The sequence below is a fragment of the Mchenga conophoros genome, linkage group LG9 (assembly GCF_057382185.1).
Source record: "Mchenga conophoros isolate Kocher_MC1m ecotype Shallow Benthic linkage group LG9, M_conophoros_male_GT1.1, whole genome shotgun sequence".
Taxonomy (NCBI): domain Eukaryota; kingdom Metazoa; phylum Chordata; class Actinopteri; order Cichliformes; family Cichlidae; genus Mchenga; species Mchenga conophoros.
Window position 1 is genome coordinate 15,417,182 of NC_140534.1, and position 144,179 is coordinate 15,561,360.

The window sequence follows — 144,179 nt, forward strand, 5'->3', positions numbered from 1 at the left end:
TCTGGTAGATGGTTTCGGTCTTAGCGGTGGTGACATGGGTAATACATTTGGAGACGTATCAGCTCCACCTCTCTCCACCTCTGTGAATTGAAAACTGTCCTGTAACACAGGAATAGAGTCACTCGGCCACATAATGATGGTCCTCTGTGTTAGTCAGTTTGTGGCGCTGTAACAGACGACATTAAGCACAGACCAGCATGACTGAGATGTGGTCAGAGAGGTCGAGGTGGGGTCAGAGGTGACTTTTTATGCACCTCGTATGTTTGTGCACACACGGTCCAATGTGTTGTTTTTCCATGTTGCTGTGGTGCCATGCTGGTAAAATTTAGGCACGATGTCCGTCACATCAGTGTGGCTGAAGTCTCCAACTACTGCCTAAAAGGCCTCCAGGTGCTTGTTTTGGAGGGAGCTGATGTTGTCGTCCTCCAGCATCAGCAGCTAGTGAGATTTAAACAATCATGACAAACACAGCTGTGAACTCATGAGGTCTAAGGCGAAGGATCAATCACAGTGAAAACATACGAACACAGTGAAATGTTCATAAAAGGCCACACAATTCTGCTTTTTTACATAACTAAACCATGCTGAATTTGATTTCACCCACGTGTTTTCTTTTTTAAAGATGCTTATAGCATCAGAGTAGATCTTGAATCAGAGTCATCAGCAATAAGAAGTAGGTGCACTGTCAATTAACATTCTTTTATTTCAGATAAATCTACAAGTAACACAACACAAAGAATTTGTTCGGATGTCTGTGTCTGCTGTGTTTATTGGAAATGTATGACCAGAGAATGTTTAGATAAATTATGTTTTGTGGCAGTGAAAGGTAGCATTCAATTCAGTCATCATCAGGGGACTGTAGATATAAGTAGACTGTACTCATGCTATGTTTTTCCACTCAACTTGAGCAAACAAAATGCCTTCTTACTACACAAATGCCCTTTTGTAGTAAAAAAGGTGCCTCATTCACAGATTTTTTTCTACATCTAAGCCTTTGACTAACTTTCACACACATATGTACAATATGATAGATCCATCTGGGAAGGTCTCGGTTCACTATTTTGTCTAAGAATATGTGAACATGCAGACTATGGGGGCCGGAAGTTGACCCATCAACCTCCTAAGTGATAGACTACCCACTCTAGCCCAGGAGCCCCTCCATCCAATGGAGTTTTCAAAATCCGCTCACCACATAAGGCACTGCAAATTAACTTCTACATCAACTGGATTAATAAGGAAAGTGCACAAAATTTCCAACATTTCTCTTTTCACAAAGCAGGATGAGGCCAAGAAGAACCTGCCAGCAACCTGCCAGTAGGTGCAGAGTTTCCCTCATCTCTGGCCTTTCACTAAGCCTGTTTTCTGGAGCAGGGACCAGCTTTGAAGCCAACATCATTAGAAAACTGATCCGTTTGCGCTGCTTTTGAGGATGTCGCTCACAAACTTTGGAACAGCTTCCTCACCTCATCAGGTTGTTTGAATCTGTAGTTCATTTTAAAATAACTGTTTTACACAAGCTTCAATCTGTTTACGAATTGTTGAGTTCTTCGAGTATTGTCACGGTATTGGGTTCGTAATTATGTTCTTTGATTATTGTTGTTCATGTTTTTGGGGTTTCTTTATTTCTCAGAGATCTTAGTCCTCTCCCCCTTGGTTTTATCTCAGCCTGTGTTTGAGTCTCTGTGTTTGTTCATCCCCTGTGTCTTCCCAGTCAGTCATGCCTCCCTATCACTGTTAGTTACCCTTGTCTCTGTGCTCTATGTTCTGTTCCTGGTGTTTTGTCTCTAGTGAAGGCTTAGTCCTGTTTCTTGTTCTCCTCATTTAGTCTCCATGCGCTGTGTGCTTGCCTGTCATGTTCCACGTCTCTGTGTCATCTGTTTGTGTCGCATGCTTCCTGTTTTATTTTGATAGTCTTTGTCCTACGTCAGTGTATCTAGTTTTGCTTCCCTTGTCTCTTTATGTCTGGTTAGTCCCAGCTGTGTTTCCACCTGTTCCTCATCCTCTCATTATCCTGCCTGTGTATTTTTGTCCTCAGCTTTCCCCTGTTTGTTTTCGTGTCGTACCATCAACCTTCACAATACTGTGGTTTTCCCTCTGCGTTTCCAACTATTTCCTAGTTACTGTTCCTGGTTTGGTTTCTAGTTTGAGTTTTGTATTTGTAGTGAGTTATTTACAGCCAAAATAAAGCTGCCTCTTTTAGTTTACTCTTTCGTTTATGAGTGCTGCATTTGGGTCCTACATCCTGCTTGCCACACAGCAAATCCTTAACAAATGTGGATCTTCATATTTCACTGTAGCTCAAACTGGTGCTTGAGATAACCTTTCATAAACCAGTATATATCATGGTCCTGAAAACGTATTCTTCTGTTTCTAATTGTTCATGTTTTCCTGTTGTTTTCTGTGTTTCTCTCTGTTTTATTTTAACATTCACTTCTTTTGTTTATGCATGCTTTTCCCCCCTTCTTCGGGAATGTCTGCTCCACCCTCATTAGTCTCGCCTGTGTCCAGTCTTCCTTGTATGCATCTACAAATAAAACTCAGCCCCACACAACATGTTTCACATTTTAGATTCAATTCTCTTTTTTCCCACCGGGAGCACAACAATTCATATTCCTCTTTTTTCCCCCTTTGTACATCCTCTTTACAAAAGCTAGAGACAAGTGCTTTGAGATGAGCTGCTCAGCTCAGTTAAATGGACGTGGCTGTCACCTCCATGGAATTTCAAGGGAGAGTTAAAAGTAAGATCTTTTAGCTCTCCATGTAGAAAATGTGAGCTGGCAGAATATTAAAGGCAAGACAATGCACTCAAGATAAAAAATGTAGACTCAAATTTGGATATCTGTGGCACTTCACAGGGAGCTGAAACATGGAGGTTACCCTTTGTTGAACTCTCACACTCAGCTGCTTAAAAATCAGTTCAGTGTTGGAGGAATTCAGCAAATATGGTTCTGTGTTTTGCTCTTGTTTGCAAACAAAATGTGATGAATATATGCAAGAACTCACAGTTCTGGGAGTCTTTTACAAAGTGAAAGCCACTTAAGATTACTTTAATATTACAAAGAAATGAAGATAAAGTGAAAGAAAAAGCTGCTTCTCAGATGCTGAGTTGAATATTTAAAAAGCTTTGTGTTTTCAGCTAGTTTACTATTTTAACAATGGTTTTGCTTGTGCTCTCCTAAGCATAATGTGTTTGGATGTAGCCCAGTTCCTTCAGCGAATGCACGATGTGCTTTTACTGCAGCTCGTGCTTGCACAGCTGGAATTAGATCCATGCGTGACCAAAAGTACACAAGTTGCACATCTTCCATCCATCTTCAGCCAACTGATATCAAACCTGCTGTGCTCAGTGGCTTTGGCCTCTGGGGTGGACAGCCGTGCACCACTGAGAGTCTGCAGGATTTAATTTAGGGCAAAGACTCCACTGCTGATTTCACTGATTTGCACACCCTCAATTTCAAATCTCAAATCTTCTTCAGAGGAATCACCTGCTGAGGTGAGAAGTTGAAATGAAAACCTGCAGATCAAAATGAAACAGAACTTCTGGGTGCTTTAGTTGCTCTCAAGTAAAATGATCATAATTCAGTTTTTGCATGTGTAACAGCTTATGTGTAGTTCCCATTAAAGTGCTTAATTAATGACCTTTGAGCTATGCAAGCCCACAAAGTGCCCAGAACTTTTATCACTGTCAAAACATCTTTAAAAGTCTTATGCAGACAAATCTGTCTACATGATATCAAGTCAGGCATGAAAGCCCATTTTGAGGTGGGTTGCAAAGTAGCTCACAGGGGCAGGAGTAACTTATGGGACAGGCAATGTAGGGTTCTTAGCATATCAGATTTTTCAACAGGATACACAGAAGGGAATCAGATGAATCATCTGCTGATGTGAACTGGCTTTGAAATCAGCTGTAATGTTAAAATTGCTGTCTATGCTCCATTTCCACACAGATAGTAATTTTCCTCAAGCCGTGTTAACCTGTGTTTACACCATAGTCTAAAACCTAAGATGCATTTCATAAAACTGACAGTATAAACAAACACAACAACTACAACAAAAAAAATATGTCGGGGGAAAAATGATTACAACCTTACATTTTTAAATTGGAACAGCTCCATGCCATGTTGAAGCACAGTCAACAGTTGCTACTGTTGCAGTTTTCTTAAAAAGAGTAAAACTATCTTTAAAGATTTTGAGAGCTCACACGGTGGTTTGGATAAAGGGGACATTTCTAAAGCTTAAATTTCAATATTCTGAAGGTATACGGTTAGAAGTTAGCGGCAGAGGTTTAAAATGCTCCAGAAGGAACCAAAACAGTCCATCAATAAACCGTCCGGTTCAGTGATTTGAATTAGTAGAAGCAAAAGCTTCTTATGTCTACACAGCTGTCTAGAAAAAGCTGTTGTGCCACTGGTTTTGAGCCTCAATAAAATACAGATTGAGTTATCACAAAAATTCATCCCATATACAATAGAACAGAAACTTTGATCATGTTTATTTTACTGCTCAAACTAGGCACATTAACAATGGGGTTTATGAGGACTGACTCACTTTGTCAAAGGTAGGGGTAGTTACTTTGACATCACCCGCTGGTTTCTGCTGTCCCATTTTGAAGCTTCAAGTTGAGTGTTTACCCTGTCACCATGTTGGTTGCAAAACCCTCCCAAAAAAACAGAACCAAAAAAACTAAACCAAAGAAAACCCCTGAAAGCTTGTGATTGACAAGTCATTAGCCAATGAGCATCTGGTTATACTACAGCTTATCCTCCGTTTTGAAACATGATACAGTGCTTTACTAAATACTCTTTTTACTATTGTATATGACTCCAAATCCCTCACTGAGATCACAAACAAAGAGAATTTTCACAGAGGTCAATCACAAATTAGTCAAATCTCTTTCCCATGGACTTCTATTGGGGCCTCTTTTGTGAAGTCATGCACACATTTCTCACGACTTGTCTACCATATTGGATTTGATGCTACCACTGGATGCTTGGGAAATATGTGTGTTCTGACCGGTGATTACTGGACATTGCTGGCCATGATAAACTGGATTGCAAAGGAAGTACTGGACAACAGACTTTGCTTACAGATTTCCATAGTTGTCTGTAGTTTTTCCTTGTTTGTCTGCAAATACTTGCCAACTAACAGTGTTAGTTAAACTTCATCAAATGTGACTCAAAACAGTACCAGTTTAGTTTAGTGGGTGAGCAGGCAGCCGTATGGGACATGGCCAGAAGGCAGCAGCCTGGATTTGAATCTTATCCGTGGCCCTTTGCTGTGTGTCTTCATCTTCTTTCCCTGCTTTCCTGCCTCCCCCCCCCCCCCCAAAAAAAGTGATAGCAGTAACGCAGAAATACTCTAGAAACCAAAGAAATTAAAACAATTTTTTTTTCCAGAGATTTTGTTTGGGGAATATACTTTTTTCCTAGCAACAGCTTGTATACACTTGCAATCAGTTTCCTGCAAGTGCCATCAACCTCCAGCAACCACACCCAGTCAGCGAATACTGATTTTGTCGTCACAGCTAGCGTTTGCCATTTCGTCGAGTACCACTCTCTAAAATATGAGTCACGTTGTTAGTGGCCACATCTGCAAAACTCCACAAGGCCAGAAGTCTTCTTCCTATCCGGTGGCCTTCAGAGTGAATGCATTAGGTTTTAGGCATTTCCTTATTGGCTTATTTTCTCCTTGACCTGGAAGTTAAGTCCGTGTTTTACACCATGAGCCACTTTCAAGTGGCCACTAGAGGAACTGCATTTTTTGGCCCTTTTTCTTTAGATTAATTATTAAGTTATACAGCTTAACCCCCATGATTGTAGGTGACACGTTTCCACTGATTTCTGTATTTACAAACAAGTTTGTTGTTTTTTATTTATGTTAAGAGACCATAAAATACATATTAAGAAATTAAATCACAATAGAACAATTGATTAAATGTTTTCATTTATATCCTGGCCTATTTTTGAGCCTAGTGATGGAGATGGAGAACTCATCAAGACAGCTGTGAATCAGAAGACACAAAGAATGAAATACTTCATCTCAGGCTCATGTAATGCTTAGAGCTGTCATTAAAGTTTGGGTGGGTGGCAGAAGATTTGTCCCAGTGGTCCCAGTGCAAGATAGGTTTGGTGATTTGCACATGCAGTATTTATTTAAGTCCTAATCTGAAACTACAGAGAAAGCAAATTATGATGGTGAGTTAGTGAGATGCTAAAAAAGAGGCTGCTTGTTTGTTAAACCAGCAAAATTTTCTGAAGAAAGTCACATTCACAAATGGTTCATCTTCGCTATCAGACAGAAGGAAGACGGCTGGTAAACAAATCAGCCCAAAAGATCATCATCTTTATCGTCTTGGGGCCAGCTTTACAAACACTCCATATTCCTTCCAGTCCTCTTGCTGTTTTCCTCTTTGTACAAACAAGCATTCATTGTGAAGGTCCCAGATACCCAGCACACTGTGTACCAAGTCCAATTTGTCAGATCCTGTTTGTGGATCCACAGGGATGATGGAAGCAAACAAACTGGACACTGCGAGGCAAAATGAAAAGAGGAAGTATCGCTTCTTCTAATCATTGCCTTTGATAGATCGAGCTACACCTCCTGGGTCATGGCTCGCCTCCCACCGACTCTCAGAGATGAAAGGTGTCTGTCAGCACCATTAATAGCAAAACGTGCAAAGCAGGCGGGGGCGAATGCAGGATCAAAACAGTTTGAAGTGCAGAGTGAAATTCTTGTTTCTGTCATGAATTTTTTTTTAGAGTTTATAATATAAAGGAAAAAACAAAACACGCATGACTTCCTCTGTCATGTTTCTGTCACCTGGAGGATAGCCGCCATCCGTGACATCTTTCCTATACATTCTTGTGTGTGAGGACTTTGCTGCTGTCTCTCCTTTTTTATTCAAGAAGTGGGACGGATGCTTTGATGCTGCTTGGCAGTTTTGGCTCCTCTGTATGTATGTTTTAGAGTTTTTATCTAAATACAGTGACATTCAAGTGACCTAATGCAGAGTGTTTAAGCTTCGAGCTTGTGTTTGACATTACTCATTTGTCCTCATTCCAAAGTCATCGAAAGTGCTTTTTCTCAAAAGCAGCTCTGCACAAGGTGTCCTCTGGTAGTGGATGAGGCATCGGGCATGAGCTGAGTCTGTCACTCCAAACTCAGCATTTTTACTGTCATGAAGGAAGGTCATTTATATCAGTTTTGTTAAGTTTTCTCTCCGTGATAACCATTAACCATCCTACCTGATTAGTCTCGTCTGTGTTTTCTTCTCTATCTGCTAATGACTCACCTGTCCACTCAGTACAGCTTCCTTTTTTTCTCCTGCAAGACTGTCTTTTTCTTTAATCAAATGTTCAAGCATTTACTCAATAATACTCCTCAGGTTTCCATTTTCAAATGGTTTTGGATTTGTGGCTGTCTCGTTTTCTTTTTCTTTGTTCTGTCCTCCTCCCTTGTGATGCGCATAGCTAAACAGGCTTGGATTTGGCAGTTTTACACAACCAGATGTTTGACACGTCGCCTTTGGGCTTATGTCTCAGTCGGAAAACAAACCATCAGTCTTGCCAGGCAAAACGTGTTATGCACTAGACTATGGAGCTATGCACGTTCTCATTTCCCAGTCATGTAAATTAGTGTCAAAAAGAACAGTAAATTAGATTTTGGTGGTTGATTTCTCACAGGCTCTTTGAAATGACAAAGACCACACAAGGATGCTCCAGAAAATACATGTCATTTTCCAAAAATCTAAAATATTAACTTTTCTACCTGCGTGACACTGGCAATTAAAACATCAACTAAATTATTAACAAAAAAAATATTTTCTAGCATAACCACACAGCAAAATCTCCAGTGTTAAATTAACACTAGAGAGTGTCTATATGGGTCCACACCTCTGAGTGTTAAATACAACACTGTTGAGTGTTAAATTAACACTTTTGACAGTGTTATATGTTTAAAAGTAACCTAGTCAGTTTTGAAGATTAACAATGGCTAACACTGAGCAGCGCTGATTTTCTAACACTGGAAAATAACTCAAAATGTTAGAAATATTCCAGTGTGAAGGCCGTCTTCATTGTGACTAACTCTGTATTGCATGCAGACATGGGCACTTAAGAAAGCTGATGTCACATTGACAAAGATAGAAAATATGAATTGGCCATAAGTGTCTGAGATTACTATAATTTAGTACCACTTTTATTCTTAGCGTAAAGGGTCATGAATTTTCTCCAGTGGTTTCACTTTTAGTCCTGGAACTTTTTGCAGGATGTCAAAGTGCAGATGTCAGTGTGCTCATGATGTTCTTACACAGATTAACTGGTCTTAATTCAGATATCAACAGAAAAAAAAATGTTGTGAAATATTTTTACAGTGATTAAAATATTAATATTGCTTTTGTTTTAAATTTAGACAACAATAAATGTCAGTAAGATTCCAGCATAGCAGCTGATAGAGTTCTGAAATCTTCTATTTAATATTCACTTCATGCTCTATGCAGAAATAATTTAGCGATAGGTCTATTAGATCAGCACAACCAGTCATGACCTATGTCCTAAACTGTCATAGAGAGATTTTTTTCTAAGCTGAGAATGGATCCTGTACACTGAGTTTTTGTGAGAGCAGCACTTTCTTCTGATCATTAAAAGTAATAAATGTAGGAGAAATTGGCCTTGAGCAGCAAACTGAAACTAATGTGAACTGAAGTTCGCTGATGTGAACTGCAGATTAATCCAATATGCACTTTGATATCGACTGCAATTTTCAGGCACACCAAGAGGCCTCAGATTCTTTTATTTCTGCAACAACAAAGCCCAGAAAGTCTCAAGTTTAGTTTTCTTTGTATCTGCCTTCAGAGAGCACTGTGGTGCGGTAGGTAGTCCCTTTGCCTCACAGCTCAAAGGTTCTGGATACAGACCTTCTGCTTGGTTGGTTCCCTTCTGTGTGGGTTTCCTCCTATGGTTCAAAGACATGCTTGTCAGGGGAAAAAAAGCCAAAAACTGCAGTTCATCTAATAAGTATCAAAAAGTGAGGATTTTGATTTGAAAGATAACATATTTCAGTTCCTAAACCCATGCTTGTTTGTCAAGTAGCTAAAATGCAGTCTAATCCTAAATAATTCAGCAGGAACCTGTTAGATGTTTATGTTGTGACGCCGGCTGTCTACGTGGAGGATTTGAGGTGGCTCTGCAATAATGGCTAATAAACACCAAAAATCTAATGGGAGAAAAAACACCCAGAGGAACAAAAAACAAGGCTGAGAGGAATCAAGCAGATTGTTGCTTGAAAGTAAAGCTAGTGCGAGTGCCTGCAGCCGAGTGTGAAGTTTCTCTAATAGCCACTTAAGGCTGCTTCCAGAAGTGAGCTAATCCCTATACACTCCCATGTGAAAATGTCTATCCTAACAGCATAAAAAAGCACATTTACACCCTATTTTGGCTTAAAGTTACTGGTCTGCTATGAAGGTAAACATTTTGCAAAATGTGAGAGCTTGCAGACACACGGAGCTGGAGCTATTAGCTAACTATTAGATCTAATCACCACTAATTCCAGTCACTGAACTAGACATCTCAACCATGTTTGTAAGGCTGAGGGATTTTACCTGACACATAACAATTTATTCGGCAAATATTTGTATGATGCACTTGTACGTTTAATGGTGTAGCTTGTTAAAGGGCATACTCATCTCTTGCCCAGTGACAGTTGAGATTGATTCCAGGCCCTCGTGACCCCATGTTGGATAAATGGTTAGGAAAATGGTCCATGGATGGCTTCATAGTCAAGTGCCCAATTCCCTTAATGGCTCCTTTAGCTACAAAGAAGTTGCACTGGTGATTATTTGTCTTACAATATTAATGAAAATGCATGTAAAAGCTGTGTTTCGTATAGCCTGCTGCTCTCACTGGCTGTGGCCCAGTGCTTCTCTCGAGGTTACGTCAACAAGAGGAGCTCCTGAGATTATTTGGCATTATTTTCTGGCATTGCTATCGGCGACTCTGTAACAGCTCCCACAGTGTCTGGCTGCTCTAACCTAATGTTCCTCAAATCAGGACACAATTCGGGGTTTCGACTTAGTTCTAAGATGCAAGACACTAAAGCTTAAGCTTTCACTTTGAGCTGGTCTTAAAAAAGCTGCTCGTGTTATCAGACTGATGTTTCAATCAATAATGGCTTTAGTCTAGCATCCAGCAAAAGACAAATTCTTATTTTAAAAATGTATCTTTTAATGTAATGAGTATTCAATGTGGTGTTGTATGGCTAGACTTTCTAAAATTCAAAAATACTTACAAATGTTCTCCAGTGGCCTGTAATATAGAATAGAATAGAATAGAATAGAATTCAACTTTATTGTCATTGCACATGCACAGGTACAGGGCAACGAAATGCAGTTTGCATCCATCCAGAAGTGCTTTAGTGATATAGATATATTACAATATATATTAGCAATAATATAGATATGTGAGTATATTACAGAAATGGGTCTATTATGGTATGTTATAATGTACACGGTATGAAGTATGTTGTGAATATTCTATAACTATAAGTATGTACAGGCTGTAGTGAGTACAAGCTATGTACAGGATATGAACAGGATATAAATATGAAAAACTATACAGAATATGAAATAAATAACTTTACAGAATCTGGGATATACAGCTATACAGAAATGGGAACTATGCAAGTTGTAAACAGTTGTAGGATTAAAGATTATTGAATGTACAGAATGATTATTTACACAGAGCTATACAGTAGTGCAGTTAAGATAAGTGAGATATAATTCCTACAGAGGCTATATAAAGTGCTAGTGGTTGTGAGTGGTGGTTCAGTCCATGTTATTATTGTGTTTGAGGGTACAGTTGTCCATTGTGGGTGTGTGTATGTTCAGTCCATGAGTTTAACGTGGGTCAGATGTCAGGAGGCAGAGTTCAGGAGTCTGACAGCTGTGGGGAAGAAGCTGTTCCGGTTCCTGGTGGTCTTAGTCCGGAGGCTCCTGTGGCGCCTCCCAGAGGGCAGGAGGGTGAAGAGTCCATGTGATGGGTGACTGGGGTCTTTGATGATTTTCCCAGCCCTTTTCAGACACCGCTTCCTGTAGATGTCTTTTATGGCAGGAAGTGGTGCTCCGGCGATGCGCTGGGCAGTTTTCACGACCCTCTGCAACGCCTTCCGGTCCGAGGCAGAGCAGTTCCCGTACCAGACTGTTATACAGTTGGTCAGGATGCTCTCGATGGTGCAGCGATAGAAGTTCACCAGGATGTCTGAGGACAGGTGGTTCTTCCTCAGAGTCCTCAAGAAGAAGAGGCGCTGGTGAGCCTTCTTGACCAGCTTGGAGCAGTTGGTCGTCCAGGTGAGATCCTCGGAGATGTGGACTCCCAGGAACTTGAAGCTGCTCACACGCTCCACAGCCGTCCCCTTAATGTGGATGGGTGGATGTGGGTCAGCATTCCTCCTGTAGTCCACGATGAGCTCCTTGGTCTTCTCGGTGTTAAGCAGCAGGTTGTTTCTGTCGCACCACTCAGCCAGAGGCAGGCTTTGCGTTATTGAGGTAACTCAGTATTACCAAGGTGTTTCACTTCCTACCAAAGCTTACTTCTCCAGACCAGGATGTCTTAAAAGATTGGGGGATATTGATTAGGAAAAACCCTTTTCTGGTTGATTGCTCTAACACTTGAATCCAAGTTCAGTGGAGAGGATTTGTAACTGGGAACTGTGGGATCACATTCCTCTGGGTTGAGGGTCTTGGGATCTTAGGTGGAGTATATCTTAGACCAGTGAACTAAACTGAAGCACTGATGCAGGCATTGTACCAGACTGTCATACTAAAATGAGAGATGATCTGAAAGGTGAAATCCATCTACATTCCAACCCTCATCCGTGGTTATGAGATCTGGGAAAATGACAGGAAGACTAAGCGGCACTTGTCTCCCTTCAGAGGTTTTGCAGGGATACTCAGCTCCGAGGAATCCCTGGAGTAGACCCAGAATGCACTGGAGAAATTATATGTATGCATATATCATCTGACCTGTGAACACCTCAGGACCTCCCACAAGGAACTAGAAAGGATTGCTGGGAGAAGAACGCCTGGAATACTGTGCTTTAGCCTGCTGCCAATGTGGGTGGATAGATTTCTTGTTTGGCTTCAAATAGTCTCAACTTTATTGATATAGTAGCGTTTGCTTAAAGGTCACACATATTTAAACAGCACTTAATACTATTCTTCTCAAAGACATTCAGACTGCAGCAGCTGTGTTGCTTTTACTTATATTATGTTGTATTAAATGTTTGCTAGATGTTTCCCGTTGGTCAGCTGCTCCTGTGGCTACTTTTTCATGTAAACATACGGGTAGCTAAATTGATGAACGTTGGGGAAACGACCTTTATGCTCAGCCTGATTTCGGCTGATAGGATAAATGAAGCTGGATAAATATATCCTGAATATGTTGAAGTACATTCACCCTATTTGGTGCAAGCCCCAGGCCAGCAGCAGGGTTTAGTTCACATTTACCTCACTGTTTGTGTCATGGTCCCTGTGCCCCGCTGGTCAATCCTCTATTGGGCAATATGTTTGTGGTTTGTTTGCTCTCTCGCCCTCTCTCTCTCACTCTCTCTCTCTCTCTCGCCACGGCGATGCTCACTGCGGGCTCCCGCTGCTGGCCCACACACCTGCTCATCACCACACCGGCTGCTGATCCCAGCTGATTACTGCACTACTTAGATGGCAAGTCTGCACTAGTCTTCGCTGGATCGTTGAGCTATCAGTATCGTTTTTGGAACCCGATGCGGAGAGGAGTGATTGAAGGGGGAACGTTTTGTACAGAAAGTGTGGAACACCCTTCTCCCAACCCTGTTTCCCACGGACCCTGGCGACCCGGACCCGTTTCCCCTGCACGTTGTATATAGCCACTTGGTGTATGTGTTCACTGTAAATAAACGCACTGTCCTTCGCCTAAAGGAAAACCCTGGCCTGCGCCTGAGTCTCTTTCGGAACCCCTAACAGAACGATCCAGCCATTATGGACTCAGCAGGACAGGACCCCGTGGGCCGGGCTCTGGCCGCCCAGGAAGCCGCGCTGGCCCGCCATGAACAAATGCTCGGGCAGCTACGGCAGGATGTCGCCGCATTGACCCTGGCGGTGGCGCAGTTAATACCGCTGGAGGGAAATGCGCAACCAGGGAATCCCCAGCCGCCCAGCCCGGCTCCCCAGGCGGCACCGCCCGCCGTAGCGTCAGGTAGCTCACCGCGGGTCGGTACGCCGTCTGACGGACCTTTACCCACACCGGAACCATTCTCGGGTGAGTCTGACAAATGTGCCGGATTTTTGGCTCAGGTGTCTCTGACGTTTCGCGAGCTGCAGCGTTTTCATAGCAACGATGGGGCGAAGATCACTTATTTAGTTCAACTTCTGAGGGGCCGTGCACTAAAGTGGGCCCAGGTTGTGTTAAACTCTGATCCTGTCATCACCTACGCTGACTTTCTCTCCAAATTTAAGAATGTGTTTAACCCAGGCACCGGGGCAGAGGCCGCTGCTCTCCGTCTCCTCAACTTCAAACAAGGTAGGAGAAGCATGTCTGAATACGCTATCGACTTCTGGATTCTGGCAGAAGAGGCAGGGTGGAATCAGGAGGCGCTACGGAGCACGTTGCTGAACAATATCAGAGAAGAATTAAGGGACGAGCTAATCATGCGTGATCTCCCTGCCTCCTTTAATGAGCTAATGTCCCTGTGCATTAAGGTGGATGAGCGGTTACGGGCTCGCCGGTCGCAGCGGAACTACAACCTCCATGAGGCTGCGGGAGTCTCTGGCACCGGCGCCATGGCGGATGCCGGCCCCTCCCGGACTCACGAGAGCGGGGACGGAGAGGAACCCATGCAGCTGGGCGGCTCCCATCTCACCGCGGCGGAGCGTCAGCGCCGGATTACCGCCGGTGAGTGCCTCTATTGTGGTCACAGGGGACATGTTGTGGCTACCTGCCCTTCGCGGGCAAAAGGGCGCGCCCGCCAGTGATGGTAGGAGTACTGGTGGGCGAGCTGAGCCAGGAAGAAGCTCCTCCCCGTTTAACACTATCGGCCACGCTTTCTATTCACTCTAAGAGCCGCTCCCTATCGGTGTTAATCGACTCTGGGGCGGAACAAAACTTTATTGACTGTCAGTTAGCCCGGCAACTTGGGTTACTATTGGAGCCCCTGCCTCATGCATTACATGTTACGGCATTGTCAGGTCAACGCCTTCCAGACATCACTCTGGTGACGGAGCCTGTCGAGCTCACCCTCTCTGGCAATCATTCTGAAGAAATCTGTTTTTTGGTGTTTAAAGCAACTCGCACTCCACTAGTTCTCGGCCATCCTTGGCTACAACAGCACAACCCTCACATAGATTGGCTAAAGGGGCGTGTCACTGGGTGGGGGGAGGACTGCCACATGACCTGCCTTAAAGCAGCCTCGCCTCCAAGCACTGAAACGCCCTCTCCTGGGGTATTGAAATCAGCTGATTTAACTAATGTGCCCTCTGTTTATCACGACCTAGCTGAGGTGTTTCAAAAGGCCCGCGCCCAGTCACTTCCTCCGCATAGACCCTATGACTGTGCTATCAAACTGCTCCCGGGAGCTCCTTTACCCACCAGTCGGCTATATAGCATCTCACTTCCAGAACGAGACGCTATGGACAAGTACATCACGGAATCCCTGGCTGCCGGCCTCATTCGGGCCTCCACCTCTCCAGTCGCGGCAGGCTTCTTCTTTGTCGAAAAGAAGGATAAAACCCTCCGGCCATGCATTGACTATCGCGGATTAAACAACATCACAGTAAAAAATAAATACCCTCTGCCGCTCCTCAGTTCGGCCTTCGAGCTCCTCCAGGGGGCTACTGTTTTCACCAAACTGGATTTGCGAAACGCATACCATCTGGTTCGCATCCGTGAGGGCGATGAGTGGAAGACCGCCTTCAACACCCACCTCGGCCACTTCGAGTACCTTGTCATGCCCTTTGGTCTCACTAACGCCCCTGCGGTGTTCCAAGCCCTGGTGAACGACGTGCTCAGAGACTTCATTAACCGTTTTGTTTTTGTCTATCTAGATGACATCCTGATCTTTTCCAGAAACCAATCCGAGCACGAGACCCATGTCAGACAGGTCCTGCAACGACTCCTCGAAAACCGATTGTTCGTCAAAGGAGAAAAGTGTGAGTTCCACGTCTCCACCGTTGCATTCCTGGGGTACATAATCGACCAAGGAAACCTCCGCCCGGACCCTGTGAAGGTAAAAGCCGTTGTTGAGTGGCCGGAACCTCCTAATAGGCACCAACTGCAACGTTTCCTTGGGTTTGCCAACTTTTACCGGCGGTTCATTCGGGACTTCAGCAGAGTTGCCCTGCCGCTGACCCAGCTAACCTCTCCCAAGCTTCCTTTTCAGTTGAACAAAGAAGCTCAGGCAGCTTTCCAAGAACTGAAGAAACGATTCGCCTCAGCCCCCATCCTGATCCAACCCGACCTCACGCAGCCATTTGTGGTCGAGGTCGACGCGTCCGACTCAGGGGTTGGAGCGGTTCTGTCGCAACGGAAGGACGGTAAGCTCCACCCTTGTGCCTTCTTCTCCCGCCGTCTGTCCCCTGCAGAGAGAAACTATGATGTCGGGGATCGGGAACTGCTGGCGATAAAACTAGCCCTGGAGGAGTGGCGGCACTGGTTGGAGGGCACGGCTCAGCCTTTCCTCGTCTGGACAGACCACAAGAACCTGGCATACCTACAATCAGCTAAGAGGCTCAACGCTCGACAGGCCAGGTGGGCCCTGTTTTTCACCCGTTTCCACTTCTCCATCTCTTACAGACCCGGTTCCCGGAATGTCAAACCCGACGCCCTGTCCCGTCAGTTCTCAGTCTCGGAGGACACCACTGAGCCCGCTCCCGTTCTCCCCGCCACCTGTGTCGTGGGCGCCATCTCCTGGGGGATCGAAGCAGCCATTCGGGAGGCTCAGGTGTCGGAACCGGATCCGGGAGGTGGGCCAGCTCAAGTACTTCAATGGGCCCACACTGCCCGCTTTACGTGCCACCCAGGGGTCCACCGCACTATCAACTTCCTCCAGCGCTACTTCTGGTGGCCCTCTCTGACTAAAGACGCTCGGGAGTACGTCTCCGCCTGCGCGACCTGTGCCCGGAATAAACCGTCTCATCAGCCGCCCGCTGGACAGCTCAATCCCCTGCCGACTCCGTCCAGGCCGTGGTCCCATATAGCTTTGGACTTTGTAACCGGACTGCCGCAATCAGCAGGCAACACTGTCATACTTACCATCGTAGACCGTTTTTCTAAAGCTGCCCACTTCATAGCTCTACCCAAGCTTCCCACGGCCATGGAGACCGCACGACTGCTTACCCGTCATGTGTTTCGTTTGCATGGGATCCCGGAAGACATTGTGTCTGACAGAGGCCCCCAGTTCACGTCTGGCGTCTGGAAGGAATTCTGCTCCTCATTAGGAGCAAAGGTCAGTCTGACCTCCGGTTACCATCCCCAAAGCAACGGTCAGTGTGAGCGAGCTAACCAAGAGCTCGAGGCAATGTTGCGGTGCACAGCGTCCTCCAACCAGTCCATCTGGAGTGATGAACTACCCTGGATTGAGTACGCCCATAACAGTCTGACTTCCTCCGCCACTGGTCTGTCTCCCTTCGAGGTCTCACTGGGTTTCCAGCCACCTCTCTTCCCCTCTGTCGAGGGTGAGTATTCTGTACCATCTGTCCAGGCCCATCTATGTAGGTGCCGACGAGCTTGGCGGGCCGCACGGACGGCGTTGCTGCGCACAAAGGACCGAACCAAACAGACCGCAGATCGCCGCCGCACACCAGCTCCAGCATACAGCGTGGGACAAAAGGTATGGCTGTCCACACGCTTTGTTCCTCTCAGGACTGAGTCCAAGAAGCTTAACCCAAACTTCATTGGTCCTTTTGAGGTTTCGGCGCTGATCAACCCCGTCTCTGTGAAACTCCGGCTGCCGCGCAACATGAGGATTCACAATGTGTTCCACGTCTCCCAAATCAAACCTGTCCGGAATAGCCCTCTGTGCCCTCCTTCCGGGCCCCCTCCGCCCGCCCGGCTTGTGGACGGCTTGCCCGCCTATTCCATCACGCGGATTATGGACTCTCGCCGCCGCGGGCGTGGCTTCCAGTACCTTGTGGACTGGGAGGGCTATGGCATTGAGGAGCGGTCCTGGGTTCCGCGGGCCGCTGTCCTGGACAAGCGTATGCTGCGGGCCTTCCATCTGTCTCATCCTGGTAAGCCTGGTGGGTCGCCGGGGGGCTCCCGTTGAGGGGGGGGTACTGTCATGGTCCCTGTGCCCCGCTGGTCAATCCTCTATTGGGCAATATGTTTGTGGTTTGTTTGCTCTCTCGCCCTCTCTCTCTCACTCTCTCTCTCTCTCTCGCCACGGCGATGCTCACTGCGGGCTCCCGCTGCTGGCCCACACACCTGCTCATCACCACACCGGCTGCTGATCCCAGCTGATTACTGCACTACTTAGATGGCAAGTCTGCACTAGTCTTCGCTGGATCGTTGAGCTATCAGTATCGTTTTTGGAACCCGATGCGGAGAGGAGTGATTGAAGGGGGAACGTTTTGTACAGAAAGTGTGGAACACCCTTCTCCCAACCCTGTTTCCCACGGACCCTGGCGACCCGGACCCGTTTCCCCTGCACGTTGTATATAGCCACTTGGTGTATGTGTTCACTGTAAATAAACGCACTGTCCTTCGCCTAAAGGAAAACCCTGGCCTGCGCCTGAGTCTCTTTCGGAACCCCTAACAGTTTGCCATCATAGGGTGAGAAACATTTGGTTCCCCAAACCATACTTATTTAGCACATGATTTAGTCCTGCATGGTTCACCAGCAACATGCTGAATGTTAAAGTTAATGTAGCTGTCTATGTGAAGGGTGGGAGCAGGCCCTGTGGTAATGGCCAATAAACTCCACAAACTTAATGTGAGAAAAACAGCTAGAAAAATAAAAGCTACGAGGAATCAGCAGGTTGTTGCTTGGAAGTAAAACTATGTGCAAGCATCCTCAGCTGAGTGTGAAGTTCCTCTAAACCTCTGAGACGGCGATGATGTGCCGCTCAGGAGCAAAACACCCTGACGGCAAAAGCTCATGTTCTGCTGCAGCTTAAAGAGATAAAGTGGAAATAACCCATCGCTGGGCCGAGGAAGGGAGACAAAGATGTAGAAAGAGGGGGAGAAAAAAAGGTAATGGAAAACATGTAGGACTTTTGAGTGAAAGAAAGATTAAGAGTTGAACTTGTGGGTGAATAAAGGAGGTGGAGATGCAGAGATAAGGGGATCAGAGGGAGGCAGCCCGGCAGCGATTGGGTCTGTATATGTTTCGCTCTCTGACTCTACATGCTTTTCTCTCCAGGGGCCTGGAGTTTGCCTTTCTTTCCGCCCCTTAATTTCCAGCAGAGCGTAGTGTGTGTGTGTGTGTGTGTGTGTGTGTGTGTGTGTGTGTGTGTGTGTGTGTGGTGGGTTTTTTTTAAACTTTGCAATAGGGGATGATTCAGTGGGTCTGCTGCAGTTTACCCTCGGCAGGATTAGAGCTGGAAGCCATCTTATTATCTTCCACCGTTTGAGCTCTGTCGTCTGTTAGAAAGAGCAGTGGAGCTTAAGACAAATTACCCCCTCAGTGTCTTTCGGATGGCATGACTTCGGCCTGGAAATGGCCTTGGGAGAGGCTGGCAGTGGGGCAAATGGGAAGGAGGAGGCGGCCTGTGAATGGGAGAGGCTGGAGGGATTGTTAGTTTAATTTATGCTGCAGAACAAGGCAAAGTGTAGAGGAGGGCACTGAGGAGGAAAAAGACATGAGTTTTATGTGCTGACAGATGTTTTTGACTGCATATTTATAGTGAGAAGTGATGGAGCGTCCTTCTTGTCTTTGAAAATACATGCCAGAATTTACAAAGCCCCTTACCTCTGAAAGATGTTATTGTTTTCTTAAATTCTTGACGCCAGAAGTGATTGGATTTTGATAAGCTGTGTGGTAATAGAGTAGCTAGCTTTACTAGACAGTAAATTTGTTACTTTATTTCTATATGTTTGCCACTTTTTCTCAAATAAAAAAAAAACAAAAGAGAAAATTTTGAATTTTGTTCCTGTCAATTTACCCCTCCTTGGGGAGTCCCTTAATAATCTGTTATTATTTTTGCCACAAATGTCTGTTTCTGTCATTAAATCTGAATCTTGAGTAGCTTTGGCGTATTAGAGTTATAACCTCGATTTGGTGTTGTTTACATTTTTTCATCCACTTTCAATGCTTGCTAATTATTTCTGTATGCGGCAGCTATTTAGCCACTACCTCAAAGTCTGCACTGGATTGTCGCGATAGTTTAAAACACTTATTTTGAAGCAGAGATATGATGCAAGATAGGGAAAGAACAAAAAATTTGGAAACCCTTTGTTGAGTGCTGAATGCTGAAACAAAGAGTGACAAATTAGAGAAAACCCCCGCTGTGTAATTGAAGCATTCTGCTCAGTGTGAAGAGGATATGAATTCATTCAAGTTTAAATTTAAATCCAAGAAATATTGCAGGCTCATCTGCTGTGCAATTTCACTGTTGAGTGCCACCCAGCAGGTAAGCCAGAGCCACTGATTTCAGTTATTTCTGTTATTTGTTTTGACAACACAAATGGAAATTTTAAAGTAGTGGAAAATACCTTGAGGTGTAGATTATCACTTTCTCCTTTCTCTCAACGTCCACTTCTTGATTTCCCTTCATCTTCCTCCCTCCTCTTTAGTTTTGCTTCTCCTTTCTCTTCATTTTGATTGACATTAGCAATTCAGTGGAGCCTCTTGTTTATAATTGATTGATTTCCCATTGGCAAATATTCCATTGGTTCATGTAAACGTTACAGTGAGAGCAATCAGATGGAACGATTTTTGAGGCTGGAGGCTCAGGTACAGCAGGCGGTGTGTGGGATGAGCTTTTAATCAGTGCCGAGCATTATCGCTGCAAAACAAAATAAGTCAAGCAAATTAAGCGCTTTGAGAGAAACTGTAATGAAAAGCGAATCATCTGCAGCAACACTTTAGAGGACAATTTAGCATATGATTGCAACTTTAAATAGCTGCTTTATCTTCTCAGGGACTTACACTTCTGTCACACTTCGGGGGACTGCATAATGCTCCTCGCCGCCCAAAGAAGCAGTTTATTATTCCAAATTACGCTGACAAAGATGCTCAGAGAGGAACTTTTTGTTGTCTTCCTCATTCCACTGTTATCGTCGCTTCACGGGGCATGTTTACAAAAAGATTGCTCCCTGCAAGTCTTGTTCTGACCACTGGCACAAGCGTATTTATGATGTGGACTGGATTCATCTGTTTTTTCTCTTCTGCTTATCCTTATCGTGGTCGTGTGGTCGTTTCTCAGCTACCATAGGCTAAGAGACGGGGTACACCCTGGGCAGAAAGAACCAGACAGAACCCTGGAACCATGAGGAGAACGAGCAAACTAACATGCTAACCACTGTGCCACCGTGCTGCCCGGGCTGGGCTCAATTCAGTTTTATTTAAACTGTGTCATCTCAAGGTAAATTGGAATTGAAAGTATGCAAAAATGTTGTAGAGGAGAAACCCACAGACCCAACATATGTGATAGAGGAAGGAGGCAGCCATCTGCAGGTGACCTAACTATCTCAGATATTGAACCTACACCTGCAAAGATGACTACAGAAAAACACAAGGAAAGAGGCTGGTCAGAAACCTGTATGCCACTGCACTCCAGCATGATGTCACAGTTTAGAAAGTTTTCATTGGAAGTCGCTTCTCAGATTCTTTAGTACATTAACTGTCAACCAACCAAACTATTTTATTGACAGAAATTACACATCAGGGTCATTTACTATGCTCTAATATGCTTTCAAATGTCTCTATTAGTATTTAGACTATACTACCTCTACTATCTAAATTATTGTAATTTAATTAATTATAGCTTTTAATCATTTTTAGCATTCCGCTAGATCTTTATACCAAACTTGACTGAAAGTGGACCTTCCTCCAAAAGTTACCAACTGTTTGTCCAATCAAACAGTCACAGAGATCAGCATCAGAGGGTAATTGGGCCTCAAACATTGTGCCCTTAAAATCCCTTAAAGTAGCCTGTCCTGCATGCCTGCTTTAGTTTTATTTAAGGGTATCTCTGAAATTGATTCTAGTGTTCTTGGCCGTGAAAATATAGTGATTACAAATTAGAACAACACAAAAATAGTTGTAGGGAAACAAGACTGATTTAGTAAAAGATTATTGCAATTAATTTCACAATAGTACACAGAAATATAGCTTAAATCCTAAATGACCCCACCCAGCCACTTGGTTAATGGTTTCAATCCAGAAACCAGAAAATTGCTGGACAATGGAGTGATGGATTTACAAGAAAAAAACTTTATGTCAAATTATGAGAGGGAAAAAAAAGTGACTTTAAAGGAAGAGAAAAATATGTGAGGAAAAAAACTGCAACTTTATGAGAAAAAAACCCTTCAAATTATGATAGAGAAATGTGGCAACTTTATAGTGATGGAAGCAAATGACAACAAGAAGAAAGCAGCAAAGGCATTTGATGCAAAAACTGACAAATATACAAGGAAAACATTGAAAATGTATGAGGATGCAGAACCCCCTCCCTCAAAATTTGAACCTGACTAGAAAATGAGAAGAGTGGCAATTTCCCAAGGGAGACACAGGCAACTTTGTGAAAAAAGTGGGAGATTTAGGAGAAAAAGACAGCCCTCATTTGATACGCCCCTTTTAAAAGAGCTAAGATGGTGATGTCAGATGTTCAGAATGGGACTTGACACACCAGTGAATGACATCATGGTGGATACTTCCACCGTTTTTTAAGAGACCCATGAAAGATTAGCTGACGCTTGTTTGTTCCACAGGTTTTCTTTTCAAATGTGCACATGGAAGAGTCCAGACCAGGACTTGCAGAGACTAGACAGAACGTTCTGCCTTTAGTCATGCAACTCTTTATTTATTGGACTCTGCACTGCATAATGGGAGATTGTGCAAGTCAGAATTACCCACTGAGCCTCAGTGCACAGAAACAAAGAAACATGAAGACCAGAAGGCAGGCAACACCCATTTTTGACTTTTTATTACCAAGAATACAAAATATATCTACATTCACATACCACTTACTGTAGCATGACTCACAACATAGATTTCAAGTAAACTCCATCCAATTGAATTATCAAAATCTACCTCCACATCTCTCCCAGTTTGGAAAATCCTTTTGGTGTTTGTGTGTGATTTACGTTTTTTTTTTATTCTTTCCTTCTTCTAAAATGTCTTTCATTTGTCCTTTTTACAGTTGGCACTTGATGCAGGTTCTCAATGTCTCTGTAGTCCACAGGATCGGAGGATTAAGCCACATTTGTGTGGGGACAGAAAAGCAACACGGTATCTCTAACAGGACAGATCAAGCCTCGTTGCCACCAGACTCCGGCTGGCACGGCGGTGGATCCAAAATGAAAGGCGACTCGGTCGGGCGTTTGTCCACATCTAGTCCTTTCCGCTGTGCCACATGTCTCAGATGAGATTTAAACATCCACTAAGACAAATCCAAGATTTTATTTCATTTTTTTAATAAAATGCTTCCCTCTCATCCTAATGAATGGATACCTGCTTTATGTTTTGGAGTTACAATACAAAGAGCTTAAAAATGGTACAAAAACAATAATACAGTAAACATATTAACTCTGAAACCCCACATGGGACTACGACATCGCCGTCTCCGCAGCACGTCATATGACATTTAGAGATGCAGCTTCTCACACGGATTGAAAACAAAGGCAGTTACATCATGTATGTTACAACGTATGCGTGATCTTTTGAAGATTTCCTCGCATGGCAGAGGCTTAAAGTACAGTCTCGGCTTGAAGGACCCAAATAACTTAGCAGAACATATAAATACAGCAAGTGGAACAAAGAAATAAATTAAGACCTGCCACGGATGGAACAAAAACACGACTGCAGCAACGACTCCTCGCTTTGATTCTTCAAGCCCATCTCTGGCATAAATTGCTCGGCGTCTTGAATCGAAGGGGCTCTGCCTGTGGCTGGGTCAGGCAGTTGAAGTTGGCGTGTGCTTTGAAGCCGTTCCTCAGCTTGGCCCCCAAGAGGCTGCCAGATTCGGCCTGCCTGTGAAGCCCGTCTCTGGGGTAGATTTAAAACCTGCTGCAGGCCTTCAAGGCTGTGGAGAATAGAGGCTTCGGCAGGATTTTGATTTCTAACAGTCATGGATGTGGCCATGAGTACATCTCAGCTTTGTTGTTGTCACTTCTTGGTTGTTTCTGTGTCTTTTTAAAAAAAAAATCTTTTCATACGTCCGTTTGTAAAGGAAAAGGCCCCGTCGTCCTACCACAGTGGAGGACTGTTTGTCTCCAGCACGCCGTACATCTCAGCAAGTTTTTTAAAGCGAGGCCCCCAGTCATTCAGGTAGTCGTACTCATGGTCGGTGTTTGAGGTTCCAGATTGCATCGAGCTGAGGGACTCCGCGACAGAGCCTTCCCCCTCGTAAGCGTACGTCTGCAGGGAGTCGTAAGGCGGGGCGCACGGGTCCATGTCGGCTTCCAGGAGCTTCGCCAGCACGTATCCGTGAACATTGCTGTCCCCGCTGCCACCGCCCATGACACATGCCTGAGGGACGTATCGGGACAGGCTTTCGATCTCCGGCAGCATGTCCTGTCTCATCTTGCCCGGATGGTGGTGCGCCTCACGAGGGTTCCACATGGCGGCGATGTCGAAGGCCTCGGTGTCTTCTTCGCCACCGCCTTCATCATCATAGCGCACGATGTTTTCATGCACGTTCTCCTCCTCGTCACACAGGTAGGGCTTCTTACGATGGGTCCGCAGGGAAAGCATGAGCAGGATCATCACTGTTATAAAGGGAAAAAATGAATGAGTATAGCGGCCATAAGGAATCAGTGGTTTAAGTAAATGCTGTGACAGACACGGTTATTCATTTTTAAAATTCTTGGTGTTTTAATGTTAAAATGTAAAACCAAGCCTCGACCTCTGCAGCTACAAACCAACAATTGAAGTTCTAGTGGCTCTATAGACTCCCATCTTTTATATACAGTCTATTATAGCTCATGGCAAAAGGTCAAGACCGGGGTTTTCAAACATAAGGCCGGGGGTCCAGAAAGGCTCCAATGGGGCCACTGGATGGCTTTGGAATATTTGAAGGAGTGCATAGATTTTTAACTTTTATAATAAGGACTCAACTTAATTATTCATAGATGTGAATAAGTAACTAACTCTGGGAATAGGAGCAAGTATAAAAACATTACCAACTGATACAAAGCTCAAATAAAGATATTTTTAGAAAACACTATTTCATAACCCTTCAGCTCAAATACATCAACAGTGTTCAAGAAGAAACGCTTGTGCCATCAAAACCAAAATTACTGCATCTACGAGGAAAAAAATAAAATTCACAAGAAGGCGAGCAAGGATGTTTTAAGAAAATTTACTGCTGCCTGTCAGAGCAGCAGAGCGAGTCAACCTGCTGAGCCCTCCTACCCGCAGCTACAGGTCTGCAGGGAGAGATAAAGCGGGTCCGTATCGTCCCCTGGGGAACTGAAAGTGTGATGCTACAGGGCAGCTGGTGCTAATGAATGCTAGACTTTCTGCGAGGGTGAGAAAATAAATCCGTATTTAATCCTACAATGATGTCACACTGGGAGATGCCTCCTTTTTTGCAAACAGACTTTTTAGCCTTCGGCTGTTGTGTTGTGTCACGTCTTGGGTGATCTAAGATCTCTCGGCAGGCTGCATATTTTGCGCACTTTGCTTTTTAAGTTCAGCTTCAGGGTTGATTACCTTCTTCAGAGGGGGTATCACAAATATTTAAAGTAGCACACCGACTCGCTGAAAGGTCAGGGTGTAAAACAAAGTGCGGCAGTGATTTTAATCACGGCCCGCTCCTACCCCTGAGGCTCGCCCTCAGCTGGTTCTTTCACATCCTACAACAGGAGATTAAAATGTGGTCTGACTTGGAAAATGTTTTCCAGCCACATATTCCAGCAGTTTACGGCAGCTGCATGATGTCTTTCTGCATTTGTGCACTTCACGTTTGACCTGTCAATCAGACAGGCGTCCAAAATGAGACGAACCGTGAAGATTTCGGTGCAGAAAAAGGTTCTCGTCGTGCTGGGTTTCCAACATGACATTCACAGTTTGTGCAGAGCATGATTGGACAAATCAGGGACAACTGTTTCACCAATGTTTTTCTTTTTTAAAACAGCGATTGCAGGACTCAAGGATAAAACCACAAAATGGAGACCAAACGCAACATTTTATAAATATTCACAAATATTAAACATGCCTAACCCTTATCCCTTTAAATCTCACTTGTTACACAGGACACTTCAGGGTAAGTATAGTGGAAGGTTTTACTACAGATTCTCAGTGCTTTGTCCTTTAATTTCAGGTAGGTTTAGGTCATTAATCTGAATTCACTATAGATAATAAAATCTTGTTTTGTAGCAGACTGTAAATATGCTTAAAATTTGGCATGTTAGCATGGAAGTCTAAGGGCATTGGTTCTTGTCTCATGGAGCCAGCCTCAAGTGGCCATTGCAGGAACTGCAGTTTTTGGCACTCTCTTTATATTAAAACTCAAACGTTCGTTCCCTTTAATATGTAAGAATAATAAACCATGTAGGGCAGCAGCACTTATGTGTGTCACCTAAACTTAGGCTTTGTGAGCTTTTAGCTGACACGGTTATTTGCACATCATCGTAACAGCAGCTCACCCAGCAAGACGAAAATGCAGGCCAGGATGGCGATCAGAGCCCCCCTGCTGAGGCTGGCGGGCAGGCTGTAGGCCTCAGCGTTGCATGACATGACGTTGCCCTCCTGGTCGCAGCTACACACACGTATAGTCAGCGTGCTGGTGCTACTCTGAACCGGCTGCTCACTGTCCGAGATGAAAATGGGCAAATAGAAGACGGTCTGGTCTTGCTGTGACCAACCGCCACGGCGTGTCAGGATCCACGCTGTGTTGTCTGGAAGCGAACACAGAGGTCACAAAAAGATCAAGTTAGTGTTCAGAAATACAACAATAAGATGCTTAGTGTGAGGTAGCTGATAGCAGCAGGGTTTCATGTATGTGCTGCTTTCAGGGTAACTGAACACGCGGAGGAGTCATGGGATGATGGTGAGAATTGAAGACGAGCACAGCTGTGAAGAGGAAATGTCGACTGAAGCTACTAAATATCACACCTATTACTCACAGAGGCTTATTTCAAGACACTGATCTTTACTGTCAATATATAGCAGGAAAAAAGAGTTTTAACTCATTCACTGCCATTGACGTCTATAGCCGTCAATGGCAGTGAATGAGTCAATGGGTTTAACTCATTCACTGCCAATCGCTGGCAGTGAATGAGTTAATAGCCTCACATACATTTGATCATCTCCCACGGTTTCTACAGCTGTTACTGTAGTTAAAATTATGTATTAAAATATCCTTTAGTGCAATATTTCTGTCTAGCCTGAGGGAGAAAAAGTTAGCAAAATTATCTGATTGTTCTAAATTACTATAAATATAATTCTGCTTTGCATTCCCTTCCCCACGCCCCTAGAATGTAATTATAATGGAGAAACACTGAATCCTTCATTATATTTTTTATTAAGTAAATGAAGATATTTGAGAAGAATCATCTTTAACAATATCAAGAACATGAAGATTCATAAGAATGTGAATTGTGTGTTTTAATGAAAGGAATTAAAAGTCCTTAGCAAGTTCTAAAATTTGATAAATACAAATGACACTTCATATTTGCATAACTGATTTAGGAAAAATGAAGCCAAAACACAGCATGTGTGGTGAATACTAAGTATACCCAAAGAGGAAAGACATCTGCAATGATCTTATAGAAGCAACTATCGCTGGACATTAGTCTGGAAAAGTTACACAATCTTTTTCAAACAATCTGAAGTCATTCTGCAATGAGAGATTCTTCATAAGTGGAAGTTGCCAGGAGTGGACATCCCAGCAAACTCAACCCAAGGTCAGACTGTGCAATGCTCAAAGAAATTGAGATGGGTTTTAAACAATTTGTACAGGTGTCAGTTAACATGCTATATGTTAAAATTCTGTTACAACTAGGAGAAGACGGAAGATGGTTAGTTTGCCAGGGTTGCCAGGTATAGGCCTGTTCTCTCTAAAAAACAACATGGCAGCATGGCTTAGGTTTGCAAAATTGCATCTGAACAAACCACGAGACTTCTGCATTAATGTCCTCTGGACAGAAAAGACCAAAGTGGAGATGTTTGGCTATAATGTACAGCAAGTACCAATCACAGCATGCCAGCACTAACGCCCCATACCAAGTGGTGAAGGGGTGATGATTTGGCACAGGCACAGGACCTGGCCACCTTACAGTACTTGACTTGACCATGAACTCCAGAGTATCTGCCTCCACTTCTAAGTATTCTAGAGCCAGTTTTGAGACCATATGTCTGGCAGCTTCATCGAAACTGAATCATGCAACAGGACAATGATCCCAAATACAGCAGCAACTCTACAACAGACTGGCCGAAAAAAGAAGCGGTGATACAGTGTAGTTTTTGTTAAAAAAAACACACATGCTGCAGTTCATTTGAGGTTGTATTTTAATAATAATTTAAAAATTTTGACTTGCAGATTATTTTTAATTATGTCCTGATTCATAAGACCTTAGAACAGAAGGAAGCTGTACTTGCTTTTTACCACGACTGCATTAAAATGTAAAAACCATGAATATTTACTGCTGGGCTGCATACTTCCATACTACATATTTTACTGTGGATGCTGCTCTTCCATAGATAAGGAGAAACAGCGATCTTATTTTACTGGTCCAACTCACTAGAAATCAAATTAGCCTGCATGGAAAACTCGTGCATGACACAGAACCGTGACCGAACGTGTACCTTGGTTATCTTTCAGGGTGAAGTTAGGGTTGTTGACGGCCTCTGGAGCCAAGCTGTAGTAGAAGTGCTGCCCACCAAGCGGCTCGTCTGGATCTACTGCTGTCACGGTCTGGATCAGCTGGATTACAGACATGAAAGTCATATTTAAAATCTGCTAATGGCTTATTTCACTTTCAGCAAGAAATGATAGTCGAACAGATGTTATGTAGTGGAGAAAAATGTGTTTTTCTGGAGTACAGGTAAGGGTGGTATAAAATGTGTCTCAGATTTTACTCTAAGAGCACCAGAATATAAATTATACAAGTATTTTATCATCATTAATGACTTACAGGGACTTATTCCAAACACTGATGCAAACTGGTGTCTCCGTACCTGCCCTGCTTTGGCATTTTCACACACATACGCCTCCAGGTAGTGCATCAGCGACGGAGGATTATCATTCACATCCAGGACCCTCACAGCCACCGACACACTTGCGATCTGTGTGGGGTTATCTGCAGGGAAACGCAAACTGGTCAGAGGCTGATGGACGGAGATAAATGACTCTGAGAAATCCTAAGGTGCAGCATGTTTGCTGTAAAAGATTTACGGAGGAGCTCAGCAGGATCCTCACAGATTACAGTCCTGTTATTCCCCATTACAGCCTGCCATTTGCATACCCTAACCAGCTGTGTAATAAGCTGTGAAAACACAATTAGTGCAAAGTAACTACTTTCTCAGTTTTCATCACATGATCCATCCATCAGAGGTGTGAGATTAGCTCTCGAGGTCAAAGCTCCACGTGGTCTTACTGTGCTTTAATATTCACTGCAGTGAGCGTGCTCCAACTTTGCTGAAGTTGAAGATTTGGTAAATTAATAATCTACGAATTAGTTTAGTTCAAATTGAACTACACTGTGTAACAAATTAAAGTTCTGACACAATCTCCAAATTAATTATCACTTTTGGTAACAAAGTGTTGACTCAATCCTAAACACATTGTTAAAATTCTTAAAAAAAATTTCACTTAATGCTTTCAGTTCTCACATAATCACCTTTTTAATTACTAGTATTGTTAGTGTCCGACTGCTTTTTGTGTTTAATTTAGGACATTTAGCAGTTTTTGGACTCAATTACATTATTACAAGTAACACAAGTTTGTCATTAAGAAGCTAATGTAAAATTGTTGACACATCATAACACACATACCTTTCACAAACATGGCTCAATCTCAGTAATCTTATGTCCACAGGTCTAAAAATACTTATATCACAACTATAAAGTTACAATTTCATGTGAGTTCCTCGTTATTTTTGCTCTTGAATTTACAGCAACATATAAAAAGCTACTCATTTTTAAAGTATGAAGTGAAAATAAGGACTGTGAAGTAGAGAGAAAGTTTTTTATCGTCAGCTTTGCTTTGTTCCGGTACATTGAAATTTTTTCCCTCTTCCTCTCTGTGCCCTTTCCGTCTCCGTCACATCTTTAATTAGCCACCATGCGGGAAGTTCTTTAATTAGTCATTAATTCAATTACCATCTCCTTTAAGGTGTGTCTACCAAACAAAGGCACAAACAGACAAACAAAGCAAAGGGAGGAGGGGTGAAGGTGACTTTCGGGGCTACCAGCTGTGTGCGGCTCTGCGGGGCATCTCCTGCTCAGCGTTACATAACTCTGCAAGAGCTGTTCTCAAAAAAATCAGTCAGTCTGCGTTCATTCAAGTTTACTCCATCCACCTGTTTGTTTCTGTTTTCTGCATAAAGCCGCTGAATGAATCTCACAGTTTTCTGCTGTTAAGTCCTTAAATTCAAACTGTTATTTAAATTTGAGCTGCAGTTTTACAGGTTATGATAACTGTATGCATGATTGATTTCTATATTTTTGAAATGTTAGCACTAATCTGTGTCACGTAGTGCTCCCATACCACCTATGGATGCACATGCTGTTCAAAAACTACTTTAGTCTTTAAATAGAGACTACACTGTAATGGTATAAAAGCAGCAAAAGCAGAACTCAGTTACAGCCAGATGTGTCTTTATTTGCATGTGTATAAGACGTACTCATCTCCATGGCGAGGATGGTGATGTTGTGCCAGCCGACTTCCTCTCGGTCTAGCGAGCGCACGGTCATCAATGACCCGGAGGTGATTTCGATGTAGAAGTACTTGTCGGGGTCACTGGATCTGTCGATGGAGTACCTGGTGACACAAGATGATGACATAATGACAACAGTGATAAATAAAATGCACCATTGTGTAATTTTAAGTGGTTCATAGGGTAATGCATGCAAGCACACATAATCCAGTGCGTGACCCACGCGTGGATGTGTGTGATAAGATGCAGGCTGGAAACTCCTGAGGGAACTATGAGAAGAGGCTCCAGATAAGACTTAATCAGAGTATCTGCATCCTCTGCCAAACTTCCAACATGTTGGGACATGCAGACCTGCAGAGTGCCGCCCTGGCTCGTTTCCTGCCACCGTGGGCCATTTTCCAGAAACGCTCTTTTGAGAGAGACACGCAGCAACAACAACAACAACCGGCCACACTCACACACACAGGAGGAGAGGGATGAAGAGCGCATCCTCTTCCAGGCTGTGGAGCATAAACCAGTTTATTCACACAGAGATGGAGCTCACCTGTCACTGCCATGCTCTCCTCTCACCTGGAAGAGCCGCAAATGTGTGTTTCAACCAGGAAACAAGCATATGTGTGTAAATCTGTGATCTGATGATAACTTGCATGTTGTTGCACTTTCATTTTTTCCAAACATAAGGAAAAAAAGGAAAGTAAACTGTATTCTGTTAAATTCCTTAAAGGAACGTTAAAATGATGGTATAACAGAGCGTCAGTGACGTAAGATTTTCTTCTGCAGTTATATTGGAGCAGTGAATACTAGACAGCACTTATTGAGCAGAAAATCTCTCATATGCTGAGGCAAGACTAGCATGCACAGATGATCAATAATAGCTTATGAAAAACCCACTTTTGTGCTATTTTGAACTTTTATAATTTGATTTGAGAGCAATGCATTCACGCAGATATAACACATCTTCTCCTTCACTGCATCCACGAACCTCCTCCGAGGCCTTCTTCTTTTCCTCCTGTCTGGCAGCTCCATCTTCAACATCCTCCAAATAAAAGTTTTAGCATCTTCAGCTCTGCCACCTCCAGCTCGACCTTCTATCTGCTTGTTTCACTCTTGCTGCTAACCTTTAGTCAGAAATCACTCCTGACACTCATTTCCACCCACACCACCCTGCCAGCACCCTCTCCTTCATCACTTTTGTGCATCGTCCATTGTTTTGGATTGTTTATGTCACACAGCGGAAATTTGTGTTTTTATGTTTTATCAATCTGTGTATTGGTACATAGTGTTGATTTTATTTGCATGATTTTATAGTGATATTTATATTGCATGTTTGTTTATTGATATTTATACTGCATGGTTTTATCCTCATATTTATATTGGCGTTAATGTTGTACCATGTTCCTTTAACCCACTGTGGACTAAACAGATAATTGTAGGCACCTGTGAGGTGGGGGCGTTCCCCAAGGTGGCCTATCAGCCGCCAGGTTGACCTGTTAAAGGGGATAGTGAGCGCAGAGACAAAGGAGAGAGGAGTGACGCACGAAGGGTGAGGAGGCGAAAAAGGAACGCGTGCAACCCCGCACGTGTGTGGAACGAACTGCTGCCTGACTGTGGGGCGCCGCGAGTTGTTCGGCGATCCAGTCCTAACAGCAGGAACGGCAACAGTGGGTGGCGATGGCTGCAATGCACGACAGGGCAGGGATGCCCCTCTGCCTGCATCTGACGGTGAGACGAGGGAGGCCGTGTTCAGGTGTGGAGTGGGGCGGGACTGTGCGGCGACGCGCTGTCAGGAGGAGACAGGTCTGCGATAGGAGCCCCCTCCCTGGTCTGTTGCTGACGAGTTTTACCATACTGGAAGAGAAGTTCCTCTCCTGTCTCCTTCATATAAGGACCATTCGCCCATGTGTGGCTGGACTGTGGGATTATGGGACTATGGGAGAGTAATTTTAGTATATGGAAAACATGTTTTAGCCTTGTTTTAATATTGTATAGTTATTTCTGCCGGCAGGGTTTTTAGCGGGTTGCAACACTACTTTTATTGTATATGGGGAATTTTGTCTTGTATTTGTGACTCTGGCTGTGTTTTTTTTATTATGGAAATAAATGGTGTTTGAAGCCAGCTTAGTTTCTGTGCCCTGAGCGCTGACCCACCCACTCCCCTTTTTCGCTTGTATGTATACCAGACGTGGTGGTGAAGATTTAGGTCCACCAGTCTTAGCGGCTACATTTACCAGAGGTTTTTAAACTCTGGTACCTTCACTAACTGTACATCACACACATGCATTGTGTCTTGCTTCCATTGACATTCATTCCTCTTTTCTCCAGACCATACCTCCACCTCTGCAGCTCTCTTACTTTCACTACAGATCACAGTGTCATCTGCAAACACCAGTCTTCACCGTAGACTTGTATCTGACCTTATCTGTCAACCTGTCAAACAATAAGGGGCTCAGACCAGATATCTATATATGTAATCCTACCCCCACCTTGAACCCATCTGTCACTCGTACTGCACATCTTATCACTCTCTCGTTGTCCATGTTCATGTCTAGCACCACTTTCTCTCCCACTCATAACTTCTTCATGTAGTACCACAGTTCCTCCTCATGTAACCTGTCATATGCTTTGTTTTTCACTGCTGCAAATCCTGATATTTTAGTCTGAACTTGCCCTGGTTAAGTCTTCTCTTTTAATAAATATGACCAGTTTTATTTGTCTCGTAGAAGCGCATTAAATGCATCACATCATACTGACACAGGCAACATACTGAAGGAAGAAATATTTTTGCCTTTAAATGACTAATTAACACACATGCTGTTGTGATCATCACTAGATGCAGATATCAAATGTTTAATAAAAGTCTGTTGCTGGCACACTGAGGCATTAGCAGCAGACTGTGCTTGCAGACTTGCTCGCTGTGCGCGTTTTTGACTGACTGCCGACAGGAAACAGTCGTGATTGGCATGTCTGCCGCTGGCGAGGATCTCCCTGAAGGATCTCTATTAATATCACTGGTCCACAGTCCTGAGGAGGGGGGGAGGGGGCAGTGTGTGTGAAAAAGCAGGTGAAAAAGTGTGAGGTGAGTGCATACAGATGTATCTGCCAGTCACGCTGCAGCGCAGAAAGGACGGAGAGATGACAGATGAGGCAGACAGAGACACTGAAGGTCACCTGCTGCTTGTTGTTATCTGCCATCTGATGTTGCTGTTGCTGCAACAGCCGATTCCTCAGTTATCTGCAGCTCCCATTGCCAAAACTCGCTTTTTGAAAATCTCTCACTGATGCTCGTCCAGCCCTGAAGATTTTAGTGACACGACATTTTCAGACTGCAACTTCAGCTGCTCTGAATCCTGTTGCTTCCAGATATTAGAAATCAGTTTTCTGCTGATGGTCGTGATTGGGTCTTTTATTAATCATCAAAACCTTGGATGACTACCTGTAGATCTCCCATAGCAAAAAAATAGTCTTAGAGTTACTTTTGCTAGTCTCTCTGTCACATCAGTAAACGAGGATTACTTTATAAACTCGGCCACTTGTGTCAGCCCATATAAAATAAAACATTGAGCTCATTTTCAAATTCTTACTCTAAAAGTCATTAAGGAGGATTATCCAGTGTTAGAGTTGAACACAAATCATTAACCAATGATTGTGAAGTTTCACAAATTTTTCTTTCCTGTTTTGAAGTGTTAAAAAGAAGCTGATTAAAAAGAAGATGGACTGTTTGTTCTGTTCTTTTCTTTGGAGACAAGCTTCTTCAACAGCTTCAGAACTTCAAGTGAACAAGCTCAGCTTTTACTGATCATAGACAGACATGTGCGAGAAGTCTCCTGGTCCTCATTACTAGGCCATAATAAGAAAAACAACTTTTACTGTCAATAAATAGCAGGCTTTTATAACAGTGAGTCAGTAAAGAATGATGCATTTGAACTTGTACTAAGAACTTCCAGAATACCGCAGCCACTTCAGTCGCAGCAGTACATGGTAACCTCGAGCGTTGGCTGCATCTTGTGATTTTAAGAAGCCTCAGTCTTCAAACAGCAAACAAAAGGGCTGTTTTTAGGGAAATGGGGGGGAGAAAAAAAAATCAGTTTTCTGCTATGAGGTTCATTTAAAAAAACCAAAAATAAAACACATTCTCTAGGCCAAGAGAGTATTTTTTAATGTGTCCTGAACAATAGTTCTCCAGGCTTTTCTTTGGACATTGGCTGCTTTTTCACTTATTTTCTGTCCAGTCCTTGTAAGAATATTTTAAAACCATATAATCCTGACCTATGAGTCATTCAAGGATAAAAAGGCATCTAACTGAAGGGATGAACCAGTGTTGCATCTACACATAACAGAGCACTTAGCAAAGAACCACCACCTCCTTAGCCACTTTTTCACTACCAGCCTGTTGCAAAAACGCATAAACATATTTCCCCATTTCTTTAGTTGAATGTATGAAAGATGTCAAACTGTCAAATAGAATTTTTCTACCAACAAGATGATTCTTGAAGAGCTTTTAGCTGAAAACCTGATATATCTAAGCATGGCAGTGTCCTTAAAAGATTGTGAAAATGAAGGACAAAGGAAGAAATGGCTCATTGCCACATTCACCTATTCATACAGACACTTTTTTCTGTCCTTAAGTGCTTTCTATCTAACATTCATACACATACACAGCCATCTGTAAAACACGGTGGTTTGAGCCCACTTTACAGACAGGAGAAATTGTCAAAATTGATCAAATTATGAACACAAAGAAGTACAGTCAGATTTGTATCCAACATGTAACACCATCTGGAATCTATCTCATTAGTAATGGCTAAATCTTTCAGCATGACAATGATTTCAAACACATTGCCAGTGCAGTAAAATCATACCTGGGTAGAAAAACACAATCAGTCGTAGATTGTCCTCCTCAGAGCTCGGACCTCCACATTACAGAAGAAGTTTGGGGTCATCTGAAGGTAGCTAACATCCAAAGATGAGCTTTTCCTTCAAGAAGGTTGGAGAATTGTTCCTAAAGACTACTTAAATAAATGATAAGGAAGCTTTCCTAAGACAGTTCAGGCTGTGTTGAAAAATAAAGGTGCTCCTACCAGAAATCGACTCTCAAGCTCATTAGGATCCTCAAAACTGTTTCTGTAAATATTTTCTGTGTTTTGTTTTGCATGTGTTGCAGGTATGCACATGTATGTCCATGTACATTTGGACATGTTTAAATAAATCACCTATTTCCTCATCTCACTAGCAAAATATGAAGAAATGGGGGATGACTTAAGACGTGCAGTACTGTTATACAGGTGAGTTGCATGACGTGTTACCTGTCAGTGAAGGGGGAAACAATAGAAGTCAATATCTATGAGTGAAAGAGGACGAAAACCCTGACACAGCACTCGGGTTAAACTGCTGAGTGTCCGTGCAGACGGATGAAGTGAGCAGCAAACACACACAGGAGTCATCTACATCTTTACTTTTCACCCTGATCGAGGTGGAAAAAAGGGAAAGCTGGGACGAGGTGCAGCTTGTGTGAAGCACTCAGTCACCCCCGCAGCCGCTCATTCCTTCAGATGATTAATAGCCTAATTAAAAGGCTTTATGTCTAATTAGTTTATGAAAGGTGCAGTCTGGACGATCAACATCTGTTCTACCTGAGCACAAACCAGACTGAAATAAATGACATACGTCGTCAGCGTCTCTACTTCTGCGTGGTCTTTGGTTGTTACACAGATTAGTCCTCTATCTCGTGTCAGCTGTCCTGCTCTGAACATACATGTGGATAAATGGGAGCTCAGTCATATCAGCCTGCAGCTGCAGCCAGCTGTGAGTTGTGTTGTGATGCTGCCCCCTGCTGGTAAACAGGTTACTTTACTCTTATTTTACTTTAAACTAATGAAAATGCAGATTTAACTAAATATGATGCTCCAGATAGACTGCAGTTATTACATTATTAAATTAATGAATTGACAACGCTTGTAAAATTGTGATGAAATTAATGAAAATTACCGACATATTTTAAATACATTTTGGTTTATAAGTTTCCAAGCTTATAGAAGAGTTGCTTAAAAAATATCCATATTTAAAGGTGAAGAGTGGGAATTTTTTTTTTAACTTCTGTTTTAAATTCACCTCTCAGTGCATAAGTTTAATCTCTGAGAGAACCCAAACACATTCTGTGAGTCTGTCTTGGTTCCAGTTGACTGGTTTTAGTCAATGGTGGGATGGATAATTTGTTTGCCGAACACAAATTAACTCATTGATGCATCTCAGAATTGGTTCAGTTTACTGCTTCTGAAGCCAGTGGTCTCAGAAGCTGATCGAGGCTGGGCTGTTGGCATGCAGGATGTTGGCATGCATATCCATGAGAGCACCATACCTGATCTGATTGTTTCTGGTGGAATCTGAGCTACCGAGATGAGGCATTCCAACCTAAGCTTGTGCCATATACAGACTTCTCTAGCCAACATTTAGTCCCTGTGTCTCTGAACATGTTGGGTTGATGCCTTCATCAGGCTCAATCAGTGACCTTTGCACCCACTGAAGGCTACACTTATCCAAGAATGGAGAAAAAATCCTCAGATACAGATTGTGCAGTCCATGTTTAGACAGTGACTGCTAGCATCACATCCAGATAAGGCCACACCTTATATCAAGCATCTTGTATCTACATATATTACAGTGTTGGTGCATAAAATCTGAAGCCAGTAGAAACAACAAAGAGGACTTTCAGCAGATTGTTTCTGTCACACATCTGCACAGAAATTCTGCTAAATCAAACCATGCGAAGCACATAACTGGAGCATTATCACAAAAAATAGAAACTTTGCCTTTGAGGTGGTTTTTTTTGTCGTATCAAGGGTATTTATTGACCTATTTAAATGCTTAAAATGTAGACTAAACTCTTGCACAGTAAGCATGTTTGCAGTAAAACTGCAAAACTACTGAAGCACACAAAATCTGGAGTGGTTTATTTGTCATCCTCACCTCACAGTGTTGTTGGCAGCATCCGGATCCCTCGCTGACACGGTCTTCACCATAGTCCCGATCTCTGCGTCCTCTGGCAGCTCGACGTAGTACGCCGGCGAGTCGAACAGCGGGGGCTCGTCCACGTCCTCTATGCTCACGTGCACGATGGTGACGTCCTTGAAGGGCCCGCGGTGGCGAAAGGCCGGATCCAAGTGGGTGTTGGCTCCCTCCACCTTTAGAGTGTAGCTTGGCTTGATCTCAAAGTTTAGCGGCTGATGGGGTAACACACAAAAAGATTTTAAACCTTTAAAAAAGAACTCTGGGGTTAAGACGTTGATTGAGATTAAAAGGTTAAACTGCTGGTATTTCATGGTAAAATCAGCAAACGCTGGGCCTATCTGCTAGGAACTGTCCAGCTCAAAATAAAAAAATAAATATTAAGTATTTATTTCAGTGCTGAATTTACTGAAGAGATGCTGCAAAAAGAATGTGATCTTTCCCTCACTCAAGGTGAAATTAAATTGATAGATTCCTGAAGGGACTTTTGAGTGTAGGACAAAGAAGGCTTTCAGCCTTTTGTAAATGATAAAAAATGGACTGTTTCTTTTTTTTAAAAAAAAGAAATTGGATAGTTAATATCTATATCATAATATCATCTTTATCTCTATCACAGATCTTTAGTCTGTACCTTTTTCACTGTGATGATGCCAAAGAGGTTTGTAGGGTCGGTGCTGATGTCAAAGGTGTCCCTTCCATCCCCATCGATGATGCTGTACTTCATCTCAGCATTGACCCCAATGTCCCTGTCCTTCGCCCAGATGCGTCCCACCACCGACCCCACAGGAGCCGACTCAGGAATGCTCATCTGGTACAGCCCTGAAGACACAGATTAACATGAGTGTAATCAAACGGGTTCACTTTTCAGTCCTCTAGAGGGAGCCAAACCTCTTCGGCTCCTCTTGTCTCCAAACCACATCTCAAGCCGGATGAAATAAATGGCTCCATAAACGCCTCACAATTGGGTTATCTACTGTCTCATGGGTCGGCTTGAATTTCATCTACCGTTTAACCTCAAAGAAGAGGTGACAGCTGCCCAATTTGTGGAGCTCCCCGCAGCCTTAAAGCGAAACGCTTGCACATTGTGTTTGTCGGAGGGGAATCCCTGAAGCTCTTCACAACCGATCAAAGTTCCATCAGAGTGATGGCGTTAATTGGTTTGGGGACTGGTGATGGAGGAGGAAGTGGGCGCTGGGTGTTTTCTTTGTCTAAGAGCGAAGCCACCGGTCGGCCAAGCCGAGATGACCGCAGACAGTTAGACAAACCCCTGACCTAATGAGAGAAGTAGAAATTGGTATATTGAAAGAGACAGCATGGGGCGTCTGGTGGCTGGGAAGAAGGAGAAGAGGGAGGGAGGAGGCCAGAGGGTAAATGACTGGGGATTGGTGGCTAGAAGTGGACAGAGGGGCTAATGGCTTGGGTTCTCCAGAGAAATGAAGTGGATAGATGTAGAGATGAATAGTTTTGCACAGTTCTTATTGGGGGCAGTTTTAAAAATACACAAAGCACACCACGAGTGAGGTGTCAACCCTGAAACTAAACAGTGATCTCAGGGCCATTTCAGGGCTCTGAGTTTGGGTTCCTGGCCTGTCTCAGCTGCAGCACGCTCAGGCTGTACTATAATGCACAAGGCAGAGTTCAGTGTAAAGTCAGCATCATTTTAAGGCCAAGCTTCCAGAAAGCAAAAACACCAACTGGCTCAAAATCGAGACTTAATCCTACTTCTTACCAAAAATAATAAAACAGTATCAGTATTATGCTGAACCATAAAAATATACAAAACTGCATGATAAGGTCTTCCTAAAGAACGACATCTGAGCTTTCTCCAGAGACTCCAAAACTTAACTTTGAAAAGAGGACTTCTTATGAAGATTAAAAAAAGTGTTTACTGCAGTAGAAGTTAAATGGTTGTTTGTTTTTCCTTTTAGTTCAGTCATTTGTCTGATAAAAATTAAGAGCTAATTTGTGGACTGCTGGTTGGACAAATCAGCTCACTGGAAGAATATCTTCTGACATTTAAAGTAATGCTTTGTTTCAGCCCTCATTACCTCAGGGAGTCATAGCTCAAAGCTGCACAGTTTGTATATACTCAGAGGCTTTTTCTTTTTCTTTTCGAAGTTTTCCTGCAGTATATCACACGCTGCTGTTTCATAGCTGCTGAGACAAAGTACATGTTGCTCCTCCTCGAGGCTGATATGGGTTCAGGTAGAAAATCAATAAAACTAAGAAAAACATCTGCAGAGGGTTGCTTACTTTGGTCAAACATGGGCGGGTTGTCGTTGATGTCGCTGAGCGTGATGTTGACAGTAGTGGTGCCGGCTAGCCCCCCCAGCTGCCCGCCCATGTCCTTCGCCTGGATGACCACAGTGTAGTTTTCTCTGGTCTCGCGGTCCATGTCTGCCAGGGACACACGGACCATGCCTAAAAACAGAGAGGCAAATTAAAGGTCAGTTGACACAGACTGAGGTGAAACAGCCAAAGGATGGTGTCCTGAAATGAACGTAAAACCTTGATGATCAACTGATTTTATATTGATCTCTGTCTGTTCATGAGGGATTTTTCCAGCATCTCGTTGAATCTGTGCATGAAGATTTACGCAAGTCATGAAGGCAAAAAGAGTTCAAACCCATCGCTAGCAAGGTGTACCAAATAAAGTCGACAGTAAATGTGCATTCTGCTACATACAAAAGGTGATCTGCTGGTGCCTGGGGGGCTTGAGAGGAGTCCAGTGTCATCCTAATACACATGCATGCATAAATCATCCTCGCACCACACACCACAACTAATTAGTTTCTCTAATTTAGAGTCCCCCACCCAAACACACATTACTGTTATTTCTCATTTGGATATCCAATATGTTAGTATGATATGATGTTATGGCAACTGTACACTGTTTTTAAATTATAAATTGTGCAAGCTAGCAGAATGGCAGTCTAGTTTATGCCTGATGAAAAATGAAAAATTTTTTTTTAGAAATCATAATTAATATTTTCCTCATTAATGATGCATCTCACAAACCATCCTCTGTTTTTCAGAATGTTAATTTTTATGCAGATTAACCACTGTGCCTGCGGACATATGTGCAATCTGTGCATCGTTACAGTGGATGCCACTTAAGCCCAATAATCTCATTGTCATGTTAATGAAACCAGGTTCAAATTACTTTTTTGGCTTTGTGACATGGTGCATTATCATGCTGAGAGCAGTCATTAGGAGATTGTAAACCATGCGAATGACCAGGAACGTTTAAGGGGAGACATGGTATTCAGATAATAATGAATCAAAATCTACAGGCAAATGTCCCAGACCACAAAGAGTCAATCAACGCCCAAGCTGAGAAATATGAAAGCCAATCATCTTGTTGCACTGAGACATGCACAGAGCAGAGGTTTGGGACAATTTTAATTGTGCAGCAGCAGACATATCTACTTGTTAATGTGGTAGAAATGTTGATAAGCATTCTTTTTGCTTTGCTGTTGTAGCAATAGCATGACTTTAGATTGCATTTGTCCAGAGCTTTTGTGGGACAAGCAGACACTGACCAAGTTAGCACAGATGTGCAAAAAGCTGCAGCTTTCAAAAACATCTTTATAGCCTGATATAAAAAATTTTTTCTGGCCTTTACGGATAGTTTCTCTACAAAGGGCACTACGTTTTGAATCATCAACCTGGATGAGTTAGGGGTCTGGCACAAGCAGATGAATGCACAGGTATTTGCCATAGACAGTACATACGATGTAGCCAAATTAAAAATTGGTCAGAAAGGACTGTTATCCTGGTGATGCTCACTCGTTCACTTGCTAATTGATTTTGATTTATTTATAGCGTGACTTCACCAACCAGTGAGACGCATCATGTTCCTATGTTCCTGTTTATTCTGTCTTTGGTAGTTGGTAGACTTCACCTCTGCTAATGGGAGTCAACGAACTGGACCTCTGAACCGCCTAATTGAATTACCTGACAAATAATATTGGCCGCTGCTAAAAACAGCCTGCCCAAGAAGCTTTTGTTTCAGTTTGGGTGAGAAAATCTAGTTAATTAGCACTAATTAGCAGGTATAGGTGTTGCACTCATACAATTTGCCAATTTCTCATCCAAGAGGTTTTAGGTTTTAACAGCTGATGGGATTCTCAGCCAGTTAAACCCTGGTGGAGTTGTCACCTTGGAAGTAGACCTGAGGTTTGACTTATGCTGTTATCATGAGAGTTATTAGGGTCAGATGCATCTAGATGTGAATGGGAGTTGAAACAGATGGGATCTCAAAATATATCTGTAGGCGACTGATCGATGATATCATTTTCAAGGACCTAAAAAAAGAGTTGCCTTCAAGCACCTAAGACTACCATGACTTTGAAAAAAAAAATAACAACAATGTGGTGGTGGTCATGAAGATGTAATAATGTCCTTTTTAGATTCTATTTTGAGTCAAAAGAATCAAACTTTGTGGCTTCATATTTAGTGGACTTCAAAATAATTTTGCAGTACCTGACTTAACGTGACTTGCTTCTAGAAAAGGTCAACTGTGGTACTGAAAACATCATCTCTGACCATAGATTTGAGCCTGCTATCTGCAGCTTTAGGACAAAAAGGAGACTAATCAGACCAAGATACATTTTTGTCCAGTTTTAGTGAGTCTGTGACCTCTGCTGCCTCAGTCAGACTCAATGTGGTCCTTTGCTGTTGTAGCCTGTCCACCTCTGACTCAAATGCTTTCTTTCTCAGCACGGACGTGAAGATTGGTTATCTATGCTACTGTCTGCCAGCTCCAACCGGTCTGCCAGCTGACCTCTCACCTAACTGAACTCCAGAAGCAGCTGTGGTGGAAATCTCACAATATCAGCAGTTGGAGAAAAACCACATTACTCCTGATTCTGATGTTTTATGTTTAGATTAAGTAAGCATTCGGACTTATCTGCAGACTTTAATGTTTTGCTCTGCAAACACATGATTGCGTGATCAGATGAGCACATAATTACACAGATGCACAGGTGTTCCTAATGAAGTTATCACTCATGTCAGTGTCCTAATCAAGAAGTGGAAATAATCACATTTACTTTAGTTCGAACTGAAAATGAGAGCAAAGAAAAGTAAGAAATTGTTGCTTCTAGAGGATTAAATAAGGTATTTTTTTGCATAGCTGCACAGTTAAAGTGCACGTAACCAACCTCAACCCTGCAACCTCACTATTGGCTTACAGCCTAATTTCTCTGAATCACATTTGCGTGCTTTTTTCAATTGCTTTTATTTTAAATCTGCAGCACAATTCATGCAAGGTAAAAGTTTTGTGCTACAGAATCAGAAAAGGAGTTCAAGTTGCGGGCAGCTCCAAGGCTGTCTGTGTTTAAGTTGTACATTGTGGCAGCACCAATAAAAGCTGTGCCTATAGTCGAGGCAGTGAGGCTGATTGATGGCTGCAGAGCCGACCTACAGCAGCAGCGGTAGCAGTAGTCTGACTGGCTGTTGATGGGCAGTGCACCCTCAGCGGTTTGGCAACAGATTCTGTGCTGACAAAGAAACGGGACAGCTGTGTTAAACACTGGCCAGAGGTACTAATGGATTTTTGGACATGGTAGTAAATCCTTTAACCACATCCTAGAAAGCTACAGGTTTAAAGAAATCTTCCTCTTTTACAAGTTATGTTTACCTTATTTTTATATGCTGTTATTTTGTAAAACACGCTGGCCAACCAATAATCTTTATTCTTCTTCTTTGAAAAGATACCTGGCTGCAGTAGTTTGATCTAATTCAGACCCAAGAGTATTGGAGAGGTCTCTCACGCTTGTGGGTTGATAATTTAGTTCATCCCAAAGCTGTTAGATGGTCAAAGTCAGAGCTTTGTCTGAACAAGTCCAGTTTTTTTCCACACCATGCTGTACGCTGGCTTCACGCACTGAAGCACTGTCATGTTGAAACAGGAAAATGATAAATACACAAAGGTGGAAGTGCACTACCAAAAATGTCTCCACTTTTTTAAACACCCTCAGTGTGTAAATATTCCTGTCTCCCTTTTTGGGATCGTCTGTTGTCATCCTGAGGTCCCTGGTTAGTCTCCATGTTGCTGTACTCTGTTTCTTATCTGCAGTTAGTATTCGTGCATTATTCTTCCTGTCTTTTGGGGGCAGCTGTGGCTGGTTGGATGGTTGGATACTTGGCTCCTCCCATCAATGGTCTGAAGCACCATTGAGTAAGATGCTGAACCAGCTAGTTACCCCAGTGCTTCATGTGTGTAATGTTATGTCTAGATAAAAACACTGTATGAATGTATGTGTGACACTAGGAGTGTTAAAATGGTGTAGTTGCATACTTGACAACATTTAATTAGTTAACTGGATGCAACATAATGGAATATTAGTTGGTAAAAGGCACTAACATCACTTAAAAAAGACACAAAATCTAGTTCAGTGACTCAAATTAGAGAAAGTGAAGCTGTGGCTTCCAGCTGCAAGTCAAGGTCGCCACAGCAATAATAGAAAACTTAAAGCCTGAAAAAACCCAGGTGCTTAGGTTGCAGTTTTAAATCAAGACAACAGCACAATTATCCTAAATATACAGACAGGTTGTAGCAAGCTGTAAACGTATTTATTTCTGCTATAAAGCCAGACATTTTAATGTGAGAGTCTCGGGGGAGTGACTCAGTTTTTGCCCGTAAACCAAAAACTGCTTCTTCTTTTTTTTTAATCTTCGCTACAACCAAAGGGAGTACGCCACACATAAGTTTGGGGCCCTGACTTTTGTCAAATGTAGTAGCCTATATCATTTAGCTTTAAGTACAGGGTGCAACACTTCCTTTTATTATCTACTGTATACTAATAATTATTTTTAATTACTTCTGGTACTGATTGAAATGAAGAAGGTCAAGCTGTGTGATCAAAAGCATTTGCAAGAAATACATAATACAAAGCCAAGTATGCTGTTTGTTTCTTGATCCAGTCTTTATGCTACGCTAGGCTAACAGGATGTGGGTTAAAGCAGGTTTCTCAAAAACTTCAAATAGTCCTTTACTAATAAAATGACTTAAAAAATAAATAATTGTATGTTTCTGTCACCATTGATGGATTCATCATCTCAGAAGAAAATACTCAAAATATAAGCCGGTAACTGGGACTCAACTGCTGCTTGGAAAGAGATAAAAAAGAGAAAGCAGGTGAGAAGAAACCAGCAAGATGGTTAAAAGTATACTGCAAAATACATAGTATTTAATTTTATATTTCTCCAAGCGTTTGCTCTCCATGCTATGAGGCGCCGTCTGTCTTATTCTGTCCTCATTTTCAACAGAAAAGTCACACTTTGAGCTCTTTTTTTGTCGGGTGCCAGGATTTAGAGACGTGGCAAGTTGCGTCGCGTTTCAGACAAGTGTTCGGTAGTCTCATAGCAACAACAGGAACCATGCTGAGCTTCCTACATTCAAAGTCGGTTTGGTATACACAGGGGTGTGGACTGCTAAAATCAGACAAAATCAGTGTGATATAGTGTTAAAAAAGAGGTGGTAGGTGCCTGTTAATAAATCTTAAGGAAGTTTGTGGACTTTATCGGGTCATCTGACATCATTCCGAGTAATTACAAATTCATATGGAGCTCATAAAATAGTTAGTAGCTGGTGAAGCTTGAAATTTCCAGCTTCTGCATGCAATGAGTGGTTTTGCAGCTTCGTACCAGTCTTGGCATCTACAGAGAAATAAGGCTGGCCCTCCAGTATGCTGTAGACCACACGTGCGCTGTTGCCATATGTGGGGTCGTCAGCATCTGTAGCGGTCAGCTGGATCACAGATGTTCCTGGAAGCAGAGGTTAGCGGGAGATGATGCAGTTATAAATAGGAAGCATCCTCTTAGGTGGAGATTTCTCCATCTGTAGACACAAACTAACTGTGCTTATTTACTTTAAAAGTATCTTTATGAATTGTGAATGAAGCAGATGGAAACGAGGCTGTAAGAACAAGCAACAGCATCAACTCTGAAGGGCTTTTATGCACTTTGTTATTGTTCGCCATGGCTGCAAACATGGACAAACATGCACAGAGAACATTTTTGTTTCTGTCTCCTACCATGCGCCCGCCTTTCCTTTTCCTTCTGCTTACCTATTTTGGACATCTCAGGCACAGTCGCCTGGTATGGGCCATCTAGAAATCTCGGCTCGTTGTCATTGATGTCCTGGATCTTGACGATGAACTCGGACTCGGGCTCTAGGGGCCTGTCCGTGAGGCGGTTGCGGGCCTGTGCACGGAGTATGTACTGAGCCTTCACCTCTCGGTCCAGCCTCTGGATTGCGTGGATGTCCCCCGTGCTGTCATCGATGGTGAACGTGGTGCCCGCCCCTTCCCCCGTGAGGATGTACTTAATGGAGCCATCACCTTTGTCCATGTCTGAGTGGAGCTGTGCGGTTCAGAGTTGTTAGTTAAAAGTGAAATTCTCATGACCAGCATGAAAGACCAGTCATAAGTTGACAGTACAACAGACAAATGGTGCAGTCCAAAAGTATTAGGGCATTGACATGTTTTGGGAATGATAATTAGGTCGTATCTTCCAATTTTAGAAAAATGCAACAGCACAGCGATCCTAAGCATACAGAAATGACAAACAAACAGCTTTACTGGGACAAATGAAGCAACGTCCAAGTCAACCTCATGATCTCAGTCCAACTAAACATGTGTTATAGTTGCTGCAGAAAAAAACCACACACCCAGAAATGAGGATACACAAGAAAAGAGGCTGTAGTACATGCCTGGAACAACGTGGCTCCCTATTTAGGGAATTAGTCAAGTTATCAAAGAACAGTAAAGTATGTGATGAAAATTTGCTATTTCACATTTTTGCAACCTGACTGTTAGGAGTGTAAGAGTAGCCATGATTCAGTGTGCACAACACAGCTACAGGGTAACTTTCTTAAAGTGGACTTGTTGTGCTCCTTTCCAGCTCCATATTTTTATTTGGGGCTTTTATTAGAAGGGCTCTGTCAGGGGCTTTGGATTCTCTGTCTGAAACAAGCCATTTAAGCCCCTCCCCCTGTAAACAGCTTTAGTCTTATTGACTGGCCCTAACAAAGAGACGGTTTGAATAGCAAGTAGGTTGAGTAGGTTAAAAAAAAAAATCAATGCATATGCTGGCATTGTTGACAATGGTTAAGGTGATGCTTCATGGATATTGTCAAATTTGGGTAAGTAATTTGTTATCTAAAATCTGCTGCAGCGCACTCAAACCTTTGATTCAAGAGAACAAGATGAATTAAAGTATCTTTGCCTTTGTCAGGGATTCATTTTGATCTTCTGATGATTTGCTTGCTGAAGATGATTCTTCATTAACAGCTTTCATTTGACCACCTGCTCCGTTTTACTCCCTCTTCTCTCGTCAGTAATGGAATATAAGATACGCTCTGAATCAAAAGTAGGTAAAATAAAATCAGAAGAACATAATTCAAGTGATGTCGCTTTATCAGTTTTTTTTTCATCTTTTTTCAGCCCCAGAGGTTACTCCACGGCTTCAGCCAGGGGTGTCAAACCTAAGACCCGGGTGGGGCCAGAATGTCTCACTGGCAAAGACCTCACGTTGCTCGTTGTACTGCATCAAAGTACTTTGGTTGTAGTTAAATTGCTTATTATTGTTCGTATTACATTAAATAACAGAAAATTTCCAGTTTTTGTCACAGTAAAAGAAAAACAAAAAAGAAAACAAATAAACAAATAGATATATAAATTCAGCACTTTTTTGCAAATTAACATTGTCCTGTAATTTGTTGTGTTGACAAGCATGTCGAGCTATGCTGGTGGGTTTGCGCTGCACTACAATTTGTAGTTAAACTTCTTTTCACTGAATGTTTTCTGCGATATGTAGGATATGCACCAATAGAGTTCCCAGTCTGGCCCACTTCAGATCAGTGGGTATGTGATGATTTTGGCACATGGATCTAAGCTTTTCCTGATGTAATTTGATGTAATGTGATTAGCAATTAACTAATTTTGACCTCACCAGGGCTCATTGTTAATGGTTTTTACGTTGTAGTCTAAATAATCTGGAAAAACATGAAATGTCCTTATGATAAATTAATGCATTACTGTCAAACTGATTTGAGTCCCCCAAAATTGTAAAATTCTTGACCTCCAGGGATGGTGTGTGCTTATGTGTTGTTCTTAATATTGTTGCTGGAAGTAGACATATAATCACAGCTTACAGCCTGTTGCCCGAGACCCTGCAGTGCAATCAGAAGCCTTTTGTAGCCTCTAAGAGCAAATGTCATCCTGTTGATCTGCAATCAGACTTTACTTTGTACTTAAAGGGCCTCTGCGTATGATGAGTGCTTGCTGCCATCACACTAGCGGAGTGAAATTAAATGCCCCCCAGTCTGTCTCATATATAATCAACAGGTGTGCAGCCAGGCCACAACACAGCACTAAATCTGCAAACACTCCTTTCAAGACACACTTCCTTTGGCTGTTTTTCTCATCTGGGGCCGAGCCGAGGTGGTTGAACGGCTAAAAGTTTTGCTACTTGTTATGCCAGTGATAATGCACTAGTAGTTTTTACAATATCTTTCATTGCCGAGAAGCAGACAATACAGCTTTTCCTATCACTGCCGACAACATGCCCACCTGCACGCTCTCCTGCAAAGCCCAGCTCAGCCCAGAATAGATTTCCTAATCAGCACCTCATTGTGGACTTTAGCCCTGTGTCTGGTAGTGATATATCACAGGCTCAGCTTTCCTCTGCTTATCCACCTTCTCCGGCTCCAGTGCCTCCTTTCCTTCAAAGCCTTTGAAAGTAGCAAGTTTGACACTCGGGCTATCAATTACCTGCTCCTTCTCAGCTTTGGCCCAAACCCCCAAACCTCCAACAACCCAGCGGCTCTGAATACAAAGTTCCTCAGCAGAGGTAGGGAGAACTGAGGAGAAGCAAACTAAGGACGGAGGCTGCAATACATCTTCTGCTTTGCCCCGGACTTGAGTGGCCCTTTGGGTTGTAGCTCAGCCTGTTAGAATCACTTTATCCATTCAGTGTGAAAAAATTAGAGATGAGGAGAAACACGGTATGGAAATTTTTCACGCCATATTTAAGTGGAAGTAATATTTTTCCTGCAGATCTCTCTGTCTGCATAAGCACATGGCTTTTAGGAATCTGACATTTTCCTCAGTATTCCCAAGCGGTGGTAGTGAAATTATTCCAGAAGACTAATTAAAGCAGGTTTGCATCACTCCCAAAGGGTGATTTCTGAGGATGAGCAGTTAATACTGCAGTGCTTTAAAAGCTGATGAGGGATATTGAGGGAGTGGTAGTTCTGAAATCGGGGCTTTATACTTTTAGCTATTCAGGAATAGCAAAAAGCATTTTCTTGGTGTTTTGAAACCAGCTGTGATAAGTGAGTGATTCATCAATCACAAGTCATTAGCCAATCAGCATTCTCAGAAAGACCAAAACTTCCACAATTGAGTTAATATTTTACTCAGAATGACCCAAACCTGGTGGTTGAGTTCAGAAAAAAGAAAGACTTCAATAAGCACTGGCTTCACATCCATCTTTCATAGTGTCTGTGGTGTTAGCTGCACTGATAATACTTGTTTGTTGCTCGTAAATTGGTTAAAATTGGCTTCACAGTAAGAAAAAATAGCAGGCTTGAGCATTTTGTTTAAATTTAGATACATTATTACTTCTGTATTTGTTGAAACTAAAAGAAAACATGTGCTCCTGCAGACAATTTCTATACTGTGAGAGTAATACTCAGTGAAATGGCTCCTAAATCGACTCAGATTTGTGCAGGCACTTGACACTAAATTATTTTTTTGCTTTCTCTCTTTCCAGAGAAATCTTTTTTAGTGATATAATGGCATTTTTTTTTTAAGTTTGAGCTTGCAGAAATGATGCTTCTCTCTGCCGATGATGACTAGAATTACAACTATTGATCAAATGTTCAATTCACTTTAGCAAGCGAGCAATCAAAGTGCTCCATTGTGAGCACCTCTCCTCTGCTCTTGTGAGAGCATGTCAGCGGTGCTGCAGATGTGCCGTCCACTTCTGAGAAACGGAGACCGACTGAAGCTTCGGTTCGAGTCAATTAACTCAATCACTGCTGTCTGGCTCTGGTTCAAAGTGGACAGAAGAGAGGCTGTCTCTCAGAAGAACTCAGTGCATCCAGGGATTAAATTTGGAATTTCTTTTTCTTTTTTCTTCTTCTTGTGTTTATTGAAGCTTGCCTTTGCCCACCCATGATCTTCTCTTTTTGTATTCATGTGCTCAGCTCTAGCCAAGCTGCCGATGACCTCCAGCAGTAGAGCTCCCCTATAGATCTTTTAGTTTGCTCTGTTTGAAGGAGTTGGAGTTAAATTCACTTTGCAGCACCTATCAGTTCAAAGGTTACTTAGAAACCATGCTCTCTGCAAGGCTAGAAACCCACACTCTTTGCATCTTATACCTCCACATGTAAAGTGCAACTTATAGTGAAGACTGACCTTTCCAATATAAAGTGGTTCCAGTCCAGTATACTCCTCCAGGACAAAGAACTGATTCCACACCCAGCTTCGCTTTGCCCGTTGCAGCAGTGCTGAGCTCCCTACATGTTCCTCCTCTGCCGGCGTACCCAGAAGGCTATGAGGCAGAAGGGTCAAAATGCCAAGAGCCACGGGGAGCAAGGTCCACGCAACTGCTGGAAGATGCACTCGGTCTCCCATCGTGAAACACGGAGTAGTATTTGAAAAGACTTTTCCCTTTTTCTTGACAAGTGGAGCTATTTCCTGGGTCTCGTCTTTGTGGCTGCTGGAAGAGAAAAAAGGAAGAGCACAGATGAGTCTCAGATTCTGGACACATTCATTTCTGTTAATATGTGTCATCCACAGGTCTCCAACAGTGCCACGGGATACAACAAGGACATTTCCACTGACTCCAGATTATTTCTCTACTACTGAGCTTTTGTAGATTTATGATGAGCTGTGCATCTGTGTGAGCCTTATAACGGCTGAATGAGAGGGTTCCTCTTGTACTGGCAATGTGGAGTTGAAAAGAAATGAGGAGAATGGGTACATGTTCTTCCGATTTTTTTTTGTTGCTTTTAGGTAAACCAAATAAACGTTGTGCTGTATTTTTTCTTTTTAAAAGTTATAAAATGAAAACAAAAAGACTGTTGATGTCACAGGTATGTGTAACTATAACATCTCTAGTGAGGATTGCCTTAGAATGAAGATGACCTTTTGTGGTTTTTATGGGTCATTTAAGTACATCAAATCAGTCCGTAGGTGTACAAAATTCAGGAACTGAACAGACTAATGTAACTTCCAAACCACTGTTTGTCATTTCTACTTGAATGTATTATATAAAGTAGGGAGCATCAGAAGCACTGGCAGGTGCATTTTTAAATTTTAATAGTAAGGCAACCAGTACCAAGCTAGGCCAACAGCCAACCAGCTTTAATAGTCATGACAACAAGATGAAGTCACTAAAACTGTAGTTCCTCTTATGGCCACTTGAGGCTGGCAGCAAAAATTAGTCAGCCTAATTTATCAGCTTCCTCCACAAAGCAACCTCCATAAACGTTTCATTTCAGTTAATGCACAGACCTCTTGGATGGTCTGCACGACACAGCAAGCCGCAAAAGTTGGGCAAACACTAGAACTGCAGTTTCTGTCGCTGGCTTCATTTTCCACTTCATTGTTATTGTAATTATAAGATAAGATAAGATAAGATAACCTTTATTAGTCCCACACGTGGGAAATTTGTTTTGTCATTTGTTATTGAACAAAGACTACTGCTTTCTATCGTTAACTTAATCTGTGCTTCAATTAATACTGATTAGCACTCTTAGCTACACAGCATCCAACTAAGGAAAAGGACTCAGGAACTGCACGGTTAATCCATTTATCTGTCCATCAATCGTACTTCTTTATTTTTGTTTCTTGGCAGCAATTAGCAGGTATCTGTGTTTGTGTGATACAGTAGCTGTAGCACTCCACCCTCTCTTACAAACAAGGTTATTTTTGGCTACAAAAACCCAAGATGGAGTCACCTAAAAAGCTAATTTGTTGCTAATGGTGGCTAATTCCATCTTTTATATGCAGGCATTTCATCTTTTATCTCATATTATATAGTCATACAAAAGCCTGCACATTTCATATTACATTGCCCAAACTTCCCCTAAAAATGTTAAAGCAATGTAAGGTTTTGGAGCCTGGAGGAGATAACAGAAATAATGAAGCACCAGCTCCAGCTTCTTTCCCTCCAGCTCGGGACACAAAACATCAGCAAGTGTAAGCACACTCTTTCTCTTCCTTCCTCCTCTTCCTGTCATGAGGAGAGGTGAGCTCCTTCACACCTCCTGTAAAAGACCCGGGGGTGTGATGTTCTGAGATTGTAGTGTTTCTGTTAACACCCCTGCTCAGCTCTACTCACACCGTGTTCAACAAGCTCCCTTCAGCGCTGCACACCGTTCATTACAAGTGTGCTGTGTACGTTTTTTTTTCTTCTTCCTTCCATATCGCAGGTTTTGAATGCCCCTATGGTGCTGCCTGGTTGCAGGATTTCATTCCTCTAAATACCATCTTCCTCCATGTTGCTCTTTTTGATACGAGCATCACAGGAATCCTTAAGATCAGCGAGGTCACGTCTGTGAATTTTTGCAGGAGATGCTTGTGAAAAGGTATTGATTAACTCAGATCAATACCTTTTCACATGCAGCGCATGGCACCTACGCTGCCTCTTCCCATCTGCATCCTGGTTTTATGTATTAGGAGGACGGCTGCATCTGCCCGCATCTTCCTGCATTAATGAGCTCAGGGGAAAATAGGCAGATTTAAGGTCTGAAAGTAGAAAAAGGGAGCGAGGAGGGGAGGGGATAAAAGGAAAAGAAAAGCAAGAAGAGAGGAGGCTGTTAGCAGAAAGTTTGCAGCAACGGAAGAAAGAGAGACTGTTTGACTCATTGGTTGACTCCATTATGTTTTGTAAGAGAGAGTGCATTGTGCTGCCGTGGAGTCCCTGAATCAGTTAATCATTGTTGAAGAGGCACAAAAGGCAGGGAAGGGTGGGAGGCGTGGCTGCATTGTCAGCGGGAGGCTGAGCTGTGTGTGTGTGTGTGTGTGTGTGTGTTAAGACAATCCCCGCGAGGGCCGCTTGGCAGGACGACTGACACTTGACCTCGCTGCTCCTCTCTTTTCTGCCTATTCAAGCCGACTGGTTGCCATTATGAAGTCAAATTAGCTCCCAGACCTTCCTCCCCTTTCGGCTCCTCCCCTCAAAGGTCGCAGCTTGCACCCGGGCATTTTGCTCCATTTTGTCGTGCCTAATGAGGTGACATGCTACGCAATTGTGCTGGCAAAACATTCTTCACATCTCTGTTCTGTTAATCTTATGGCATTTCACCTGTTTAAGCAAAACGGCAGCTGGTGTGAACAGCGGATAGAAGGGGATGGGAAGATGAAGGGTTGAGGGGATGAGGAGCTAGGCGGAGGGCGGCAGAGCAATCATATGAAAAAGCTTTGCAAGACTTAAGGCAAAGAGGTATTTTCCCACCGGGCTGAAGCATTCCTCCAAGTGGAAAAATCTGCCTTTGTATTCAAAAGAAAAATAACAAATCAAAATAGAAAAGAAGCTACAGAAACATCCAATTTGTCCAGTGTTTGTCTTAAAATGAAAGAAAGCATTGGAAGGAAGGGTTGGAGGAAGAAAATGAGTGACAGTGATTGTCAGAGGGAGCAGCTGGTGTGAGAAAATGATAGACCATATTGTCGTATCATCGTACTCAGAGTCCACCTGCTGCTCCATTAGCTGCGATCTGACAACAACAGACTATATCAAACTGTTCCTGCGTGAGGGAGTGAGGTGAGTGATTTCTTCCAATGGAGGAAAACAAACTGCTGCGGTATGACTGACGGACAGAATCTGTACCTCCACCTGTTCATACTGAGTCACTGCTGCTTGAATACACTCAGAAAGCACCTCCATCCAGGTGAACTAACTGGTGGAACTTGTGCTCATAGGAGTGGGTGTTAAACCCGACTGAGCCATCATAAAGTTAAGAAGTCCCGAAAGTTAGTTACGAGAGGCTTTTGGAGACACTTTTAGGGTCATTTTGGGTACTTGTGCAAAGGTTTCAGTGTCAGCAGGCAGAAAACACCTGAAATACAGTGCATGTAAATTTGTACCAGATAAATCTGAGAGGTAAGAAGAGATATGGAGGAACTGCACTAGCTGTAATTGAAAACTAGTCTAATCACAGACTTACTGTGAAGGAATGCTTCTGAGGCCTGACCATTGAACTGCTAGCTTCCATCAATGCTGTTTCAATCCGGTTTGAATCAACACACTTTTCAGAGGGACAGCTTAGGTTGAGCTGTTTGAAGGCAGAGTTAGAGAGGCAAGGCTGAGATGGTTTGGTTATGTCCAGAGAAGGGATAGTGGATTTATTACACAAAGGAAGTTAAAGATGGAGCTGCCATGGAGCAGGAAAAGAGGAAGACCCCAGAGAAAATTAACAGAAGCAGGTGAAGAGGACATAGCTTTATTTCCCAAGTTAAGTTCTTTCTAGTCAAAAGTCTTTTAGGATTCCACAAGAAATCTTTAATAGAAGAATTTATTTGATTCCTCAGAGTTTTACCTTACAGGCCGTGTCCATATGTATTTGGTATTTTGCTAAACCATATAGTCTTTTCCATGTTTTGTCTTTTCGTCCGCATGTAAGCCGCCTTTTAGGTCACTGAGAACTCTGTAAAGTTTCAGTAACGAAGCTGAAACTGAAGGTTGTCTCGCTGCCTCAAACGCGTGCGTCTTTAACTCCTTTCATGATGTCAGACTTCATAGGGTTATTATTTGCAGGTTTCTGATTGTTCAACATTTCTATACACCTGTTGCTTTGGCATCCTCTTGACATTCGTTTTTATTTTCCTGTGCACAGAGGTTTCTCAAAATGAATGAATAGGATTAAATAAGTTACATTTTTACTTCATGCTACTCTTTTAAGAGCATATAAACTGAATGGTACACTGCTGTTGGAGGTAACTCAGTGTCCTTTTTCTTTCTTTCTTTTTTTACCAGTTAACAATCAGTTAAACGATCTAGGTGGAAAAAACGTTGTCTAAAAACTACCTCTGCACTTCTGCATATAGACTAAAAGCTTCTTTTTTTCAGTGAACAGACTTTAAACAATACATATTTATTGTAAATGGCCACTCTTTGCCCATCTGCAGTACCTTCACAGTACTCCAGGGGGCCGTGGCCCACCCTCTGGAAATCACAGCAGTGAAAAGTTTACAGAACAAAAATCAAGCATCTGCATAGCTTTTCTGACACGGATACTGTGCATGACAAAATTTGCGCTAGAGGCTTGCAGATGCTGAGCCCATAGCAACCATACCAAATTGCATGCTTCATTACCTACAAGTAGTTTCAGGAATTACAGACTGCACATTACATGTGTTGTTTCGTGTTGTTTTGTATTAAATGTTCATCTATATTGATATATAGAATAATATAGTGTTCAGAGAGACACAACAAGCTGCAAAAGCTTATAAAAGGTAGTACCGAGCGTGACGGTCACAGTCAAATGTTTGCAAAAGTTTCTTCTGGCAAGTACACAACACACTGTGTTCACTTTGACTCAACCCTGTCAAAATAGAACATACTACACAACTAAGTACAACAAAGCTACTATTTAGTCACTAAGTTAGCACATAGTTGGTTATGCCTGTAGCAAAGCTCGGACAGCATGACATTCCAAGTTTGGAACCTCATTATTTTTGAGGGAAAGTTCCAAAAAGTTAACTTGTTTTTGGGATCTAAACTTTACATTATGTAAAAAACAAGCAATATTAAAAACATTTCGAAAGTCATCTTTTTCATTTTTCATATATTTATTTATTTTATAGGCCAGTTATTCGTCGATAATAAAAAAGATGTGGCTAATTTGATTTTAAATGCTATTAAATACTTTCCAGAAACGTTTCAATTCTTCAAACCCTTTACTTTGTGAGGTTACCAGGGGCCAGCTCAGTGTGTGGCACATTAGTATGGGTTCACCCTGTTCAAGTGTTATGTGGAGCATTATTAAGTGTTAATTTCACAGTGGCCATGTCTTTGCTCCACTCACCTCAGCTTTAAAAAGAGGCCTCCCAGACTGTGGAAAAAGGTTCTTAAAAACTGGGTGGACCCATGAAAAAGGGATCCACCCACCCCGGCAGGGCAAAACGTCACGGCCAATTTGTTAACCACAATTGATTTTGCATGGTGAAGAGCGATGGTCATGTGGAAGGTCTGAATATCGCCGACCCAGGCGAGGTTGCTGCCTTGATGCACTTTTTTGAGATGCAGAACCGGCATGAGAAAGTGTCTTTCACTAAGCCGAACACAATAAGCCGAGCGGCTGCTGTTACAAAATGCAGAAGGGCTTTCTGAATCTAATTTCACTTCCAGGGCCGAGCGTGACGGGCTGTATTCCCTATAGAAGTGTCGTTTTTTGTATATTTCTGAATGTTTATTTACTGATTTACGTGTAATTAAACGGAGACTCGGCTGCTGCGTGCGCTAACTTTTAATAAACAGGCCTTTACTTCAGCGTGGCCTCTGGTGTGGTTTGTATGTGTGTGGATAAAGCTGACCACTTCTTGTGGTTTCTATACTGTCACTGCCTGGAGCAAAGACCCAGTTTCCTGAGCTGGCTCACAGGGTGAGCCTTCAAAGGCAGCATCGAGCTAAGAGAGGGGGGGTGTGTGCAATCTGGCCGAACTCTCTCAAGATCACACAGTTGTTTGTGTGCTGGTATGAATATAAGTTCACAGCATGCCTGTGTGTGTGTGTGCCCATCAGGCTGCTACCCTGTATTCGCCTTCCTTCCTCCAACCTTGGACCCCCTCAGGACACAGATGCTGGCGTGGGCCCGGCTTTGAACCCGCTTCTTTAATTGTGGGATGCTCGGCCCGTGCAGCTGTGCACGCCGCCACCGCTGCGCCGCAACGAGCGTCTCCCTCCCTGCAGCTCACTTACTGTAAGGTGTTTTTAATTACTCCTCCCTCCCTCCACACTCTGCTTCTCTTTGTGTTCTGGCTGAGCTTCAGAAGCTTGGTAACAAAACTAATCCATTCACCCTTTCATCATTCTTCCCTCTTTTTGAACATCTGTGCTACTGTACCGCTCCAGCTTATTTTTAACTTTCCGTAAGGCTCTTTCATTCCATCTCTACTGTAGTTTTAGCCTCTATCTCCTCCTTCGATGCACATTCAGTTCATTCATCGCTCAGTAGAGGCCATAAAAGGAGCCTTGTCATTTATTGAGAAATTAAATCACACAAACTGGCATTCATCCCGGGCACTGGTGCATGGAAATGATGTCACAGTTCATAAGCGTCATCTGGAAAAGTTTGCAATCAGTGTCACAAATTAAACCGCGGCGTCTTGGGGACGGATCCTTTCAAATTAGCAGCTGGAGAAGCCCCCGCTCCTCGTTAGGCCCATTTCCTGTGCTGGAAATGTAATTTGAGAAACCTGAACGGTGTTGTGAATTTGGATTCCAGCGCTCGATGCTCATCTTTCAGAGAATCCTGCTTCTGATAATGGCAAGAAAAGCCGGTCAGCTCCTGCGAGGACGCACCTGCCAATCTAGTATCTTATTTGTGGGCCTTACAAGAGAGGCGATAGCTTAATGGGTTTGATAGTGGGGAGGGAAAAAAAGCCCGCATCTTGAGAAACTAGAACCTCGACTCAGGCTGTCGAATGAGGTCTGAATGCCAAACAGTGGTCCTTTAAAAGCAGATAGGCATTCCTCTCCTTCGGCATGACTTGTTTGAAGCAGCGACAGCACAGACGTGCTGAGAATTGGAGCTACGGAAAGTTTGTTGTGCCCCCTCCTCTGCTAAAAAAATACTCACCACGACCTACTTTTGACAGCCACATGCGTGTTTCTCTAAGCACTCCCTATTAATTAATGCATACCAAAAGAAATTCCAACTATTGATCGGAGGGTGCAGTTATCGCTGAGGAATCCCCAGTGGCACCTACACCATCCCTAACTGTACCCTGTTTACAGCTTGAAAGTGTTACTGGCACAGTTCAAAACGTGACCGGTGAAAGTCACACACACATACACACACACACGCACACACTAAAATCTATGCCTTACCTTTTTAACTTTATTCCTCCTTCTGCTCGTTTTTCTCCTCCTTTTATCTCTTTGTTCTTCTTTTCCCTGCGCGCTTGCTAAATTTGCCTTGTAAAAGTTGTGAGAGCTTTTGCCTGCAGTGAATCAGCTTCCCTAAAGTCACCCCGAGTCCACACTCCGTCTCTCACTGGCCTCTTTGTAAAGTTTCCCTTCTCTCCATCCGTATATATAAATAAATATAGATCTTCTGGTGCTGCCTGTGTACCCCGTCTCCACTGCTTTCTGCCTCTCATGCCTGTCTGCACACTCTCATCCCGGGTGTTGCTTATCTGGGAACCCAATCAGACTAAAGGACCAATTGTCCTTCTCTTTACAATCAGTGGGACGACCTCCCCCCGGCTCCAGCGTAATCCAGCAATCTACAACCTTGGTCAGTGGGTAGAGAAGAGGTGGAGAAAGAGGACGGGAGCGGTGGGGGCTCTGAGAGCAGGACAGGGGTGAAATTACAGCGGGGGGGTGCAAAATCAAGCAAGCAAAGGATGAAGGAATGAGACGAGAGAGGCATGAGGTAGGTGGTAGATAGTATGCTGTGGAGGGGCGTGCAACCCATTTCATTTCGGGGTATTTGCAAGTGAATAAAGTGGCCAGTGTGGAGTGGAACAACATGGGCTGAGTGTGGCAACTGCCAGGGGTGCAAGATCACCGACTAGAAGCAGAAAAAGGATGGAGGACAAAGAGGAAAATGCCGGCAAACCTGCCCTAATGCATTTTAATGAGCCGGTGTTGTACACCGCTGGATCTGTAGAGGGATTTATGGGCATGAAAGATGAAGCTTTACACTGCATTATATTCCGCTGCTCGCGCGGTCAGAATCAAAGCAATTAGTTTTCCAAATTGGCAAAAAGAGCCAGAAAAAAATCGGGCGCACACCAATACACACAATAAGCGCAGCGGAAGATTAGTCATGGTCACGGAGATCTGATCCCTGTTTAGCGCCGACAGAGAGAAAATAGCAGCGTTTCATTTAAGCAATCATGGAATTAATGCAGAGGTTCTCGGAGTCGGGTCTCTTGCATATTTCTCCTCAGGAGGAGGACAGCGAAAGTGAAATCATATTGGAGATGTACTCAACCATGTTTAAACAGAAATGAGAATATATTGCACAGAAAGTGTTCTAGGCAGCTGCTTGGCTTCCTATTTTCCTCTTTCATTACACAGTTTGAACTGTTTACATATTGTATTTACAGACAAAGTAAAGTGATGGAGCAAAGTTTATCCACTGTTCCCTCTGGGACAACTTTGCTCTTTTTTTTTCCACTCGACAGCCCTTTGACTCTCCTTAATCTTCCTGACAGAGTAATTTGGTGTGTTGTACAGCTCTAAAAATACAGATGAAGGCTGTTGTCACCCACCGAGCCAGATGGTCAAAAGGTTGCACTTCTCCATCGGTTCAATATGTTTTTTCTCTCTCCCACTCTGTCCCTTTCAATATGTCTTCTTTCTCATTTGGCAGGTCATTCTTCTTCACCACCGACCCCTCTCCCCTCCTTTGCTGCCCTCCCTGTCGTCTTTGTCTCTTTGAAGACCTGACTGGTTAGCGCCCCGGCCAATCTGTTAGCGAATGCTTGACTGGACCCCCGGAAAAAAGGCAGGGGCTCCCTCTTTGTTGGAGAGGGTGGCATTCAGGCACACTGAACAACACCTTCCATCACTGTGGCAGAGCAGAGGATAATAATTGGCAGAACAAATTGAACCTATAGGACTTATGGAAGGGCCTCTGTCTGTGTTGGTGGACGTCTGGAGAACAGGTCCCTTTGGGCACCCGTCACAATGGCCCAGACCTGCTGTTTAAACAGATTGGATACAGCTATGTTCTGCATGTTGCCAGACTTTGGTTCTGTTGTGATATGCGGGATGTTATAAGGATACGCTGCTTTTCATGCATCGGATAAAGTACGCCTTCTCTAAACGTTTTTAAAAGCCGTGACGTGTTGTGTCACCTCAGTGCACCTTTTGCCACAACTTACAACAAACGGAGGCGTCCGTGAGGAAAGCGGATGTCATGGTTGTTAGACTTGCAGAGAAGTTAAAGGTTTTGGTACCACACCACTAATCGCTTTATTGATTGTTTTTCAGTCTTTCGCCAATCTTTAGAGAAGCAACTCAAAACAAAGCTGCATTATTGATTCCTCCTTTTGTTGCTTGCCTTTTGTTTGTCTTACACACAATGACATGAAACAGTCACACTAGCTTTGTTCTTGATTACAACATTTTACAATCAACTGACTGATGTTGCAATGAGTGACAACCCCCAAAATTATAAAATGCAGTTCATCAATTGGCCACCAGGAGCTGCTTTCAAAAGTGAGTCAACCCCTGACACCTATGCTAGCTAATATTCCACTGTAAAAAAAACTTTCTGGGCTGATTTTCTTATTCATCCAGTTTAAATTCGATCAAGTATTAAAGGTATGCAACGTAAAGCCCCGTCCACACAGGAAGCTGTTTGCTTGCTGCGCATCACTTTGTATCTAATGGCTGGTCTGCAGGCTCCATCTCTCATGTATTTACCACGCAGTCACATGTCGCACTTCATGTTTCTGTAATTATTGTGCAAACAAGAAAACAACTAAATATATTAGATAATACAAGGAGATATTATGAGCACTCACGGGATAGTGATTAGGTTGACTGCAATTGAACACCACATTGTGATGACACAAAACAACCAAAATAAATAAATAAATAAAACCAAATTTCTCTAAGTTAAAAATTACTGTTTGGTTTTAATAGTGATCTATTAGTGAAAGGGTTGGAGCCATAGGGGGTTCTTTTTGTTGCTTTAGTAAAAGTGCTCTCCAGGAGAAATTGGCTGCATCCATCTCTCCGACTGCATCCACACAGCACTATCTTTTGTGTAAGCTGAAGAGTTCTGAAAACAACTTTTCAGATAGCCCAAATATTGTTTCTCAGAAAAAGCCTTGGGTTGGCTGGGAGACAGACATTCACAAGGCCACCCTTCTAGAAGGGAAAGTAGAGAAACCTACACTTGATAAACCCTAGTCTTCCACATTCAAACGGCTCTCAATACTGCCATGCTTCAGAGAGCCGATTAAAAAATAATGACAAAGCTAAGGTCCAAAGAAGTGATGGAAAAAAAACCATCCCGGGAAGGTAAAACCCGGCTTCTTTACTCTCACTTATCATGTAACAGCTTTCAGACGGAATAACCTAAACAAAATTCAGCCAGTCTCACTCAGCGTATCGCTTTGCCACCACAACCACCACAAGGAGAAAGCATGAAAGAGGGTTAGGTTTCAGAAGAACAAGATGAGAGAGCTCCAGAGAGAGGGAGCAAAGCCTCCATGTCATCTAAGATAAGAGGAGCAGCTCTCTTCCCTTCTGCCCGAGATTAGAAATGGCATGGAGCAGAACAAGCCTGAGTACAAAGAGCTCTTCTGTGTCTTTGGGGTGCACAGTCAAGCCTTTTCATGTCTGATTTTGGCAACGGGTCGAAACAAAGGGAAATTAGACGGGGAAGTCATTGTGTCTTTGTAGAGAGAGACACACACACACACATGTGAAGGAGGATTTGTGTACGCAAGCCAAGATGCGGTAACCTTTACAGTAATTGGTAGAAAAGACAAAAATAAGATGTTTGGCCTTAATTGTGAGGCATCAGAACTGGCACGGGGTTGAAAGAGTGAACCGTGACATTAAGTGCCTGCCTGCCTGGCTTCATCTGGCTTCCTGCTTCTCGTGCTATTGTCTCAGATAAGCTGCCTCTTTCCAGATCCCATTTTCCCGGTGACCTTTTCACCATTTCCCCCTCTCGTGTCTGAGCTACGCCACCTCAGCAGGGTATTGACTTTCACTCCACCGTGTTAAACTTCGCCATCCGTGTACGCCTTGTTGCAGAGACTCCGCTGTGACAAGAGGCGGCATTCTGTTTGGGATAAAAGGCTCCCCGGGCTGTTTGATGCGGTATTCCAGTGGGAATAGGCAGCGACTTGGCCTTGATGAGCTGACAGGAGCTGAGGAGACATGGGGGCCTCGAAGCAGCAGGACCACAAACCTCAGGAACAGTGTGTCTTGCTCTGATATTTACCCCTCCTAGTTCTGTCATTCCCCATAACCCCTACTCTGCGCTCTGTCCCTGTGACCCTGTCTGCGAGGCTGAATTTGAAAGACTGGAGCAACTTTTTGAAGTAGGAATTAAGGATGAGCACATGCGTTGTGACTGATGCAAGCAACAAACGCGAATGCGTGCAGAACATGAAATGCCTGAATTATGAATGTATCCAGTCTGCAATGCTACTCCTGCTTAATTATTTACACGAAGCCAACAAAATGAATATAGAAAGAAGAAAGGAATACATGCTTCTCCAAATGAAAAATAGCATCCTGTTCAACAGTATTTTAAATCACACGCTGGCAGCATCTGGTAACTTTTGCATAAGCATAAAAAATATTTTCTTCAGGACTTAGTGGAAGTAATAGACACACATCTCTGGTTAAGAAATTCTCACGACGCTGATATAAGCATGTTTGACTGAGTCTGAGTCCTGATCTCCCCTTCCTAGAGTAAACAAAATAACAATTAGGTGTGCGCGCTCCATTACATTTTAGGTATGCCAGAGGCAGCGACACACATGACAAATGCCTTCTTTTGTAGGTTTCTGTGTGTTTGTAGTTCCACACTGATCCACTAATCAGAGAAAAAGAAATAGTTCAGCGGGGGTTTAAACAACACCATCCGCCACTTTCTTCCACCTTGAAACAAACTCTGCTTATCATAGTGATTCCTTTCAAAGCTTTGTGCATGAAAAGTTTTTCGGCAAAATAAATGTGATGAATCCAAAAAGAAGAACAGAGAATCATCTTCTAAAACTCGTGCTGCCCAGTCTTGGCTGACTCCTCGTTAGTCGGAAAAAATGAAAACAATTAGGTTGGTTATGAAGTCCTCGCTGAAGTCTAACTCGTGAGGTCTGTCACAGCATAACATTTTTTACCCCTGTCACCTGGCAACTAAAAGCTTCAAAGGACCCGTTCATCTCAGAAGGTCTACGACCCAAAAAACCCGAGCTGTGCCTGCTGCTTTATTCTAGCAAACAGACTGTCTGGAGGTCAGAGATTCTTAGGCTGCAGCAGTGAACCCTTTTACCAAAGAACATGACTTTTTCATCAGTGCACTTAACAATTAAGTTGAACAATCCCATTTTGGTGACTTTTCAAGTTGCTACGGAATAAAAAGGTACTCGCATATTTTATATGTGTGTCTGGTTTCGTGTAGCTTCATAAGCAACAACCAGCCTCTGTGCAGCCTTGCAGTGTACGCCAAACGGCATTAGTGTCAAACTTCCTGCACGAAAAGGGGGGAATAACAAGACACAGAAAGAGGTAAAGCACAGATAACAGTAAATAGTGATGCATCAGGGAGCTGAATATAATAATCAGCTATAAATTAAGGGATAATCATTTCAGCTTGCATATAGTGAAGTCAAAAACCCTCATACAGATACGTTTTCAAAATTGTAAATGAGCTACCAGTTTACAACAGTCACATTTGGAGCTTAAAGGTAACACTAATGTGAGCATGCTGACATGCTCAGGCTAAAAATACCAGAAATGTCTGACTCACAGTCCAACTCAAGTCACAGGTTAATGTAATCTGTGATGTACAGAAAGAAAGTGATGGATTTTGTTGTCATGGGTTGGCAGTATTGCACAAACGAATAGGAATTAAAATCCACTGAGAAGTCAAGGAAGCACCCACACAGTCAAATCCGGTACAAATTCATCTTGTTTCACTAAAGTCTGACCAATAATGTATAAGAAGTAGCAATTACCTGGAACATGAGAAAGTGCCCATGAAAGTAACAAATGCGACTTTGAAGACCCATTAGATGATCATTGTGTATAAGTGTGAAATTCTTACCAATCCTGTGGGAGAAGTAATGTTTTGTGAATTGTGGACGGAGAAATGATGCCTCAACATCATAAGTGCTCATCAGCCATTTGGCTGGATGAGCTAAAAATTTCGTTAATTAGGTAGCCTACTAAGAGACCCTAAAATTTAGCTGAATAGCACAAAGTGGGCAAGCCCTAAGCTGAACTCAACTATGAAGTGAGTGACTGAAGCGACTAACAATGGAATCAGAGAATATCACTGCTTGCCATAAAGGGGTAGCGACGCAATTGTAGATTGGGATACATGCTATAGTGAAACTATATTTGAATGGATGCACAATGTGACGATAAAAGGGGTGAATCTGACTGAAAAATCAAGGATTCTACCCTCACCTTTGCTAATGACTTCCTGTTTTTTACGCTACATCCACTATTTTTACTGTCTGTAGTAAAATTGTTTTTATACTCGTAATCATAACTAAATCATCCTAAAATTTGGATGTTTATTCTCAAATTAACAAAACAACCCTAATCCGGAAAGGGACATGAATAGATATAACATTTTATGGTTATCAAGTAAAACAAAATCAGACAAAACAATAGTCACTCAAATTTATCCTCTGGGGAACATGAATGTCTGAAGCAGATATCATAGCAAGTCACTTAACAGTTGCTGAGGCATTTCTCTTCAAACCTGAAACCTATAATTGTGTGATTGGGAAATCACTAATAACCAAAATCATTAGGGTTCACCCTCAGGGGAACATGAATGCCTGCACCAGATGTCATGGTTATCTATTAGAAAGTTGACCTTTCTATTCATGGCAAATGTCAACCTCACGGTGGCTTTAGGGAAAATGTTTTAGGATTACAGCACTCGTTAGGGTTCACCCTCTGGGAAACATGAATGTCTGAAGGTTGTGGGCTAAATGTCTGAAAGGATAACATTTTCATTGCTTGAGAAGCTACTTTGGCTAAAAAAGAAAAAAAGTTATACAAGGACAAATTTAATCAGGACTATTTCATTTTTCAGTGTAGTTTTATGTATTTTGATCTAGGTGCTTCTTATAGCGGATTATTGGATTGCTGGGTTTCTATCTATAACGTAGGGCTTAAGCTTACCCTTTAAAAAGCCCTGACTTGACTATTGTTGTGAATTGGTGCCATATAAATAACTAATGAACTGAACTGGCAAGAAAGCTGCCAGTTTCTTTCTATTTCAGTGTTTTCAAGACAAATTAATATGTTTTTGGCAGTCTGTTTCAAGTTGTAGTAAAAGGTTTTCGTCTAGTGCATACTGAATAATGAATTTACTGTATAGTTACACTGATTCTTACAAAGAGAAAATGGAAATGGAGTGAACAGGCAAAAGTGAAGGAGCACAGGAAAACAAAGGTTTGAAGTGCTGCTTGATTTGTGGAAAAATCTGGCACCTGTTTTTCTAGCTGATTTAATAATGTTCCCATTAACTCCAGCCCAGAGGTTGGTGACAGACTGATCTGAAATCATCTCTCTCTGACTCTTCTAATGACTCTACTGCTGTGCTCAGCTCTACACCGAAGTAGGAATCTGGGCTGCTGAATCTGGAGGCGTAGCTGAGACGTCACCATCAGTTATTTCTAAAGAACAGTCTTTTTTGTGCTGGATAGACAGCCACGGAAAGCAAAGAAGAATTTTAATACCTCATTTACGGAGCTGACAAAAACTATCCTGAGATGTGGAAACATTTGGTATTGACGAACGTGGAAGAAACCAGGCCTACGCTCCTAAAGTCAGAATTAATTGCCATCACTTTGGCTGCTGCCATGAATGAGTTTTTTTAAACGTGACACTTCTGGGACTGATCTTGGCATTATCTGTAGGAAAATTAATCCAGAATTCATCCCCCGTGCACAAAATGGGATAATATGATACCTCCACATTCACCAAATTGACATCTTCGAATTTAGTAGAGATGCTGAAGTCAGGGAGTCAGTGTGACATGGCCTATTAGGAGCAGAATCGTGTCAGGGGACTTTAAAGTTCATTGGAAAAGTGACCCAGTGCATGAACCATCTCCTAAACCTATTTCAGTAATGGTAAATTTCATTACCTATAAACAGATCAAGAAAATGCATCACAGAAAGCACATCAAAGTTTTGCACTTTATTCTGCAGTGGAGCATCAATCGAATCTAATCTCAAAGAGCTCCAAAACTCATCTGTGTTTATAATCGAGCAGTCAGGAAGCCCATCAGCTAGTCTGCCTACTCATGGCAGCAGCGGCGTTTTTCAGGGCATCTAGGTTCTAGACGTCCTGTTTGCTTAGTAATGGAGATAAATATGAAAGAGCTAATAAAAACCTAAATTACTATCAGATGACACAAGTGGTTTTGAGATTTGCTTCTGGTGAAAACATTCACACTCATAATACACTTTTCTTTTTGCAAGAATGCAAATTGACAGACTACAAGTGGAATCAGAAAACTTAGGGAACTAAAATTCTTGGCCATTTCCCTTTGATTCCACCATATATGCAGATATTCATTCATAGAGATGCTTTTTTTTGAGAATTATTTGGGGATTTTAGGATAGTAAAGAGGATAGACAGTGGGCAGAAGGTAAGGGTGATGACAAACCTAAACTCTGGCAGTGAGAACTTTGACCCTTTAGTGAGCTGTAGGTTTGCTATAATGACATGCTCTAGTCTAGACTGTTTTTTCTGCAGTATAAAGATTACAAAGATTACTTTTTTCTCTCTTGGCTCTTGATGGAGGCGGTCGCACTTTTCTCCATCTCCCTCTCCCTTATCTTTATTTTGCTTGGCTTCTCATGTCTTTTGTATAGTCTCGCTTATTCTCTAACCCTCAAAGAGTTTCTCAGTCTTGTTCTCTAAAACCTAAAGAAGAATTATGGATTTGATCAACTGGTCTCATAACGGAATTGACACCCTCCTGGGCTTGGGAGAGCCCGATTGTCCTGCGGAGACGTTTGCTGCCGGGTACTCGATGCTCGGTTGCGTCGTGTGTCTGGCGACACTCTCGATGGAAGACATTGAACGACATCTACCATTTCGGAACCACGATAACAGAGTTCTGGTTGACTGGAGCTGGCTCGGACCTGGCTTAGAACAAGAAGCGGCTACAGCTGTTCAAAATCTCATAAGGCTGGCTGACATGATAGACGATTGGCAGGGCTGTGAGTACTCAGACTGTGTTTTGAAAGCAATATGGATAAGATCTTGGAGAAGAACAACGGGAATTGAGAGACTTGGTGACCAGTGATGGACATTACTCCAACTGGAAAAATTGGATGCAGTTGTTCGCACTAAACCCAAACATTCACCATCTTCACTCATGCGGCTATCCCACTGGCACCAGCTGAAGGCCTGCCAAGGTCGAAGCTGGCTGGAACAACAAAATTCTCCATGATAACAGGATTGTTGTCAGAACTCTTTGTTCCTCCTTCAAGGCCATCCGCGTTGATCGAAGATTGTTGACTTGTGCTTAACCGGGTGAAGGGACACTTTCTCTCGGTTGAACACAAAACACACACACACACACATATGTATGTACACTGACACAGACCTAAACTCACTCCCCCATCCCCTCCAAATGCCTTGGAAGCTTATGTCTTCTATGTTGTGAGATGTGATGATTCATGTGCTGAGGTGTTTTTTTCTGTTCTCAAACTGATCCCCCTGTTGGAGCTGAGTCTGGGGGGAGTTCTTTTTTCTCCCCGTCTTTCCTCGTGTTGTGCATTTTCCATTGTTATACCTCTCTGACCTGTCTTCCCCATGTGATGTTTGTGTAATGTATGTATGGTCGGAAGGGTAAGATGGCGCTGGCAAGGCTGGCAGCCTTAACCCAATTTCCCTCAGGATGAATAAAGTATTATCAATCAATCAATCAAAGACCCTGTCCTAAGAGTTTATCTTGGGTTTCTTTCACTCCTTTGTTTTCTAGGGTAGTTACAACACTTGTTATATCCTACTTTAAAGGATTGCTTCCTAGCTGACTTCACCACAAGGTTTTGTCTTGTTCTGTGTGTAATCCCCAGTTCATCGTCAGTGTTTATGTAGTGCTGTCTTTGTCACAACGTCTGCTCCTGGTCAAATTCCTTTGTGGCGTTTGAATTCCCTTATTGGACTCTGATGCACTGGACTTATTAAACGTAATTTTCTGTTGCACATTCTGCAAATAAAAGTTGAATCTTTGCTGAATTCCAGTGTTTTCACCTTGCTGCAGTGACAATGAAATTACATGCAGGTGTAGTTCCAGGAGTAAAAGGACAGAAGTAGTTAGGTTTTTAATTTATTTGGTGTTCAGAATTGTCTAATATGTTGTAAGAGATGTGAGCTGGCAATGGATAGTGCATTGAATTTTATCCTAATTTAATAAGTGCTTTGTGAAGATGATTTATAGGAGTTCAGTAACACTATCCTTCCAAATCCAATTGCAAATGAACACCTTTGACAGACAGTGACAGTAAGAGATGATGCACCTTCCATCAAAGCCAAGTGGTCTCCTACGAAACATGCAAGTTATTGTGTCTTTGTTGTCCCCTTTGTATCTTTTGTTACTTCAACAACCACTGCAGATCTTCGACTCTGTCCAGTAATCAATTAGATTATCTCTGCTTTCAGAGCAGCTCTGTCGTCAAGAAATATTTTAAGCAGAAAAACAAACTCAAGTTTGCTCATAGGTTCAATTCCCTCTACAGCCAGCATACGTCCATCAACAACCATGCGTGCTTTCAAAGTGTCCTTGAGCGAGACAACAAATCCCAAACTGCTCAGTCATGCAATATAAATCACTGTGAGCTCCAAAGGATTTCATTATCTCCATCCCTGATATTATGAAGCTTAAAACAAAAGAAGAACACAAACGAATGTGTGTTTCTTGTTTCAAAGGGGCACTGGGCTATTTTTTTTAAGTCAAGTGGATATGAGGACAGCTAAACCTTGCGTAGCAGCCTTCAGTCCCGGAGCACGCCAGACTAAGCTTTGTGCCGTAATGCAAGGCGACACGCCAGCGGAGATGAGAGGAAAAACAATTGACAGAGCTTTTGTTACATCTTTAATTACAGGCTTTGTGTTTGTCTTGTTCAAATGAGGGGCCGTGGGGAGAGGGAGCTCTCTCAGTCTGATCTGCTCTAGTGTCTGTGAAATAAATGGCCAGACCTCCCATCTCCTCGGGACTTATGGACCTCTAACAAAACACGTGGTTGGAGAGAAGGTGCTGTATATCAGAGCAAGCACATTCTGCAACTCATCTGCTTCGGTGCATTTTGCATGTATCTGCCAACCTTCGCAAGAAGAGAGTGTGGATGTCTTCGAAGATGAGGCCCGCACGGAGAATCCACGAGGCGTGAAGTGTACCTGGGAAGCTGGGGAGGAAAAGGCATGCAACTGAGTCCCCTGTATATGCAGCGAGTTCTGGGATATGCCTGCTGGGACAGGTATGGGATCTGGGTTGCTGCCGCCAGTTAGATCCAAGGCTGTGTCAAAGCAGATGATCCGCGGCTAATATGCAGCTGTCTGACCCTATTACCTTTAGTGGCAGGGCCAGGCTGCTGCCGCCCAGAACTCCTCCAGTCCTTCAGAAGAAATTTAGTCTGGCTTTTAAACATGCCTCCATGCATTCTGTACAAGTATTTGTATCTGGATTGAGGGTTTAAAGTGGACTGCAGCGATCCAGAACATCACCTTCAGTTAATGAGTAATTAAATCTGATAGACAGTTTAATACAAAACATTGTCAAGCGAGCCATGGAGGAAATAATGTCACCCCAGGCCCTACCTGCACACTCTGCACATCATTTTTTAACTTCTCATCCCTGTCATGTGTCAGCAGACGCAAATATAACGAAAGTTGTGGTCACAGAACCTCAGAATCTAGCTAGCTCAGCACACAACAAAGACACAGTTGCTGTATTTTCCAAGGAGAACTAAAGGTTAATAGGGGTCGGGGTTACCCGCTGAAAGCAAGTTAATTTAGTGCTTTAAATGCATTTTAGTATGGGTGCTGAGTAACAAGAGTAGCTTCTGGAAGGGCTCTGTTAGGGGACATTAATTTGAATTTAAGTTGGCAATGTTCTTTAGTAACGCTTGCCAAGGTCCACCTTTATACTAGTTTTTACTGGGAACTGCAGGGGCTGGAAACTAGATGTGATTGCTCATGTAACACCTGCATACATCATGCAGTATATATATTGTAGAATCCACAAGGATTAGTAAACCCCAGAGCAGCAGCAGCAGAAACAGCACAGGTCAGCCTGCCAACAAAGAAAATCGGCTGGAGCTAACAGTGGAAATTATCTTGCTTATTTGTAATTCAATTTTCAATTAAATTTTATTTATATAGCACCAAATCACAACAACGTGTGCCTTAAGGGACTTTATATTGTCAGGTAAAGACCCGACAAAATACAGAGGAAACCTCAACAATCATATGAGCCCCTATGAGCACGGGGGTACAAACAGTGGGAAAGGCAACAATGGGGAAAGAAGAAAAAACTCCCTCCATTTGTAAGTACCCAATTCTCTCTCAACTTTAACTTCTACTTGCTCCAAAAAATCTCTTTTGTTTAATTTGTTTGGGTTACATACATAAGAAAATGTGGTCTCGCTCTGCATCTACACTCAGAGCTTTGAAGCTGATCGTTCATTCCAGACTAACTTGGGTTGGTAACCCTCTAATATAATTACTACCAGGTCATATGTCAATCATTGGTATCCTGTGTGCCAAGACTTTGCAGAACATATTCCAAAAGCCAAATAAGTCTTCTTTTAGATATCATACAGTTGTGATTATGGCTGGATACTGAAACTCAAAAATCCATGATAACTTCACTAACTCTTCCTAAGCAAAACCGAGCATTCAACTGCACCCAAAGAAAACAAGTCAAGTCACAGGAGATGGACAAAAAGTTGAAAAAGTAAAAAAACAAAACAAAACAAAAAAAAACCAGAAGTGCAAAGAAAGAAGAAGAAGAAAGTAACAAAGATATGGAATAACACAAACATTAAAGAAGAAACCAGGAGCATGAGACTTTCCCAGTTCATTTTTGTAAATGAAAAACTACTAATAAGGTCACATCAGTGAGATTCAACAACTATGCCTATTGCTAAAGTGACTGCTAGCAAACTTGCATCCAAACAGATTGAAGATATTTGAGCATTTATCAGCTAAAGAGAGAGATATCCCCCTTAGGAGTTCTATAATCTGATAGTGATAAAAGAAGAGTGAATGTTGGACTCAAACACGACTCCTTACGAATGAACGATAATGGGGCCCATTCTGCGCTTGATATGTAATCAACCCACTATTAGCCGACGTGTTCACCTGTGCTGTAAGATCAACTTTCAGGTTTAAAGTGCAGTATCAGCTGACATATTTAAGCAGATCTCCGTGTCAAAAATCAAGTTTAGAGACCATCAACCTTGGGTCAGGGGGTATTCCATTACTGAAAAACATTGCGCACGGAGTGGGAGTAATGGGCAGTTAATGAGAGAACCAGCACCTCGTCTTTGCCCCTGGGGCCTTGTAGCAGATTAATGCAGCCATGCTAGATGCTATAACTAACTAATGAGCACCTTTTAAAAATACATTTATCTGCTTTGTATTGTGGCTGATGCAAAACCTTGCAAACTTTAAACCTTTAAAACTCCATACAACTCAAAATGAACTGAGATTAGACTTCTCCCTAATAATCTAGAGGAAACCAAGAACTTTAGCTACATATTTAATCCCCTTTTTTCAAGTGCAATTTCAGTCATGTTTTTTGTAGTAAATTATAGAAACCCGTCACACACATTTCTTCAGAGAAATGTATATTCCTTGACCAGTTGGAGAGTAGTCTCTGAATCATGTTGGCAGTTCCAATACTAAAGTAGCTGGTTTGTTTCCATGGGAGCAATCCCATAAAAGGTTCCTTCAGTTCTGGAGAAGAAAGAAAGACTTCCAAGTCCAGTTGTCTTCAACTGAAGTACTCTGTGGTTTGCCCTATGTCTCATCAGCTCTGTCTCTAAATAGTCTTACGTCTTCCCTCATCAGTTGTCAGATAATCTGTTTGCCTTCTATGTTTCCATATATTACTGCTTGTGCTTATTGATTTTTTTGGTCACTGTGTAATTGTATGCATATGGATCGACCATAAACAGTTTGCCTTCTAGTTACTAACTTACGACTTACTTTTTTCACAAAGGTGATGGAGAGTACAAAGTTAGATTAGATTTTTCGGGAGGTGGAGTTGACATCTCAGTCCTTGTGGAACCTGCGTGAAGCATGATGACCTGACTGTTTTGGTGCCTTCTGTTTTGTCTCCACAAAAGACCTCAAGGACAGTCCAGCTGCTTACTGATAAAAGCTAACTGTGGCTCCTTGTCAGGTGTTGGGTAGATAGACAACTCACAGAACCGCCGTGTTTGTCCTCAGCTGTCCACTCCTTGATTTTGAGTATTTAAATAATAAATAGCATCTGTATTTTATGCCACTATAAACTTATAGATGATAGACAGGGTACACCTGGTCTCACTGCAATTCCCAGTTATTATAAATCCTTTTTCTCTAAAAGACAGAACGTGGGAGAAAATGTCTCTATAAAAAGAGAATTAAGAAAGAAAAGGCTGTTCATGAAAGTTTATAAGCTGCTGGTAAATCATCTTGAATTGGTCTTATATGTCTGCAGGTGTTCACAGTCAACTCAATAATGGGAAATAAACAGGGTGAAGTAAACTGGACTTTAACCTAAGTCACCATCTATGATTATCCTAAACCTAGACCTATGCTATCAGAATATCCTTTTAGGGTTGTGACTAGAACTGTGGTCATCAGCACATCATCATAAGACAACATCAGATTAACAAGCACACACCACAGGACACCATCTATCATTAAAATCTTGCTCTAGTCCCCTGAAGAACCCTTGAGCAGGGAAAAAAAATCTCTGGCGAGTAGCTCCTAAGTGAACAAACAAAGCACGACGATGCAGAAATGAGGACCTCGAGAGCAGGCGCGTGAATATTCTTTGAAGCACCATTTTTTTCTGTTGCCACAGTGATTCATCTTTCCTCTCTTTTCCATTGGGTGTCTGTCTCACCTACCCTCCTAACTACTAGATCTCGTTATGTTGGCTTTTCACTGAGTCACACTGAAAACTGGCTTCATCAAAAGAAGCACTGTCAGAAGTCCTGTCCTCAGTCCCCGTCAAACTCTCACCCTGCCTGATGGAACACAAGGTTTCTCTGCAGAGATCTTGTTACAGGAGTTATGACCCATTCATAACAGCCTGTGCTCTGATGTGCTTCTCAGGTAGATTTCCTCCTGTTCGTGACAGATAAGCACATTTCTATAACCACATATTGAGCTCTGAGTCAGAGATATGTCCAAGTGTTGCCACACTAGTGACTGCAAAGTTATATTTTAGGATACTTTTTGAAATTTAGAAAAGAGTTGCTTTGGATTGCTACTAGCTTTTGTTCCTATGGATAAATTTTAACTTTGGATCCCTACACCTGTATTTAACTCCAGTGGTTTTAGTTGCTTCACATCACTTTTATCCTTCCATTTCTGTGTTTAACCGTGTTTGCATCACCGATATAATTACTCATGCTTCATTTGTGTATTTTATTCCACGTCCACTTTTTGCACTATAGAGCTATAAAGCTTTCTGCAGAACACGTAGCTTTAAGCAAAGTTTGTTATTGACTGGCAACATCCCTCCATTTTTGTCATGTCATGAGGCCGGCAATTCAAGCAAAGATACCCAGACTTCCTTCTCCCTAGCCAGCTCCAGCAGCTCTTGTGGGAGGACACTTAGGTGTTCCAGCTGTAGAGGCATAATCTTGAGGTCTCTTTGAGACCTCCTCAAAACACCTCACTTAGGAGGCAATAAGTAAGTTACGTCAACTTGGTGTTTTTAATGTTTAAAAGTTGTGACTTTATCTTACTGAACAACCAAACTCGTCACCTTGTCTCTAAGGGGGAGCTCAGGCACCCTCCAGTTGCTTCTATTGTGATCTGATTCTTTCGAAACTACCAACAGCTTGTCATTGGCTGAGGTTGAACCACAGCAAACCTTCCCTGGAAAATATCCACCAGCCTGGGTTAATCTCAAACCCAAGGCCCTGTGCTGTCTTCCCTCTTTCTCCCCGCTTTCTGATCTAGTCACTGCTGCGCTATCAAAAAAAGGCAAAAAGCCCCCAAAAATATACTTAAAAAAAAATATAGTACTTAAAGCTTTAGAGTGTCTAAAACCTAATTTAAACAATTATGCAAAAAGTACTTTCTTCAAAAGTTGTGTATAAATAGAAAAACAAAAATAAAATTATGAAATATTCCCCACTACGCACCAAGAGGGAGGGAAGTGCCAGGAATATCAGCTAGGGCTCTTAGGAGAGTGAAAAGGAGAGTGAGCAGTAGTGACGGTAAAAATGTTCGAAACTAAGTCTTTTTGTTTTTTATAAGAAGAACTATGTGCTTTTGGATTACGCAGTAGTTTAGAATAAAAGTGTCATAATGTTAATGACGTAGCTGCCTGATCTTTGTTCATGTGTGGGCGTAATCTCAAGAAAACTAAAGATGAAGACTGGATTTTTATGTAGAACCCAATCCTGTTTGTCATTCACTAGTCGTAAGATCATTGTACAAGCCACGATTTAGTCTGCACTTGATTATGGTGATATTGTTTATATTCGTGCTTCTATATCCACCTTGAAGCCGTTTGATTCTGTGCATCACAGTGCGTTACGATTCATCACTGGCGATTCTTTTCTTAGTCACCTTTGCATCTTATATGAATAAGAAAGATGGTTCCGCCTGGTAACTTGAAAAGAGCAGCATTGTATGATGCTTATTTTCAAGCCTTACCTCCACTCCTTGCTTGAATTTAAATACAGTACTTACTATGTCAGTTTGTAGGACATTTTAACATTAGCTGTACCTCTTGTTCATACTGAAATGGGAAAAACTGGATTTAAATAACGTGCTGCCTATAAATGAAACAGCTGTGATGCTGTATTCTTTGACTTCACTGGAACATTTTAAAGGTTGCATTAGTTCATCTGCAGCTATTCAAACATTTGTGTATATGTGTCCTTTTGTTATGTAGCTGTTTGTCTCAATTTTTGTATATGTGTATTTGTATAGGTGTCTTTTAAGTTCTCGATCACAATGAGAGTACTTGTTTAAATAAAGGAGGTAATGATAATAATATATGGCTTGCTGGGCCACATGTTTTTAATTGTTAATACATATTGTTATAGCATTGTGTAAAGTTGCACGTGCTAGCCCAGGTGGGATTTTCAGGTGGCATGTCCAGGCTCTGAATGTCCAAAGGAATGGCACCAACATGGGTTTCAACCTGGCTCCGGTGGATACCAGTGGAGGATCTGGAGGATCTCCATCACCTCTTGCTTTTCATTAACAAATAACAGCTCCGATGGCCCTGTCAGTCCCACCAGTTTTGCTCTGAAGTGTAAGAAAACTCACAGGAATGCTGAAGTTGTGAGATCTAATCAGGGAAGAGCAACATAAGGGAAAACAACATAAGTGAAAACAGATGTGTGGGTGTAAAGTGGTTAATCATAAATTCATTTTTAACTTAACGAGAACTTTGGTGAGAATTAATTAGTCGGATGATTAAAAAAAAGCTTCTCTGGCTCTCACACTATTAATACCTCCTAAAGTTTTCTCTGAAGAATTAGTGACAAACACAGAGTAACTTATTTTACAAGCCCGGTGAATATTAAACAAATGCCAGGGAGCCACTATTAAAAGCAGTAGGCACTCAATTCGAGTCCAGCTGGTAAAATCTCAGTTGGGAGCTGCTGATAAGCAACAACCACGGAGGTCCACTTTGAGTAAGGCTTTTCATCTTTGCCAACACTGCTGCTCTATACGAGAGAACAGTGTTTCAAAAAACCATCAAAACCTGTATTTCTACTATATTCTTGCTCATATAGACCTATGCAGAAAGTCTCTAAGTGAGTAATCTTGCAGTAAATTTGGGAAAGCCAGGAAAAGATGACATTAAAAGAACAAATACAGAAGTAATTCAGAGTATCTGGGCCTGGAGCATCGTTACAGGTTGATCCACACACAGTGAAGGATGTATTGGACAAATGAAAACAAGCGCCGGCAATAACAGAAGCGGGTTTTGAATTTTAGCTAAAGGTGATTGGATATTTTCTAATTCATTGGCTTTAGTATAATCTAATGTGGGCTCTGAGAGTAATAAGCAATTACTGTGTGTTTATCCCCACAACTCAGAGAGAACTAATCTGCACGGGCCAAAAATAATGAAATTAATTACGAGCATTAAGGCTATGCAACTGCCAGAGAAAGGTAGAAATGTAATTATCCACATTGAGACAGAAGCTGCTCTGTGTTTCCCTTCTGCTCTCTGTCTCATTGTTTGTGTCTCTTTTTAACTATAATGCTTCCTCGCTTTTCTTACAGGTCTTTTTCTTGATGAGCGTCATTATCCACTGGCGCACAAAAGGAAACAAAAGCTGTGTGTCGTCTTTGGAAACCATCCATATCATTATATAAATTGTCCCTAAAACAAATTTATGGGGATTTTTGTCATGTGGCCCGCCTTATCTCCATTTATTACGGCTTCAAAATTCTCATAACAGACAAAGCAGCTTTAGAAAGTGATACAGTTTGATAGGAGCTATTTATTATGATGGCAGGACCGGCAGATATTAAGATTATAAGGGGTTTATACAAACAACAACAAACCAGCTTGTAACGGGATTATAGCGTGCCGTCCTGTATGCCAGCTACGTTACATTGGACTGCGATGCTGTAATCTGCCATCAGGTCGAAAGTAAATCTAGTGGATGTCAGTTAAATGTTATTTCAGTCGCACCAAAAAAAAAGAAAAATCAAACAAGCCTCACCATTAATCTGCGTCAAGTGAGTTTAAAATGATCTACGAGTCCGCTAGATATTAAGATTTAATCATTAGTGACATAAAATCAATCCACACAAGACCCAATTCAATTTTTATTCAATTTTTCTTTTTCATCTAATTGCTCTCATATCAAAGACAACATCTACAATCCCAGAGGAAAATTTGCTTTCACAAAAAAAACCCCAAAATACAGATAACCACACTGTAACAAGTGAACTCAGTTCTCTTATGCTAACACGTGTGCGCGAATACAAATGAACTATTGATTTAGTAAGTTCACAGCTGTTACGATTTACAATGCCAACGTGAGCACTTCTATGTTCTTTTTAGTCCCACATCTGCAAATTGAAGGTGGCAAGGTGGATTCAGGTGGTTATCTGTGCCATTTGCTAGTACTTTAACAAGACAGAATAGCAGATTTCGTGTAAGCTTGTAGGTTTTGGACATGGCTAACAAGGTTAATTATGCTTTTATAAAGCTGCAGCAGACAGTTAGGGGCATTGGACAGAGACAAATATTTTCAAAGTCCTTAGAACTGAGCCAACAGACTGAGTCATCAGCTCTAAAGAGCAACAGATTATAAATACACCGTTTCTGAAAATCGAGTATTTTTGTGTCTGGATTATGCGGCTTGTATTTTTCCCAATCTTCTTGTAGATCTTGTTTCTCTGTAGGATGTAACACATAATACTAGTTTTCTAGACAAAACATTACCCATATAAAACTTTGTATTGTATTGTAGCGCATGCTTTTTGTGTCCATGTGACAATACATGTGCGGTATTTTGCCTCCTTGAATTCGTTTTGTGCTCTTACAGAGGCTTTTTTGTTAGTCCCTGGGCCTTGTATTAAGGTTTTCTTTTTTTGTGGGTTTTTCAAACATAAAGAACTACATGAGTGTCCTAATTAGTCAGTATTTAGTTTTCTATTAACAGAGTTGTTTTTACTCACTCGTGGTTGTATATCTTCTGTATTTCATGGGTTCTTTATGGTTTATTTTCTAGTCTTGTTAAGACTTCTGTTACTGTGACTTTCAGGTAGTACTTAGTTTGCTCCCTTTTTTGTTCCATTCTGTTCCAGTCTCTGTGATTTTTGTCTTTTGGTGTCTCCTGTCTCAAGTTAATCTTGTTTCAGTTGTGTCTTACTTTCTGTTTTATTTTGGTAGCTATTGTTCTCTGTGTCTTGTGTTAAGTTTACCTTCCACCCGTCTCATTACGTTGTCTTCAGCTGTGCTTTGTATACCTTTTTTAAACACTGTCTCAGTCATTGTCAGGTCACCTTGGTAAGCTGTGTCTTCCTTCTCTGTGCTCCTTGATAATTATCCCTGATGTTCTCTGATTTTGAAATCCGCTTTTCCAAACAGTTCATGTTTCGATTGTTGCAGGTGAACTTGCAAAATTAAAGCACTTTGAAATTTCTCTTTTCTTTCCATGTTTACTGACTCTGTGTTAAAGCAACTTCTGTAACAGCACAACAAATTCATCTTAGGACACAATAAAGTACATGATATTATATTACTTACTGAACGAGAACAGATTGTTTCATGATTTGCTGTTAGACTGGGCTAACGGGTAACAGCAGTTTTCCTTTGCATCTTTAATGTTTTTATTTAGGAATCAAATTACTTTGTTCTCAATGTTAAATTCAGAGACTGTCTGATAGCCTAATTTTCTCTGGGTTCATCAACTGCACACTAGCCCTTTCTTAACATTTGTTATTTGATTCACTGTGAGTATGAAATATTTATTTAATTAATATTGATTTGTGGAGACCTACAAAGGATCAAAACATGCTGATAAGAAACTGCTGCCACTGGCAGCTAAATTATGGAAGTATGAGGACTTTAAATGTCAAACTAATGAAAGCTAAATGTTTTGTTAATAGGAGCTTGTTTGTGTCATCAGCTCATCTCTAGTAGCGACTATACTGCTGTGGTCAGGTAAGACCGGCGAGGCCAATCCCCGGAGCTTGGGGCTTGGTTGTCATGGGAGACAGGATGTAACGGCCTTGTATAACTGCGGGCAGCAATTGTGCTGAAACCTGACTCTGCCTTTGAGGAGCTATTGTTCTCCTTCCTCACACCTTCCTCTTGTGGGAGACCGGTGTGCCTTGGGGAAGTGGAGTCGACTTTCACCAGTAGGCCATTTCTCAGGAATATACTTCATGAAATGAACATCTACTTCCCCTCACGGATTCACTCTCACTTCTCTGATCTCCGTCTCTCACTGTCATCTACCTTCACACACAAACTACTAATTTTCCTGGTGTATATTTCACACCAGGCTGACAAGAAGGAATCTGATGCTCTTGCTTTTATTGAAACCTGTTTTTCAGGCTCTTTTCGAGGAGGTGCGGTGCATGTTGTGGTGGACTAATCGCAGCCTACTTGACCCTGATACAGAAAGCTGGACTGGTCGAGGTGTTAATGGTCTCTCGGGCAGCTTTAGGACGACGCAGGCAGGCATACATATGCACTCGTCCCCTCTGTTAGTCATTTATCATGATCCGGGTTACTGTTAATGAATAAAGGTGTCTAAGTATGAGTTATATTAACATGGATCCCTTCTCTTTTTTATCTGCATGCACAAGCGCTGCTGAACGACTGTGTGTTTAATGGCTGTATTGTGAAACCACACAGAATCAGATGCAAGCTCCTTATTGAGTAGTGGATAAATAGGTAGAAAGGGCTTTGAAAGAAAGTAAGTGCAGTTTCCCATTAACGTGCCCGTGCGAATGCATCCCTCCAGGTTTTTGCTTTCCTCTCAGCCTCTCTCTCTCCTCTACCCTCCCTGTCCTCTGAGTGGGTGATTGAATTAATTATGTTTTATCACCTTTTAGCTGATTGAAGTCTACCTTACTCTCTTTAGACAGCTTGTGTTTGTGTCTTCACGCGCTGCGCCAAATGGATCGGGCCTGTCACCCAGTGCAGACACTGCCATCAGTGTTGTCAGAGACTTGGACTCTGAGATCTGAGCGCCGAGTCTGGGTTGTCAGTCGGTGTTTCTGCTGCTTTTGTAGTGGTTTTTTCCCCTTCGTTGTCTTCTTTCTTTCATTCTCGGTAATTCATCTCCATCAAAAAACGAGTCTCAGGCCTTATCCTGTTCATTACTCACACAATGATTTTTGGAACAGTTTCAGGTTTTCTGTAGCACAGTGTGTCTGTCAAGAGAGGTGAGCTCAGGTTTCTTTCATTAGCAAGATACAATAGGACTGCTGGATTAGTTTTGCAACTAATATTCATCTTTCTTATCGAGTAATCAAAATTTATTAGTTCTGTTAATTGCTGTTTTGTGCTCTTTCTATGAGATGTCAGAAAATAATTGGGTTGTCACAACTGGAAGAATTTCGAGGGTGAAACTTTGATATGATAGCTTTTTTTTTTAAAAACATGTGGTTATTAGAAAGAATTCATGATTTAACCGGAGGGGGAAGCTGGCCATTTTATAACCAGGTTTGGATAACCCCTTTCTCAATAATAAATGAAATCATCATTGAGAAATGAACAAAAAAACTATAAATATATATTTATTTATTTGTCTGATATAAAGCTTGTTTTATTCGCTGTAACGTGCGACAAGTGTGACAAAAAAGGTAAAAAAAAAAATAAAAGAAATCAAGAAAAATACTAAATAAATACTTTATTACAGTGCTGCAAATGCAGGGAAATCTATTCAATTCCGTTTTTATGCATGCATGGCATCACCTTGCTCACACCGTGAGCTGTTGCTGTGGGCTTGTGTGTATCACTGGCACAACAGATGCTGTCACATGTGAGAGTGTGAGCATTTTAAACTTAAGAATTGTGAAACCCATTCACTGAACAGACCCTGCATTTGAGGTGCTTAGAATTCATTATAAATGCTTTGTGACACCACTTGTAAAAACTGGCCTTTGGTTGTCCTTGATCATCCAATTCAAATTTGTCTCGATACCCGTTCCGCATGAAAGAAAACCAGGTGCTGTTACAGTTGTGAATTTTAAAATCAACTTGCTGCTAAAGTATCAGTTGTAAACTTGTATAGCTTGTCCTCACTTTCCCAAAACCTAAAGTGATGTATTCAAATTTCTTGTTCAACGTTATTACAAACAGTATTGGGCAAGTTACTTTGAAAAAGTAATTAATTATAGTTACTTTTTTGAAGAACTAACTAGTAACTGAGTTAGTAACTGAGTTACAAGATTCTAAAAGTAATTACTTGATAAGTAACTATTGCGTTACTTTAAAAAAACGTTTAACCCTCTGGGGTCCAGGGTATAATTGGCCATTTTTAACTACTTTTGATTTTACCTCAACATTTTACCTTTAAAAACTATTTCCTTTGCCTTGTTTGGTATCATTCTTTTCAGCACAATCTAACGTGTCTGAATTTACAGTCATGTTTTCATTTTGACATACTGTACTAACACAGTTGATCTAAAATCAGACAAAAAACATAAAATCAGAGTAGAAAAGTTATATTTTTTACTGTAAGAACCACAAACATGTTTACGTTGATTTTTTTAAATAACCATTTCAAACTATTTACAGAACAATCAGCTGTTCTGCATTCAATAACATGCCACACAAATTATTTGTGCCACTCCAAAAAAATAATTTCTGTCCACTATAAAGGAAACATCACAGCCTGATACCTGCAGGTCTGACAGCAGCAGGTGTATCACTCCTGTTTCTACCTGGAGACAGCAGTCGCCTCATTGTTCTGACACACAACACAAAACTATCCACAACACTACACACTAACTACACAAGACAACACATTAACTACACACTCCAAACATGCCAAATCACACATCTCAAAACTTGCTCTCTCTCTTTTTCTAATGTCTTTCTCTCTCTCTTGCCGTCACTCCTAAAACTTCCCCTGTTTTTTTTTGTCTTTTAGCTCATAAGCAGAGAGGTCTCGCTGCGCTGTCCTTAGACAGTAAACGTGACAAAACTATTGAGGAAAAAACGCCGCATATATATTGTTTATCATGACTCTGGTTTTACGTGGCTTATCAACACAATTTAAAAACTGGTATATATCACCTTGTTGCTTTGTCTTTAAGTGGTCGTGTGATTGGCTTACCACAACTACTTTACTCTTCCTCAGTCAAACAGCAGCACTCATGCCATTGTTTTGCCTCCTTAGCTCCAGGTGTTGTGCTAGACAGTGATCGTGATTACCGTCCACGGGAGTGCACAGCTGCTTAAAGCTGTAGCGTCCAGATTACTTACAGCTACTTCCTTGCAACTGAGATAAGATGCGGTAAACTGAACACAGCTTCAACCGTCTGTTTGTTGTAAAATAGTAACGGATTTTCTTGTTAGTAACTGTAACGCCGTTGTAACGATAGGAATAGTAATTAGTTAGATTACTCGTTACTGAAAAAAGTAACGCCGTTACTTGTAACGCTGTTATTCCCATCACTGATTACAAACAATATTTTTATTTAGAAAGCCCCTTAATTGGTATCTACAGATTTTCATTTAGTGATCAGTTGTTATGGTGACTTTTTTCAGATAAATAATATTCCTTGTTCCACAAAATAAAAGTATCCCTTCCCAAGTTCTTAGCTTAGGTCAACAAATAATGCTGGTCTGGTTACTATTGCACACGAACCACTCTTTTTCATCAGTTTTAGCAATTTTAACTAAGGATGTGCGCAAATATTTGACTATATGTTTAAACATTGCTGCTCTTAGTAGCTGGCATTGGAAATACTCGTCATTAAAAGTATTCTGTTTTATTACTGTACCATGGCAGTTATCATGTTCATTCGTTCACACTTAAACAAATATATTTATGGTCTCAATCATGAATTCCAGTCCTTATTTAACACATCACGGTGTGCATTTTGGAAATTATTTTTCAATTTAGAGTAACACAGACAATAAAGAAGGCTGTTTTAAGGAGTGGCGACCTTACCTTATGAGTCTGCCGTGTCCCTGGTTTCAAGATGTCAAGCTCAAGATGGCGCCGTCCGAAATGTGAACCTTAACCGACTTCAGGTGACTTCAGGGTGTCTAAAAAAAAGGAAAACAGCAAAGAATCACAATCAGGCATTCAGAATGAGTGAATATGAATATTTTTCATATATGAAATAATGAAAGCATATACGTTTTCAATTATTTGTTTGTCCATTGCTTTTCTAACATGGATTTTGATTGAAGATTTTGAGTCAGCAGATAAAAAAAAAAAATCTATATTTTATATAAGCCTCAGTGTGATTAAGTGTCCTAGAAAAAACAATTAAACTAAACTTAATTGATAATATTACAGTGAGCATAAGTCACAGTCATGTTAACGTATGCCTTGCTTCAGTGCTTTGTTTCATATTCATCAACATGACAAACATCCATCAGCCTCTCTCCACACGTGTTCTCCACACCGCTGTGATAAACACACGTCGAAACAGGAAGACTCCTGTGCGTCAATACGATCGATCAGCTGATGGATTACGTCGAGGGATGAATTACACACAGTTCACAATTGCCGACAATTAACTAAACAGGCAGGGGATTGATCTACGAGCAGCTAACCTGGCAGGCAGGCAAGATCCTTAATTTTAGGAAGGCAAGTAAAGAAAATGTGACTGCAAAGCTTTGGGAGTGGAAAATGCGATAAGATAGGTGTAATGGGTTTGGGGGGGAGGATGATAGGGGAGCAGGAAACTACACTGGTAGCTGACACATAACGCAGTTGATGCATCCCAGATCCCAAACAACAGAACTCCTTTTGTTAGTTCTGTGCTTGGTAATGTTTGACATCAGGGTCCTGGAAGATACTGTTTACAAAAGACTGTTGGGAGCTGGTTTCAAACTTAGATATTTCTCTCTCTTTTTCTTTGCATGCAGCTCATAAGATTTGCCTGTTTGACGCGGCACATTGGACTTAAGCAAATAGCAGCTTTTATGTGTCCCAGTTCTGTCGTACATGCTAATTCTAAGCAATTTAACAGGCAAGTGCAGGTCAGAGGCACTGACCAGAGAGGAAACAAAAAAAAAAAAAAATCACATATGAACCAATGCACGGGTTGAGTCTCCCATCCAGGCATTAATGACAGCTGGTTATCTCCATGAAAGGAGCACACTATCTCCTGCAGAAGGTCATTCAATGCAGTTAAAGCACTAGAAAAAGCAGCAACAAGGCCTTAAGGACAATTTTTCTTTGCCATGCAGTTTAACTGATCTTCTCTTAGATTTCTGGTAAACTAATTGCCAAAATGTAAAAAATGCAACATAACTATCCAATACTTCCATACTGGGAAACAGATGCTATGTTTATTTAAAACATTCAAATCTGTAATTGCAGTCTTCACATTCTATCCTCTACTTACATAAAAGTATAAATATTTTTTTCCTATGCTATTTTATAAGAATCAACACAACATGTGTTAATTATAATCATACTTGAAAAATACTTGCAATTAAAAGTATTGGTTCACTATGTTCTGTGTGTGGTTTGTCCGAGTTATGCTGCTGTACATTAGCAGAAGGGACTCTGGTGAGTAGGTGCAATCAAAGAATGTATACAAAAGATGGCTTTGGATTAGTTTTGAAGCCCTACGGTGAGTTCACACTAAACATGAAGGTGTGATTATTTACAGTCTTTCCAGTGAGGTAAAGCAAACTGTTCATGCAAGTTAAACATTTCCTGTTGTGTTGAAAAAACTTGTCAGCCTTCGCCTGGTCAGACCAACAGTTGAAAATAGCTTTGCTATTGCTGTCTTTTTCAGGTTTGCACTTTGACAGATCAGGGAAACAGAGGAGGGCTTGACTAAAAGCCAGTAAAGTTGTACGACTTCTTCTGAAAATATGTTTCTGTAGTTTGATTTCAGCTTTTGACTGAAATCCTCATCCCACCGGCAATCCGTGCCACGGTAACTGGCCGATTTTGGTTGGGGTTCTTTGTTCTTCTTAAATTCTTGGCTTTCGGTTAGTGTTGGGATTAGTGCTGTCAGCGTTAATCTCGTCAAAATGACGTTAACGCCATAACCGCATTAATGCGGAAAATCTCCATCAGCGAGTTAACGCGGATCGCCCCGTGCGAGGGCTGCACAGCGTCAACACGTTAGCATGGTTAGCTCGTTAATTATGTCAGTGTCTTGCGGTATTTCAATTATGTGTATTATGTAAGCTTGTTCTCGCCACTGAAAACTTAAAAGACTGAACAATCCATATAATCTGCTTGACAGTTTCAGGTGGTGGTGCCTGCTGGAGCGGGAGGGCTAGTAGGAGGAGTTGGCCGTCCGACTGCGGTCTGGGGTGTGGGGCCTCCCTGCTGCTGCGGAGTCGGGGTGGTCTGCCTCTCCCCACCGCAGGGAAAAGGGTAGCACCACCTGGGTCTGGGTGCAATTCCCCCCTCCAGGGGCAAGGGTACCTAGACCCGGTTTGTAGAGTACGCTTGGGGAGTGTGATTGTGTGTACAGCGTCTCTTTATGTCTGTCTCCACGTTGGTTGAGTGTGGAGTGAGTGCATATGAGAGCATGAGGGTGGGAATGGATGTTTGTGTCTGTGTGTGCCTGTATGTCTGTGTCTATATGTCAGGTTGGGTATCAGACGCCACCTCTCTGGGGACACCTCAGGCCCTCCAAGGTTTGGAGGCCTATCTCCACCCACCACCACTTCCCCTGCCGGTGGCGGACTCCCTCAGGTGTCGGTGTGTTGGTGGTTCTTTGTGTCTGGGGGTGGGCGTCCGGGTACACACCGGCTCACTCCTTGGCGGCCGCTTGTCGGGGCCTGGGGCCTGGGGCTCGCTTGGGCCCCTTTGGAGGTGGGGTGCCCCCGGCCTCTCGGCCTGGGGCTCGGTCACTCAGGCACAGCTGGGGGCCGGCGGAGCTCACGGGCGCGTCACTGCAACTCCCCCTGACTTCTGCTCCGCGGCTGCTGGGCGAGCCCTCATCTGGGACTCTCCTCAGCTCTTACTGGAACAGTGGCGCGGTTGCCCCTCTGTTGGTCTTCCATGGTCTCTTGTGTTCTGGGGGCCTCTGGATGTCTGGAGTTTTGATCTCCTCCATACCCGCTTCACACCCTGGAGGATGGGGCTGTGGCCCCCCCACACTCCCTAGCAGATCATTACATGGAGAAACCTTTGGAATGCAAGCATGCTGATCCACACAGGTATGCACACATGGGTATTCACAGACGCGGACTAAAGCTTTCTTGGCTGCTGCCTCAAAGCACACTGTGCGCTGTCTATCTTGCGTGCTGCACAATATCGTTTATTATTTAGTAAATATTGATATCTATGACTAGCTAGTTTATTGTGATGGTGCTTTGTTTTCTCTATTATTATGTTGCTCTTTGTTGTTTGCTGTCTCCTCTGTTTGTTTGTTTTGTTTGTTTTTTTTTTTTCTCCATACAGGTGACCCAGGAGTTCTTTTTTTTTTTTTTCTCTCTCTTCCCCCCCCTTCTCACCGTCTCTTCTCCCCTTTGGTTTTCTTTCTTTCTCTCCCCCTCTTTCTCTCATTCATTCCCCCTGTCCTATTTATTAAAAAAAAAAAAAAAAAAAATGACAAAGGATGAACTGAAGCTCTGCCATCACGTAATGTCGCATACTGCTGTTTCTGATGTCATTTAAAAAAAAAAAAATTAAAAAAAAAAAAAAAAAAAAAAGGTGGTGGTGCCATGCGATTTTTAATGGGATTGAATTCCTTTGTTTCATGTTTGGTGTGAGCACATTATTGTGTTAGGGTTATGTTTGGCCATTGTTTGTTATTTGGAGCCAGAATTATTATTGTTATTATTATTCATAAACTGTGCAAATGCAATGCACACTAACAGATGCCTGCTAATTAAACCTAAAAAAGTGCTTTGACAGTTCAACCATCCAGCAGTCTGCTTTTTGTTGATTAAAAATGCTGTCAGGACCTGGGGGGATAGCTACAGCTCTGTATGTCGAGACATCGGACAAAAATGGCACCAAAAATTAATAAATACAAGAAAATATAATTTGTTGCGTTTTAAGAAAGATAAAAGTGGTCACAATAGGCACATTTGCTTTTTGTTGCAGGCTGTAAATATGATTTTTTTTTACCTGTAAAGTTTGGCAGTTTAACTCTGGCGTCTATGGAGATCGACTCAAATTTAGAGACAGCCTCATGTGGACATTAATGGAACTGCAGCTTTTCTTTTTCATCTCCTGTGGCTTCATTTTACACGCTTAACCTCCTAGGACCTGGCGTCCACATATGTGAACATCACATTTTGGGTTATTTAGACCAAAATACTCAATTTTGCTCTACAGGGGCCTGATATCCACTTATGAGGACATTATACTGCTACTGTTCTATCGAAATTTTAAACGAATATCCTCATATGTGCCTCTAACTTTTCTTAGAACAAAAATCAGGCAAAAAAAAAATCTGGTAATTCTTTGTTTTTACATTTATCGGGTCCCAATCAGCCCAAATATCAAAGAGAAATTAAAAATGCATGCTGTGGAAGAGTTCGGGTGTTAGGAGGTTAAAGGTTAAATTTTGGGTTCAATCAGTCCCTACTCACACCTTACCACAGCCATAATAAAATTTTATCTGAATACAATTTATATAAAATTTAATGTGTTTTATTTCATAACCTCTAAAAAGACCCAAAGCTTTTCTTATCACTAAGTGGCTGATTTACTGTGACAGAGCCATAAAAGTAAAATGATGTTCTCAACGTGACAAAACTTAATCCCAGTGACTGAGTAAAAGCAGATGATTGAGGATTACCTTCTGTTTGTACTCGACAGAACTTTTCATACTGAACACATGAGCGTGTCACTGCTGTATAAAAGTCATCCGCCCCCTGAGGATGTTCTTCACTTATTTGGTGTCGCACCTACCCGCATCAGCATGGTGCTCATAATCACAGTAAAGCCAACCCTCCCAGGTATTATTATGATGATGACATTTGCCAATAGAAGGGCAGGCAATCACAATAGATGTTTCCATTGCACTAAAAGTGATTTATAGTGGTGCTCGTAGAAATGATTATCCAGAGAGGGCATGTCGACGAAGGAGGATAATAGTACCCTTGTGCCCACAGCCCCTTTCCATGTGGTGTGGAGAGCCTTGACTGCCTCACAAACCCTGTCCCCTTGGATGACTGAGCCTCGCGGCCTTCACTGAGTCTATTCCTCCCTCAGATAAACGCTGCTATAAATAAAAGAACACAAAGCCAATCACCTCTCTGTTTAAAGAGACGTGCCACCTTCCCACACACGGGAGCGTTTGTTTGATCTAATCTCCCTCGTTTGGTCTGAGGCCGCCGGCCTGACTGACTGATTGTTGGAGCTGCTACTGCTGCTGCTGTGTTTGTTGGGGAGACAGAGCCCAAGCTGTGGGTGGTATTTGCCATTTGAGGATTTGCAGCGCTGTAGACCAGATGGCCGTCAACCTTGTGTTGATCTTGGAGCGCAGTCATGCCAAGACGGCTTTCCCCATAGTGGAATAAGAGAACTCGAGATGTTAAACATGCTCCCAGCCCCAAGCTCCTGGCTTCAGTGTGCCACAGAGGGATTATGGTTGGATCTGGCCTGACAGAAGGAGTTGGTCAAGGCTGTAATAGAGCCTGAAGCGAGTGAGAGCTGGCACAGAGCAGGCTCATAGGGTGCCAAAGACTTCCTGTTTCTGCTTCCCTTCAAATCTTAATTCTTACTTTTAAACTTTATTATGATGTCCCACCCTTCAGATATGAAACTGTGCATGTCCCCTAAGCCCAACAGCGTGTTTTACTACCCCCTTATCATTTTGACTCCCTTCTGCACCAATAGCAGAAAGAGGTTTCAAGAAAGGAAATCTCTGCTGTGACTCATGAGGACGTGGGTTATCTGCTAATCAGAAAGTCAATTATTTGATCCCCAGCTCCTCTAGTCTCCCTGTCAAAGTGTTCTCAGCTGAGATGCTGAACCCCAAGTTGCCCAAATGCATCCATCAGAGTGTGATTGTGTGCTTTAAAGCTCTTACACAAAGGGCTTTTAGTGCTCAATCAGAGTAGAAAAGCACTAAATACCTACCAGGCCATTTACCATTTAAAGTTGCTAATTTTCATCAAATTTTAGATTCGTTTCAGAGGTGTAAAAGCAAAGCATATCAAAGGTTTCAACAAGCAACACAGCAAAAATATGGAAAAGTTAAGTTCAGTGAAACAAAAATAAACAAGGCATAAAAATCAAAGTGCTCACTTGAACAAATTGAAGAGTCTTCCTTTAAAATTCACCACACAGTTGGCTCCAACAAATTAAGGAACTCATTTTAATAAATTAATTATTCTAAACATTTCACGCTGTCTACCTGCAGCCAGTCTCCCTTTTTTGACTTTCCACTGGGCTCTACCCCAGTGTGGAGCCCTTCACCTCCTCAGCTGTGCTCTTCAGGCCTGAAATCCACTGCATATTTCTCTTTTCGCCTGTTTGGTTGAGTTGTCCACCCTCTGAACTTTATGTTCAGTTCATCTGAGGTTACCTGGCTGATCTGCACAAGCAGCAACCTTCCTCATTTACTCATTTACATGCACCTAAAGATAAATCTACAAGTGCATGGATATGTTTTAAAATTGACCACTTTTCCTTTTCAAAAATATCTCTGTCTACATTAAATCCCAGCCATATAGCCTGTACCTGTTTAGCACACCATGGGAGGTGCTTTTTGCTATGTAACTCCAACCATATAGCTGTTGGCCAATCAGAAGCCATCAAACAATACAAGGGCACAGTTTGTCTCAAATGTAGATAGAGACTCGCACATCTGACTTTCTAAGATAAAATGTTGTTTTTCCTCGTACATATCTAAAAGCAGAAACTGAGTTGGCTGAGACTGAGTTTCTTCACCTTGGAAGACATTTTTAAAAGCTCAGTTTTTGGTGACGTAAAACACCACTTCCATGTGACCGGAAGGGCAAATTACATTTAGGTTTACCACAGCACATGTTTAGGAGTGGACCGGATGTTATACTCCTAAAATAAAACAAATATAACACAAATACCTGAATGTTAATATTGTCGTTCACTATATGATGAATAAAAATAATATTTTTTTTAAATCAAATGAAATGAGGTATTACTAGCAAAACCCCACCTTAATGGTGTTTTTTCCCCATAGGGTGGGGTCAAAGCACAGCTGTGAAAATCTACAACTTTACTGTCTGCCTCATTTTCATTATTTGTATTTGCCGATCTGCCCGAGTAAGCTTATGCAAACTTTACGACTGTGTCTAAAAGTTCAAACAGATTAAAGCTTAAACGTCCAGCCTGTAGGCATGCTAGCACCAGTAGATTCTGGTTATATTCATACTACTGGTTATATTAATCATCACAGAGCTTACTAACATAAGGAATGTGAGTACATGGCTATTATTTCTTTCTATAGTTGCAAACTTTACATTTACACCAAAAACAAAAAACAAAAGAAACCTTTTGGAGCATTTGGGGAAAAAAATAGTTAAACAGATTACAAGTTAAAATGTTTCCTGCACTTATCCACAATAAGTGAAGAAACCACTCACTCAACAACATTTTGCTGCATCATTCTCAGATAATCCTGCTCATGCGTCTCTGTCATGAGATACTCTGACTAGTTTGTCTGTGTTTACATTCAGGAATGAGTTGGAGCACTTTTCAAACATCTCTACATCACATTAAGTTTTATCAGTAATGTAATTAGAGCTCACTGGTACTGGTGCAGGCAGCTGGCAGGGAAGACAACATGGAAGACTGAAAGACAATACTGCAATTTGAACATCTCTACTCATGAATAACACTGCTATCTTGGTGCGAACTTGATAAATTGGTATATAGTGTAAAATTGAGTGATCAGTGAAGCCATTAGGATCAGGAAAAATCAAAACATGTTCATACAATTTGAGACAGCATGCACCTTTCATCCAGTCATACAGGAGCTCCCATCTTGTCTTTGTGGTTTTAACTAAACTTTGCAAAGAACCACTTTTCTCTGCCTCTGAGAGAAGGTTGTTGACAGTCTCTGGCTACACACCTCAAAAAAATGAAGCTGAAGTACTGTAACAGCACAGCTGTAGAGTCATCTGCCTCTTCAGATCCTCCACAGCTGTCCAACCATGATTACATCTTCACTCCTCATTTAGTCCTCTGTCCACCTCCCGCTCTACTCATCCGTATAACGACTACAGTCACCATGTTAAAAAACAGCAGGATACTCCATCTCTCATCCGAAACTTGGTGTTTTGATGAGCTCTGAGAGACGCGTTTGCTTCTCTGGTGGCTATCCTTCACTCTGACCCCCCCCCCCGAGCCCATCAGCCAGTCTGCACTGAGTTGTTCTCATCCCTCATTACGTCCAATTCCACATCTGCCACAGGTCACGAGGCTCATATGCAGTTGTAGCTCTCGGACACACTCGAATGTTGAAGTGCAGCTCTTCACGCCAGGTATTTCCGATCCCTGAGAGGCCTGTTGTGTACCTCAGATGCTGTTTCTAATCTATTTGGGAATGTGAGTCCTAATGCTACACAGCAGCTGAATCTTTCAATCCTCAACCTCTTGCCATGTCTCTTGTCCTTCTGTAAGTACTGTAGAGGGAGGGTGGGGTGAGCCAATATTGGGTCTCAATCCCCTTCTCAGCACATCCGAAATGAAGCAAGGCTGAAGGGATAGCCGATGAATAAAAGAACGCTCTGTGCTTAAATGCTGCAATATGTTCTCTGATCCTTGTCGGCAATGACTTCTAAAAGCAGCAGACGTGACTTGTCTGGGATGTAAGGTGAACATGATTGATTCTTAATGCGCTGCTACTAAATAATAGTAACAGGAACACATGGAAATAGCAATAGAAATAAATCAGTGCAGCTATGCTGTATTCAAATGAGCAAAAATTACAGAAAAATAAAGTATTTAATTTAAAAACTGAAATATGCTCAGCAATATAAAATGAAGTCAGTGTTCCTGGATGAGGGCGTGAAGATAAGTAAGAAGTGAGACCCATCTCACTTTGGCACTGTGAGGTTTTTTTCTTCTTTTCCTAGTGAAGTCAACAGCGGATGGGATGGGACGAAGGAGTGCCATCTGAAAGTAGACTACTCTGTGAATACTATGAACACCACTGCCCTGAGATAAGGCTCAGCTAAGCTAATGTTAAATCAGCTCAACCAAAAATCTAACTAACACTGGACACATCTCCTAATTCAGTACCAGCAAAGAAGATAGCACAATATCACGTACACCTCACGTCCTTCGTGTGCAAAGACATGGTGGGTTTTCTTGTTTTTTAAAAAAAACACAGAAGCCCAGGTATGTCAGACAGTTACAGTGTTTTTTCACAGTACCGAGGCTCACAGAGAAGTGAAGCTTAAAGTCGAGGAATGTTTGCGAACAGAAGAAAGGGTTGCATTAACTTGCAACACCTGGACGACGTCACGGGCTGCGGGGTTCATGTGCAACAGCTCATTATCTCAGAGCACTGGTGACTTGCTTTCTCACGTTCAGAATGCCTGTTACAGTCCAATATTCCCACATGCTCGCATTCAGTTAACTTGGGCTAGACTGCAATACAAACAGTTCAGTTTGCCAGGTGCATGCAACATTTATGACAGGTTTTACTGACATTATTGGCCAGCCTGTGTGCTTTATGATCCTATTTTGGAGCAATAAAAATGGCAGAGGTGAGACGAACACACTTTGTCTAATTAACATTACAAATATTGACAGCGTTTACCTTTCGGAACATGATTTGCAGAATTCTCAATTTTTCGCAATATTTCACAATATATCTTCCACAGGTTAAGTGTCTTCTCTGAGTTAAGAATCTGTGTAATATGGTATCATTGGCTCTAGTAGGTGGGAGGATAGAATGTGCTTCAGATCAAATAAGGAAGTCCTTTCTCTTTGATCATACGGATTCATGAGTTTAAAAAAAGCTGTTTGGAGCAGTCTGAAGTCAGGGATCTCTCACACATTCAGCGAGCTCATTGTTGGAAATTTACTTTGTGTTTAATACGAATGTCCACCATCTTAACGGGGTATCTATGAGAGAAAATAAAGCATAACAGACCCCCCTTTTTTAACATTTAAATTCCTTTAAAAACATGCTTTTAACTTCAATTTCCATCTTCCAGTGACCAAATGCATGTCGACTCCTTGACAGATTAATATAGTCTATAATTAAAGCAGAGATGCAGCAGAATTACAGCAAAAATCTGTGATCATGGAGGCAGCTGTAAAACAGCATTTGTCTCATTTGTTTTTTTGGCTTGCAAATAAAATGTCATTGACATCTGTTGCAGCACAAAAGCACCTGCCTCTTTTGTTGAACACTTCAAAATACAAGGAGGCTGGTGGGGAGTCGCTGATCTCAACACCTGGCAAAGCACTTGTTGGTTCATTTAGGGTCATTTAGTGAAATCAGACAGCAGAGCCTGCATCCTTTTTTAAAAAAGGAGTAAAACAATCAGTCAGGGGGTTGAGACTGCTTTTAAATGCAGCACCAGTTGTTTTCTGGAAACAAGTGACATTATATCACTGTGGCGTCAAGATTGCATCATTTGATTCTCCTCGAACCATGAAGCAGTGATATTATCTCATTCGAGCGTCTGATTATTTCACTTGTTTTTGGAAAAGTTTGCTGCTAGATTGAACTGTTTGTCCAGATGGGTATTTTCTTCGACAGGTCTCCTCCTGTTATCCTATTCGTATGCCCCCTTTGCACCTCTCTCCATTCAGGCTGTCTAACACGCTGCCTCTGAGGGCTTTCATGCTTCAGTAGGTGCACATATACCTAGATAGAGCTTTTCAAACGGGCAGATAGGTCAAACACTTACAGAAGCAGGAGTGTAGTCAACACAGGGTCTAGAGCTGGACACACGACCAGTGTGGCCATTTATTTCTTTCCTCTGGCCTATGCCTGCTTCTTTCCTTTTCTTCTTCTTCACGTGTACAAACACTCCAGAGAGTCCTGCATCAAAGTACCTCTCTCTTGTTAAAGGCTTTTGGACTGAACGGAAATATGTGTTAGCAAGCTGGAAAGGTGTGGGCGGACAGCTTTTTGCGCCTTCATATCATTTTTAATCATCCTGACAGGTTTCCTGGTTGTTCTGTCCAGCTCCAGCAAGAACCCATGGAAATCAATGATGTTTGGATAAGTTTCTGACATCTGCCCTGCCTCCTCTTCATCTTTTTTTCCTCTGTGGAGCTCAAGAACAAGAAAAACAAGCCTCCGAAACATTGTGCTTTGTATACACGTCGGATCAGAGCAAGCCAGGGCGAGAGGAGGCTCGCTGGAGCACGTTGGGAAGAAGTTTGTGGGGAAGGCACAATCGCTCTAAATTATGCTAATTTTACTCAAAGCCTGAGCCTCACATCAGCAGAGGAGTCGAGGCTGGAAAGTTTGGAGATCTCACTGTGTGAGGGATGGACCGAGGAGGAAAATATTTACTCAGGAACTTGTCTTGAGGCAATATGAGGAGATATTTGAGGGAATTGTGGATTCAGATTAAAGACAATGGAATGGCAGGTAGCTCCATGCCCTCCTGGGTTTTAATTGCACCTTAGAACACATATGCATCAACACTACAATGAGCGGGTGGAGGGAGGTTTGGAGTCTTCTCCCACCCCCATTCTCTGCGGCCTGCTGGAGCGGGAGGGCTAGTAGGAGGAGTTGGCCGTCCGACTGCGGTCTGGGGTGTGGGGCCTCCCTGCTGCTGCGGAGTCGGGGTGGTCTGCCTCTCCCCACCGCAGGGAAAAGGGTAACACCACCTGGGTCTGGGTGCAATTCCCCCCTCCAGGGGCAAGGGTACCTAGACCCGGTTTGTAGAGTACGCTTGGGGAGTGTGATTGTGTGTACAGCGTCTCTTTATGTCTGTCTCCACGTTGGTTGAGTGTGGAGTGAGTGCATATGAGAGCATGAGGGTGGGAATGGATGTTTGTGTCTGTGTGTGCCTGTATGTCTGTGTCTATATGTCAGGTTGGGTATCAGACGCCACCTCTCTGGGGACACCTCAGGCCCTCCAAGGTTTGGAGGCCTATCTCCACCCACCACCACTTCCCCTGCCGGTGGCGGACTCCCTCAGGTGTCGGTGTGTTGGTGGTTCTTTGTGTCTGGGGGTGGGCGTCCGGGTACACACCGGCTCACTCCTTGGCGGCCGCTTGTCGGGGCCTGGGGCCTGGGGCTCGCTCGGGCCCCTTTGGAGGTGGGGTGCCCCCGGCCTCTCGGCCTAGGGCTCGGTCACTCAGGCGCAGCTGGGGGCCGGCGGAGCTCACGGGCGCGTCACTGCAACTCCCCCTGACTTCTGCTCCGCGGCTGCTGGGCGAGCCCTCATCTGGGACTCTCCTCAGCTCTTACTGGGACAGTGGCGCGGCTGCCCCTCTGTTGGTCTTCCATGGTCTCTTGTGTTCTGGGGGCCTCTGGATGTCTGGAGTTTTGATCTCCTCCATACCCGCTTCACACCCTGGAGGACGGGGCTGTGGCCCCCCCACACTCCCTAGCAGATCATTACATGGAGAAACCTTTGGAATGCAAGCATGCTGATCCACACAGGTATGCACACATGGGTATTCACAGACGCGGACTAAAGCTTTCTTGGCTGCTGCCTCAAAGCACACTGTGCGCTGTCTATCTTGCGTGCTGCACAATATCGTTTATTACTTAGTAAATACTGATATCTATGACTAGCTAGTTTATTGTGATGGTGCTTTGTTTTCTCTATTATTATGTTGCTCTTTGTTGTTTGCTGTCTCCTCTGTTTGTTTTTGTTTGTTTGTTTGTTTGTTTTTTTTCTCCATACAGGTGACCCAGGAGTTTTTTTTTTTTTTTTTTTGTCTCTCTTCCCCCCCCTTCTCACCGTCTCTTCTCCCCTTTGGTTTTCTTTCTTTCTCTCCCCCTCTCTCTCTCATTCATTCCCCCTGTCCTATTTATTAAAAAAAAAAAAAAAAAAAAAAAAAAAAAGACAAAGGATGAACTGAAGCTCTGCCATCACGTAATGTCGCATACTGCTGTTTCTGATGTCATTTAAGAAAAAAAAAGAAAAAAAAAAGACAATGGAATGAATAAAATCCAGTGTTTTTATTGTGTATTTGTCATCGATTGAATTTTTTTTAATCTGAATTACTATTTTTAACAGAGTCCAAGTGTGTTTCTATGCCAGCTTTATATAGGTTTGAGCCAATAGCATTACAGAAACTCGGTGCATTGAAGCATGTAGACATGGTCAAGACGACCTGCTGAAGTTCAAACTGAGCATCAGAATGAGAAAGAAAGGTCATTTAAGTGACTTTGAATGTGGGTTGGTCTGAGTATTTCAGAAACAGCTGATCTACTGGGATTTTCCCACAGAACCATATCATTGGTTTACAGAGAAAATATCCCATGAGCATCAGTTCTCCTAGTAAAAGTGCCTTGTTGATGCCAGAGGTCAGAGAAGAACATCCAAATAACCACTTGTAGCAACAAGTATGAAGAAGAGCATATCAGAATGCAGAACACACTGTACCTTGAAGCAAATGGGCAACAACAAAAGAAGACCACGCCTACTTCCATCAACTACTATCTATCTATCTATCTATCTATCTATCTATCTATCTATCTATCTATCTATCTATCTATCTATCTATCTATCTATCATTTGGATTATGGGGTCAGAACAACATGAAAACATGAATCCATCCTGCCTTGTACCAACAGTTTAGGCTGACGGCGGTGGTGTAATTGTGTGAAGGATATTTTCTTGGCACACTTTAGGCCCCTGGGAGATTTGCATCACAGATGTGCAGCCAACAAATCTGCAGCAACTGTGTGATGCTATCATGTCAATATGGACCAAATCTCTGAGGAATGTTTCCAGCACCTTGTTGAATTTATGTCACAAAGAAGTGAGGCAGTTCTGAAAGCAAAAGGGGTGTAACCCAATACTAGCGCGGTTCAGGTAATGAAGTATGATGACATATTGTAACAGACAAAAGGTAATGCCCACCTCCAAATTTTCTCATGTAATGGAAAAGGATTATCAGGATTCAGCATCCAGGATTGCGTGAATTTCAAGGCAACAACACCTAACAGCTCCTTATGTCAGTGATGCCAGCGTTATCTGAGAGAACGGCAGTGTAAAGCAGTTTTTCAATATTGGATTGGGCTGGATCAGGTGACCCTGACCCATCCCTCAGTTATACTGCTATAGCATCTGGCTGCTGGAGGACTTCCCGTCATGCACTGAGGACTTATTTGCCACTACTGTGTGTCATTAATTTCTGCCTTCTCTCTCATGTTGTTTGTCTTTTGTCCTTGTCTCACTGCCCTCCTTTTTTCTCTCGTTTTTCCCCTCATTCACAACCCATCACAACAATGAGATATTGGAACCTGAGCCTTGTTCGGTTGCAGGTCTTTTCCTATAGAAAGGGAGTTCTTCCCTCCCACTTTCACCAACCAATTGCTCATAGGGGATTGTCTGATTGTTGGGGTTTTCTTTCTAGTCTTGTGGGCCTTGACCTTACAGTATGAAGTACTTGAGATGACAGTGGTTGTCAGTAAAATTGACTTGATAGATTGATAGATGTGGTCACAAATAGATAGGGAGGGAAAAATTACCACTGAATTCAAAGAAACAATGACAGCACAGACTCATGCAAATAACACTAATAACATGATAATATATTTCCTGCTTTTCCACAGTCTCAGATTGCTGTATAATCCCAACCATAAACTTCAATCTTTTCCAAACAATTATAGAAGGCACAGACAAAAATCTGCTTTATTTTTGGTTTATTTACTGTAGTTTAAAATAACTAGAATTTGGAGTCAAGCTGCTTTCTCTAGTTTTGAGGAGTTTTACATTTTGTTCTGAATAGTTTTCTTTAATTTTCAGATATTTCTTAATTAATTTATGTTTTTTTGCCTTACATAAACCAAAGATATTACAAGTTTAATACCAATTAATCACCTTAACATGGCATTTGCTGGTTTTGTCCTGTTTAGACCTATGTAAAATGACCTACTTCCTCCATGACCCCAAACCCAAAGTTCTCCCTCGCCACCTTGCAGGATCTTTATCGTTCCTCAGCTGTTTAGATGATTTATTCTGCAGAAACTAAGACATGTGCTCATAGCGAAATGTCAAGGATTGTTGCTGCCGCCTGTTGTGTTTACTTCCTCCTCCCTTTCCTTCTGTTCCAGACCGCTCGTCTCTGTTACCTCCAGGCGAGCGGGCTTCTCTCATGCCCCTTGTGACATGTCCCATCTTTAAAGTGCATCTTTGACGGCACATTTGTTAAACATGACAATGAGGGTTCCCCAACCCCAGGGCAAGCTGAAATACGCCTGCACACAGATAGTACTGTGCAAGCATGCCAGTGTTTGTACACATTTGTTGTCTTCGGCGTGTGCATATGCAGATTTATGGCTGTATATCTTCATGTTTTCCCTCGCTTAACTATTGTTTATCCTGAAGATTCAAGGGATTTGTACAGAAGATATAAATCACAAATAAAAGAGATCCTCAGATGCAAAACCATAAGACCTTTTTAAAATCTTGCTTTGATCATATTGACCTTACAGCACTGAATTAACATTTTTACCAGTGCTTCCTTCTTATTGAAGTTAAAACAAGATTCACCAACACTTCTCCTCTTTAATGTGCCCGGGGCTCCAAATCCATTAGTGGTTATCGCCCCAATCACACCGGGAAAAACTCAGGCAATCTTCTTAGCAGCAAGGAGGTTGGAGCAAGGAAGGAGGAGGGCTTGGGTTTATTTGGGAGGGTGTGTATCCCCCTCGCAGGGTTAAAAGAAGCAACAAATGTGCCTCAGAGAAAATCACTCCTCCACATTGTGCGGACTAAATCAGAAAGCACTGCCCCCCCACCTTTCCCTCTCAGTTGGCGCTGTGGATGGTGGTGCTCCTGAGTGGGATTGTGCGTAATGCGTGCGTGTTGTTTGTGCCTCATGCAGAAGTGGAAGGAGTGAGCAGTAACATACAAAATATCCTAAATTTTGACAGTTAGCATCTTGTTTGGTTAAGTCTGACAGTATTTGCTGGTGGATCTGCAGGCTTTGAGCAAAGTGAACAGTCATTTTTAATAATTCTGCCTGTGCAGGAATCATACATTGTTTTCATAAGAGATGCTTTTCACACTGAAGAATGAAAAACAGCTTTTCCCCTGAGTAAATGTCTTCAACAGCAAAACATAAACATAGAGCTTGCAGTATCATTTAAATGTTCTTAATATTTGCATTAGTTTTTTGCTATGATAATAAATTATATTATTTCATTTATGCATGGAATAGGTAACAATTTCTATATATTGCACACTTTAAACACATTTTCATTGAAAAAATCAAAAGTTATTATTGTGGAGTTTCTTTGTTTTTAAGTTCCTGTGCTGACATTAATAAAATCCCTAAAAAGAGTCAGTCACTACATTGGTTGTTACACCCACCAAGATCCATTGGTGGGGGCACTCCATTCTTCTCCTGAATAACGGGTGTTCAGAAAAAAAACCCCCAAAACAAAACACAAAATAGCTTTTTAATCAGCTGTAGTATAAAAGTAAGCATGGGGGTCTTTTTAACACATTTCTCAAGAATGTCTCGTGAATGTTGTCTTTTTGCTTGTGTACTTATTTTAGACCCCGACTGATATAGTACTTTTGAAACATATATACGGTTATTTTTAAAAAAAACTGATATACTGGCTGATATATTTTTCTTTCAGACACACAAAACAATTTCCTAATATTTGTTAAATGTTATATACGAGTCATAGATCCATACTGCCTGATTTTGATTGGATCAGTTGGTTACTTTTCCAAACACCTCATGTGTAAACTTTTTGAAAAGTGAAGCCAATGCAGAATAGCCTGAACCCTGCATTCTTTTAAATTGTGATTGCAAAAATACTTAAGCATGTCTTCAGACTTGACCTCTGTAAACATTTCCTGTTGAGTTTATTGCCCCAGTGTCTCATTTTGGAAGAAATAAGTGCAATTTACTAATTTTGGTAATTTCAAGTTTCAGAAAATAGGACTATTCCTGGTATCCTCATTGGCTCAAGATTCGTGACTGACAAGGCTTTAGCCAGTCAGAAGTGACAGATCATCATATCTGGTTTCAAAACAGCAAAGACTTCACAAACCAGTGGATAATCTGTGGATTCACCATTGAAAACGATATAGAAGAATACGTCGACTGCTCTAGTTTCACAACTGGTAAAATGGAAGTCTATGGAAACTTTAGCTACTTGTTAAACATAACAAGATGTCTATTTTATAAGCTATGGTCAAATTTAGATTCAAAAAGGACAATAAACAAGATGTGTTTTAGGGTCGGCCTAGGCTTAGAGCGGTATTCATCTGTTTCAAGATACCTCAAAGGTAACCAAAGGGGCTTTACTAACAGGTGATGTCACCGTGATCACATGAATATTTACATACAGTACAGTGCCACCATGAAACTACAAACTTAGAGAAAAATGTTGGATGAATACCGTTATGATCCCCTTAAGCCACACAAATGCCACATGGTTATGTAGCTACACTATTGAGAACATACCCTTACACTACTAAACTACTGAGTAGCATGTTGTTTACTTGGGTCTGCATTAAAACCTCTTAGCAATATTGACATTTACTTTTGGGGACTCTCATTGGCTGTAGATGCAGGGGTCAAACCTGCTGGCTTTTCAGCTCTCTCCAACCTTTCAGCCACCTTGCCACTGGCTGTTAATTTCCCTTAATCTGCAGGCAGGTCAGGGCAGAGCAGGGCAACAAAGGTTCAGGATAAAGATACGGCTGATTGCTCACTGGACTCTCATTTCCTTTTTAGTGGTCGTGGAGAGGAGTCAATTATAAACTTAAATAGCCAAACTTTTTAAAAAGTTACTGTCACTTAGTTGATTGCATGAGCTTTCCATTGTTTTTAGTAGACTTTCCCAGGTATTATAATTGCCTGGGTAATATGCAGAGCCTTTTATCCTGCTCATAAAAGCCAGTCGCATTAATCAGGCAGTACTGGTGTTGGTGAGCCATATGAGATGATTGGGACAATAAGTGGTGCGTGTCTTTGAGAGATGCATGTCATCCTAGCCACGTTCCTTCCCATTAAACGTTATGACACTATACCTCCATTAAAAGTGCGGATATTACTCATGTTAGACTCCTAAACTGCTCTGGAAAGTTTATACGCTGGTGTCAATCTCATATCTCTGGTAATTGTGGAGCAGGTCATATATGGAAAACGGGAGGAGGGAGGGGAAAATAGCTTCCTCAAAAACATGGCAGATTTAATTTGTCAGCTTGGATGAAAATTGGCCAGTGAGGAAAACAAACGGCAGTTGCATGGGCCAATGGTACCAATTCGTCAGGGGGAAGATTGAGGAGCCAGTCTAGAGATAGCTCACATCTCCATAAATCATGTTGACAATTGACTTGAACTGCAAGAGGAGGAGGTCTCCCATAAAGCCAGCCTGAACAGGCGCTGATATAGGACATCTCTCTCTACCCACTGCCCAGAAATAGAATGACAGCCTAATGCATTGAGGATGGCCCTGATGGCTGAATGAAACACAGCCTGCTCGCTCACTTAAAGTGCGAATTTGTGGATTGTTTTGATTTCACTTTGGCTCCAGATTTATTGGCCACCCTTTTATCAAACAAAAAAGTAATTATTAACTGAAGAGTGCTGTGATGGTTGAAAGCTGTTAAAGCCTGCTGAAGCTTCCTGCTTGCAAGCTGAAAGGGCTTGGTTGCCAAAAACTTACAGTTATACAGACGTCTGTAAGGAAATGGCCCTGCCATCTCTTCTTCTGTGATCTCTGTGAACACTACTTTCAGGTCAAAATAACTGTGGTGTGGATTGTAATTGCTAAAAGGCTTATGACTCTTGACTGTTAGGTTGTTAGCCAAAGGGTCTGCAGTGTTCCCCTGCAGTGTTTCTCAATCTGATTCACTCCTTGCTTATTGCATTGGATTTCACAATGCCAAGATGGCATAAAACATTTGTTTGGTGTTCTGCTTTGTAGGGACAAGCCAATGGGTGGCTATATCCCATATAGGATGATGGGTTGGGCCTTAAACCTGAATGCATTAATTAAAGAGAATGCAGGTTAAGTGAATTTGATTTCTTATATTTTGTGAAAGAACTTCACAAACCTAAAAAAGTCCAGCTGCCTTCTTTGTCAAGCTCACTAGAGAATTTGGAATTGGTTTCCTTGCTTGTCTGTTCTGGGTTAAAAGATTCAAGATTCTTTATTTGTCACATGCATAGTTATACGAGTACAACACGCAGTGAAATCTGTCCTGAAATGCTCCTCGACTCTGCAAAAAAGAGAACATTATATACAGTAAGTGAATTATGTACAAATGTTTTGAGCCCTAAAACATGTTTTAGTTTAGGGCTCGGATGGCCTGAGGGTAGAAGCTCCTCTTGAGCCTCTTTGTTTTAGCCTGGATGGTGCGGAACCTTCTGGCTGTTGCAGAAGTTGGGACAGTTTGTTGCTGAGACGGGACGGGTCCTTTAATGTCCCAAGAAAAACTTTGAAAGACCTTCAGAAAACCTCAAAAACTGTAGCTTAAGACCACGAAACAAAATTTAAAGAAATGAGGTGTGACTCAAGACTTCTGCACAGTGCTGTGGAAGTCTGTGGGAAAACTGTCCTGTTTCAATTTCCATTCATATTCTGTTGATATGTGACCTTGGAAAACAGTTTACAGTAATACTTGCTAGTCTCACATCTAATTGGATATAACATGATTTTCTTTGCTTCAAAATTTTGTCCCCATTAGTGTCAAAAAAGATGACAAACAAGAAGACGTTCAGTCAGAACTGCCTTCACTGGTGAAACTGCTATGCCAGATCATGCTACGATATCTTTGTCCATCGTTTCTAAGCATCCATGGTTTAAACTCAACAAATAAACCCAGGACTAAAACAGACTTGGATCTCAGATGAACCAGGAGCCGGAAAAAGTCATTAAGCTCCACTCACTCATTTAGCGTCCTTAAGTCCTGCAAAATGCACATTGAGCCAATAAAACAAAGTTAAATCTGTTTCTCTGGCTATTAGCCTCTCATTTTTCCTGCATGTATCCTCTACTTCTGTGCTCCTTGTTGTAATGCAGGGGCGAGAACAAAGACTCCCATAAACGAATAAGACTTAAACAGGTATGATATTTCACAATTATTTACAATGCTGTGGGTGTAATTTGAGTCACGACCTGTCGATAGGATCAGTAAATGTAATGTGATAACTAAAATTAGAGCTTTAATATCCTGCATTACTATGTTACAGAAAGGAGTAATGAGATTACAGCTTTATAATGCATTACTTCCACCAGAATTGACTATGATGCACTGAAAATACTCCATCATTGGCTTCTGCTGTTCTGTGTAGGTGCTTTACAACACCCAGTCGAGTGTATAAGCTTTTAAATATCCTTCGCTGCCTCTCTGTCGGTGGCTCAGAGAGCTGTATTTATGCAGGATTCACCAGATGTTGAGTCAACTATTGAACAGATGACAGACTTAGCCAGCAGCTGAGGAGACAATTCCACAGTCCAACACTCAGCAGGCGTCCACCTCGCTTTTTCTCTGCTTGCTTTGTTTACATATGTCTGTCTCTGTCTTGCTGTCTCTTCCTGACTCACACCATCTTAACGTTCCTCACTTTTTCTTGGCACATTTTGCAGTCTCTCTCTTTCACACACACTCTATTCCTTGTGTTTTTGAATACAGATCATCATGTACAGTTGCAGATTATAGTTTCAGAGCTGCAGTGCAACCAAAGAAAGTGTTGCATACGAAGCTGGGTAATTGTTGGAGAAGGAAATAAACCTTGAGAAGTAATTTACTTCAGGGGCTCAAATAAACATTAAATCCATCCAGCGACGCCAAATGTGTAAAGCTGTCGTCGGTGAAATGACAGATTAGGGCATCCACCGAGCCAATAAAACACGTCTCTGAAGGCTGCGAGCTGCTTTTCAAAATAGCAGCTCTCTCATGATTATAGACACGTTCAATTCCCATCACAAAACAAACACAAAAAGGGGGAAATTATTATTATTATTGTTTTAGTTTTTGGTTGGTTTGACCACCGGAGATTGAAAAATGTAACCAGCATGCCAGGCAGATAATTCCATGTCTAATCTCTGAAAAGACATGTTGTTATCCACAGGAAAAGTCCATCCTAAAATCTGTGATGCTGTATTCTTTTTTTTTTTAACATATATTCTCCAAATAAATGGGTTGTGATCTGTAAAATACCCCAACCCTCAGAGTTATTGACAGCCATTTGAAGCATCATACGGAGAAAAATCTATTGTAAGACACAGACCAATTTCTCAAACAACAGTGGGTTCAGCAGACCATGGTGCCATGCAGCTACAAGACATGGACGCACTACACGACTCCCATTTTTTTCCTGACTGTAACCCCCGACTGCATGCAGCATGCTGTCTGGCACTTTTCAAAAACATATTCTGGGAAATGTCAGAAATGACAAACTCAAGTTGACATACTCTGCAGGAAGAGGGGGAAAGTGGCTAAGAGTTCAAAAATACTATAGTAGACTGCACACCTGGAATCTACTGAACTCTTCACTGACAAATGAAATGTTTAATTCTTCTTTTTTAAATAACCATCACTCCTTGCATTTCCAGATCAGGAAAAATAATTGCTATTCACATTGCATGTTAAACGTGTGAAACAAGTTTATTCACTTGCCGTGCTCGTTCGCCTTGAAATAAATCAAGAGCGGGAGCCGAAGCACATTCATTATGAATGCTGTCCTATTCTTGCATGTGCACCGCAAAGCCTCTCATCTCCTTGTTCTTAATTTGCGTCTGGCTCTTCAAATATTTAAAGGTAGGACTTAAGAACTGAAGAGACTGCAAACATGGATCCTGGTTCCACTTGATGAAGTGGTTGTAGGTTGTTGTACAAGACAGACGCTTACTCAAACATACGGCCATGAGAGTTTTTCACTGAACAATGGATGCCAAACCACTGTGCTTCTGTCCTTGAAAGTGTACAAAGTAATTACATCCAATATTATTATTATTTTTTATTAATATTATTATAAAAATCAGCATTGGCTCAGTTGGTACTAAGGGGCCCAAAGTGATGCCAAAAAAATATCTCCCACACGACTGCATCAGCACATCACCACCACCACTAGTTTGAAACACTGACTGATATCAGGCAGGAGGGATCCATGCTTTTTATGTTGTTTATACCAAATTCTGACCCTTCCATGTAAACGTTGCAGCAGAAATCAAGACTCATCCGACTAGGCAACAGTTTTACAATCTTCTGTTGTCTAATTTTCGTGTGAATTGTAGCCTCTGTGTCCTGTTCTTAGCTGACAGCAGTCGCACTTATTGTCGTCTTCTGTAGCTTTGGTCCATCTGCTTCAAAGTTCGTATTTTGCATTCAGATATGCTCTTCTGCATACGTTGGTTGTAACGAGCGTTATTTGAGTTTGCTTCCTATCAGCTTAATGCAATCTGGGTGCTCTGTCACGACTGCTTGCATCAACAAGGCATTTTCACCTGCAGAACTGTAGCTCAGTGCACGTTTTCTCATAAACCCTGGAGATGGTTCTTTGGGTAAAACCCAGTAGATCAGCAGTTTATGAAAAAGACCAGCCATGGCACCAACGACCATGCCACATTAAACTCACCTAAATCACCATTCATCTCCATTTCAGTGTTCAGGTGGGAATTCAGGAGGTGATCTCGACCACGTGTACATGCCTTCATGTACTAAATTCCTGCCATGTGGTTGGCTGATTAGATAGGTGTATGTAACAAAGCCCGGGTATGTTGTAAGGTTTGTATCTGGCATAAAAGTTTCTTAATCTTCTATGTCAGGTGTACAGTGTTGTGTATACCAGCTTTTTCACTGACTAAAAATTAAACCAGTAAATGTCCAAAATTACCACTAAAATGGCAGAAAATCAGTGAGCTTAATGATAATGTTGCTAATGTTGTGTCTGATTGAATAGGCAGCTGTTCACTGCCATGATAGCAATGTCGACTACATAAGGTGATTTCATGTAATGAAAACAAAGTGATGTTTCCGTTAAATATTGATATATTCAATATATACTGTATTAAAAACAACCCCCAAACATCCACTTTTGAACTGAATTCGGGCCAGATGTAATCTAGATGTCTAGACATTTTTGACCCGTGAGACATCAAAACCATGCTTCCTGGGAAATGTTAAAGAGTTCTCCTTTACTTTTGATTTCATGGCAACCACACGAGACATAAGTCTCCTCAGGAGACATATGAGACCCTGAATAAAAGAAGACGAGAAACTGATCCACCCACTTGACTGGGAATTCCTGTAGACGGGTGATATAAAACTCAAGCTGTGGTTATTTCCTCACTTCACTCCTCCTCTACATTTTCCATTCTGTCTCATCTACTAGCATACACTCCTCAGCTCACAAAGAGAACACAGGTAATGTGATTTCAAAGGGAAGAATAATGATACCGGAAGGAGGGAGAGGGAGGGGATGGGTGTTGAAGTGATTTCAGGGGAGCGGTGTGCCTGCGGTTCAGGGGTAGGGATTTTTTTTTTAACTTGAGTGGAGTGAGATCAAACGGCTCATCCGTGTTGGTGCGTAGAGTGAGACTGAAAGTAAATAAAGAAATTAACAGCCTGGAACAGCCATTTTGCTGGCTGAATTAGGGATGTCCATAAGGGACAACTTGCCAGCGGACCTAATCACCCTGGTTTGTTTACATATGTGAAGCACAGTTTCTGGAAACTCGACAGCTAAATGCAATGGCAGATTATCCCATAGATCATTCTGGCATGTTCCCCAGGCTGCATTAAAAAGATGAGGAGCTAAATTAAATGGAAGATGGGATATGGAGGACAGGACAGAGGCAGAATGACAATCACCTCTTGAACCTGGTGGGACCTATTGATGCCAAAAAATCTCCATGTAGCTGCCGAACTGAGGTGCATAAATGAGCTATAACTAATTCATTTGAAGCTCGGCAGCCAGCCTCAAACATAACATTTACATTGCACCAGCTTATAAAGTACATTTGAAAAAGAAAGTACACTCTCTTTTGGTTCTAAGGTTTTACGTATCAGAATATAATAAAAAAAATAATCTCCACAGCAGATCTTAAAATGAGATGAGCAACAACTTGACATATTACACCATGTCACTGTTTGTTTAACATAAACTAAGGCAAAATGTGGATGCAGTGTGAAAAACCTGTAAAGTACACACTTAATGCTTCCACAGGATTTAAGAGGGTAAGTAGCAGCCAGGTGCTGCTAATCAAATATACCTGATTAACTGATCATCAACAAACGTGAAGGCCTATGTGAGATCAGAAGCTTTCACAGTTTACAGGTCTGAAGCATTCAGGTGTGTGCTAACACCACAGGGTTACTAGCAGTGGATGTTCCAGCAAATTCAACCCAAGGTCAGAGGTTGCAATGCACTGAGAAACTGTAAAAAACCAAAAGCAACATCTCAGATTTTACAGGCCTCAGTTAGCTTGTGAAAAGCTAAAGTTCATGACAGCACAATTAGAAGTTGTTTGGGTTGCCAGGAGAACGCGTCCTCTCTGCCATATTCTTTCTGGGAGAACGAACATGGCAGCACATCTTAGGTTTGCAAAGTTGATTCTGAACAAACCACAAGACTTCTCTAGCAATGCACTTTGGACAGACAAGACCAGAGTGGAGATGTTTGGCTATAGTGCACAGCAACATGGTTGGAGAAAACCAAACAGAGTAAATCAGCACAAACACCACATACGAACTGTTGGGTAAATTGGTGGATGGGTGATTTCTTGGGCTTGTTTTGCAGCCATAGGACATTGCACTCACTAAGTTGACCATGAAGTCATACAGGATCAAATGTAAGGACATCTGGCTAACAGCTTAAACTTTGCCATGCAACCAGACAGTGATCCCAAGCCCATTGGCAAGCTTCAACATAATGGCAGAAATAGTAAAGAATAAGGGTGGCGCAGTGGTTCAGTCAAGGTTCTTAATAAACTGAAAACTTAACTGAAATACTGTGGTGGGACCTAAAGGAGCTGTGCATAAATTAATACCGAAAAACCTCGATGAGCTGAAGCAACCTTTTATAGATGAAAGAGACTGCAACCTATACACTCTGTAAAATAAAATCTAATGTAATTTTTCAATGCCAGCAAAAACACATGAAGATGTAACTGACCCCTGTTTTGTCTACGCTATAAATCATTATTAGAATGACCCTTGGTTGTACAGTCAGAACACCTGTTACATAAAATGAATCAACATTTATTTAGCCGTGTGCAAATGAGTTCAGCAATATTTGACTCTTTCTTTCAAAAAGACTAGACAACCTCCCCTATACCCTTAATGATGATCAATAATTGTCTGACAACCATAAGAACAGGTTCCAGGTTTTTTAAAGGCAGCTCTAGTAAGGCAGAGATTAGAAGACAAGAGAAATTGTTTCTCTTAAATTACAAGGAAAGGGTTAAAATACTATTTTATTACTTCTAGTTGGAACTTTTTCCTCAGATTCATGGCTTTTTAAAATAAGACCTCCAACAAACATTGAAGGTTGGAGGTCTCACCTTCAAATGATGCCTAACAGTGACTCCCAGACCTCTTACGGACTGTTCTGTAAATCTTTTCTTACCATTTTAGCTGGACCTGGATGTAAAGAAGTCTTCTGCTGTGCATTTAGAGGCTTAAAATAAAAAAAATAATCTGTCTCTTTGTCTGCTAAATGCTTGACTACATTCACCAGCTAGATGCCTGCATTTAATACACCGTGTTTTAAAAAATGTATTAAAGCTTAAAAGCCCAAAAGCTATTGCTTTAACGAGACACAGCCAGGAGAATTTCAGACTACATATCTGAGGGCTGTTTACAGATCAACACTGTGATCAGATATTATTTGCTATAGCAGAGTTTGGGAAGAGTGCATGAACTACAACTATTTCACTTCCAGTGATTTATTGTTCTACCTCAAACAAGTAGCTCGTCTTTGCAAACAGCAGGAAAGAAACACATGTGAGCGTCTAGTTTTCTGACTTTGTCTGCATGGTCCTTGCTGTATCGATCGGAAGCTTCGGGATATGAAGGAAAAACAATGTTCGAGGAAAGTTCAGATAAAAGCTTTCTAGCCAATCAGAGAGCAAACTATCATACAACACAATATATATCTTTAAGCCTTGAGTACATATTCTGCAGAAAAAAGAAAACACGCTTGTCTCACAACTACAGATGATGCGGGTGATAAATGCAATATAGGGGCTCTGTGAAATGTGTACGGTATGCTTGTGTATATGTGTGCTTGTGAGCATCCAACACCGGACACCCGATCCTCTCTTTCATCCTTGCATCTGTGGCAAGCTGCCACAAGCCCGTATCATTTACCACACTACACCTGTTGGGATGGATTTGATACCTGGAGATAATGGATTGGAGTTCAAAGAGGAGAATGCGGACAGGAAACTTTTCCAGAGGTCGTATTTCATGAGCAATCGGCGCTGATTCAAATACACACACACACACACACACACACACACACACACACACACGTGTGAAGTTGAGAACAGATGACGGGCAAAAAGAAATGTTCTCATGCTTAGGACTGTAGTAACAAGTTTCACATCAAGCTTGGACATGAAAAGAAGGTGAAAACAGCTTCAGTTGCAGCACAATGTATCTCAGAAAATAAATCTTCTTTTTATTGCCTCTCGTGTTTAATGAAAAGTTCACCCATGAGCCAAGAAAGACTTCAGTAGTTTTGGGCGTCTATATCAACTCAAAGCACACTAATAACTTGTGAACTTTTACAGAATTTTTGCTAAAAATACAATGTGAATGCAATTTGGTATCTCCAGTTATACAACAAACATTTATGTATTCACTAAATTAGATATGTGATTTAGTATCACGTTTCTGTAGAATCACAGCTCTCTAACCCTTTAGGTTAAGGAATTCACTCTGGAAGCTACATAATTTTTTATGTTTGTGGTTGACATCTTTATTGTGTTTTGTTCTCTATATAGAAAAATAACTCTTAAATAAATAACATATCTTGTGGGTGATCAGTTTAACCCCAAGGTTGCCAGGCATTCAGTAGTTGGTATAAACCCAAGCCATTATTTTATGGTTATTACTCCAAGTCATCTAGAAATTTTTAGCTCCTGCTTTTAAAAGTCCATTGGAAATTATACACACAGCATCTAAATGTATTTTTGATAAAATCCAAATCATATTGAGTGAATGTTTGAAAGTTCGAATGTATTGCATGTATTGCAGTACATTTTAGTACATTTTAAATCATTTTGGAGAAATGAAGCATTATGATAGGAGCAGGAATTTGCTCTTGCTGCTTTTTGGTGAAACATGCCCCTGCTTTTTTTTTTTTTTTTTTTTAATAGACTAGATCAGTTTTGATCATGCTGTGTGTCAAATCACAGTAAATAGTTACTATTTTCAAATGCTGGCTAATTGGTGGTGCATCATGCTGTTTGTAGTGTTAGAGATCTCGCTCTAACTCTGGTTAGCATTTAGTCTTCTACGGGTCTGTGTTTGAAAATTATCCAAGTGTCCTTGGATTCCTTTTACTTTAGTCTCTCTCTCTGTAAAAATGAGTCTATGGATTGAATCCAAAAAGTGGTCAACGAACAATTCAAGTAATTCATTAGCAAAATGAGCACAGCCATATGAGCACACTACGTACTGCATGTATGGGAAAAATGCACCAGAAATTCACAGAGAGTAGCACCATGCTGAGAACTGCAGAGTACAGAAACCTAATGGATGTCTGGGTCAGATTTATGGTAGCTCATCCCCTCCACTGCTATGAGAAAAATTTGACTGGAGCACACCAACTCCAGAGACTATAATTCATTTGCCATCTCACTCCATTTTATTCAGCCAGAGTACATTGGTGAGTATTGGGCTCCTTTTTTCGGGGCCAATAAAATGTAATCACTGTCTGCCAGGACCAAGGTCGAACTATGTTCCTAAAGCAATGCGATGATCATTCTGGCCCTCTCTGAAGGTCGACTGGCTGTTTATTTTTTCCCTATGCCTGTAAGATGGATTGTTAAAAAATTAAATAGGGGATGTTTGCTTTTGATGAAATTGTAGATTATAGTTTAGGTGTTTTATTTGTTTCCTGATGATCTAATCCAGAGTGTGATAACTGAGCAGATAGGATGTTTGAACAGGTTTACAGTGAACACATTTCCTGTTGCATGAATTACACTTGTGAAATTTCATTGTGGTGATGGTCTCCTCAAATCCTCTATTGGCATTAGTAAGCCAGTCTGACATCATCCTGTTGACTCTTATCCCTTGTGAGAGCTCTTCATAAACCAGCCTGTGTTGTAAACTCCATGATCTAAGCCTGAAACCCCCACCAGTGTTTTTCTAACTAGACTTAGAAATATTATGATTATCTTCCCAATTCTGCCACTCACCTTGAAATTAAAGGTAAAAGGAAGCTGCATAGGGATTTTCATAGGGATTTGTAGTACCCTGAATACCACTCAAAATGTTGTTTTCCAGAAGACATCATTAGAATGAACTGATAAAAATATAGACATAGAAGCTGAGAAGTTGAGATTCTTTTTACTCACATTTTGTTTTATTTCAAAAATCACCATTTAAATTACAATTCTGTCAGGTGTACTTTGAGTGATTGCCCTTCTTCGTTATGTTCATTTTGCCAGAAACATTTTGACTATCATTAGCAAAACTTAGCTAATGTTAGAAACATGCATATTTAATATTAACAGAGATGGGCAGTAATCCAATTTAATTTTTGCTTGATGCATAAAGTTAAAAGATTAAAACTAATAAAACAAGTTTTAAAATGATACTTTTCCATTTGATTCCATTTTATATGATGGATTAGGCAGAAAAAGTAGAACTGGGCTGAAAGATCTATCGCTTTATTACCTATTCAGGTTGTAAATCACGTTTTAAAAAAGTAACTAAGTAACTAAGTAATTAATTACTTTTGAAAATAAGTAACCAGTAAAGTAAAGGGATTACTTTTTGGGGCAAGTAATCAGTAATTAGTTACTGATTACCTTTTTCAAGTAACTTGACCAACACTGTTAACTAATATCAACTAATATTAGCTAAAGCCAGAAACACACATACTGAACATCACATATTACTGTAGGGTCTCTAACTTAATATAAAGCACCTTGAGGCACTGCTGTTATGATTTGGTGCTATATAATTAAAACTGAACTGAATTGAATTAAATATGTGGGCTTTGGATATGGTTCACAAATGCTCAAATGTTTGATTAATATCTATCAAGCACTCTGTGAAAACAGCTCTACGGGCTCTACAATTTAACAGTTAAGGAAAGTTTATGTGCTCAGTTTTCCCTCCTGGCTCCAGTGAGGACCACTGAGAGAGAAAGCTCATATCTCCGATCAGCTTCATTTAGACATTGATTTTTACATGTGGCCTTGAATATTGAAAATTTCCTTCTCAAAACCCTGTCAGACCAGTGGGGGGAAAGACTACGGGGAATCAATTCAAATTAATTTTTCAAGATGAGGTGTTTCTGTCTATTACTGTAAGCAACTCTCATTTTAAATAGATCCACTGCCTGAGAGTCAGTCCCAGAAAAAAAAGAAGGAAAAAAAAAAACATGATTGCTTTCTTTAACTCAGGAGGGCATGGAATAATTCACCATCTGAGTTTGGAGGGAGCTGCAGGACCAGCTCAGTGAAATGAAAACCTGCATCTTTTGGTGCATGATCAGGTATTGAAGAATTTGTTCCAATGAACAACCAAACTATCAGCTGTGTGCACACATGTGGCACAAAGCGATGGATAATATAGCAGTGTATATACACTGAGGTGGAAAGTGAGAATATTTTCTGTATTTAAAAACTCTGAATACCATGGGAATGGACTTATTACTTGCTGTAGGTGTTCTTTAAGGATGCAGAGCTATATTAGCTGTGTTGGCACTGACAGTTTAAATTGTAGTTGTACTTTCTAGCTGCCTGAGTCCATTTATTCACTATGTGCCTCTTCTTTAACCGCTAAACAGATGCTTCTGGCAATGTGCAGGTTCTGACTGCTAATGTGGTGCAGGAACAGAGGTCCTAAAGTTTTTTTGCTTATTTGTTTGAAATCATAAGCAGGTGTAGATGCACAACTGCTTCCAGCAAACATGGCTAAAACAGTAACAGCATCTCCCCGGGCAGAACTGGTTGTAGCAGAAACTCTAACAAAAACGTCTTTGTGAAACTGTAGCAGTACATGTAGCCAACAACAAAGTTACATTTCCAACGTCAGCACAACCTTGTCAACTGTCAACCTGTCAGCTGACAGTTACTGAACTTGGAAATGTTAACTTGAATAAGAGCACCAAGTTTAACTTGTCCAAAGTCTCTGGGGATGTGAAGTGATCATAGAGTGTGGAGTGATCAAAGAGAACCACATATCCACATCTTATTTCAGAGAAGCCAATGAATAAAACCACTTTCATGTAGTTTGTCAAGTGATATTGGTAATTCTAGATTGCCAATGGTGTGAATGTGAGTGTAAATAGTTGTTTCTCTCTCTGTGTTAGCCTTGCGACAGACCAGGTGTACCCCGCCTCTCACCCTGTGATCGCTGGGATAGGCTCCAGCCTGGGTTCAACCCTGATAAAGATAAGTGGAAAAGAATGGATGGATGGATGTTTAGCAGTGCAAATTGTATTTTGGTTTAGTTAGGTGCAACTGTAAATATCTATCCGAACGCCGATTTGGGATTTTTCAATGAAGCGAAAAAAGGGCCATTTTTAGTCCACATTATTACAGCCAAAGTACCTTTGTTAGGTTTTAAAGAAGACCTTCGTAAAGAAATAGCAAAGTTTTTCCAATTGCAAAATCTACTACGTCCTTGTAATGCATAAACAGAGGAATTTCTTGTACAAAAGTAGTTTTCATTGCAAAATCTGACCAGGTAGTTTCAGTGCCTAAACATAACCATGTCATTTTTATTGCCAAACCGACTAATTTTTTGTGCCAAAACCAACCCTAGTGACTTTCAACCAACTACTGTATTGTTCAGACAATAAGGCGCACTTGACTATAAGGCGCATTAAGCGAAACAAGCATTAGCATTCATCCTCCAGCTTCACTGGTTATATTATGCTAACAAAGCTGTGTTAGCTAGCGATCAGGTAGCACATCATTATATACCAGCTAGCCCAACTTCCGTAACCCTACAAACGTCACTGCTGTTTAGTTTTCTGTCTTCATTTATGTTGGAAGTGATAGCAAAGCTGTACGTTTTAATTATTTCAGAAATCTCTCAGTCAGAACATCCTATATCATGTTTAGGTGGAAACTAGCGAGCTAACTTCCTGCTAACTTCTAACTCCGTCAAATTTAATAAATCCTGTTTTCACGGATGCCTGAATGTTAAACTTAATTGTTACACCTGGTAAAGCAGCAACACTGATCATTTTGTTAAAGATGAAAGAATTTAGGCAGTTTTTACCTCTCAGTGATGCCGCAGTGTTTGTTTGACTTTGGGACCTGAAGTAGACGGAGTTTTGGACCCAGATTACTCCGCGAGGCTCCTGACTACGGTAGCCGTAATGTTCTGACAATCCATCAAGCAGTGCGGCTTCATAGCTTACCAAAGTCGTACTGAAACGTTTTTGACAGATTTTTGAGTGCCGTGTACCACCTGAAATTGGTTCGAGGTCAATAAGCACAACCAGAATTCATTCATAAGGTGCACTGTCGATTTTTGTGAAAACTAAAGGCTTTTAAGTGCTCCTTATAGTGCGGAAAATACGGTAGTTTTTCTATATTAAACCTAACCCTGTAGTTTTTAATGCCTAAAGTTAACCAAGTGACATATTTTTATTTTGTAATATATTTTGAAAAACAAACAAACAAAAAAAACCCAATGCAAATGGAGTGTGAACATCTGTGAAATCTGAAGACTTAAACTTGAGTCTCTGGTGTAAATAGATCCACCACCAAGGCCTCAACCTTTGAAGGTGGCCATTTTCACCCTATAAATAAAGGGAAAAGGATAATGAGCACATATGAGACCGGACAAATGAGAAATCATATTCGGGAGACAAATCAGTAGAGCTCGAGACTATTTCATGGATGGCTATTTATTAAATCGGGCTTTCATAACAGCCAGTGCATAGCTGCTGTTGTCTCGTGTTTGTTTACTTTGCGGTATGCTTGTTATTGGATCATTGTTGATTTTCCAGATAATGGTGCTGTTGAGTGGTATGCTTTAAAAAAAGTGTGTGTGGTGTAAATTACAGTATTGATCGTGGTTGTTTTATTATAAATGTTTGCCACATAAGTCAGGCTTTCCTGTGTGCCATTGAGTAGTCACGCTATATGTGTATACTTTATATATACAGCATTAACATTTTACACATATATTCATGTAGCTGTTTGTCGTATGGATGCTGCGGGTGCTACCAAGCTCCTATTGCATTCCTGTCATGATATCCCTTACATAAAAGATGCTACACCTGCTATGGATTGACCTCCAATTGAGCTGTGCCCCCTCATGCAGTGGCTTCCCAATGGTGCGTCAAGGCACACCAGTGTGGCTTAAGAAATACATAATTTCTTTGCTTACATGGTGCCAATCGAGCTAATGAGGACACAAAATATCGAGAAACTTTGCCTACTTAAGAGTTCAGGGTCTAAACTGTAAATTGTGACTGTTTTTGTAAAGAAAATGCAAATTCCAAAGCATAAGTAGTCCTGCTCTTTGCTACAGTTTGTTATAAAATGTTCTCTTTTAATCGCAGCCGGTGTGAGGTTGTTGAATGAAACTGGTTTTCATCAGCCTGTTTTCTATGGATATTTCCAGTTTTTGCATATTATTGCACTTGGCTGGTATGGATAAGGCTATGTACTGGTAAGTGCAATGAACACAAAGTTAGCAAATATATCCTAAAGCATCAAATCTGAATGTACCGGTGTGAGCTCTATTGTTTCTGCCGTTAAAGAATGAAGTAAAGAGCCTTGTTTTAACACCATTTACCAAATCGGTTTTCATCATTTTATGGTTTCTGGATATTTGGTTCAAAACATAAAACACATTTAAATGAATACTTTTAGTATTTTCCCTTTTTTGGGTTCAGATCAGTAAACAGCCCACAAAAACGGGCAATATTCACTTTCAAAGATAACACCCAGCAACTTAGTGCACATCGCTGGAGTGTGTTAAATATGTGAAGGAGAGGTGTTGTGACAGACTCTGCTGCCTAGAGTTTCTCTGAAGTTTGCAGCCTTTGTTCATGACCTGATATTCAGCACGACTAGCAATGAGCAATAAACACCAGAAGCAAATGGAGCTCTGCCCGTTTTCATACCTGTTCTAGCTGGCCGATTGCAGCTGAGAGTGAGAGAGCTGAGAACTAATGCTGGATACTAGCTGCAGAAACTGGCTCACGCAGGACCCGCATGAAATAAGCTTTTCAGCACTCTATGACTACCAGAGCAGCTCTTCTGCCAAAAGAGCTCTTCGCCATTGAGCAAGAATGGCTCAGAGAATACCAGTTTTCATGCTATTACTTAATGCATCAACTATACAATACTATATTTATCCCAGATTTTAGGAATTATTTTGTTACAATATGATGATGATGATGATGATGTTGTTGAGGATAATAAAAAAACAATTAGCAAACAGCTTTTTTATTCCGAATAAAGAAAATATTTGAAGATTTGGACTTGATTAAAAATTGCATATAACTGTCTCATCCCAACTAGTTAACAAACTGATGGGTGAAAAACTGCAGTGTTAAAAGAGTGTGACATTTAACAAATTGGCCAAAAGTGTGCATCGTAGTCTTTTGTTTCTGCTGAAGTGGCAGCGAGCGCCCCGAGGTCAAGACAATCCATCCGTAGCTCAGACAGATGACAAAAGGATCCGCACCACCACACAATACCACACGGGTGTTTCCTGTGCACGAAACATATCTGGTCGTGTTCCAAATTTTAAACCCAAAGGCGGTTTTCTGTCTTCGATCACAGCAGCGGTACCTGTGACACGGCTCCCCGGTGTCAAATAGCACTGAAATGTACTGCGTGATGATCAAATGAGCCATAAAAAGTATTTCAAAGGAAGAAAAGCTAATTAGAGGTAAAGTGACACCCGCTTCAACTCAAGCATAACATGGCAGGTGTACAAGCACTAACGCCGTCCCACAGCCGCTGTTGCCTGCCAGGCCTGGCTGATTGACATGACGTTGCTTCCCAGACCACAACAATGCCAGCAGGGTCCTTGTTATTTTGTCTGTTCTCAAAGGCGCCTTCTGGTAGCCCATAAAGCACCATCAGGCTCCAAGCCCTGCAGTCATTCAATTAAGAATTTACTGGGCTATTGATTTCACCACAAGCGAAGCGCCTCACATCTTGGAAACAATAAGGAGCCCATAAAGGCTATACTAGCCTTTTACCTAAAGGGTGATGACATGGTCTTCAGTGTGGAGAGAAAGGTAGGGAAAGGCTAATGCACAAAAAGTGAACAACATCTGAATTGTGTTTTCTCTTACTTCAATCGTTCTCCTTTTTAATGAAGCAGTACCTTCATTTTCAGCGTGACCTTTTGAATAAATTGTGACTTTTTTTTAAGAAAAACTATTTTTAATTAATGTTGTCAAGAATCACTAGTGTCACTGCTTCTAGAAACTAATTAAAGATTCCCTAAAGTCAGAGATGGGGTCGAATAAAAGTTTGAGAAATTAACATAAACTCCGGGGGACTAGCCTAAGTGCGTAGAAGAAAATAAATGGCATGCTTGGCAGAAAAAGAGCCCACAATGTATGTGCTGCCATAAACAATTCTGGGATGATAAAACAGCTCTGAGCTCAGTTATTGACTATTTTTTATTAGATAAATTTTAATTCAGTGCATTGTTTTGCCTTTTCTCTAAATTTAATGAATTTCTTCTTGTTAGCCTTAGCGTGAGCTTGCTGGCAGGCAAACTCATCTTTTTCTTTCGGACCAATTACTTGACAACCAATAGCAATCTTTAGGTCAGTTATCAAATAATGTTTTGTTTTTTTCTGTGTGTGTGTGAGTTGACCACACAAATGAGCAAAACGAAACAAAAAACGTAAAACACCAACCGAAACCTACAGCAACAAGCTTTTTGTCCACTTGGGGGCAGCACAAACGAGCTGCAAGCAACACACTGATTTGTTTGTTAGCAAATGCAAACACCCAGAAAAAAAACAGAACAGCATTAGCTTTCATTTACATCTATTTATAAGCTCTTGTAAATCTGCTATTTTCATCACGTGGCGTTTTGGTGCTTTTGCCCTGAGACATAAGCTAAAAACTGATGACAGCAAACAAAAGCAGTTTTGTGGACATGAGCTAAATAAAACCAAGGAACACAAAAACACACTTATGTGATCCACTGTAGTATAAAGGTGTTACTGATATAATTGGTAGCCACTGCAATGTTGCATTCTTTCATGTTTTAGCAGGATTTCACAGCCCCTCTTGTTATTAATGCCAGCAAAGTTCCCAAGCTGCCATCTAATAAATCTCCCATGCCCCCCACTCCACACCCCCCCACCTACATTGAGCGACCCCATGTGGCATCCTGAAGCCAGGCTTAAATAAACTTTGGGGTCATTCTTGGCAAAATTGTGCTCACAGTATCATCCACTGCAGAGCATTGGGGGAAAAAATACAACTGTTGATGCAACACAAGTTGAGCTGGGCCAATTGAGACTACAATGAAAGCGAGAGAGGAGGAGCGGTCGTGTAGAGTGAGTATAAGCTGGAGAGAGGAAGGAGCGTACGAGAGTAGTGCGGCCAGAGGAGAGTACATGTAGATGCTTAATGAATTCAGTCACAGCAGCACACAATGGAATCTTTATCCATGGGGGATGAGGCAGGGGACTTGGCAGAGCCCCGGCGTATCTCAGCAAGGGTGAAAAATAGAAATCCCACTGTCCCCCTGTTGGCTCTCCCTCATGTCAGCTGCCTTGGTTACTGAATTGGCTGCCAGCGAGCCCCCGCCACTCCACTCTATCCCTCCTCCTCCTATTCCCCTCTCTCTTTCTCAGTCGTTCAGTTCAACTCTCCTTCACACTCATGTATTTTTCCCCTGTTTCTGTCACTGTACTTCGAGCTGTCCCTCTGCTTTTTCTTGTATTATTAACCCATCCTCCTGAGTCAACTTCCTGCCGCCGCAAGTGCACATTGCTGCTTCTCCTCGAAGTCCGTAAATGATGGCTGTAATACACACCCACTGCACAAAGACACACTCTGCACAAGCTCTTAAAATGCAAGGATTTGACTTACCTTGTTACAGGTTGTCCTGATAATTATGTTTTTATTAGACGATTTGGAAAAGAGAGGAATAAATTAAAATCCTTACCTTTTGGAGCTTCTCTGAACTTCTTTTCCTTCGCAGACACTGGGATTTACTGCAATTTTCTCACTTTCCCTCCCGACGTGTTGGTTTCTCTATCTCAGTCTTTCCACTGTGGGTTTTTTCTTGCAGAGAAAAGTCCAGCTGACCCCCTGCGCAGGGAAAACCAGGCAAGAGGGGATTTAAAAAAAAGAAAAGAAAAAGACCAGAGAGCAAGCGCTGGCAACTCCTGATGAACTCAGCTTCTACCTCGCTGCTCCTTCCAGCACTCGGGGTGAATGAAGTGTGAGACAAAGTAATCTTCAGGTGAGGAGACAGACTCCCTTTCTCTCTCCTTCTTTCACTTTCCTCCTCCTGCACGCTCTCTCTCTGTGTCCTGTGCTCGCTCTACCTGCTCAGAGCGCTGTGGATGAGCTCACACACAGCTCTCCCTCTTGTGTCTGAGCGCTGTGCTGTTGCTCCATCTATTCCCCTCATTTCTCCCTCCCTCTCTCCCTTCATCCATCCCTGTACGGCTCATGAATGTTTAGACACGGCAATTGTAGCTGAAAGGCACTGAATTAACCCGCAGGACTCAAAATACACTCTTTCGCTCCACTCACTTTTCCCCACTTTATTCTTTTGTTCTCGCATTGGCTGCAACCCCTCTCACTGTGTATGTGACCCCCCTGAGCAGCACAATCAGTTCTTTTTAGGGGGAGTGATAGTCTATTAACTTTGTGGTCTTTTCTCTTTACTGGGTTTTATCAACAGACCGTCTGAAGCTTGGTTAAAGGATTGCGACTCGAACATCCCCAGCAGACTTCAGCCTGTTACATTAGAATGCAGCACACATGACTCCACATTATAAGAAAATTGGTTCATAAAATAATCATGAACAAAACAAGAAATATGTATGATGAATAAGTAAATATTTGCTTCTCCCTTGGCTGATTAATAATTAACTGTCCTTAAACAAGTCTAATTGGGCTTAATTGAAGGTATTGAGTCATTGGAAAACAGATAAAAATCAAACCGCTCATGTCCCCGCGGGCTCAGAAGCGTTTCCGATGAGTCAAATGAAAGCCGAGCTCGTCATATGCCTCCGAATCAAAGTCTGAAGAAGTCCCGGATTTAAAGTCTTACATCAATTTATGTCAAGTCACCGGAGATAAGTGCAGCTTCAATTCCTTAACCCCGCTGACAATTCTGCTGCTGTACTTTGAATGGCATTGGCCCGTTCTGCATCATATTATACATCGCTTGAAAACACACCTCCTTTTAGATTCAGATACCAATGCCACAGCAATAACAGCAGCAGCTGCAGCAATTGTTGCCCTTTTTGTCATCTATAGGGACTTTTTAAATCTTTGTGTTGCACTTAGCTTTCCAGCAAATACACTTCCTAGCTTTCATTCCCACTAACAAACGAAGGTATTGTTAAAGGTGTTCTTAAAGCATCATGTGTACACGTGATCCTATACTTTAGATTTTTGCTGTTTGATTATTCTTTCTCTCTGCAACAGCAAAAACAGTATTACTAGCTACGTATAACAAAAAAGGAGACCTGCTTATTTTTAGGTCTACATTTTTGTCTCTACTAGGGTGGCTTTGCACGAGTCCCAGCTTAAAACAATAATTTATTATCGTATTTATTGTCTACTAAGCCTTGGTGAAGTTCATCGGCTGATTAACTGCCTGAAGCCAGACCTTTTAGCTCCTTTCTATTTAAGCTGACCTTCCTCTCCACTTCTCCTTGGGAGCTTGGGAATGACCATATTAAGGATTTTCTCTTTGAGATTATATAGACACAAGTGTAAAAAAACAAACTCTAAAACTAGTCTCAGAAATTTATTCAGCTCGTATATGTAGAAGGTTGGCCAAGTTAAGCTTCCTTTGCCTACAAGCCACTTTGCAACCCACCTGACCTTCACCTTCTTCTTTTCATACTCCACCTGACTTAATCAGCATCAGTGTTGTTGGTTTCTGATACATCATCTGGTCTTTGATACTCTTCCTGCCTCATGCAATGTTATGCTGGTTGTATTGCAATGGGTTTCAATTTAAGAAGCACAGGTGATGCAATGGTGCTGGTTTTGATTGTAACCATAAGCTAGATGACTGAAGAGGTCACTTGGACAAGTGATAAAATGTTTCTCCTACTGAAACCATTGCGTCCAGATTAACAGAATTAACATTGTTTAATTGGATTATTGGTGTCAACATACTCCCTGCATCATGTGCTCCATGCTAGACCACAGAATAGAACCACACTGCCAAATCTACTATATATTCCTGCAGATGTATTGGCAAAATACATCTGAGACCTTATTCTTTGAAACTTGTAGTACGAGTATCCAACATGACAATGAACAATACCTATTGATTGCCTGTGGTAACTGGCAGTCCAGCCCACCCTCCTCCCTAAAGTGTTAAATGTTGTTTTTGGTAATACCGGGATAAATTTCTCACGCCCAACTCATCACAAATCAATGTTTACAAAAAATGAGCTCTTAGCATCACATTTAATCACTATGGGTGGATGTTTGAGAACAAAAAAACAAAACAAAACAAAACAAAATGCTTTTCAAAACTTACAGCAATTTTTTGGTGCCTAATGCCTAACCCTTACTGTGACAGTAAAAGGGAAGTGAAAACAGCAAGAAAAGTGTAAAACCCAAAACATGCAAATTACTTCAATGCCACCCCTCCAGCCTTTAAATGGACCAGTTTCTTGACATTTCTTTGGTTGTTGTGTCGAGGGACAGATGCCAGAGAACACCTTATGAGTAGTATCTATGAGATGTCAGCACCATCTGACAAAACATTTGCAGTGTTCCATGTCATGTTGGTCAACCAGATGGTAGCAGAAAATCCTCTAGGTCCTGTAACACCCTGTCATCAGTTTTTCTCTCATTGGGCTACTGTCACCATGAGTCTCGCCTGTTTCACAGATGCTTCCCTCAGTAGTCTGGTCATCAAAATTTCACTTTCAGGCCTTTAAACCTGACTTTTTCTCCCACAACAAGATTAATACAAGGAAGTTGACTTTGGTATTCTCTAGAGATAATCAACATTATTCACATTGTCTGGGAATTTTCACAATATTTAAGCTTACTGGTGTTCTGACACATAATTCTAGCAGGAGCAAATGAATTACATACACACTGCAGGGTTCTGCTGCAGCTCACGTGTTATATGCATTGCTTTCCACATGTTTTATGGATAACTTCCTGGAACCATTATCTGAAGATTATACCGCACATTGAAGTCATGGTAGTTTCAGCAGGTTTTGACTTGTAAATGTTGTTTCCTTAAGTTAATAAGAAAATTTTTCCTTCAAAGTGTCCAATGTGGCATGTAATGCAATGCAAATACCTGAAACCAAACACTGCGAGTGCCTCACATCAGATTTGTTGTTGTTGGTATATCCAAACTGATGTATTGTCTGTGCACAACACATAGTATATAATGTTTAGACAAACAACATGGAAATCCTTTCCGTCTCTACCATCCATCCCACTTGATCTGAATAGGACATAAATCCTAGTTCGACTGATCAATTGCATGGCATCAAAAGCTATTATAACAAGCCATTACCACCAACGTGCAGATGTAACAAACAAAGTGAAAGTGCATGTTGGAGAATCAATGATGCCTCAAAAGAGAGAAACGACAAGCTGGAGACGGCTTGAAAACCAAAGTTAATTGTGAAAGCATTTTGAAAAAGCAGATATACCCCATGACAAAAAGTGTTTGATTTATTGAAGAAGAATTTATTTTTGTTCACTTCAGGGCAGCAGAATCTTATAAACTTATAATATCTAATTTTCTGTTCACACAGAAACCCATAGAAACTTTAGGTTTTGCTCTATTTTGGTCTCCACCACCTTTGAATATCTTAAAAGATCATGAAGCAAAGCAAAGCACGACGAGTACAGAAAGCAGCTGCAGTGACACTTTTCATTGTTTTTATCTCTCGGTTTCGCTCTCTTTGTGTGTTATAATTTCGATATTCTCCGTGACCAACTACACCTCGAGCAAAGTGACCCAAAGACCGGTCGTACTTCTACACTGGCTCCATCTGACTACAGACCTCACTCCAGGCAGGTGGACAGGCCCTGGAGTGGAGTGGACGGCGAGCCCACTGGCTTCACTGGACCATAAATTCCACTTAACTGTGTCTCCTGTTTCATGCTGTGTGGTTGTTAGATTTCACTCTTTTAAACCTGGAAAAGCTCAAATAAAGCAGCATTACTGAAACAAGTACTTGTTGCTTATGGAAGGACTAAAGTCTCGGCTCTGCTTAGTTCCCAAAATTATTATCATTATTATTATTATTATTAAAACCTGGCTTATATATAGACACATGAGCCATAGGCTATATTCTGACAAGCTTGAATGTCAATATTTGGTATTTTTCAAATTTACAAATGGTCACAAAAGTAAAATGTGAAAAGAATATTATAGATTTTCTCCTCATTTGAGGCATAATCAGCCTGGATAAAAAATTTAAGCAGGCCACAAAGCCAAAGTTATTCTACACTTCCAATTGGCAAATGTCAAGTATTTAAGCACACACAGCCTGCAAGCAAATTTGGAGGCAAATTTTATGCTATGCCCGACTTAATCATGGCTGTTGGTCTCTGATGCCCGCTCTGTTATGTGCTGGTGTCTGCACCTCTCCTCCTTCTCAGCAAAGCCATACTGAGACATTTACTGTGTTTTACTGCAGAAGCATTGACAAAAATAAAATATACGGCAGATTGAAATCAGACTGACATATATTCATCCTTCTGCCTCCTATTTTCTAATATTCTTTAAAGTGTTTGCTGAGTTTGATGGGGATGTTTTCTTTTTTTTAGTACGTGCATCAAACATTACAACTCTTCTGCTGAGCCTAAAGGCTGATTCTGAATGCTTAACTGTTTGGTATTGATCCAGTGGCTTATCTGACATACCTTTCTGACAGGTACTCAGTGTGATGCATTATCGAGGACAAGAGAGACTTAAGAAAAAAAATCCCACCATCTTTAATCCAATACAGTATGTAATAGTGCTGTTGTATCCTGAAGCCTTTATCAGCCTGAGTCATGTGTAAGATCGATAAAAAAAACAAGCTGCAAATCTACAGTCGATGTGTGCCTGACTCAGTTGCGATGCTCCTTTTTTTTTCTCTAATGAAGCCGAGCTCCTTAAAGAAAAAAAAATGTTTGTTAAAAAATGACAGCAGTTATCATCCAACCTTGGTGGATTTATTTCTCCACAGCTACAGTATTTTACATTCTGCTGTCCTCATGAGGGCCAAAGCGATAATGTTAGGAAGGCCAACTGCATCATAGCAAATTAGCACAAAGTACAGTTGCATGAGGATATTAATCAGCGGAACTGTAGAGACAATCACAAAATGGTACGTTTGGAAAGAAATGTGCTTCAGTCATAAGCGAATAAAGGTATATTTTTAGCAGATGTGGATAAAAAAGGAAAAAAAAAACAGCTCAGAGTACGATTATTAAATTGAGTATTTGGGATAAGAAAAGAGCTTGATTTGAAAAGCTTCCCTGATAGTCTTTGGAGAAAGTAGTTTTCGGGTCTGAATTGGCCCACACAAAGTGAAAGCATGTGATTGATTTCCCCGGTTTATCCCCGGGAGATGAGAAAGTTTGCATGTCTCGCTCCCTAAACCTATAAATCACATCGATCAGCCGGGATAACAAGGCCATGCCTACACATCCCCGGAGAGTGAGGTGGGAAAACAATTAGAGCAGTGTGGAAGACACAAAGACAGCGATGGAACAGAAATAAGACCTAGATAGATAGATAATAGATATATAGATGGATAAAGAATAAAGGCAATAGAAAAAAGGCAAAATGAAGATGATGCTGGTGCAAGCTGTCAAGAGTTTCAGAAACAGAACGTGTCAAAGAGAGGAGCCATTAAAAATAGGGCAGAGCGGGTTATTTTCTATATCTTTCTCACACTGTTGCTGACATTTTTTCCTAACCCTGACCTGTGGAGTCTGTCTAACTTGTCTCAAAATACTGTAGTCTAGATATGAAATGGTAGGCAGAGACTTTCTGCAAAATAAGAAAGTGTGAAATAAGCATATTTTATATATATATATATATATATATATATATATATATATATATATACATACATAAGTGTGTGTTTTACTTGATATTTATATAGAGTGATGTAAAAAGACAGTACACCTTTTGTGTGCATATAATTAAATAGGATTTATAATAATTTAATCTCAGATGAATAGTAACACGTGACATTTAACAGTGTTGTTTCATGCAAAATAATCCAAAAGTGGAAGCAAAGGGTGTAAAACTTAATACACCCCTACAGCTTCCATAGGACTGAAAAGTAGCAGCCAGGTGCTGCTAATCAAATGCACCTGATCATCAGCGAGAGTGCGCACCTCTTTAAAATCAGACGTTTTTGCAGTTTGTAGGTCTGGAGTATTCAGGTATGTGTCAACAAAATGCAAAACAACAACAACAAAACAGGACAGACAACAATGATTGTTGCTGCTCATCAAGATTATTCTTAAGTGAAAAATAATCAAGACAGTCGGCAACCTTCTTGGCAAATTTATCCCAAGGTCAGACTCTGCAATACTCAGGGAACCTGCAAAAACCCCACAACTCTACAAACCTCACTTGGCTTCTTAAAGTCCATGACAGTACAATAATACGAAAAAATAAAGATGGCTTGGTTGGAAGGCTTCCTAGGAGAAATGCTCTTCTCTTGAAAAGAACATAGCAACACAACTTAGGTTTGCAAAGCTGTACTTGAATAAACCACATGACTTCAATGATGATCTTTGTAACGATGAGACCAAGTTGGAGGTTCTGGCCACAGTTCGTATCAACATATAAGCACAAACACCTAATACCAGCTGTCAAGCACAGTGGTCAACGGGTGATGATTTGGGCTTGTTTTGGAGCTGAAAAAAAAAGACTCAAGGTGCTGCAGTGGCCCCATCAAAGTTCAAACATCAACCTGACTGAAAGAACCTTAGGAGAGCTGTGCATAAACAAGCGCCTTAATGAACTCAATAAACAAACCTCACTTAACTGAAGAAACATTGTGACAAGTAGTCGACTAGAATCCCTCCATAATGTGAGAGACTGAAAAAGTCATACAGAAAGTGATCACTGTAATTTATTGCTGCTAAAGGTGTTTCTACAAGCTAGTTTTTCACACTTCTGCATTTTAGCTACTGCATTTTTCTTAAGAAATAATGGCATGGTGTAATATGTCATGTGTTGTTGTTCATCTGAGGTTGCATTTAAGTAATTTTAGAACCTGAAGGACCAGATGACAGTTTTTATTATGTCCTGACACATAAAACCTGAGACTTGAAACAGAGCATACTTTATTTTTCACACGAGTGTTGAATGTTTCTTGTAACAAAATGTTATTTTTTTAGTTTTATCATTTCAGTACCTTAGTAAATGAGATCTGAAGATGCCTAATAGCCTCTGGTTTTCTGACGTCAAAGGCCCTCTCAGCTGAAGCATATGGCTGTCAACAAAATCCTATGAAAAGACACAAATCAATAACTCATGTATTCTTCTAGCAAATAAATGGACTGCATTTATCCAGTGCTTCTTTTACTCTTAGTGATAATCAGGTGTGGCACTATGTTAAAGACAGAGACATGAAAATAGTAGCCCCCCATTTTATTTGATGCTCAGAGACATTTTCTTTTAGTAAGGCCACTGTAATGTCAGTTTTACTGTGGTTTAAGTTTCACCAGCAGAGGGCGCTCAGTCCTGTACGCATCGGTAGCTGAACTGATTAATCAGACATTTTTCTGTCTTTACAGGTAAGCTGGGTGGTTGATAATGTAAAACAGAGGTTCTAAACGTGACAGACAGCAGTGGTGATTAATGATAAATGTCTTGTTTGTGGTGAATGTTAAGCTAAAGAGCTAATTTCCAAGTTGGTCCAGTTGTTAGCCTGTGCCGATCCAAGTGTTAGACTGTACCTAAAGCTTGTGAGTCCATTGCAGGTGTATTTTTGGGTTAAAGCCACAAGATATATATTTTGCACAATAAGAGAAAATGTGAATTGCTTTATGTTTAGTTCATGAAAAGTGAATGCTGTAAAAATATGTTAAGAAAAATGTTTATTTGAAAGGGATAGAGTTGGATAAATACAGTTAATAAGACAGGTTCATAAATAGATTAAAACAGTAGTAAAAACAAGATAAAACTAATGAGAGTTCACTATGTTATTCATGTGTATAGTAAAATGTATTTTTGTGATTTAAGCAGTTTACAGAAGTGGTACATATGAATATGGTAAATGGCCTGTATTTATATAGCGCTTTACTAGTCCCTAAGGACCCCAAAGCGCTTTACATATCCAGTCATCCACCCATTCACGCACACATTCACACACTATATCATACACAATATGAAACTGTATAAGTTACTTGTATAAAGTAATGTCAGCTACACTAGAAGTAGTGTCAGTGGTGAAGAGGCAGCGTACGGCCCGCGCGCCGAAAGAACTGATTAATCAGACATTTTTCTGTCTTTACAGTTTTCTGTAAAAATAAATATGTTGCACGGGAGATGAGTTGGCCCATCATTTCAGTGGTGTAACACAGGCACTCATGTCGCTTTACATGTCACATTCACAAAGCTTCTGTATCACACACCAATACCTGGTAACAAACCTCCTGCCACTTTATGTTAGTCCAATGTGTATGTAATAGAGCTGTAGTGTCCAAAAAGAAATAAAAACCACCTCATTGAGCTGCCAAATATCAAATGCATCATCTTCTTCTCTTGGAATTGCTCCCAGCAGTGTTCTGAATATTATGGAAACTTTTCAGGACATTGTATTTGTGACTTGGAAAGTCCCAAATCTACATGACACTCTTGTTATATAATGATAGTTACTGACAATAAGAAAAATATGTAAGATAACACCAACCATGTGCTACAGTTTCTCTGTAAGCTTGACTTTCAGCTCATGCAGCACTCCACCACGTGTGTGCACGTTCATTGTAGTCATCTGCCACACCCACTTCACCTGCTGCCTTATACAGCAAACAGTTCTCACCAGCCTGGTTTTTGCCTTTGCATTGTTTGTTCCAGCAGTTTCAGTTTTACTTTATCATTTCATTTTTCCTGCTTGCAAGCTTTTGTTTTGGCGTTCTACAGTAAAAGGCCCTGCAACTGTTTCTGTGTGCTTGGTACACCCTGTGCCTGTCCTCACTATTTTTCTCATATAACCTCATTTAACCCTCTAACCTTGCAAAAGGTTGTATCACTGTTTGAAACTCAATATTAAACTATTTGGAAAAAGTTGCCGATCATGGTGAACTCACTGGTGAGGCTTTCTATTACTAACTACTATAAATTGTTCTTCACTTTAGTAGAGCTGCAGGGGACGAGTTCAATATCGATGGCACTGATTCTTTGTTAAAAGGTTCATTTTTACTCACTAATTTAAAAAGATGTATTTGAAAAAAAAAAAACTCTCAAGTGTCTTATTCACAGAGCCCAAGGTTATTTATTTGGTTGTTACAGTTGTACAGAAGCTACTCACTGAATTAGAATTTTTACCGTTTATCTTACGTTTTCTAGAGTTATTTCCCTTCAGCTTGTGCATGAAACCACAGTTTGAGATTGTTATTTCCTGTGGATTTAATGCCCTTAGTGTTTCCCTAAATGTATCTTCCATAGGATTTGTGCCTTGTTCCTTGAGTGTTTCCTTGTCTCCATTCTTAGTATGTGTCTTTTTGATTGTTTGCAGTTTTACTTTGAAGGTTCGTTTTCTTTCGTGTCCTGTGTGAGAGGGTTCCCTCTTCAGGCTTCACAAACTTTCTCTGAATAAAACAATGCAAGAAGTTCTCAGCTCAGCTCATACATTTTCATAACATTGCATGCTCTATTTATTTTAAGATCTTACAATGCAACAAGGTCAGAAGCAACCGAAAGCCTTTATTAGAGCAGAGATTTTGTAGTGGTCAAAGAGTATCAATTAGAATCTGAAGATTCACTGTAGTGTGTGTCTTGTATTCATGCCGGACTACTACAGTCAAAAGAAAATTGTTGTTTTCCTCTCCAGTAATTTAAAATTGTATGTTTATAAAAAAAATTTAAATGTCATCCAATCAGTCTTCATTCAACCTGGAATGATTTTCACCACATCATCAGTCAAAGCTCACTTGCCTGACATCAGCTAATTCAGATGTTTAGATTTCAACTGGCACCAAGAAACATCACCACATAACTCCTCCCGTGACAAACGTACACTAAGATTTTAAACTGTCACAAATTAATTTTAAAGCTTTCAATGAGCTTATCCCATAAATAAATAACTTATAAATCCTTTGTGCCTGGGTGTTTAATTAGATTGGTGAAGGGGGCTCTGCTGATTATTCCAAGGTCTCAGCTCGCAAACAAAAGTGATCTGGCTTTTGTCGTCAGAGCTACTGTTGAAGTTCTGTATACATAAAGCTATTTTGATTTATTGCATTTTATATTATGGCTCAGAGAGCATAGGCAAAACTCACATACTGAAAAGGGAAGGTATTGCTGTCAACAGATATGATACTAATTAAGTCTGGCACAGTGTGAGCAGAAGGATCTGGGGTGGAGGTATATTCCAAAGCAGCTTGCAGATGAGCAACAACTGAAAACTAAAAACTCTAAATCAACATTTCTTTGATTGGCTTGAATATTGTGAAGTTTGCTGCTCCTACCACAACTTGTGTGCTGTGGCACCCGTCACCAGTAGCTGCAGATGCACTCCACTGTAGAGATTTATGTTGACTGTCGCCATAAAATCCAGTATTTTGACACAACACTGCATCGGGCATCATCAATCCAGACAGAAAACATGCTGAGCAACATAAAGCTGTTCGTTCAAATTCTCACATCTTCTGTGAGTTAATGCAGATGTGCAGAGATCAGGCTGGTATTAAATGACATCATACATCTCCCTGCTGGTTTGCCCGCTGTGCAGGGACATTGCAGTTTCCCTGAAAGTCACATGGAGGAAGCACTGAGGATGTGCCAGATGCCCCTAGGGTGTCGTGGTTGATGACCAAATCTCCGGGATTGACAGGTGGTTAAAGTTTCTGTGAAGCATCAGTGAGCGATAATGATTGAACATGATTGGTTAAAATCCATCCTCTGTTTCTGGACCACTGGCTAATCTCATATAAGAATGATTTGGGAATGACGATAGCTTCCTAATTGTCAGCTGTAGTTCTTTCCTCGTGACAGTTGCATGTTTGGGGACTGGCTGGCGTTTTGACGGCGGGTTTTTGGGCCAGCTGCCATTTTCTCTGTGATGGACATGTGCAGTGGCTGCCGGTCCTGGCTGTCTGATTCTTGATTCAGCTCCTTGTTACTGTTAGAAGCCTCTGTGCAGAACCTGTCAAATCAAGCTCTTGTTCACTGAGTGTTGAAGCTTTGAAAAATACACAACAAAAAGTTTCAAGGTACATATTAATGAAAACAGAAAAACATCCAGTGTTTTCACAGTTTATTTTATTTTATTTTTTTTATTTTTTTATTTTTTTGCCTGTCCCGTTTGGCTCTTTTGCCATCAGAATTTTTGTCTAAAGGCAAAGAAAGATGCCCAACGGATTTACTTTACCAAATTGACCATCCCAGCCTTGCCGTAATGGTCCATTTGATTCACCTTTTATTGTTCATTTTATTTTCACTTATTGAATACGGGACAGACTTGACTGGGGGAAAGAAGGGGAGAAAGAAAGAAGGAAAGAGAAACAGCTGAGAAGAGGGACAACACGGAGATGCTGATGCATGCTTTTATTACCAGTCGCATTGATTACTGTAATGCCCTGCTCTCTGGTCTTCCTAAGAAGAATATTTCAACTTTACAACTCTTGCAAAACTCGGCAGCTCGTGTGCTGACGAAGACCAGAGGGCGGGCCCACATTACACCGGTTTTAGAATCGCTGCACTGGCTCCCCGTGTGTTTCAGGATCGATTTTAAAGTTCTTTTATTGGTTTTTAAATGTCTTAATGGTCTTGGGCCTTCTTATCTCTCAGATCTGCTTTTACCATACGAACCCTCACGGACCCTGAGGTCCTCTGGTACTGGCCTTTTGATTGTCCCTAAAGTCAGGACACATACTCACGGAGAGGCAGCTTTTCAGTGGTATGGTCCTCGTCTGTGGAACAGCCTGCCGGAGGAGCTCAGGGCCGCAGAGAACGTACATGTTTTTAAGAACAGGCTCAAGACCCACCTTTTTAATTTAGCTTTTACTTAGCGTTTATTTATTTTTTATGCTTATTTATTCTATCCTGTTATTCTATTATTAATTTAGGATTTACCTAATATTTTTTGATTTTATTCTTATTCATTTTTTAATCTTCTTACTCTATTTATATTTATATTTATATTGTATCCTGTTCTTATTTATTTTATCATTTTACCCTGTATATATCGTATTGCGTCATATCTCCAGTGTTTCCTCGGAGGGCGCTCTCTGCACCGGGGCTGTTATTGACCGTGGCTGCTGGGTCTCTGGGGTCCTCTCAGCCTGGTTGGGGGGCTCCTTGGCCTCCCTCCTGCTGTGTGCCCAGCCCGGAGGCTGCGGTCTGTGACCGGCTCCCGGTGCAGACGGCTCTCTGTTATAATGTTTCCTCACTTGGCTCATGCGAGCCCAGCCCAATTTTTACTCTTTAAGTGTGCGCGTGTGTGTATGTGTGTGTGGGTGGGGGTGGGGGGATATATGTGTATTGAGAGTGTGGGGAGTGAGTTGGAGGGTGGGGTGGGCTGCTTTTAACTATGTAAAGCACTTTGTGCTACATTTTTTCTGTATGAAAAGTGCTTTATAAATAAAGATTGATTGATTGATTGATATCTCGCGCCAAAACTTCTGAACTGATGGACAGAACCAAAGAGCGTGGATATAATTGTCCGGTGAATTGGTTTGGCAGTGTGAGCAGTTGTTGGTAGACGTAAAGCCCATCTTGTTTTCACAGTTTAAGGAAAATTTGAAATTTGTGGTGTGAAATGTGAGTCGTGGCTGTGTAGCCAGAAAATAAATCAAAATCGTCAGTTAGCACAAGAAACAAGTGAGCCACCAGGGTAACATATACAGCAAATTAGGTTTGGAAGCCTCACACTTTTCTATATTGGATCAGTGTTGCACTGCAAACACAACTGTCACATGAAGTTTGTCATAGTTTGAAAAGAGAAGAGAAAAGAGACCCGCAGAGGCGCTGTAAATTGTTGATAAGGTCCGGCTGTAAAACAACAATGGCACAAATTCAAATGACAAACAAAATCTCCCTGAAAAGGTGTCCAAAATCCGTCAGCAGCACATGCAAGATTGATGTGTTGGTTTGTTTTTCAGCTTGAGGAGAGAGAAAAAAGGGTTGCACAAATTTCTTTCTTGACAGTTAGTTACCATTCTCTTGGTTCCCATTTTCCAGTGGATCGTCTGGTGTTGGTGCGATGAATAATGCTCAGAGAGGAGTTCTGCGTTGGTCCTGCAGGTGATGAATCAGAAGAGATCAGACTTGATATGGCACAAGCTGAGATTTTTAGGCTTTGATCATAACCCGTTTCTACTGTTAGTCTGCTGGTGTTTAGCTGTCAGCACCACAGAACTGATATGCAACAACCTTTCAATCAACAAGCAAATAATCTGAATGGCCTTTTTTCTTCCTTAGCTAAACACTGTCAGTCTGCTCCACGTATCTCAGCGTGACTGAGCGATTGTGTGTTTGTGCTCGGGTGTGTTTGTGTATTTATGATACGGGTGTGTGGACCCCTGGCAGAAGCTGCTGCGTCTCACCGTGGGGACCGTCTCTCTCCTCCACAAAGATGAGATGTGTGAAATGCGAGATGCCACGCAGACTGATCCATACATGCTGCGCACATGAGGATGCAAATCAAATCCAATATCTAAAATTGTACTGGAATAAATGTTACATGGTGGATCAGACATACTGAATACAACTGCCAACCCAGGCAGATGGGGGAAACAAAGGAAAAGATTTGCCTGTAAAAATAAACCTCGATCTTATGAGTGTATCTTAGACATCGCTTTCATTTGTTACAAGGCCTCACAGACTGGCCATATGAGTGACATCTGATAATGAGCTGAGGCTGAAACAGTGCTGTTACTCATAATATCTCTTTAGACGTGCATACTGTTAAAAATATGTAGACTGAGTTTCATAGTACCGCTAACCTTGTATACAAATATTTGTACATTTCATTATTTTTTTTTACAGTTCTTCTTTAAAGTAGCATTTTTGTTCATTGCAATGAAATTAGTTTCAAAGACATTCTTTACCAATATGGAGTTGATTTGAAGAGGAAGATGTAATTTTCTATTCAACTGGTGATATATATTAGACATTCTTAACCAGAAAGGGAAGAGATTTTATTTTTTTTTGTTAAGAATAAAGCAAGTTTTACATTTCATTACTGGAAAGAGAAAAATGGAGAAAAAATGAGCAAAATAATGTGACTTAATGTTACTTGAAAATGTGTGACCAGTGTTTTGGATTAAAAGAATGTAGGTTTCACTCACCATTTTTAGGATAATGTGATGTGATTTGCTCATTTCAGTAAACAAATATTGATGAAATTTATAGCAAATGTTTTATTTCCATAGATCTAATGTCAGTTTATTAAGATTTAGATAATATGATCCTGCAGGATTGTTGATAAGCACGCTATACATTAAGTATCCATCTGCATATTGTTCATGTATCCCTGCAACACTATCCCCACCACTGACATCGATCCATTTGCCACAGCGCTCAAATGAAGCGATTACAATTCTGATTCTGGTTTCCAGTTAATGACAGCATTCCCTCCTCCCAGTCATCCTGTGCATCCCAGTGTTTTCCAAACTGGTGAGAGCAGATGTTGACCTTTGGCTGCTTTGCACAGGGGGATCGGGGAATGAGGTGTTATTAGGCCACTCCATCAGTTCACAGCTTGTATGTGGATATTGGATGTAAATATTTCATGACTGCAAACCATATTGACTCGGTCTTTAGGAGCTACTCCCGAAAGCTGACTCAGTCATGCATATTTCCATTTTGGGAGCCTAATTTTTCTTTGGTGCATGAAGGCTTTTACTTTTAATATCCCTGTAAATTTTAAACATTATTGCTGCATTGTTGGTCAGAATGATCCTGTCCAGGAACCGATCAAAATATGGGATGAGGTACAAGGAATAAAATCGCTTTACTCTTTTTATATTCAACCAAAAATTATTTCTGTGTTATGCACCGCAAAACACAAATTTAACATGTCTACATGTGTTGACTTCTGAGCTATTTTTTCTGATTCCTTCTACAGTGCCTTTACAGTGGTTTTCTTGATAAGGAAAATATTCTCCTGTTACTTCAGGATATTTTGGTAAACAAAAACTGATTTTATGCAGGGTTGCCCTTTTTCATTAATTCTATTCATAATATTGATAGACAGAATGTCTAAAGTCGAGGGTTTGTTGGTCTTAGGATCTAACTCTTGTTGCTGTTCTGTTGGCTTCATCAAGGTTTGCAGCCAAGTGTGAAGCTGCTGAGATAAGAATTAGCACTTCCGAGTCTGAGGCCGTGGTTCTGACTTGGAAAGGCGTGGGGTGCCCACATTGAGTTGAGAATGAGTTTCTGCCCAAGTGGAGGTGTTTAAGTATCTGGGGGAAGAAGGGACCTGGAGACAAACAGATTGCTGCACTATCTGCAGTGCTCTGAATATTTGCACCAAACTTCAACAGTGATCTGTCAATTTATCAGTCAAACTATATCCCCACCTACACCTATGGTCACGAGCGCTGGGTAGTGACCAAAATAATTGAAGGGGACATGAAATGCTACACAAATAAAGGCTAATATACAGCTATTCACAGTCCTCATTTATTAAGTGCTTTACAAACCCAAACATTATGACTAACAGCTACATTTTCCTGTTTGAGTGCATCTAGCCAAACGAACAGCGACTTACTGCTAAAGACACAGAGAGTGAAAGTGGACAGTATATGCTTGCGTGTTAACATAAAACTCATTGTTGCAGCCAGGGACAGCCCAAAAGTGACCTTCTTAAACAGATTTTTAGTTTTAGTGTCGTTGTTTTCCTCTGAGTTATCAATTCTGTCATTAGTTAGCTAACTAAAGTAAGTCTATTAGCTCCAACCAACCACATGACGTCACGTTCTGTACCGATAGAAGATGGCACTAAACATGTTTTTAAAACTTCAATTTTAAGCACTTATTTCTTAAATCCAGCTTCGCAGACAGAGTTAGATCTATGTCAGTTTTTGAGAGCAGGGCTCAAAGCTGTAAATTAGCCTTTATATGTGTTGCGTCTCATGCCCCCTTTAAAGTAGAGCCATTCACCTCCACATTGAAATGAGCCAGTTGAGGTGGTTCAGGGACCTGACTTCCTCCTAGTGTTCTCTGTGTCCCACCAGAAGAGCTGGATGAGATGGCCGCACTGACCTGGGCATATCTGCTCAAGGCTGCTGCTGCAACATCCTGGATATGCACCAGAAAATGGATGGAAGGATGGATGATAGTCACTGCATGAATAAATACTTTTTTAAAAAGTCCAAAATATCTTTACCATAATCCTGATGATTTTGCTTTGAAGGACGGTTTGGGGGTGGGGACCAGCTTGGCTGATTGCAATTGTAACTCTGACTTCTTCCATTTTAGTTTCTTTGACAGCTGTTTAACATTATGGCTCATTGATGTGGCATCCAGCACAATGCTGCCATGTTTAAAAGCGAACCTTGAAGCCTTGTTTCTGATCAGAAGACTGGAGCGATTTATGGGAGTAGTGTGTAATTGATTGTTGTACTTCCAGGATGCTGTGAGTGTTGATTTTCCTTCCAGTTCACTTGTGTGGCATAATCATGACTGATGGATCTCTAATGGTAAACATCTGTGACGTGCTGCTGAACCCCAGGAGAGAGGCCACAGAGGCCTGTATATTCAATATGTGTGCTTTTTCAAAGGGTGCACATAGCTGGCCAGGCTCCCTCTGCTATCCTTACTTTCTCCTCAGGAGTAGCAGTGCTACATAGGAGGGTGAACAAAGCAAAAGCCCCCCCGCCCTCACCCCCTTTCTCCAGAGGTTCAGCAGTTGCTCTTTGGATTTTCTGACCCACATGGATTTGAAGGGAGAGCCGCTGGTGGAGTTGAGCTCCCTTGGGATTACCCTAGCTTGGGTATTTGGCTCGGCTTGAGACAGAACCCTGGAGAGCTTTTGGGTTAGAAGTGTGTGAGTGTGTATGTGTGCTTCATTTGTGCTGGGGAGGGCAAGTAGGGTTCTGTACATCTGCCACTTCCTCCCAGGGGATAGTGCCAGGAAGGTTAGCCTAGTTTTCACCTCCATCAGGACACTGCAGGAGACAGAAGGGTGAATTTATTCTCACCAACTGGGACTATAGAGGATGTACAGTAAACTACTCTTAGTTAGATTTCATTATGGCACGTGTAGCTCAGTGCTTTTCCCACTAGGATTCTATATGTGTTTGCTTTATTAATTACAGTCACAAATACAGTTTTTACTTCAGGGCCTGTTGGTTTGCCTAAAATTAGACTGCTATAACTGATGTTTTTACTACTGCTACTTACTACGGTTTCCTTCATCTTTATTAAGCTTTACAGTTAGTGTTAGCATTCTGTCAGGAAATGTTACAGTTTATTAAAGTGTTTAACTACTGTCTTCAATAATAAAAGAAGGAAAGCAGCATCTCCAAGCTAAAAATGAGACAAAAATACTATATTATGAATAAGCTAATGAATTTTAATTGGTTAAAAAACTTATTTACATTTTCCTCTCAAATATAATAAAGCAGACATATAAAAATACCTTTCATTTTATTTTAGTAGCTTTCTTAGTTGCATTGCAGCACTGATGCCACAGAGTCGGCAGGAACAGACTGGTGTGGTGAACTTGAAGTCAAAGAGATTTATAATGTTCTAACTGCTTCTTTCTTATTATGAATGTTTCAGTCAGCAGTTGTCATCCCTGCTCAGCCTGCTTGACTTAAGAATAGAAAAAGATGAGCGGGAGAAGAAAGATGCCCAGTGAAGAGTAGCACAGGATGCAATTAAACAAAGGCCAGGGGAAGTTCAGTGCATCCGGAAAGCATTCACAGTGCTTCATTTGATCCACATTTTGTCATGTTAAGGCCTTGTTCCAAAATGGATCATATTCGTTTTTTACTTCAAACTTTTACTCAATATCCCATAATGACAAAGTAGAAATCATTTAAAATTCTTCTAAGTTTTTAAAAAATGAAAAATTAAAATATAACATAGTACATACGTATCCACAGCCTTTGCTCGTTACTTTTCTGAGGCACCTTTGACAGCAAATATAGCCTGAAGTCTTTTTGAGCATGATGCTACAAGCTTAGCACACCTGTTTGTGTGCAGTCTCTCTGATTCTTCTTTGCAGAAGCTCCATATGCTTGGATGGGGAGCATCGGTGCACAGCCATTTTCAGAGCTCTCCAGGGATGTTCAATTGGGTTCAGATCTGGGCTCTGGCTGGGCCACTCAAGGACATTTACAGAGTGGTCATGAAGCCATTCCTTTGTTATCTTGGCTGTGTGCTTTCAGTTGCTGTCCTGGGTTCAGAGTGCTCTGGAGCGGGTTATCATTAAGAATGTTGCTGCATTCATCTTTAACTTGAGCCTGATCAATCTTCCAGGATGAAAAACATCCCCACAACATGGATGGATGAAGGAATGGAAGTGGTCAGGTGATGATACGGTACCTGGTTTCCAGACATGATGTTTGGCATTTGTGCCAAAGAGTTCAGTCTTTGTTTCATCAAACTAGATATTTGGTTTCTCGTGGTGCAAGAATCCTTCAGGTGCCTTTTGGCAAATTCCAAGTGGACTGTCTTCCATCTGGCAAAGGTTAGGTTTCCCTCTCTGAAGAGCAATCTGACACCTTTGTCAGAGTGACCATCAGGTTCTTGGTTACCTCCCTGACTGAGGCTCTCTAATCCCAGTCATTCAGATTGGCCAGGCAGCCAGTTCTATGAAGAGTCCAAGTGGTTTCCAAACGTTTTCATTTACAGATGATGGAGGCTACTGTACTCATTGAGATCTTCAATGCTGCAAAAGTTTTTCTGTACCTTTCACCAGATCTGTGCCTCCATACAATCCTGTCTTGGAGGTCTACAGACAATTAGACTTCAACTATGTGACCTTTTATAGGCAGCTGTGAGCCTTTCCCAATCATGTCTAGTGAACTGGATTTACCACAGATGGATTCTAATCAAGCTATCTGACAGACGATGCACCTGAGCTCAATTTTGAGTGTCAAGGCAAAGGCTTATGTACATGATATATATTTGTTTTTTATTTTGAATTAATTAATTTGCAGGTAATTCAAGCAAACCTTTTTCCATTTTGTCATTAAGGAGTATTGTGTGTCGAATTTTGAGGCGTAAAAAGAATTTAATTTATTTTGCAATAAGCCTGTAACATGACAAAATGTGGACAAGAAGGGCTGTGAATACTTTCTGTACGCACTGTAAGAATGAGGTAACGCTAGTTTTTCATGCTCTTCCAGCATACTGTAACGCTCCTTTGCTTTCCTTGTGAACATAACTGGATTGGTTGTTGGATGCTGTTATCATCGACATATTTTGCAAACATTTGATAACAACTAGTGCACAGCTTCAGTGGGATACTGGTTCTGTACTTTATTATTTACAGGCAAATTATCTGCTAAGCAAACACACAAGCAAACAGCAACCAGTGGTTGGTGTTTTATTATTGTTTCTTGTGTAAATCTGACTTTCTTGTGCCCCGTGTGTAGCCTTTATTTTATCTATATATTTTTGTCAGATTATTATCCTTTCTTTTTAAATAAATACTGTGTTTTTATCCAAAGCAATGGACTGTGCACAGAGGAGGTGAAGAGAGAGAGAGTGCAGGCAGGGTGGAGAGGCTGGAGATGAGTGTCAGTGGTGACTTGTGACAGCAGGATACCAACAAGAGCAAGTGGGAAGGTTCACAGAGTGGTAGTGAGACCTACTATGATGTATGGTTTGGAGATGGTGGCACTAACAAAAAGACAGCAGGCTGACCCAGAGGTGGCAGAGCTGATTTTCATTATGAGTGATCAGGATGGACAGGATTAGGAATGAGCTCATCAGAGGGACGGCTCAGGTTGAGAAGTTTGGAGACAAACTTAGAGAGGCATGTGCAGAGGAGGGATAGTGAATATACTGGACAAAGGATGTTGAATATAGAGCTGTCAGGCAGAAGGAAAAGAGGAAACCCTTAGAGGAAGTTGATGGATGTAGTAAAGGAGGACATGCAAAGAGATGGTGTGATAGAGCAGCATGCTGGCAATAGGGTGAGACGGAGGCAGATAATCAACTACAGCAGGCACTAAAGAGAAAAGCTGGAAGAAAAACACCATTAGAGTAGTCACAGATTTTAAAGGCAATAATCATATAGATGCATATACTGGATATACTAATGGAACAAAACATTGATTATGTTGCTCCACAACTGCTGAATGAGTCCACAATCAATTTAATGTGTTAATCTGTCTGTGTAGTGTTACAAGTTGTTTCTTCTTTCCACAAGGGTTCAAACAAATTGTTGCAGTCGCAGAGTGCAGATTTAAAGCCTCCAACCGTGGAAGAAATCACAGATCAACCCCAGTGCAGTGAGCAACCCCGTAAAAAGGTTTTATTAGAGTTGTCTTACTTTTCTATAAAGACACAATATTATGGAGCCCGTACACAGGGTCTACAAAGGCTATTTTACAGTGACACGAGCCCACTGTCCATCCAGAGTGGTTAATTTCGTTATCAGCACTGGGGCAGCAGCAGGAACATTTAAATTATCCAATAAGTCTTCATCTGAGGGAGGATTGGGGGGAAACAAATAATTGAATGAATGAATGGCAGTCTGCATGGTGTCTTGGAAATGCTAAACAGCTTTTTACAAGTTATAATTTGCAAGTTTGTTAATATATAAAACATTTTTTGATAGAATTTATAGTCGACACTTCTGCAAATGCCATTCAGGGTATTTGGGTTTGAGTTTTAATTGTCACTGGCAGAACTAACCATTCTTTCACATGAGGGAGATTAGATTTGTGTGAAGAGGGATTCACAGAAAACAGGCTCGGTGCATGTGCATATCTAATGTGTAATATAATTTCTGACAGATTTAGTTTTCATTAAGATAAAGTTAGAATGGCCCTCGATTGGGAGATCATAGAGGTATGAAAGATGGCCTCTGAGTCTGAAAAGTTAAGCCAACATAGAAGCTTCTTTTCAGCGTCCACCAGAGGGCGATACCTGTGGTTTAGGGCCTTACAGGAGTCTATGGGGGAAAAGCCCTTGCCCCTGACCTCTATCAACGGTTTCCTGACAAATGTTGGGACTTTGTTTGTTTCATTATTTCTATTTCATTATTTTACGTGTCATAAATGAGGATTATCTGAGCTATGCTGTTTAAGAATGAGTACATAGACTGCTCTGCAAGCAAATTTGTTTTCAAAACACAAAGATGCTAACGACAAAAACATTCATCTCAAGACTTTATAACAAGACTTCACAAACTCATGGGTGATGTCATAGTAGCTGCTTCCATCTTTGATTTGGTGAATGGTGGGGAAACCTGTCAGTCAAATTCAATATCCAGGTAGAGGAGATGGATCTATCTCACTCAGAGCTGTTATGATAGATGGGAAATACTCCTCAGAGGCCAAACAAGCAACGTTTAAGTTATGGAAAATCTGCCCTACTCCCTACTGCATTATGGCTAAGCTGCATATGAGGGAGATGATACTGTATTAGAGACAAACAGAGGCAGGGGAGGGCTGGATCTTCCAAGAATGCAAGTTGGGGAAAAAATGAGGTCCTTAGAGAAGTTAAACGCAAGTTTTAATTAGAAGAGGGCGAATTCAGGCAAATTGTGCATAACTGAGACATGCCAGTTATACACAAGGAAGCCTGTTGTGCTGGCCCCTGATGTATGAGGGAAACACCACTGTCAATGCCCCAAACCAAAATCTTTTGATAACCCAAACTAAGTAGCTTTTAGTGCCTTAACCTAATCAGTGAGTGAGGAAAACATCTGATGCCATCTTCATTCCACCAATCTATGGAACATGGACTTTTTAGGTCTATAAAACGGTGCCATTATCTCTCAGCCAGAGCACCAAGGCATCAGTGCCAAAAGAAACAAAAAAAACAAAAACAAACCCCAAACCGCCTTGTGGCTGTCTGTCACATGATGAGACACAGACAGCATTGATCTAAACAGCATTATGTAACTCCCCAGAATAAGTCTATTGCTAGGTATCAAACTTTAACTTATGAAAAGCTAACATGAGGGATTATTTTAGGAGGCTCTCGGCAGGATTCCCAGTGATATATGAAAACAACAAAAATATAACTGTGTCAACATTCAGTGTAATTACTCCCTGAGAGGAATATGTATGCACTATTTTTGATGCAGAAAGGGGAAAAAATTAAAGCTTTTATTCTTCAAGTAATTATATGTAAACTCCTTCTCACTCCTTCTTTCCATTGTAGAAGATTGACGGGGAAAATAAAGCGACTGCTATTGTGATGCCCCGCAACATTTCCAAGAAAAGCCTGAATCTTTGGCAATTAGAAGGAATGTCAACTGGCGAGGAAGAACGGGGAGAGAGGAGGGTGAAGCAGCTAATTGAAAACATAAAAAGATTCCTCAATTATTTCTGGAAGGAAACGCGATGAAACAGGTTGTGGAGAGAAAGCATTTTAATAATTTGCATCATTAGGCAAGAGCAAAGGCGTGCTGTGCCAAGTTCCAGTGGAAATTTGTGAAGATCCTCAACAGGGAGTGACACGAGACACTCTCATCTACCTGCTCTGGTCCTAGATTGTTTTCTGTTATTACCCAGAGTAGAGAACACTGTTAAAAAATACGCATGATAATATAAGGTGGTTGCATATGCCACTTGAAATTGCCTTTGGCCATCAGAGGAGAACCTTTTTAAAAGCTCCTCAAGTGATGCACAGCTCAAAACATTTTCCATCACCCACTGTGTTTTTGTGTTTTTGCAAAGAGCATCCAAAAAAAGGAAAGAGGAAAAAAAACCCACTCCCAACTGTTAAGAATGCAATCCATAAAAAGCAAGCTTCTTACATCTTCCACTGCCTGTGTGAGCGAGCAAAGCGGTCACCTGTGGAAGAAAACAAAATGACTGCATGCGAACTATCAGCCTGATGGAGACGTCAGATTGTGTCAGCTGCTATAAACTGTGTCCGCTCACTGTGAAGGCAAAACAGAAGTCCCGAGATGAGCTGCAGATGCTGTCGAGCTGCGTGGAGTTTATCAGAAACCCATAGATTTCATAAACAAATGAAAAAAAGGGGGTGAGGACAGACACATATAACCAGCTCAGGTTTGGCTCGGTACACCTAATGTTGCACAAATTTATCTTACATTTCTGAGATCCCATGTCGCCGCTGACCTTTCACGGGAAGGAATAATCAGGTTGTTTTTTTCTTTTTTTTTAACTTTTGGATTCGGCTGACATTTCCTTGTATCAGTCAGATAGCTTTTGCCATGAAAGCCGAGGGACCTTTTTCACTGTTATACAGGAGGAAAAAAAAGAATAATAATGAGAAGAAACCGCAAGCCTTTTTAATGTGCAAATACAAGGAGAGCTGTGACCTGTCTTCGATATGCTTTCCCAATTCACCGTAGAGACATCACAATAACAATGTTTCCCTAAAACAAACAAAAGAAGAAACACAGGCGGAATTTTACCCGCCGCTTGTCTTACTTATTAACAGATACTTCAACTCTCCTCAGAAAGTGTGAAATGAGGTAAAACAACAAACATGTATTTGTTTTAGCTGCTGAAAGAGCCAGATAAAAAAAGAAAACACTTCTCTTTGGAGCCCATGTTATGTGAAATACTGTAAGTGGAAAATGAAAAGTTTTTTTCCACTGATTAAAAAGATGAATAGAGATTTAAAAAAAGAAATAAGCAGCATGTAAAAGTGTTGTCATTCAGGTGTGGATGGAAGGTTTTTACCTTCATTTTTCCCATTTTTTCACCTTTTGGCAATAAAACTTAACTAAAGTGCTTTGACCTAGTTTAAAAAGTCAAACTATTAAGAACTGTTTATCAAGCTCCTCAGACTCAAGCCTTTTAATTGCATTAGCTTCACTATCTGTACTGGTGGCTTTATATCTATTTGGACTATCTGGACAGCTTGGTGGTGCCAGTTATTTGCTGATGGTATCCAGGTTTATTCTCTTTCACACCAGTCGAGGTTTAGAAGTTCTCTAGGCTAATTCACCTTAATGTCAGGGACTGGACAGTGACAAATTCCCCACTTTAGAACTTATAAGACTGAGATTCTCATATAGATCATATAGAAAAATATAGTTCCTCTGTCCTCTGCTTGTCATCTAATCTAGGGGTTATCTTTAAGCTATCACTTTCATACCCATCTTACAAATAGCTCTTCATATTCATTCATCCATTTTCTTCTGGTTATCCAATTCAGTCTGGAGCCTCTCCTAGCTATCATTAGGTGAGAGGCTCGGGTACACAATGGATTTCGAGTGTGAGAGGAAGTCAGAGTATCCAGAGAGAACCTACACAGGCACGGTGAGAACATACAAACTCCACACAGGAAGCTGCTCCAACACATATGAAGAGTAGCTGGAAATTTGCATCACTGCGCTTACTTCTATTCTCGTATAAACTTCTGTAATTCATAGTTTTCTTCACACTGAGTAAATCTGACCTGCACCAACTGCAGGTAACTCAAAATGTTGCTGCTCGCTAGATCAAACAGTCTCATATCATCCCACACCGGCTGTCTGCAACATTTAGGATCCAGTTTTAAATCCTCATCTTTACCTACAGTGGGGGAAATAATTATTTGATCCCCTGCAGAATTTATACATTTTCTCACTTACTATAATCCCCACACAAAAAATCCCAAAACAAAACAAGGCAACAAGACAAATATCTGGGCCTTTCTTAAGTTTGCCAGTGAAGATCTAAATGATTCAGTCTTGGGAGAAAGTGCTGTGGTCAGATGAAACCAAAGTATAGCTTTCCAGCATAAACTCAACATTAGGGGTGGGTTTTGATAATCGATTTATCGATTTAAATTGATTCTGGCTTGGATAACGTGATATCAATTCATTAAAATCCTGAATCGATTTTTTTAATGTTAATTTATTTTGCCCGAAAGGCCAGAATCTCAGGTTAAACCTCACAAAATTTCAACAACCACCAAACAGCTAAAACAGTAAATGAGAGCAGGTCGCCTTTCTCACCCGACGGCACGGACACGGTCGGGGCTGAAAGCCGACAGCTCACTGATTCTGATGTTTCGGCGGCTCCGCGCTTTGTGTTTACGCCCTTTTTGCGCTGATCCTAAAGCTGTTAGTTTTATCTCTCTCCAAACATTATTGACCGAACCAGCAGCAAAAGAAGATCCAAACTACGCTTCACAAAAACATCGTCATGAATTCACTCTGACTTTTGCGGTTTTGCTGCCACCACTCTTCATGCACAGCTCTCTCTCTCTCTCTCTCTGTACTTCAAGAACAGTTTCCCGTCTAAAAATCTGTTTTCTGCATTATTTTCTTGCTTGTTACGCACAAGTCTACCATTCTTACAGCGCTGTCGGCCGCTGTTTTTTCCCCTTTTACTTACTTCCGAAAAGAAAGACTCATTTCTGCCGTTCAATGGGCTTCTGAACAAATGTAAACTTTTTAAAATCATGCAAAATGCAAAATGCTTAGCTGTGTCTCTAATAAAACCGCTGTAACTTCAGAGGTAATGTTCATAAGTTGATTAATGGTTTTCTTTCATTTTTGATGTACTGCAGAATATTTTTATAAAATCCCAGGCCAGGAAAATCACCTTCATGTTTTTCTGTTTTATCTTCAGCTGCTTTGACACAAAGGCATCTGCTGTGATGCTTGCACCTTTGATAAAGTCCTGCGAGTGTCAGCTTCCTTTTTATAGATA

General features: G+C 41.4%; 1 protein-coding gene across 5 annotated transcripts; it reads right to left on the reverse strand.

The window, feature by feature from the left end:
* Positions 1 to 22,097: 22,097 nt before the first annotated feature.
* LOC146567083 (cadherin-20-like) lies at positions 22,098 to 118,567 on the reverse strand. 5 transcript variants are annotated; one of them, XM_085286687.1, is made up of 13 exons: positions 118,183 to 118,567; positions 81,776 to 81,873; positions 49,439 to 49,739; positions 45,083 to 45,377; positions 44,661 to 44,780; positions 39,261 to 39,428; positions 37,639 to 37,826; positions 36,969 to 37,222; positions 29,973 to 30,109; positions 28,306 to 28,427; positions 27,934 to 28,051; positions 25,773 to 26,024; positions 22,098 to 23,891 (listed from the first exon to the last, which is right to left on the reverse strand). In XM_085286687.1, the coding sequence occupies exons 3-13, from the start codon at positions 49,655 to 49,657 to the stop codon at positions 23,371 to 23,373; spliced, it is 2,394 nt and encodes a 797-aa protein (XP_085142813.1). In that variant the 5' UTR covers positions 49,658 to 49,739; positions 81,776 to 81,873; positions 118,183 to 118,567; the 3' UTR covers positions 22,098 to 23,370. The 5 variants fall into 5 exon arrangements, with proteins under 5 accessions (XP_085142813.1, XP_085142812.1, XP_085142814.1 ...); XM_085286686.1 differs by having other exon boundaries at positions 49,439 to 49,742; XM_085286688.1 differs by lacking the exon at positions 118,183 to 118,567 and adding an exon at positions 113,296 to 113,352 and having other exon boundaries at positions 49,439 to 49,742.
* Positions 118,568 to 144,179: the final 25,612 nt, after the last annotated feature.

Coding starts and splice junctions, on each gene's coding strand:
- LOC146567083 (XM_085286687.1), bottom strand. CDS start 49,657: ATGGGAGACCGAGTGCATCTTCCAGCAGTTGCGTGGACCTTGCTCCCC. Junction 37,827..39,260: donor CCCGCCCATGTTTGACCAAA/GTAAGCAACCCT, acceptor CTGTGTCTTCAG/GGCTGTACCAGATGAGCATT. Junction 23,892..25,772: donor CTGCATTTTCGTCTTGCTGG/GTGAGCTGCTGT, acceptor CCTTTATAACAG/TGATGATCCTGCTCATGCTT.